This window comes from Clytia hemisphaerica, unplaced genomic scaffold (genome assembly GCF_902728285.1).
Source record: "Clytia hemisphaerica strain Z4C2 unplaced genomic scaffold, Clytia hemisphaerica genome assembly, whole genome shotgun sequence".
NCBI classification, from domain to species: Eukaryota; Metazoa; Cnidaria; class Hydrozoa; order Leptothecata; family Clytiidae; genus Clytia; species Clytia hemisphaerica.
The window spans coordinates 933,792-1,054,312 of record NW_027103473.1 but is presented as its reverse complement, the minus strand read 5'-3'; the positions used below and the strand labels follow the sequence as shown (position 1 = coordinate 1,054,312).

At 35.8% G+C, this 120,521-nt stretch overlaps 10 protein-coding genes, 1 long non-coding RNA gene, 1 other non-coding gene and 1 pseudogene across 12 annotated transcripts; 4 read left to right on the top strand and 9 right to left on the bottom strand.

The window, feature by feature from the left end:
• The first annotated feature begins 6,226 nt into the window (after positions 1 to 6,226).
• On the top strand, positions 6,227 to 15,042 carry LOC136798484 (inner centromere protein A-like). The gene is made up of 8 exons (XM_067055106.1): positions 6,227 to 6,333; positions 7,185 to 9,274; positions 9,518 to 9,590; positions 9,964 to 10,032; positions 10,831 to 10,908; positions 11,350 to 12,225; positions 13,774 to 13,889; positions 14,160 to 15,042. Exons 2-8 carry the CDS (start codon positions 7,185 to 7,187, stop codon positions 14,215 to 14,217), a joined length of 3,360 nt encoding a protein of 1,119 aa, XP_066911207.1. The 5' UTR covers positions 6,227 to 6,333; the 3' UTR covers positions 14,218 to 15,042.
• A 2,584-nt stretch (positions 15,043 to 17,626) lies between these two features.
• On the bottom strand, positions 17,627 to 19,192 carry LOC136798537 (uncharacterized). Its single transcript, XR_010845392.1, has 4 exons — positions 19,089 to 19,192; positions 18,753 to 18,818; positions 18,422 to 18,524; positions 17,627 to 17,869 (listed from the first exon to the last, which is right to left on the bottom strand). It is a non-coding gene; the product is annotated as an uncharacterized lncRNA (long non-coding RNA).
• Positions 19,193 to 20,679: 1,487 nt separating this feature from the next.
• Positions 20,680 to 38,644, bottom strand: LOC136798482 (3'-5' RNA helicase YTHDC2-like). The gene is made up of 14 exons (XM_067055096.1): positions 37,909 to 38,644; positions 37,486 to 37,589; positions 37,062 to 37,178; positions 36,204 to 36,530; positions 35,676 to 35,861; positions 35,068 to 35,232; positions 34,214 to 34,387; positions 26,536 to 26,781; positions 25,868 to 26,017; positions 25,387 to 25,560; positions 24,893 to 25,065; positions 24,024 to 24,333; positions 23,001 to 23,364; positions 20,680 to 22,785 (listed from the first exon to the last, which is right to left on the bottom strand). Exons 1-14 carry the CDS (start codon positions 38,421 to 38,423, stop codon positions 21,717 to 21,719), a joined length of 4,074 nt encoding a protein of 1,357 aa, XP_066911197.1. The 5' UTR covers positions 38,424 to 38,644; the 3' UTR covers positions 20,680 to 21,716.
• On the bottom strand, positions 30,471 to 31,610 carry LOC136798523 (synaptotagmin-1-like). Its single transcript, XM_067055154.1, has one exon. It carries the CDS (start codon positions 31,537 to 31,539, stop codon positions 30,934 to 30,936), a length of 606 nt encoding a protein of 201 aa, XP_066911255.1. The 5' UTR covers positions 31,540 to 31,610; the 3' UTR covers positions 30,471 to 30,933.
• Positions 38,645 to 42,789: 4,145 nt separating the features above from the next.
• On the top strand, positions 42,790 to 58,594 carry LOC136798414 (coiled-coil domain-containing protein 175-like). The gene is made up of 6 exons (XM_067055021.1): positions 42,790 to 42,820; positions 46,392 to 46,486; positions 47,014 to 47,125; positions 47,838 to 47,890; positions 57,805 to 57,887; positions 58,429 to 58,594. Exons 1-6 carry the CDS (start codon positions 42,790 to 42,792, stop codon positions 58,508 to 58,510), a joined length of 456 nt encoding a protein of 151 aa, XP_066911122.1. The 3' UTR covers positions 58,511 to 58,594.
• Positions 48,182 to 53,885, bottom strand: LOC136798391 (spherulin-4-like). Its single transcript, XM_067054999.1, has 6 exons — positions 53,856 to 53,885; positions 53,188 to 53,319; positions 51,929 to 52,287; positions 50,985 to 51,172; positions 49,857 to 49,967; positions 48,182 to 48,687 (listed from the first exon to the last, which is right to left on the bottom strand). The coding sequence occupies exons 1-6, from the start codon at positions 53,883 to 53,885 to the stop codon at positions 48,353 to 48,355; spliced, it is 1,155 nt and encodes a 384-aa protein (XP_066911100.1). The 3' UTR covers positions 48,182 to 48,352.
• Positions 57,541 to 57,613, bottom strand: Trnaa-ggc (transfer RNA alanine (anticodon GGC)). Its single transcript has one exon. It is a non-coding gene; the product is annotated as a tRNA-Ala (tRNA).
• A 1,659-nt stretch (positions 58,595 to 60,253) lies between the features above and the next one.
• Positions 60,254 to 65,728, bottom strand: LOC136798506 (uncharacterized). Its single transcript, XM_067055129.1, has 5 exons — positions 65,643 to 65,728; positions 64,137 to 64,228; positions 62,015 to 62,533; positions 61,618 to 61,683; positions 60,254 to 61,298 (listed from the first exon to the last, which is right to left on the bottom strand). The coding sequence occupies exons 1-5, from the start codon at positions 65,686 to 65,688 to the stop codon at positions 60,801 to 60,803; spliced, it is 1,221 nt and encodes a 406-aa protein (XP_066911230.1). The 5' UTR covers positions 65,689 to 65,728; the 3' UTR covers positions 60,254 to 60,800.
• Positions 65,729 to 71,160: 5,432 nt separating this feature from the next.
• Positions 71,161 to 73,862, bottom strand: LOC136798412 (uncharacterized). The gene is made up of 4 exons (XM_067055020.1): positions 73,521 to 73,862; positions 72,684 to 72,805; positions 72,019 to 72,480; positions 71,161 to 71,652 (listed from the first exon to the last, which is right to left on the bottom strand). The coding sequence occupies exons 1-4, from the start codon at positions 73,860 to 73,862 to the stop codon at positions 71,211 to 71,213; spliced, it is 1,368 nt and encodes a 455-aa protein (XP_066911121.1). The 3' UTR covers positions 71,161 to 71,210.
• Positions 73,863 to 88,240: 14,378 nt separating this feature from the next.
• LOC136798507 (uncharacterized) lies at positions 88,241 to 89,603 on the top strand. Its single transcript, XM_067055130.1, has one exon. It carries the CDS (start codon positions 88,372 to 88,374, stop codon positions 89,563 to 89,565), a length of 1,194 nt encoding a protein of 397 aa, XP_066911231.1. The 5' UTR covers positions 88,241 to 88,371; the 3' UTR covers positions 89,566 to 89,603.
• Positions 89,604 to 90,518: 915 nt separating this feature from the next.
• LOC136798532 (mediator of RNA polymerase II transcription subunit 12-like) lies at positions 90,519 to 91,731 on the bottom strand (annotated as a pseudogene).
• Positions 91,732 to 98,744: 7,013 nt separating this feature from the next.
• Positions 98,745 to 104,148, top strand: LOC136798411 (uncharacterized). Its single transcript, XM_067055018.1, has 8 exons — positions 98,745 to 98,936; positions 99,414 to 99,508; positions 99,757 to 100,123; positions 100,583 to 101,251; positions 101,485 to 101,751; positions 102,077 to 102,533; positions 103,048 to 103,525; positions 104,137 to 104,148. The coding sequence occupies exons 1-8, from the start codon at positions 98,831 to 98,833 to the stop codon at positions 104,146 to 104,148; spliced, it is 2,451 nt and encodes an 816-aa protein (XP_066911119.1). The 5' UTR covers positions 98,745 to 98,830.
• Positions 104,149 to 112,682: 8,534 nt separating this feature from the next.
• On the bottom strand, positions 112,683 to 113,108 carry LOC136798410 (E3 ubiquitin-protein ligase BRE1A-like). The gene has a single exon (XM_067055017.1). The coding sequence runs from the start codon at positions 113,106 to 113,108 to the stop codon at positions 112,683 to 112,685; it is 426 nt and encodes a 141-aa protein (XP_066911118.1).
• Between the last annotated feature and the right edge of the window lie 7,413 nt (positions 113,109 to 120,521).

Sequence of the window (120,521 nt, the reverse complement as noted above, 5' to 3'; positions counted from 1 at the left end):
AGAGCTATAATAAAAAAGAGTGGAACAGCTCTCCTAATTCATACTGTAAGAATATAAACTAAGAAATACTAAATTAGTTTGAATGTAAAAGGGTCCAAAGTTAGACAAAAAATTGTCCTGCAAATGATATCTAAAAGCTCCATAGTCTATCTATTTTTACCGCAACTACAAGACAACATTTTGTCCATTTAATGGCCCGTTTTGACTTATCCCTCATGTTTTTATCATGATTTGGGGTATAATAGTACCAGCTGTAGCTGTTTTAGAGTCAGATATAGGTTAAATGGTCCATATTTAGGACAATTAATTATTGTCCATACTTTAACTGTTATATTTTACAAAAAGGACAATTTATTGTCCTTTTTGGGACCGAATAACCAAAATTTGTTATCTGGACACTAATTGTAAACCATTCATACAGTTTTGTGCAAAATTTTAGCTTATATAAGCTAATAGTTTTGGCACTATTTTGGAAAAGATAAAAATGGTTGAATCCCTAGCGTTAGAGCACAAAAAGTGGTTAATTTAAATACATTTGCCTTTAGGACAACAGATTGTTCATCAGAGGGGCCGTTCAACGATTTTCATTTTAATCATCTTATGTTTGAGATATTTAGAGCCTGATCTGAGAGGATCTTGAATGAATTTTTGTTTTAAAGTTGATTTTGATGACAATTAATTTAATTAATTAATTAATTTACAATGACTTTACAACATCTAGGACAATTTATTGTCCATTTTTGGACCTTTTTACAAGATTTTATAATTGGAATCTTGTTGTAGGATAAGGTTCTTCATGTGTACCAAACTTCGACTTGATCGGAGCACCCTATCAAGACTTATTGATCTTGGATAACTCATTATCCTTTCAGTTAGGACAATTCATTGTCCTTTTTACGACCGCAGTTCAAAAGCTTATATCTCTTTAAGTATACCTTTTACAGTTACGGGACCAGCATGTGTCCGAAAACGGACCTTTTAACTTAACCACAGGTATCAGTGTAGGGCCTAGTAGACATTTAGGAGTCTTTAATTTTCAAAACTAGTCAGGGGTGGGGTGTAAAGATGGTGCAAAACAGCTATTTTTTGTACCATTTAAATGACAGTGTCCTGCAGGGAAATTTTGGTGTGCGCGGACAGGAAGCACCCAATAGTTGTTTGGGAGAACGTAACAGTCTATTGCATATAACTCATTACTCCACACTTCAGTGGATGTAATTAAAACAAACAGGAAATCAGAAAATACCCCATAAATAATTTTTGTTCAAATTGGCATGTTATCATTCTCCTGAATTAGCCACGCGCAACGTCCAATGAAGTATTGGCTTGAGTATTAGGGTTTGTTCCACAATATGGAGCAAATAATTTCTGGCCCGAATTGGTGGTGTAATTTAATATGTGAAACTGAGTCGATAGGTCTAATACTATCTTGCTTAAACCATAGTTTATGAAGCCAAATTTTGTTTTTAAATAACCTTAAAATACACCTGGTTTAGGTGATATAGAAGGATAAGTCCATTAATTTGCCACCGCTGTAGTCCCCAGTAGGTTCGTCTTGCAATTCCTGCATTTAATAACACACATGTGTAATTTGTTGTTCTTTTGAACCACAATATGTAGTTAATTGTAGGTTGGTACAGTCGCTTTCGGTCGAGGTTGTGCATAGCAAAATATGAAATTTGTCGTTCTTTATGAAATTTGTCGTTCTTTTTGTCTATTTTTGGTGATCAGGAAAATGCATTTTCACTTCTCGTCAAGCTGTAAGTCTTGTAGTAAGTTTTGATTGAATTGAGATGCTTTTGTTTTTAAAGTTAGACAGTCTTGTTTATTGAGTTTTGTTTTAAGCAAGGTAATATTGTTATATTTTTAATGAGTAAAGAACACTGGATTCTGAGGGGAGTTGGAGGATTTTAATAATAAATAAAAAAAAGGTCAACAAATGAAATCAATGTTGAAATCAATTTTTCTCCAGTCGTTAGAACTCAGGCTGAGGCTCGAAGATTTTACAAATTTAGGTAGGGATTGTTGAATAAGATGGGGGCAGCCCTATGTAGGTTGGGGTGATCTTTTTCAGATGATGAGAGGAATTGTCCGCTATGGTCTTTATAAAGTAAGATAGTGAATGAAAAATATCATCGGTTTTAAAATAACATAGTTTACGGTTTAAACAAAATAGTGTTTATTGGTGTATTGTTGCTTCCGCACCATAGAAATTTTCTCCCGTAAATCTTTTTTGATTTACGCTAAAGAAAAGGAAAATGAAATCATTAGACACTAAAAAATAAAATCAGCTTGTTAAAGTTTATGTGCTTTCATTTAGACGAAAATAAGCTCTTGTGTGCTTTTAAAATACCCCGTGAAAGCTGACACTTAAGCTAAGTTAGACTTACCTCTTTTCTCCTTTTCATTTCAGCATACAATGAATGCTTACTTTAGTTGACACAAAACACTTTGAAAAAAATATTTCAACATGCAATGTTTATATCAAAATCTGCAATAACAACAAAAGTGGTCTCTTCTACTCGGTGCCTCCCTTTTATTGGAAAGTCTTCTTTAATTTTTACCAAATTTTTACAAAATTCCTATTTCCAACAGGGGGGGTCATGCAGTTGATCCAAAACATCATCCGTAGTAACTGATTTTGGATGATTTTTAGGACCACCCACCCATCCTGACACTTAATCCAGCCATGGATTAACTGTTTTTCAATCACAATCTTTGTATACCAACCCCTAAAACATTCTACCTGAGCATTCTGACATTCATTAAGTTATTTTAATTGATGTTGGTCGACTTTCTAAGTAATTTTCAATGGATTTCTTTTTGAAATAATCAAGAAAGTAATATTTCTATGAATCAGCTTATATGAATAACTATGAAAATATAAAATCTAGAGAAAATAAATCTAGTATGAACAGGTAAGAATATTAATCAAAATCATAAAAGGCAGTAAGAAACAAAATTATAACACGTTATTGTATGCCTCAGAAAAGATTCAAATATCTCTTTTTTAGAATATCAAATAGAGGTTTTAGGTATTGATAGAGGTTTTAGATGGGATTCATGCCAGCAGGTCCCAATACCATACAGTTTCAAACTAGTTCTGTACTATCATGTAGCGCAATTTAGCTCTATAACCATTCAAAGTCAGTTAGATCTTGTGGTTCAGGCCCAGTCCTACCCAACCTTTAAGTGTCCCCAACGATGTAGAAGCAAGACTTTGATGCAGTTTGACGTTTTAAAGACAGAAGAAGAGGCAAAACTAGCACGAATCATAATAAATGAATTTTATAGAATGACATATCATGAATTCCATGAGAAAATTAACATCTAGGTCAAAATTTCAAATTCAGAAATAACATAAGTTTTCATTTTCTCTTGAATATACATATGTTGAAGTGTGAGAATCCAGAAAATCTTTCTTTAAAGTCCATTTTTCACCCTTCTGTGCTGGGGTGAAGCCTTTAATACAAAAAAATACAAAATTGCTTGAAAAAACCAAGAACTTTGCCAGAAACTTTTTTCATCCAAATATGATTGTATCAGTACACAAATCTGTGATAGAGTACTGACAACCATTATAGAAAACATATCAATAATCAAAATCTGCTTTGCTTAATTCCTATTTGTTTTTTTTCTGGCTGTTATGCATGCATACCCGACTGTCCGTTAGTCACATTGATAAGAAGAAAAGTTCCAATGAAAGCCAAGGGAAGCTGCATGTTTCTTTTATTTTTGTCTTAAAAACAGAAGTACTATGACCATAAAATAAGTGCAAAATTTTAGCCCTAAAGGTTGAGTGGGTAGCTCACAAGAGGCTCGTCAAGAAGTGTCCGTTAGTCACGAAAATCATCCTACCTGAGATGAAATTTTCATAAGATCACTTTTTCAAAATGCTTGGTTTCTAACACCTTATTGCAAACAAATTGAGGCTAAACTTACCAAAAACGAAGTATTTTTCCACTAAAAGTTGTTTTCTGTTAGTAAACATGGCAATTGTCCGTTAGTCACAAAATAGATTTAAAATTCAGAGTTCGGAGAAGATAATAGACGGCACTCGCTTAAAAAACCATGTATTTTGTTCTTATTAAAGCTATTTTGACTATATTTACCCATTTCACCCATAGATATATGTTAAATAGTCAATCCTTTCTGTGTGTGTGCATTTTACATTTTCGTGACTAACGGACTAGTTGTCATAATAGGGAGAATAATCCTTTTCCAAAGTAAATAAATAAAATACCCTTACCCAATTTGTCTGTCTTTGTCCTGATTCAACAAAGAAACAATGCAGTGCATAAAACACCCATAAAAAACTCAACAGATCTTTATATTTCAAAATTTTCAAATTTTCGGGATCTATGAACTTGATAGGAATGGTACCACACAGAGAAAAATGAGAATTCTTCTATTCTTTTAGGCTTTTGTCATTCTATTGATATAACATTTCACCCCAAAAGCACCAAATATAGGAATGGTTGGATTGCCTCGTCAGAATCATTAAAAAACCGTTTTGTCCGTTAGTCACGTTTTTAAATGTCCGTTAGTCACAGCATTTTTTGCCCAATTTTTGTCATATTTTCTTACTTTGACATTTTTTTTTCAAAATTAATTTTGAAACATAAAATTCAACCTTTCCTCTAGTGAATTTAAGCAAAAAACCCAACCTGTAGCTTTAGGAACAGCACTTTACAGCTGTTTGTAAAAGTGTCCCATTTTAGATGTTAATTTTTGTGTCCGTTAGTCACGGGCCTATTAATTGCAATTTCTGACCAAGTGAAAGTCAAGAGAAAAAGTTTTATATGGTTCTTGAAACTTTGACCCCACTGATAGTTACCACACCAAAATAAGTTTTATTCCTATTTTCAAGCTTGACTTCTAGCCTGCTAAACAGTGGAAATGTCCGTTAGTCACATATGGAATTCATGATATAAAGCAGTTAAAGTCCAATTTTTTCGCAGAATTTTTTCAGAGACCACCCCTTTGGCAGTTAATCCACCCTTGGATTAACTGTATTTATAGAAATTTGAAAATGGACCACCACGGTCAAAACAGGCATAGTGTTTTGGGTCAACTGCTTGATCCCCCCTGTTTCCAAACCAACAAGACCAAGACATTGTCTGCCAACTAATATTTCCCTGCAGGCTCATCGACAATGAGCTGTTGTGACCTTTGAATTTTGTAAAAATTGTAAAATAAAAAAGGGGGTCGGTACTAAAATCTCAGACATTTGAATACTAAAAGGGTTTTTGAGAATTGTTTGTATACAACTCCCAACTCCCCCATTTTAAAGTATTAGTATATTAGTACTCGTGTACTAGAGCTTTTTGGGAGATTTAGACACAAAGATCACCCAAATTTGGTCTTTTCAGGACAAATTTTGTCTTCTTGGGATCATTTTTTTTAAATGCTGCTTTTATGAATTGAGCAAACAATAAAGACATATGAGTATGACTGAATGCAAAAATAATTTAACTTGAATTTTTTTTTTTTTTTTGAAAAATGCAAAAATTCTGAAAATATCACAAAAACTTCTAAAAAAGATTCAAAAAATTCTGAAAATCACTAAATTTAGTACCGATTTACTAAAAACATTCTCAAATTTTAGTCAGAGTAATTTTAGTAAGATAAATTTTCCTGAAAAGTTGGGTAAAGTAAGTTAAAGCAATCTCTACCAGGGCGGGATTAAGTGCGCAATTGTGCACTTACATCCTCGGAAATTAAAAGCACGTGATTGAGGGGATTTTCCAGACTTTAAAGAAAGCAAGAACCAATTCCTTATTTGTTCTTGTCAACCAACCAATCATACAAACCAAATTTACCTACAGATTTCTAATTTTCCAATCGATACTGGCCACCATTCTGATAGAAAAAAGCCCTGAAAATCTGCTGTGGCAAATAGTGCTCCAAACTGGATCATGCTATTTTTGCCATTGTAAATTTCTGACCCAATGTAAACTCTTTATCAAGTTATTCTCCATCTCATGAGCAACAAATCAACACACACATTAACATTTTTCTCCATTCCTCAAGTGCTTGACATGGGGTTTGAAACTATATAAAATATATCTGCAAAATTTTTGTTGCCTGCTTTTGAAATTGATTCATAGAAAAGAAGTCTTTCTTGTCCGATTACAACTGCCTCATGTCATGAAAATAATCTTGTTAGTCCATTCCGTACCCCTTTTTGGCTTCTGAAAGAGGGTTTCTACAATGTCAAAATTATATTTTAACCTTTACTTTCATAGATATGTAAATAAAAAGATAATTCATGTGGCACTTGTATCAAGTTCTTGAAACCTATCATATGTACATACTTTGAGAGCACCAAAGGTATGTATTTCTCTAAGTGAAATCTGAAAAGTGCCTGGGAAAAAGCTCATGTTGACCTCGTATGTTGACCTATGTTCTTTGCCACGGAAAGTCATGTGACATCTTTTTCAACCAATAAGATTTATTAATTTCGAGGGGAAAACAAACGCTATGGTTTAACTCACTAAAAGATTATGTTTACTGAAAACACATAATAAATCTTCAGTAAGTATTCTGTTGTACCCCAGTTCTGAGGTCATGCCGTGGCGAAGAATGGGATTACTTCTTGCCTTCCAAAAGAAAATTTTGAGGATATGGTTTACTATCAGTTTTTCATGCTTTTTCAAATGGTACAAATTTCTCATACCTCATGTGTATACAATTTCAAAGGTTCTTCATAAAAGACACAGCTATTATGCACCTCAGTAATCTAATCATTGAAAACTGCATGATCTTTGTGAATGGCAAAGAGCAGCCATTTTTATAAACCATTATTAAAAATGAATCAGAAAGTTTTTTTCTCTTCTTCAATTTTTTTAATTGAACTTCAGCAAAGACTTTACATTGGTAAGATTAATTTTAGCACCATTTATTGGACCTACCTGGATGTTCTATGAAATTTCATTTTTAAATATATTAGTAATACAGAACTTTTATTCTATTTAAAAGATTTGGAACTAATTTTTGCGGGTTTTAATTTTAGCGTTTTTTGCAGTTTTTCGTCAAAATCGCGAAAATTTCGAGAGTTGAAAACCGCGAAGATTAATTCCCGCGAAATACAAATTTTTCCAATTTTATCGAAAAATTTGAAGTTTATCATCATGTTCCAACAATGTTTATCTCAATTTTGACTTCTTTTAAATTCTTCACAGATGGCGGATGATCTTGTTTTTCCTGAAGACGATTTGATGGGTGATTTTGATACCAATCTGGAGGATCTGCTCAACATCCCTCAACTGGTGCCAGTACCTCCTCTGGATAGCATGCAACACAATATGCAAAGAAACTATGCCAACATGCAGCACCACATGAATAATATGGGTGCTGCTCCTCAGACAAACAACAGTAGCTATCGACCCATAACTCAACTCATGAAACAAACACAAGAGTTAGCCTCAACATTAGGTAGCCCTTTGAGTTCTAGTTTGAATCAACGTATGAATTACAATAACATTGTCAATACGTCCTCCATGCTCAACCAGCAACAGCATCACCAACAACATCAGAACATGCCAAACAACATCCAAAACAGACTGATCGGGAACAACATGAACTATGTCAATCATACAGCAAATCAACAGAAAAGCTCGCAGTATCTTGTCGTTGGTGGTCAGCGTATACCAACACAACCTCAGCAAGCACTACCCCAACATCAACAATCCCCTACACAACATCTATCTCAATCGTCCAGCTCACCACTTCATGCGCAAGGATCTCCAATCTTTGACATGACTTCACCCTCTTCCCTACAACAGCAACATCAAAATAGTTTTAAGGCTATGTCGCCTTCTTCCAACATCCAACAACCTGTTCAGAAGGTTATCACCACCAATAACCAGCCTAAAAAAGCCATAGTTTTAACCACACCACAACAAACACAACAAGTGCACCACCAACCACAATTAGCGCAAAACATTCAACAACCTAAACCAAAACAAACTACCCCACCTCAATTGATCTCGACAGGTGCCTCAAATAACCCTTTACAACAAAACGGTGTGATCATAAAAACAGCTGACCAGAAATTGATGTTTGTCACTGAAGTCAACGGTAAAAAAGTCGGTTATGTGTTACCCAATCAAAAGCAACCGTCTTCACCAAACCCTAGTGTAACTGTCACTGTCTCTACGTTATCTGCCACTCAATCAAACCTACAACAGCAACAACCTGTAGTCCAAACAAATATTCAAAAGCCAGTTCAACAGGCTGTTATTCAAAACACTCAAAAACCAATTCAGCAAGCTATTGTCCAGAACACACAAAAACTCGCTCAGCAAACTATTTCTCAGAACATTCCGAAACTGATACCGCAAGCTTTATCTCAGAACGTTCCTAAAGCAATTCCACAAACTATTGTTCAGAACACTCAAAAATCTGTACAACAACAGCAGTCTGTGATACAGAATTCTCAACAAAAAGAAGGATTGGCACCCAGCCTAGACAGCATCAAACCGTCCATCCAGAAAGATAGTAAAGACAATACTATTAAACCTGCAGTCGAAAAAACTTTAAAAGAGAGACTTCAAGGGTTAAGGAATAATGTGAACAATGCTAATTTAAGGACTCAGTTGAACTTGAATAAAGAGAAAAACGAAAAATTAATATCCCAACTAAATAATCATAACGCTTTACCTCATGTCGAACAACGTATTGTTCAAGTTCACACAGTCACACAACAAACCAATAATCCAGTATCAAAAATTATCTCAGACTTTGATAACACTTTTAATAACGACCAGTCACCCCCGCCTACACCGCCTACGCCCACTTCAACTTTAACAAAAGACAATTTGGCTGCTTTAGCGAACAATAAACCAGCTGAAAACATGAGTTTCCTTGGAGACGAAGAAGACGGTCAGGATTTAGATTTTAGTGAAAGTGATTTAACTGCAATACAAGAGGACTCAGACGAGCCAATGATAACATCTATTTCAGTACCGAAACAAAATGAAATTGAGGACGTTTCTATGAATAATAATACAAATAACGATGATGAGGATTCTGACTCTTTACCTTTATCTTTGTTAAAACATGAAGAACCAATTTCTATAGTTCGTGAGAATAATACAGAAGAGGAGAGCTCTGGTGCTAAGCCTGCTAAGCGGAGTAAGAAGTCCGATGATTCAGTGCCACTTTCGGTTGTGGCTGCATCTTTGAAAAAAGACGCACGACAGGAGGCGGCACCGAAACCGAGGAAAAAGCGTGCAGGTCGTAAAAAGAAAGATCCAGATGAACCTACTAAGTATGCGACTTTTCTAAATAAAAAGATTACTGCTGGTCATGTCGATTTAAACTGACATTTTAAGTACTTTTTGATAATTTGGACTATTCTATATTCAACTGAAATTAATTTGTATTTTATAAAATGCGAATATTTAGACTTTGCCTCTGTTAGTCATCTCTCATTCCAATGTACCTATTATGATTTGCTTCAAGATAACTGTTCCTCCATCAGTAAAAATAAGTTTACTTACAATTTTTTCAGACCCATCTTAGCATACCAGTTATTCTTTCGTGAAGCACAGCAGAGGTTGAAAGAAGAGAACCCCATGTATAAGGTATCAGTTAATTTGTGACTTAAAATGTTTTGTAATTTGGTATATAATTTTCTTAAAAACATTTTTTATTTAGAGGTCTGAAATTTTGAAAGCCCTTTTCGAAAAATAATCAACGCAATGAATTGTAAACATTTATTTTTCGGAGTGATGAATAAATTTTCTTCTAATATCAGTTAAATGCACGAATTAGGGTAATCTTTTTATGCATGCGATTCAAAAAATCCATCTTTGGCCTCATTCTTTATGGTTTCAAGTGCAATTCTGGTGCAATTAGATCAGACGAGAGCTAATTACATTGAAAGCTCTTTAATCCAACATACTTTGGTTTTGTGTAGCCTGAATCAGCAGTTATATGATTTTGTCGTTTTTGCAGGAAAACTTTGGTGAACTTTCAAGAAAGATTGGTAAATTATGGGAGGAACTGGACCCCGAAAAGAAAAAGGTATTACTTCCAATAAATGATTTTATGTAATCTTACTACTTGAATATAGAAAGAATGTCTGTGTCAATAATAATCTACGTTGGGTAAGAAAGGCTGTAATTTAGTGATGGATTTTCAATTTGACAGCGGTTTTATACTCGTTGAAAAGATATTCAAGAGTAGAGTATAAAAATGAAACTATTCCAAAAAAAAGATCAACTGAATAACTGCTATAAGTACCATTATAATGTTATATAATATTTTTCCACTCGTGAATACCATCTCAATTTTTTTCAGAAGATTGAGAACAAAGGGGGGAGCGCCAATTACTCATTCCCCGACTTTTTGCGTTGGAATATGACCTAATTTTAGCAGTCGAACAAGTTTGATTTAACGTGACCTTACTTATTCTCCTCGATGATATGCTGTCATAAATTTTCAACAAAAGTAATTCTTGATTCTTCGTCAAGAAACTCATGTAAACTTATTTTACCAGTCTTCTAACAAGCCGACCGCGCTGTTTAGGGTCAATAAGTGTAAGAGTGGCCGGGTAGCTCAGTCGTTAGAGCATTCACCTTACAATCTAAGGGTTTTGGGTTCGATCCCTGCTCACCGCCAACTCAACGAATGAGTAACCTGATCTAAGCGGTAAGTTACTGCGAGCTGAGAGTAGGTTTGGAGCCCCACACCAGCATTCGATCTCCCAGGTCTAGTGCAAATAACAAAAAAGGGCATAAACCCCGTCTCTCCCGGCTCCGCCGACAGCCACCAGATGAATATACTTACTTACATAAGTGTATTTCTTCTTTTGTTTTGAAGGTTCACCGACAGAATTATCAGAAAGAGAAAGCGGAATACGACATCAAACTTAAAGAGTACAAGGAGAAAAAAGCTCTGGTAAATTTGCTCTTCTCTTTCATTAAAGGTTTTCAATCCTGAATCCTGATTCTGAATTTTCATTTGCTTTTGGTGCACTCTTATTCTCGGGTACCTATTAAGCACCCCTGTTAATTAATTTTTCGAAAATTTTCCACCCATTCCATACATTTGTATTCCAACCCTTAGGTAGGGAATAGGGAGCAATTCAACCTTGAGAGTCCAGTTACTTTTTCATCAAACTTATTTGTTGTTGACTGATAGGCTCTACTGTTTTTTTCTTATCCATTATTGAACTATTTTTCGTTCCTCTGATATTTTGTGATTGAAAGGACATAATATATCAATTAATGAGATGAACGTAAGCCTTGTGATGCTCTCGCGAGTTTTACGCAATGCATCCTTTTTAATGATTTGTATTATGCAATTAAATTACTTAAAATCCTAACAATTAATCTTTAGGAAGAAGCACAGAACGAAGCACTTTCACCTTCCACTTCTGCTAATCAAAACAGTCGAGACGGTTTATCGACGGCCCCTGATGACGATGATGAAGACGCCCCGCTTAAGAAGACTAGTCCTAGCAAGAAGGGCGCCAAAAAGAAGACGCCTGCCACCAGCCGCCCGAAACTAACAGCAACCACAATCGCCACTTCAAGTACACTTTCACCACCGTTACATAATTTCAACGAAGAATCGAACGACTCTGTTATCGATCAAGCAGCTGATGGAACAGAAGTTAAACGCAAACGAAAGTATATTAAAAAGACTAAAACCTCTGCGACTGACTCCCCCTCACCGCCGTCTACCGACACTGAAGGGTCAGAGTCAGAGGAGGATGATGCGATATCTCGGATCAAAGAACTAGCAGCTAAAGCTAAGAAAACGTTAAAGAAAATCGAAAAACAAACTTCTAAAGGTAAAGGGAAGGGAAAAGTTGTCAAAATGGAAGTCGAAACCGTCTCAACCAACATCCAATACGATCCAAGTCCGAAGAAAGTGGAAGCGAATGCACAACCGGAAACCATGGAAACTGACCAACCAAAACACCCGGAAGCGTCCACGCCAGTACAAGAAGAAATGTCTCCACCTCGAGCGACTGTTGAAACGCCCGCTTCAACGCCAACCGCCCCAGAAGTAAAAGGGATGACTGCCAAAAACTTGAAAGCAACGACTAAAGAAAAAGTAAAAGTAAAAGAGAAAGCATCGGATAAAGTGAACAATAATGATACTAATAAAGACTATAAAACTGACGATTCTTCAATACCGCCCTTGTCGTCTCCACCGCCCAAAGCGTCTTTCAAAATACCGAAGAAAGCGCACGGTGAAAATGGACAGGTAATGCTTTTCATACGGATGTTTTGTTCCCAATTATTTCACATTGTAGACTCAATTAATCTATATATTAATACGCTTAAACGTGTGTGTTTACAACGTTTTGTAAAAAGTTTTCGAAAATCTAACAAAGCTCTACAAAGCCTCCTCTTCATGGCGTTGAACCATCATCTTTTTGCACCTTAAGCAGATTTCCTACCACTAGACTAACTTTGAGACCTCAAGATACTATTTTCTATTCATCAAGTTTGGAGCTTGATGGGTTAAAATCAACCTTCTTCCCAATTTTTTTTTTGTCATTTCAAAGAATGCTTATTCAGATGCTCTTTGAAACTTTATGTTTACAATAGCGGCTCCCTATCACTTTCAAAACTTTTTAAAGTCTTTCAAAGTCACCCTCGAATGTCCAACCACGATGGCCAGCCACGATGGCTAAGAACATCTAAAATATACTTTTGCTAAGCCATTTATTTAATTGTGGTCAAAAATTGCAATGCAATGGTTATCTTTTTTCTCCTTTATTTCCTAAAATCAAAATTAAATCATCAATTGGCGGCTATCTTTCTTCAGTTAGAATTTTTAGATGTGTAGTGATTCATTGGATTGGGACACGCAGCGTGCGACGCTGCGCATACGGCTAGTTTCTATTTATTTCAATAGGATTGGAACTTTGGTCAGAGGGTGCACACGTTTTTTATAAGAACACGAGTCTGAATTTGAGAATAGTCTTATTTGTACAAATCTTGCTAAAAATCAAGCATATGCTGAGCCTCAGTTCTTGAATTTCAAATCATAAATCTACAAAATTACAAGGTATACTGATGATAAAAAAGCATAGGTATTTATACTGGTTTTGTTCTTAATTTGTTCATAGGTTTTGGGCTAAATTGAGCCTTGTGTTCTTATAAAACTGCTCTTTTAAGAAAAACCGGTGCTGAGCCAAAATCTAAAGGTTCTTTTATAAAAAGATGTAACAGGTGAATTCAGAGTTCTACCGAAACAATAGCTGATTCATTTTAGTATGTCAGATTAAAGTGGAACAGTTTTCTAAGTAGAAAATTCCTCATGGTTTTTGTCGACTTTTTAGTAATATGTTTCAAAAGCTTTTTTGAACTGCCATGGGAACAGAGCATCAATGATTGCCTTGAAATTTGGAAATGAAGTCAAAAATTCTTTTGATCATCTCGATTGAAGTGCATATTTTTTCGAACATTTCCTTGTATTTGCCATGGAATCTTAGATACTTAAGTTTGAATTTTGTGTTCTATATAAGAAACAATAAATTTTGTTCGAGATCGTGATTTTCAGCTTTGATTGTTCTTAAAATGTTCTTAATATGATAACTCTACTCTCTTAACTCTTTACTCTCTGACTTAAAAGGGATTAAAATTAGTATTTTCTTATCCATTTCTGACATCTGAGGCTTCGTTTGTTCTTAGTTTCATCTAAGCTTTTTAAGTTCCATTTTTTTATAAAATTGTTCTTATGAAAAGTATGTACAATCAGTTTTCTTGAATTTTCTCGTCATTGTTTATCTTTGATTTCTCATAGGTTGCTCCTCAAGGACCTCGTTTATGTGTTCGTGAAAGTTGTCCAAACCCCATCAAAGTCACGCGCGAGCGAGGTGCTCAATATTGCAGTAACGATTGTTTGGTGCTCTACTGCAGGTAATATATTTTTCTTAACAATTATGACAACTCAATTATTTTAAACTTTTTGTTATCCTTCTGTGCATGGCCGAAGGAAAAACTCCAGAAATTCTATAATAAATTTTTACCCTGTTTTACTGTGCTTTGTCAAATATGTGACTAAATCAATACATGGCATCCTGATAAAAATGTATATCACGTCAAGTAGAGGTGCTATGTTGAGTACACGTGACAATAAAGACAGATAATGGGCTATTTTGCATATGAATACCCTTTTTTTATTTTTAGGGAAGTGTTTGATGCTTGGGTGATTGACCGACAGAAAGAGGAAGCTCTCAAGACGTAACCACTATTCGTTCGTTTGTTCGTTCGTTTTTTTATCAGCTAAAGAAAAAGAAGAATTTTTATTTACATTATCAATTCATCTACCAATCCTAAATTCATAAGAGGAGTGAACTCGAATTTGCCAGGGCTTTATATTTATGGCGTCAAAAATATATGTCTGACGCGAGCCTCTTGATATATTATGCATTAACCCTCGTTAACTCGAACACAGTCCCCTTGTGGTGTTAGGGTTGATAGGTGCATTAGCTCTAGCTTTGTTTATAGTTTCTTAATAATCAATTTTTTGACGTTTTTAAAAGCTCTAAATGTAAAACTACTCTGTCTTTCCCTGAACTGATTTTTGGAAGAAAAAAACAGCAATTCGCTTTGAAAGCGTTTAACTTTAGTTTTCTCTGTAAGGCACGAACTACGAAAATAATATAGATATAATGAATGAAATACGATAAGGTACAGAATGATTTGATGTAATAATGTATCTACGTAATATAAAGCTGCAGTTTTGCCCCGGTTTTGATTTCTCAATCAAAGTGTGTACCGTATTAAATTATTAACTTGTATTAGCCCACTTCTGTGAAAGATTGAAAAGAGTTCAATTTAATCAAACTGAAAGACGCGAGTAGTTTTACTCCTATTTGATATCGAGCTTTCTTTTTTTTTGAAACGAGAAAGTTTTTTTTTGTATAAAAGCAAAATTTATAGATTATGTAAAAAAGGTGTACAGAATTTATTCAACTATTTTTTTAGAAAAATATCAAATTTGTCTTTTTTCGGGTATGAAAAAAATGGAAATATATAAAAAAGATATTTATATTGAACAATCACGAAATCCAAAAAATGCATCTAATTTTTCTGATCCAATTTAGATAGAACTGCTTGCTATGTCGCAACTCTTGTTTTGAAAGAAAAAGTAGAATTTTGAATTGATAGCATTTCCTTTGTGGCAAATCGAACTGTAATGATACCTTCCAATCATTACATTTAATTGAGTTGGTAATTAAACGATAATTGAGATATTTTTGGCCGTTCTAAAAAGGATACAAAGCTTTTTGGTAAAGCGTAAATTATTTTAAGGCTATGTTATGGCTTTGATTTAATTCGGCATTGTTACATTTTTGAGTCACGTTTACTAGGCTGCCTGTACAAAAAGATTTTGTTGTCACACTCTTCGATGTGAACTAGCCAAAGTAAATCTATCCGTAATATGCTTATTAGATTTCGTCATTAGACCCAAATAAACAAATTCCGATGTTTTTCTAAAAGAAAATTTGTAAACCTAACCATAGTTGTTTATTTTCATTATTGTATCACGGCTTTTTTGTAAAGATGTTTTTTGTTTACGGTGATGATCCATAATATTTCTTGAACATTATTTTGACGAAGCTTTTTATTGTCTTTCTTTGTCCCATGCTCTCCCAACTTACCCACGTTTTGCTTCCTAGCCTGACGTTCTCAGTGATCAAAATTAACGCTTTCAGGTTTTCACTGTTATTGCTCATTTTTTTTTTAATTTTTTTTTTTCTCTAATTTTTTTTTTTTTTTTAACATTGCAATGTAGCATATTATTACTTTACTATGTTATAATATTAATAATTATCCTTTACAAAAAAAGTTTTTGAAATATATAACTCATTGATTAAAATAAAGAATAAAACAAAAATGCAATAAACTATAAAGTGACTGCAAAAAAAGAAAGACAGGTAAGACAGGATAAACAAAACAAAACCAAACAAAAAAAACGACCCAGGGACTTTAGCATAACCTTGCGGTCACGCCGGGCTGAAAGAAGACACACGGAATTCTCATGCGATAAATGATAAAAAGTTTAAAAATTAATAGAAATTTTCATTAAATGTTCTGGTTTAAGTTATTTGCCATTTCTGCGAAATCAACATCAGCCATCTCGATGGAGTGTTGATTCCTTCGTGTTCCTCGTATGCAAAGCAAGCAGGATCGTAACAAGGAGAAGTTTAACTTTGCGCGTATGGAGTTTATTACCATAGACTTTGGAATGTTGCGCTTCTCCGAGATTCGGGTTGCCGCGTGTGAAAAGAAACGATCGCATTCACGACTAATTGCTCATTATCACCCTAATTGCTCATTATTTGACGTTTTCAATGTCCAAATTTAACGTTTTCGAGGCCCAATATGAACGTTTTTGATACCCAAAATCGACGTTTTCAGTGCCGAAATCAACATTTTTAATGCAATAAATCAACGTTTTCTATGCCAAAAATCGACGTTCTCAAGGCTCAAAATCGACGTTCTCAAGGCTCAAAATCAACGTTTTCAATGCTAAAAATGAACGTTTTTGACACAAAATCAACGCGTTTTAAATGCAAAAAATCAACGGTTTCAACACCGAATATCGACGTTCTCAAAGCACAAAATGAACGTTTTTGATGCTCAAAATGAACGTTCTCGAGGCTCAAAATGGGCTTTGGATAATTTGGATATCCCAAATATATTGGGATAACGGACAAGCATCAGTTGACCCCCGGACAGAGCAAATTTACCCCCGGACAAGACAAATTTTGATGAATTTTCGCTACCCCCCGGACAATATATCCTCCACCCACCATGTACGGACATTTTCTGGAAGAGCCCAATGAAGCCCTCTTCTTTCTATGTTTTTCTTTTATTGTTGTTTATAGATTTTCTTTCTCACAAAATGAATTCGAATGCAATCAAAACGTTCGATGTAGAAAAAGTGTAAGAAAAAACAATAAAATCAATTTAGTAAACATCGGCACGGCATCGAAGAGTGTGATTAATGATTAATTGCTCTCTACAGGATGCAATTAACGATTAATTGCTCTCTTTGAGGGCGCGCCAAATAAGAAAAAATAACCCATCGTGCGATTGAAAATCTAATTGCAAAAATGACGTTATGAACTTTAAAAACACGTTAATAATATGTTGCATCACCTTCTTTTCTAAAAATTGCTAAGTTTTAATAGGTAATTAACCTTTTTGTTTTGAAGTTTTTTTAAACACTGGGCGAAATCATAGATTTCTAATGTAGGAAATATATAGGAAATCTAACATTTTCTATATATTTCATACCTTTTGAAAGACCATATTTCCTACGAAATGTAAAGATGGAGAATTCCTATTCAGACATTTCCTGACACATGGAATTATCATATTTACTAACTTTACATATAATGAAATTTCAAGTTTAGAAATTTTCAATAAGGGAAATATTACATTTACTAACTTTCCATGGAATGTAATGTCAAGTTTAAAACATTTCCCAAAGGAAAATTTTCATAATTATTATCTTCACACAAGGATGAAACATTAAGTTTAAAAGATTTCCTAATTGCAAATGTTAATTTTCGATGTATCAAAATAGAGCTAAAAAGGAAGGAAGACACAAAGGTTACTTTTTAGTTTACATTTTATGTTACTGATCTATTTCATCTTTAGAAGAACTAAAAATTCATATTAAATAAGATAAAGTAAATTTAATATTTAGATAATCTAAATTACAAGGTAAAAAAATACAGAAAAAATACAAATGTATAAAATATATGAGGGCAAAAAATTAAAAACATCAAAGAAATCAGTAACCGTCACTTGCCAAATAACTTGATTTCAGGATCATAAGTCAATCAGCTTTCTTCAAAAATCGAGTCAGTTTGTGGTGTTCCCTGAAGAAAAATAATATATTCAAACTATCAAAAGTAAATATGAATCTTATCACGAAATTAACCCAAAGGCTCCGACCTTGACGGCCGACGGGGAAGTACCACTGGAGTTTGAAAAGTTGATCCTAGTCAGATGTAAACTTTTGGCAAAATTGGAACCCTGTCAGAACAAAAAATTAAAAGATCTCCCATTTTCACCCTGGAGGGGCAAAAATTAATAAAAGTAGCCGAAAATTTTTTAAATTTTCTCATTTCCACCCTGAAAATTGTAATAATCAAAATAATCGACCCTATCAGAAACTCATCTTGAAAATTAGAAAATTTTGCACCCTGCTAGATAAAAAAAGGAACCCTGCCCAGCAGAACGTCCCCATACCCAATTTTGACTAAGTGCCCCCCCCCTCCGGGAAATTAACAAAACATTGGCTATAAAACAACAGTTTAGTAAAATCACTTTATATACATTTGATCTCTAGTTTCGAGAGAAAAGGTTACCTTGTAAAGCAAATGGACTAGGAATAGTTGAAAAATTGAATTGAATTCTGTGATAAATACCTCTCCAGTTTTGTCTGTCAGATCATGTAGTGTAGGTTATCTGGACTTTTTCTTTATGGTGCAGAGAGTTGTACAGTTGCAGTGATTGATAACGTCATTTAACCTGTATAAAAAATAAACAAAACTGATGTATATTGCTCCATTATTCATTCACAAACAAAGATAATCATTTTAATCATATCTCAGAATAGTAAGAAATTGAGAAGAATATTACCAAAAACATTTCATTGCTCAAAGAAAAAACTTGAAATACCTACATAATATAGCAAATTATCCAGCTTATAGTTCTTTTAAAAAAAGTAGCATACAAATAAGCAGATGATTCCCTTACCTTAGCCTTGATTTACTTGACGAGAAATGGTTTCGTGGAGTTTATGTTATGGTACAGCATCACGACCTGTAGTGTAGAAAGAAAAAAAAGAGTCAAACATTTTGACAACAAATGAACAGCAAAGGAGAACAACATTTACAAAAAAAAGTAAAATAAAGTAGAAAATATACCCCTGATCTGGGTTAATGACATGACAAATCGCAAAGGCAAATTAAAGAAACAAAAAGATACAAAAAAATCCTTAAATGATTGTTGTCTGATCGACCCTTAGTTTAGGATAGATAGAAATAGCACTTAGACTAATTTGTTGATATAAATGGGTGAAGTAATACTTACACATCATGATTTTGTGGTTGAATTATGTTTCTCCTTTCCATTTTTCTTACACCAGACTCCTGATCAGCTTATCACTTCCACCTCTCCAACTTTAACAATCATCAAAGTCAAAGAAACCAGAAAATTGAAAACTGGTTTTGAATGTTTTGATTTCGTAAAGCGAATCTGGCATCTGTTCAGGGGGTTAAATTATTAAATTTTACTTAAGATACTCTCAAAAATATAACGTAAACACCATACAATTAGGTGTTCTTCGAATTAAAATTATTCGAGTGAAATTAAAACTAAACTGGAGTAATCTTCTAAAACATATTTACATTGTAAATATTGATATCATACGAATCTTATTGGTTTTCTATTGACCCCCGGATTAAGATCTATGCCACCATTTTAGATTGGCGCTCTCATATTTCAAAAATAGTAAATTTAGTGAAAATGATATTTTCAAGAATTCCCATTTGATGGAAACTTCAACTTTCAAATTTAGCGAAAATTTAATGAAATATCATATTTCAAGAGATTTTAACGACATGAAAATTTCATATTTTCAAAATAATGAAATATAGTAAGGATCATTTTTCAAATAGATGGAAATCCTTGAATTATCATATTTTTTCAATATATTTCAGATATTTACACGTTCGAAAGGTGGACTTTCAAAGTCCGCTTGAAATTCATTGAAATACAATTTTTTATATATATTTTTACTATATTTACAATTTGGGAAATCTATGATTTCGCCCAGTGAAATTGTCCGCAAAGAATTGAACTGTTTTAAATTTTTCGGAAAGATCTTCTAAATTAATGCATCAAAAGTTATGGTTGTTTTTCTACGAAAAATTGGGAGGAAAAATTGGTCAAAAAGCACTACTTTCAAGATTTTGAAGTGAATAAGCTTTTAGAAAAATTTTCCGAAAAATTAATTTTAGTTCGATAAAAGATAAACCATCTACTGCAAAAATCTTTTCAAAATGTTTTTTCTTCGCCGAAACTAAGCTCTTCAAAGTTGAAATACTCTTCTTCGCAAAAGTCTTCATTTTCTTCTTCATCAAATTTTTTCTTTGCGATTCATAAATTTTCGTCAGACTCACGGATGGTTGGCCTAACAGAAAATGTATAGCATGTCAAAGTTTTGTCCACCACATCAGGCAGAAATTCATATTTAGTGCTCGAAATAAACGTTTTCAATACCCCACGTCCTTTAGGCTAAAAATTAACGTTCTCGAGCCGGAAACTGACCGTTAATACTGGGCGCAAGAAGTTATGTTCTCTAACTAACGTTTTTAATGCCTTAAATTAATGTTTCCAAAAGTCAATGTTTTCAATGCCCAAAACTAACGTTAGTGAGCTCAAAATTAACGTTATCAATATTTCCCATGTCCCAAGGTTTCGATTTGTCTTTAGAAATAGAAGTACAGTGGATTGATTCTCCACAGCTCGAACACGCACGGGGAAGAAATTTGTTCGAGAAATTTCGAGTTATGGAGTAAGGTTTAACTGAAGAGACCATTCGAGTTAAGAGATAGAGAATCAAATTGGGTAATGTCAGGGAAGGGCTACAGGAGGACCAAAAGAAATAGACAACGATATATCTGGTTAATTTACAGATACATAAAAAGAGATCTTTCGAATAACCTAAGTAACGACAATAAATTCTACATTGTTTTTCGTAAAATATCTAAGTAAGTTTTTTTTAAAAAATCTTGAAAATAAAAATCACAAGAAATAAAGAAAAATGAGAGAAAAAAAATTGCAGATGCGGGTGAATTATTGCGGATCAAAAAAGGGAAAACGATTTCAGACCGGGGTTAAGGGGGGGGGTGTTAACTTCCTTTTTTAGCCCAGTGAAGTACAATTCGACACCGGTAAATATTCACAAAATCAGTGAATGAATTACTGTGAATGTCCTTCACACTGAATGAAATATTTAGATCGACGAATCGTGAGATTGTTTGTGTCTTGGAACAGGGGAGATTTAGCGCTGTATCAATATAAGACTCCATTTTTACTACACACTATTCCCCTGAAGCAAAATAACTTACTCTAACTAAATCAGGTAAAAAATTTATGTTAGATGATAAAGTAATCTAGAACAAAAATGGTCATAAGTCAAACTATGTTACAAATTAAAACTAAAAACTAGAAAAAAAACAAAGAGAAAATAAGGAATTTATTCATCTGCGAATTTGATTTTTCGATAAGCTAATTTCGACAAAACCACAAATAAACGCTTAAACGATAAATATCCTTATAATACTCAATAGCCTTAAGTGTATATCTTACATAAAACTCAAAATGCCTAACACTACGGAGTGCCCTATAAAAATTCTCCGTTAAACAAGAGGATTTCTTGCTCAAATCCCAATATATTGTTTTTAAGAATTTTTTCATGGGACACCTTGTATACAAATCTAAACGCATGGTTCCCTCAAGAAAAAAATAGGACAGTGGTTAGAGCTTTGAGCCGAAAGAACTCGAATTCGCTGCTCAACTAGAAAATATTTAAGAACTAAAAAGATTTCACATAAGATTTACGAATATGAAGTTGTGTCACGTCCCATTTGATTCTGAATATCTTTTCTGCTATACACAGTTTTAATAATATATAAAAAAGAAAACTTTTCAACCCTAAGACCTGTATCCACCTCTCATTTTCTGCTCGGAGCTCTCTTGCCTTTGATAAACATCTACGCCACGCCTTGGTGGTGAATATTGAAAGGAATAATACTCTTGTTGGCGGTAAGCTGGCATATTTCCTTGTGGCGGAGCATGTTGGGCATACATGGCGGGCGCCCCAGCAGCCGGGTAAGGAGATTGCTGGTAACCCATGTGCGGTGCTGGTGCGTAATGTGCCGGAACTTGTTGGAAATCGGGAATGAATTGTGGACTAAATGGTGGCGGGCTGTACATAGGGTATTCTTCAACGTAAGGCTGGTTTTCACCTTCGGGCGCAGAGCCGCCCGCGTAAATCTCCTGTGGCGGGTAGAACTCTTGTTGCTGTTGTGGAGACACCTCATCAGATGTAGGTAATAATTGCTCGTCTGGGGATGACACCTCGGCACGCTCATCGCGCGGTGTGGATCCGGCGTCCGCGTTCGCTGGAGCACCACCACCATCTTTATCCCATAGGTTAACAAGCGCTTTACCGACGGACGGTTCCAGCTCTTGAGCATCACGACTGATTTGAACCTTCTTGTTGTCGTTCCAAGGGTTCGCGAGATGCTGTGTGGCTTGGAAGGGCAACTCCTCCTGGTGTATCCATTCTATATCAAAAACACCTCCCAAATTTGCGGACCCGAAATCTTCACATTGCTTATCACTAATACCAGAGATCATCTTCGCGACTCCCTGGAAGCGACCGCTTCCTTGGACAGAGAAAACGAGGTAAACTTCCTCGCTATCTTTGAAGGCACGATGGAGACGTTTTTCGTTGCTTTTGGTTGTTGCCCAGATGCTACGGTCGAACGAGATGCCCATATTCTTCTCGTTGTTACACTTCAAGATGAAATAACTACGCTCACGCCTTTTTTCGTCATTTCCGCCTGTACTTTCATGGTCTGACAGCTTGCCATCATTTTCAGGGGCATCAGCGTCCGGCGGCGCGTCTCGGCCATGGTAACGACGTTCATACCGTGAGTTATATTCCCGACGGGCGTAAGGGCGTGATGGACCACCACCTCGACCACGACCTCTTGGGCTATAAAAACAAAAGAGGAACATTTGAATTTGAATTTCTTTGAATTAAAGCCTCTTTCAAATTTCTTTCGAATTGAGATTCTTGATTTATTTGTCAAAATAATTTGTTGAAAAAAAGAATTCATCTTCTAAAAGTGACGAGACTTTTGATTAGTTACGATTATTTCATCCACAAGTTTTAAGTTTTGAGTAATGTTTCAATTAACAAATTCTTACCGATCGTATCTCTCGTACTTTCTTTCATAGCCCCTTCTCTTCTCGATGTCCTTGGTAGCTGGGTTAACGAGACCAACCACTTGTTCTTCCTTAATCAAAACATCCGCTATAGCCTGGACGATATCGCTGTCAGCTTGAGTCCACGGTTTGGACGGGATTTGAATGTGTTTCGAAAATAAAGCGAGGAATTTGATTCGAAGCATGGCTAAAGCGTAGAGAGTGGAATCATCCCCCGTGAACGACATCCAATCATCGATCTTGAAAGAAGCAGTGTTCGAGTCTTGGCCCGATTCTTCTTCCGAATCGCTCTCTTGAAAGAAGTTGTCTTTGTGGTGTCCGCGATCGTTGCCGTGACGCCCTCGACCTGTCGTTGAAAAAAGACTAGTTATAGAGTCTTATAGGTCTTCGGATGTTACAAATAGAGAAACTAAACATATTTAAAACTAAGCATCATGAGAAAATTTCAGCCTGGAAACTCCTGGAAATAAAAATAAGAACTGCGCAGAATTTACTGGTTCTTTAAAAATGGAGTGTATTGCAGGTTGGAAAAACTTTTGTAAGGAGGGCTAAGATATGTTAAGATAGGACAATTCTGAACGTTTTCTGACTTGAGTCGTTTAACATAATACTTGTTGTAAAATAGTGGTATTATATGATAATGCAGTAACTGTTACGAGATAATGTTTGTTTTGTATAAACGAATATATTATCTTTCAATTTTCCTTACCATACCCTACTCTCCCTCTCTTAAATTTAGACGTTTAGCATGTTAAACTAGATATAATTCAATTCGACTGTCAATTGAGCTTTAAAACACTTTGTGGAACGATAACAATGGTCCTTTTAGAACTACAGTTGACCCTCTCTAATTCGAACTCGAATGGTGAATCTTATTTGTTAATTTCGAATTATAGAGAATATTTTTAGAGGGTTTTCCCCTTACGGGGACTGAGAATAAGTTCAAGTTATAGAGATATTCGAATAATAGAAGTGAAAGGAAACGTCAAAGTTACAACGAAGTACCTTTCTTATTACGCGAGGATTTCAGTCGCAAACTGCTATGATCGTAAGACAAGCATGGGCCACCGATAAGAGCCACCGCTACTGAAGATAATACAGAAACTGAGCGAATCTGAACAGAGTAATATAGCCTGGATAATTCTTCATACACCAACCAATTCAAAGGTAGAGATGAGATCGTGGAGTTCAACTTGTTGGCACGACTGACGGTGGATTGGACTTTGTCTTCAGAGCGCGCGACCAAGACGGACGAGTTGTGAATGGTGACTTTCTTTTCTTTCTCAGAAACCAACACTTTGTTTTCTTTGTCCACCTGAATCAGAGAAAAATTAAAGATATTCTTTTTATGACATAGAAAGGAGGCGCACCTCTATGTTGGCTGTAAAGGCAACAACAAAAGAAATTTCTCAAAATTTACGCTGGCGCGGGGTTGAAAGAGGAGGAAGTTGTTTTTTCTTTTGTTTAAAAATGCTGTGTAAGCAAACGGTAGGAGATAGATATTTAAATGGTGTTCTTTAAAATTGCACTTTTTGTGAAGGAGCACCGCGAAAAGGAGATAATATGAAAATTTAAGAATTGTAGATCGTGAGGTGGGCTTCATCACAAAACAGGTTTTAAACCGGGATTTACCCTTACCCAACCTCGTTCCATGCGCATTATCAGCTTTTTGATGCTCACCGATAGCGCTAGATATCTATTCTCTGGCGTCAATCAGTAACGTAAATAAAGCCTGAAATACACGGGGACGAGGTTGAGCCTTACCTAAAATGTTTTTTTATTTTTAGTGAATGAGTAAACTTGGGTTCAGCAAATCTCAATTCGAAAGAGGGAATTTGATAGAATTTCTACAAATTTACAGACTAGCAACATACCTTAATAAAGTTGGGGTAGAGACCCGAACCGACCACCGCTTTAATGATCGACCAGTTCCGGCTGTTTGTGTTCAAATCCCGCATGTTGCCCGGACCCTTCATACGCACCAAACCGAGGCTACGTAAAAGTCCGATAATTTGACGGCGCATACCGCTGACCATTTCCATAGTACCTGTACAAACAAAAAGAATCGATTATTCGTGATGAGAAAACTTCCCATACAGAATTACTATGATTACTATTACAGATTTTCCCGACGAAATAAAAGGTTCTAGCGATTAATACCCATAAACAGTTTTGAAATTGGTAGTAATACCTTCTCTAAAAGGACGTTTATTTTTCTAAATCCTCGTTGGTGTGGGTTTTTTTTGCCAAGATTGATTAAATATTTGAGGGAAAAGATTCTAAACACAGAGCGCCAAAAGATCTAACAAAGGTTTAAGAGTTTTCTTTTGCTTTGGACTGCAGGTAGCTAAGAAATTCTGTACCATACCTAACGAAATGAAATTTCTTGCGCAATAGACCTTCTCTTTTCCTTCACGCTTGGCGCGTTGCCATCCTTGGAAGGCGCGTAACATGGCGATCTGATCACTGTACGAATCTGAACTGAGTTTCAATTTAGCGTTGGCTGCGGAACTCTTCTGTGACGCCACGTTCGGTAGAAGAACTTAAAGAGAACAAAACGAAAATAAATTACATTGGTGAAATTAAGATTTGATAAGAATTACAATAGAGAAAATAATGAAGCGAGAAACCCCCTCATCTCCCTCACTTATCAAAAATACAGTCATTTCAGTTATAAATAATCATCTTCGAATAAGAGAGGATTTGAGCTGAAGATAATGAACTTGTGTCACAATTCAGTGATTAGTACAACCATGTACAACATTCTGTAATAATTCCTTCTTTGTTGTCAAGTAGTGAGACGGATCAAAATATGAGAGTTGATAGAAAATACGAGCATTTCAACTCACATGGTTCTTTATAGGAGGAGCAACAGGCGATAATGATGGAAGGTTCCAAGCATTTAAGTGACATTCCAATAAGAATCATTTTTCCAAATTGAGGATCGATCGGAAGTTCGATCAATAATTTGCCAAGGTCAGTCATCTCTTCATTCTCGTCTAGAAGAAGGAAACATATGAAATTTATTTTTTCTGAAGTTCAAAGCACGTTTATTTATTTTTTTCTGAGGTTCCTATTATAGGTACTACTACTGAATTTAGTCGATCCTTACTCCTTATAACACGAGTCTGACCCTAGATAAACTTAGTGTTATGCTTATAAAATGAAATAAATATCAACAGGTATCATCAACACTGGAGCACAGTAGTTGCACATGATTCGTTCAAACTAAAAAAGAGTTCGATTAAAAGAAGAGAGCCGCTGAAGTTGATTTGTGAGCTGAAAGGACAAAATGGGTACATACAAATTATGCAATATATTATGTTTGCACTAAATACCTCCTCGAGGTATTTAGTTGGACCCTGCAAACGTGCCGACAATTTCGGGGTGCCAAGGTAAATGACATATGATAATAATTTGATCATTAAGTTTCCTTTGGAAACAGTTTGCAAAATATACAAACATCAAGAAAAGAATGCAGAAGTAGATTGAGATATAATCTTCAAAGCATAATTACCAAGTGCACTAATGGCTTTCAGCATTTTAATGGAGCTCCTGGTGATCAAGTTGGATGGAGGTTCTGGTGCTTTGCCAAGGTAGTCGGTGATGGAGACATTAACAGGTGCCAACATCTTCGTTTGAAGACATAAGGCGTGTATTGGAACACGAAGCATCTCAGCATCCTGGTACGTTTGGAAGTGGTGGAATCTGTCTTGCGAGAACAGGTGGTAACAGATACCTGGCAAGCAACGACCAGCACGACCTACAAAGTCAAAATATCATAATTTACATGAGTATTTAAATGGTTATACCTAATGGTAGGCTTAGCCTTATCAAGACAACTGGTAATTTTGTTTCTTAGATACTTCTGCACAAAAATCACGGACAAAATAAACATTTTTCTTAACAAGAGTCCAACAATAGCGGACACATTGATCCAATTAACGCAGAACAAGTGATACTTTTATGGACCTACATGGTTATCAAAACTAATCAATGAACATTGAAAAAATGAAACACATAAGACATAACAGGTCAAAATAAAAAATAATAAGGTTTTTTGGGTAAAAAGGTGTATATACCTTATTACACGAAAATAAGTAGACATGTAATTAACACGAATTAAGAAATTTCGTGTTAATTAAAACCCCTTCAATTAAAACCAGCCGTGGTGTCCTTGAAAAAGCAAATAAAATTCATGTTAATTTTTTGCGTGTTAATTTCAAGGCCGTTGAATATTTGCCTAGTAATATTCGTGTATTAAGGTAAATAATTTAGGACTTTTAGCCAATCTTTTGATTATTTTCAAGGGTTTACAGTCTTGCGGCTCGGTTATATATGAACTAAACAGAGTACGGAAAGCAAAAGGAGATTGTAACTCGAAACCCTAGTTTTGGGGCATTTATGCTTTAGACCAATTTTTATATCATTGATCTAGAATTCTCGACGAACCAATTATCTGGCAGTTCATGACTTTAGGGAAATTACCTCCAGTGCACATAAAAAGAAAGTTTTCAACAAAAAGTTTGTTATTGTGTCCCTTTAATTGTAACCTTATAATGAAGACATGGGTGTGTAAGACGGTGGTGACTAAAAAATTTATATCAAATGCAAGCTTAGATTAGTAAATTTCAAAGAACCATTAAATCATTAGACCTGTTCCACAGCGGACAATTTCGCTATCTCAGTTATATAAATGAAAACACAAAATCGAAATACAAATAACAATTATAAGAGGCGGGTTCGGCTCAATAGGCCGTCCCGAAGGAGGAGGAGTCACGGGTCGTGCGGCGGCGACTTTAGAAGGTCGTCGTGGGGCGGGGCGGCGTTTTTCGAGAGTCTCACAACACGCAACATTTTCATGCCAAAAAGTGAAAAATATTATACAACAAAGCATCTCATCCATCCTTCTTTCTGTCTTGTATTGATTCATTGGATTAGAAATATGTCTTGGCGCAGCTTGGCGATGAAGATTTTGCTTTCTTTTTCTTATTTACATAATTGCACACAAAAAAACAAAAAATGATAAAATGACGAGAAAAACACATTTTGTTGGGCATATTTTGGCCAATTTTCCAAGCATGTGCTTATAAAAAAAAGAAAAAAAAGAGAAAATTTCCAAATAATGAAATTAGACCTGCAGATTCATCCAAGCAAAAGGTACATTGTATTTCAGCGGAATATGACAATTTTTAGCTATTGAGGCCAGTAAAAATGTTTTCCAATGTGTTTGTACTAGTAATCTCATGGTTATGAGGGAAATTCGGGATAAATTTCCCGAGGTCAATTTTGAAATTTTTTGAAATTTTCAAAAAAAAAGTGAAGACAAAAAACAAAATTTTGTTCATCCTTGACGTTTCGATACTTCTTGTATCATGATCACAAGCAAATGTTAACTTACAAGCAAAAACGTGTTAATAAATCAAAATTTCAAAATCACATCTAGCAATTATAGGTCATAAAATTTACATAATTGAACGCATACATATACTTATTCAAAAAAGCTCTAGAGGATAAGAAGATACCGTTTTATTTAAATCAGGTTTCAAATCCCTAATGATTAAAGATTCTTTTATATAAAGCTCTTCATCAGTTTTTCCTTTTTCGTAAACTTTCATGTTCTCTAGGGACACGTCGTGCCCAGTTCTAAAAAGATGTCTCGTTACAGCAGTTGGTCTTTCAATATTTCGATGCTCCTTGTACCGTGTCGCAATATGTCGTTTTGTTTTCCCAATATAGTATGACTCGCAATCTGTACAGTGCACTCCGTACACAACAAATGAACGTAACCTTAGAGGTATTTTATCTTTGAAAGTAAACAGATTTGAGAGTCGAAACGTAGTGCGGAAAACGATCTTTAGGTCAACTTGTGGGTAGGTCTCAGCTAATAACGAAATTAGCTGCTTATGAAGAACATCAGATAATTTACCATGAAAAGGTAAATACAGTTTCACTTCTTTCTTTGCAACAGTGGCGACACTTTCATTTTCATCACTAGACTTCATTTTTTGTACAAAATTCTTACACATTGCTATCAGTAGTTTTTCAGGATACTTATTCTTAACCAATGTTCGTTTGATAACTTCCCAGTCACTGAGAAATAGACGTTCGTTGGAACAAATCTTCCATGCCCTACTTAGCAAGTTCTTGATTAAATTGATTTTGTATTTCCTTGGAGTAAAACTATACCAATTCTGGGAAGTTATCAAACGAACATTGGTTAAGAATAAGTATCCTGAAAAACTACTGATAGCAATGTGTAAGAATTTTGTACAAAAAATGAAGTCTAGTGATGAAAATGAAAGTGTCGCCACTGTTGCAAAGAAAGAAGTGAAACTGTATTTACCTTTTCATGGTAAATTATCTGATGTTCTTCATAAGCAGCTAATTTCGTTATTAGCTGAGACCTACCCACAAGTTGACCTAAAGATCGTTTTCCGCACTACGTTTCGACTCTCAAATCTGTTTACTTTCAAAGATAAAATACCTCTAAGGTTACGTTCATTTGTTGTGTACGGAGTGCACTGTACAGATTGCGAGTCATACTATATTGGGAAAACAAAACGACATATTGCGACACGGTACAAGGAGCATCGAAATATTGAAAGACCAACTGCTGTAACGAGACATCTTTTTAGAACTGGGCACGACGTGTCCCTAGAGAACATGAAAGTTTACGAAAAAGGAAAAACTGATGAAGAGCTTTATATAAAAGAATCTTTAATCATTAGGGATTTGAAACCTGATTTAAATAAAACGGTATCTTCTTATCCTCTAGAGCTTTTTTGAATAAGTATATGTATGCGTTCAATTATGTAAATTTTATGACCTATAATTGCTAGATGTGATTTTGAAATTTTGATTTATTAACACGTTTTTGCTTGTAAGCTAACATTTGCTTGTGATCATGATACAAGAAGTATCGAAACGTCAAGGATGAACAAAATTTTGTTTTTTGTCTTCACTTTTTTTTTGAGAATAATCTGGCCCAGAAGAAAATTTTTTGAAATTTCCCGAGTGCAACGAGGGAAATTTAAAACATTTCAAAATTTGACCGAGGGTAATTTATCCAGAATTTCACGAGAACAAGCATGGGATTCCTGGTTAATCTCATGGTTTGGATTGAAATTCTAACAATTCTGAAAGACGTCAATTTAACACTAGAAATCAATCTGAAAATTTAAAAAGAGGTAAAAAAGTCATAGAAACGCGAATCGAGTTTTAATTGGATAGTATTCCATTTACTTAAGCCTTCGAAGTTAGTAAGAAAGTCGAAAAAGAAATTCCAAATTTGAATTTCCAAACGATGAAAATTTCACTTTTGCGGGAAATTACAAAATCTAGGAGGGAAATTACAAAAGCTAGGAGGGAAATTACAAGTTCGCGGGAAATTACAAATTAACGTAAGCAAAAACGTCAATCGAATTTCAATCAACCATGAGATTAATAAATAAATTAAAAATTTGGCTCAGTTCTTATAAAAAACGTTTTTCAGCAACTCAAAATTTCAACTTTAAACCATACTATCCCATGAAAATCATCATGTTATCGTTTAACACCCATATAACTGTAGTACAATAATTATAAACGACTCCAGTTTTTTAGAAAAGCTAAACTTTCAGAGATAAAGAAAACCAAACCGTTAAAGAACAAACGCTTCACTGAGGAAAATATGCACCGAAGAAAATAATTGCACTTCTTAGAATTTTGAACAACTCTCTCTCTATTATTCCTTTATTCTTATCTTTTTGTAACATAAGATGTTGGTCCCTTCAGCTAGAGTGGTATAAATTACTCTCTGTCATTCGAATCTTTCTCTAATTCGGCGAAAATTGTTTTGTCCCTTGAATATCGAATTAGAGGGAGTCAGCTGTACTCATTCATCAAGTTATTCTTGCCTTTCGTTTTAACCACATTAGTCTTTTGGAGGTACAGGTCTTAGCATATGCCATACCAACCAAGGTTTATTAGGATCATCCAACATGTTTTTCCATTGCACAGCTCCCAACTCTGTGTTCCCAAGTTGTCCAATAACACACTGTCCGATAGGTTCACCAGGCTCACCTTTATCATAATCAGATACGTAGAAAATTAGTGAAAGTTCATCCAAATCATCAAAACTTGCTTCGAACGCAAAACTAGCATTGAATGTCGGGTTCAAAGTCATTGTTTTGCATGTTGTTTTACGTTTCTCGATTTTCTTCCCGTCACGGATCAAGAAGAGAGTGACGTACGGGTCTGAGAAGCCGCTGTCATCAACTGCCGCTAAATTTTTACAACTCAAGATAAATACCGTCAAAACACTTGAATTAGGTGCGTAGCCAAGCCCGATACAAATATGTCCAAGCTTGGTATCTTTCCACGGTACTTTAGCCTCTGATCTGAACTCTGGTTCTAATACTTGTACTTTGGTCACCTTGCCTTTACTCATGTCAAGATCTTTAATGGAAACAGTAGCTTCACCGAGCAAATCGTCTTTACCAAAATCATCATGCATCACTCGAAAGATCAAATCACTCATTTTAAAACCGTTATAAATGATTTTCTTGAAATTAAATGTTTCTTCAAATTTTGGATGATGGGTATTTTTCTTGACTTTGGTTTTATATGATTTCTTTCTTAGCAGCCGGCTTTAACTTGACTTCAACGTATGGATCCGGAATATCTTAATTTTCGGGCTCCAGCGGTAAATCTTTACATTCGTGTACCGTAACAATGGCTATACTTTCCTCCTGATCAAAGTCAACAGTATATTGAATGTGTCCAAGTTTGATTTCGGACAAAGGGTCTAATCGTGTTGCTTCTATGTTATAATCCATTTCATCGACACGTTAAAAAATTCGCTCCTGATAATTTAGTCCGAATATATCGTTTTTACGTAGATCTAACTTTCCCTAGACTTCAGCCTTCTCCTCTTTCAGGCGACAGAATCGGCAGCATATACAACACGTGACCCGCCAAATAAAAACAATAACACCTGCTGTGATACCGAGCGTTTGTTCGGGAGGATTGGGGAGACTTTCTAAGAAATTCCAAAATGTTGTATATGCAAGTTTGATGTAATGAACGAACTTTTCTAACATTTCATTCCAATCGATATTACTCATTTTTGTCATTTGTTGATATGTGTTTCTTCACAATCAATATTATTTATTGATAATTTTGTTTAATTTCTCTAAATAATCAATAAGCTAGATGCTGAATGGACCTACCTGATGAAAAGTTAGATAGCAATAAGGAGAAAAATGAAAACAATCAGTCAGAAAATGCATAACGCATTAAATTTCATTAATTGTTGATGGGGGAAGAGGGAAGAGGGAAGAGTAGGGGAAAAAGATAGAAAGTTCCAGTTTTATTGAAAATTGAATCGTGCTTGATGGTGGGCATTGTTATCAATAATGTTTTTGTGTGAAAAAAAAACAAAGAAATTATAAGGAAAAAGTCAAATGAAAATCTGCAAAAATGACGATTTCCGGCATATTTTTGGCATTTTCGGCCGGAAAAAATTTTTTCTCAACAATCCGAATCGGCCATGTCTTGGGCTAATACGCTTCTTTGTGAAGAAAATCAGAAAAAACTAATGATGAAATCTCGAGAAAATACCAACAAACCGGTTTTTCAGGCATATTTCAGAGATTTTCCGCCGGAAAATCTTTTTTTGTAAATCGGGCTCTGTCACATTTTGGGCATCACTTTTTTGCACCTTTGTAACAAAAATTAGAAAAATTAAATTAGAAAAGCTGGTAACAGACGGACGGACGGACGAACTGACAAAGATTAATTTAAAGGACCTCCGAGGTAGGTCCAAAATACGTCCATCTCGACATTCATTTTCTGAGCCGAAAAAATTGTTTTACGAAAATCTCCTTCGACCAGCATTTATGAACATTCAAATGGTCATTCTTCATATAACTTTTTTATTTTAAACAATATTTCGAGGAGGTCTTCATTTCTTGAATTGTCATACTTCAGATGAGAATGTTTGAATCATTTATGAACATTCAAATGGTCATTCTTCATATAAATTTTTTTATTTTAAACAATATTTCGACCTCCTTAGTAGAGGTCTTCGTCAGGTTTGCAAAATTTCAGTTTGATGACATCAATGCAATGGCCTAAACCTGACATGCGAGAGCATTGGTTTCCAGAACCTAGACGTCACATACTGACTATCGTCTAGATTTAGACCATGTTCACTAGGTGGCGCCGTCTCACGGAACTGGATCTCCAATGCTTCTCCCACCTTCCTATCAAATTTATTTTCCTCTTTTTTAAGGAGAGATACATCACCTCATTTCAGTCCCTCTTTACACATCCTTGCATAATTCGTAATGCCAGATGAATCCCACTTTTCGTCTACGAAGTTTTTCTTATGTTGATTCACTCGTGTGGATACTTTAAGTCCGGTCTCACCGACATATTTCTTTCCACATTCACAGTCTATCATGTAAACTCCGGGTTGACTATTCGGTGGGAACCGACTCTTGTTTTTTGATGTTAACAAAGACTTTAGATTCGCACCACTTTTGAAAACAGTTATGTAGCCTGCGTTTCGAAATGCTTCGACCATCTCTTCCCTATGATGGTGCTTTGTTTTTATGCAAAAAAAATCAGAAAAATTTAATGATTTGACTCGAGGAAATCTCAAAAAACCTCATTTTTTGGCATATTTTGGCCCAAATTGACCCAAAACATTTTTTTCTCGAAAATCGGGCTCCGTCACATTTTAGAGTTTACCATTTTGATTCTTTGTGCAAAATATCAGAAAAATTGAATGAGCCGATCTGGAGAAAAGCTCATAACGAACGAACGAATGAACGAACGAACGGACAACGGTTAATTTATAGGACCTCCAAGAGAATTGGGTTCGAGTACGAGTAAGGTCAAAGGTAGAGAATATTGAACTGGTACACGAACGAACGAACAAAAAATAAATATAGGAGAAAACTCACAGATAAGGATATCGATATCATTCGTCGCTGGTAAACTCAGACCCAACCCCCTTAATGCGTGAAATAACATTAAGTTTAAAGCCCAAAGGGCTCTTAGTCTTAGATACAAATTTGATTTTCAATCCGGCATCTGTAAAACCAGGCAGGTCACGACTTCATTTCCCATCAAAGAGTTTTTAGTACTTATCTCTTCAGGGCTTTGAACTCAATGCGTTGGGGTTGATTTAACTAATTTCAAGTTACCTCGACGTTGAATGGCGCTGGCTTTGGAGATCCAGACAGTCCTCAATGTGGAAACACAACTGATAGCATCATGACTTTTTTCTTTCACTTTTCCTGAATCGATCACACAGACGACATCATCGATTGTAATTCCAGTCTCTGCGATGTTGGTTGATAAAATGATCTTCTGCACACCTGAAAATATCAGAAGTTTGTTAATTTTAAAGAAATAAATTACAAACCTGACATTCCGCTACTTTTTGTGATTACCTTTAGGAAAATTTTTTCGCGGAATTTAATTTCGCGAATCAGAGTTTCAAAATGGCAAATTTCGCGGAATTTAATTTCGCGAATGAGCCGTTTTCAAAAGTTTCAAGGAATTTAATTTCGCGGATGAGGGAAGTATTAGTCTACGAAAAGCCCTATTTTGCCCTAAAAAGATCAATTTTAGGGGTGATTTTTTTAATTGTGAGAATATTTGTGTTTCGCGGAATTTGATTTCGCGGTTTAGCCATTTTGGTGTGTTTCGCGGAATTTAATTTCGCGAATTACGCCCAAATTCGCAAAATCAAATTCTTCAGCGAGAATTTCTTCCCATAAAGGTACTTGAAACATTTATGTACTCAAAGTGAAATTCTTAATGTCGATTAGCAAATGAAATCTCCATATTGAATACATTTTTAAGGTCTCAGAAGGTTTCAATGTTAAAATAAAACAACAACCCGTAATAATTGTTTTAAAAGTATAACGGACGGACAGGGATACGTTACAGACGCTTACAACACCCTGTAATCCCCTAGGAAGTGTCAGGAACCATGCATTATCAGAAGCATCTATAGACGCAGTCTAATTTCTCTATTTCAGAAATTATATACCTGAAGGAGGGCGACCGAACACTTTCCTTTGATTGCCAGGTGGTAACATTGAATGAAGCATCAAAACTTGATATTTGCTGCGCTTTGAGAATTCTTTGTCTTGTTTCAGTTTGTCTCGTAGACTCACAATTTCATCATAACCAGGCAAGAAAATCAAGATGGAGCCTATAATAAATATTTCCAATCATAGAAAGGACTCTAACATATTTTACTAGCATTAAGAATCCAGAACGGACTCCAAAAGTTAACTCTTAAAGAATTAAATGTTCAGGAATCTTTAAAAACTATACTATGTGCATTTTCTGAGAAACGTGGTACATGGGCACCAAACTTTCCGAGTTATAAAATCAAGCAGTTCTATTGGTTTGAAGCTTCGTTGCTTTTCGGAAGAATTTGTACTTGTATATAAAAAATAAATGGAATTGTGTTCATGAAAATTCGCAATTCCAATTTCTTTTTTCCCTTGTTGCTTAGCCGAGCTCAAAAAAATTAAAAGAAACTCAAATCATAGAAAATATTTTTAGAGGTTTTCTACATGACAAGGAGTAAGTTCGAGTTATAGATGTTTTGCTTGGGAGTTACTCTAACAGTCTACTCTACTACTGTACCTTTCAATTGCTGTTTTTGACAAATTTGTCCAAGCAGGCAAAGGATGAGTGAAATATCAACTCGCTGGTCATCGAACGATTTATGGTACAATTCTAACCGTCGTTTGTCATTCTCTGTCAAGTCTTCTTCCGTTGATGTTTCGTCCAAAGTCGCTGAGGAATCGTTGCTCACTGATTGGCTAACACCTGAAAAAAAAACTTTGTCTGTAAATTATTTTTCTTTTAAAAGAACATACCTACTAGCAGAGGCAAGATACAACTATCAGACTTACCTAGCAAAAGAATAGTTTTGCCTCAAAATTGCCAAGATCTTATAACATTTAAATGCATTCAACCCTGGCTAACTAAAACTCATTCATCATAAGTCACTATTTCCCAAGAAAAGATTTCAATTATCTGACATTGTGCTTAAAAATCTTGGATAAACTATACCAACAAATACACATATAAAAGGAATTTTGAGGACTGATGTGATGTCAATCTTAAAAGTCTGGTTTGTTGAACCTGCACCGCTTAATGTAAACAAACCTTTCAGATACTCGACTACGTGGTTCTGGCTGAAATGATTGGCCCATTCCAATGCGTCTCGATTGTTGTTCGGATCCCTGATGTCCAACTTAGCACCCAGTTCAATCAACTGTTCAGTTAAGGTCTGGTTTCCACGGGCAGCTGCAACAATCAGGGAGGTCATCTTGGTGTCTGAATGTTGGTAATCAATATTGACATTCTCGTTCATGATGAGATGTATGATTTGATCAAATGCTTCATCATCACCGTTCAACCAGGCTTGTGCTAATGCTGTATCCATCTCCTTGGATGACGTATTCTTAGATTCCTCGTTTTGTTCGTCTCCATCTAGACAGGGAAAGTTTTATCTTTTATCATTACAACTTGTGCAAGAGAGTGTAAGAGTATCATTAATTCCACAAATCAGTTATTTGTATAGTTGGCAGTTTTACAAATAGATGTGTATGTAGGTCGGCATACACACTTTGATTAGTTATTCAAATTCTATCTAGTTAGACTAGTTGTAGTGCACTTTTTTGCTCTGAATATCATACTCTATTCGATTGTATCAATCATTTTAGTTGAATTCGTTTAAATTCGTTTTAAATTGTTTACCTATTTTGGGTTTTTTTGGCATAGGAACTTTAGTTAGGCTTTAGTTAGTTTCAAAATCCCCTCTTCTTTCAAAACACACGAGGTTGTGTCCCACAAAAGATCCTAAGGGTTGGCCCCCAACTTTAAAGAATTCTTGAATGTGAGAATAGAGGCTACATCCTGAAATCAGATCACAGAGTAAGAGTTAATTAGCCATCAGAAGAGATCATGGGAATTCACACAATGGCTTGTGGATAGTTTTTATGTGATCAGGAACACACTTACCCCCTGCATCATCCTCGTCTTCTTCATCAACACCGATTGGTTCATTATCTTCTTCGTCATCATTTTCATCTACGTCACTACCATCAATGTCCAATTTATCCAGATCTTCTGCAATGCCTGTATAATATTGTTTGTTTGCCATTACAATAAACATTTTCAACATACAATAAATCTTGACCAAAACTTACTGCCTTAAGTCCTTGTCTCAAATTTACCTTCCAATTTGAAATAGGCCAACTTTATTAAGAAAAAATAGCGAGAAGTTGCTTGGTTAGGAAATAAGGGCCATTTTACGAGAAATATTGAATGAATAATGTAGATGCTACAGATCCCAGAACAGAGATAAAGGGTCGTCATAATTGTTGTGGATCAGCCTCTAAACCATAAATAAAATGACTTGTAATAGCCAATCAAAGGATCATACCTTCATCTTCACCGAGGTCATCTTCATCTTTTTCGATTTCGACATCATCATCCTCTTCCTCACAAACTGCACCATCTCCAGCACCTTCTCCATCCACTTTTTGACTATAAAAATATCATAAAAACAATGTATCATAAGAGAAACTTTTTGTAAAACATGTTGTAACAAAGATCTTTATAAATCTGTAAACATGGGTAGCCTTAAAATGATTGCTTTACTTGGTTTATTAAGGTTTTGATTCAGAGTCAGATTTAGGCCAGACAGCAATTCATCTTATTTTATTGCAGTTCATTGATAAAATAAAACAATCAAGTTGGATCACACTCTTTTCATTTTTTCGAGAGTAAGAAAAGAGTCAGTGAGGGGAAATTTGGCTTAGAGTAAATTTTAAATATTAAAGGAGAAAACAAAAAGAAATCTAACCTATCCTCATTCTCACTTTCTGTATCACTTTCAACTTCGACATCTGATGCATTGTGGTGATCACCATCTGACAAAACATCTTCTTTTGGTGTGGCAGCCTTCTCCTCCTCTGCAGCATCTTCTTTCGTTTCTTCCTTCTTATCATCTTTCAAGAGTTTCATGACTTCCTCTGCAGCTGTGCTTTTTTCTTCAATTTTGAATAAGCTTCGATCATCATCTTGAAGCATTTTTCTCATCCCTTTATTCAAGTAGCCGGTCTGTTTTAGAATATCTTCCAAAAAGAAGGTCTTGACATCATGGGTAGATCCGTTGACATGTATGAAAGGACATTTTCCAAAATATGATGTAAAGAGGTCAACATTTAGAGCAGCACTCATCAAAATGACTTTCAGCTTTTTGTAGCTTTTCAATATATCTCTCAAAGATATTAGTAAATAATCACTGAGACAGTCTCTTTCATGGATTTCATCAACAATGATGTGTGTGAGGTTGGACAGACATTTATGACCAACCATTAATAATCTTAGGAGGACACCTGTAGTGCAAAAATGTAAGAGTGTTTTTGATGAAAGTTTGCTTTCAAGACGGATTTGGTAACCAACTGTCTGACCTACTCTCTCACCACGTTCAGCACTGACACGCTCAGCAATAGAAATAGCTGACAGACGCCTTGGTTGAGTACATATGATCCTGCATGGTACTCTTGATTTGTGGTGCTTCTCTAACAGAAATTGAGCTACCTAAAAAAATAGATGTGATAATGGATTTAAACTATTCAGTCAGTAATATAAACTTTATCAAAAGTAATCATAGGAGTTTATATCCTTATAATCCTTTGCCCAGGGTTTTGATAACAGACAAATCTTCAACAATCATGTTCTGCTTTTTGCACAAAACCTTGAAAAATGAATTCCTGTGTTATTGTAAGTGTGCATGCAAGGATAAAAAAGTTTGTTTGGGAAAATTGGCAACAGAACTTTTTGTCCATCTTATTTATTTGTTGTAATTTTTAACTGCATTTAGTCCTCAAGGCTTAAAAATCCTAAAATAGAAACTTGCCAATGGATTATTTTTGAGTACTGATGAAAGAACAAAATTTGTGTTGAAAATCTAGTTAATTGACTGTAAAAGATTTCTGCAACGGTAGAATTCTCTCTGACTTTCAACTATGATAGAACAAACCTATTTAAACAAAATCAACCAGCACATATTTTTATTTTTTCCTTCTTGAGCTTCAATGAAGCACTCAAAGTGTACTGAAAGTTAAATAATATATAATATAGATATATTTTTATAGTTATTGATATTCACTCAAACATTGTTCCTTCTGGTTCATTGTGCGCTGATGTAGAGTACCTAAATTTCCCAGCAAATAAGTTGTCTTCTGTTGGATGATCATTTTGGCCGTTTAGTGTTATCATCCTCAAAGCGACAGGCGCCTTTTTCTTTTGGCTACTCCATCCACCATTTAGAAGGCTTTAAAAAGAGATCCAACAAGCTAGATGCTGATTGGACCTACCTGATGATGAAAGTTAGATAGCAATGCAAAAAGAAAAATGAAAAAAATCAGGCAGAAAATATAGCGTTTAGCGAAAATACACAACGCAATAAATTCATCATTGATTGTCGATGGGGGGAGAGGGAAGGGTTGTAGGGAAAAAATAAATAGGAAGTTCTGGTTGCAAAAATCAGTTTTATTGACAATTGAATCATGCTTGATGGTGAGCATTGTTATCAATAATGTTTTTGTGTGAAAAACATAGAAATATAAGGAAAAAATCCAATGAAAATCTGCAAAAACGGCGATTTCTGGCATTTTCAACCGGAAAAAATATTTTCTCAAAAATCGAACTCGGCCATGTTTTGAGCATTGCGAATACGCATCTTTCTGCAAAAAATCAGAAAAAACTAAAAATGAAAATTCGAGAATTATGTTAAAAAACCCATTTTTCCGACATATTTCCGGCATTTTCGGCCGGAAAAAATGTTTTTCGAAAATCGTGCTCCGTCACATTTTAGGTATTGTCATATTGCATCAGTGTGCAAAATTTCATAAAAAAATATAAAGTACAGCTCGAGAAATTCAAGAAATACTGTCTTTCCGGCGAAAATAGGTTGTTCCGGCGACTTTTAAAATAGTTCCGGCTTCAAAAATCAATTTTATTGAAAATTGAAACATGCTTGATGGTGGGCATTGCTATTAATAATGTTGAATGAAAAAACAACCAATTATAAGGAAAAAGTCCAATGAAAATCTAGAAAAACGGCGATTTCCGACATATTTCAGGCATTTTCCGCCGGAAAAATTTTTTCTCAAAAATCGGACTCGGCCATATTTTGGGCAATGCTAATACGCATCTTTGAGCAAAAAATCAGAAAAAACTAATGATGAAATCTTGAGAAAATGCCAAAAAACCGGTTTTTCCGGCATATTTCCAGCATTTTCGGCCGGAAAAAATGTTTTTCGAAAATCGGGCTCCGTCACAATTTAGGTATTGACATTTTCCATCAGTGTGCAAAATTTCATGAAAAAATATAAAGTACAGCTCAAGAAATTCAAGAAATACCATTTTTCCGGCGAAAATTGGCTGTTCCGGCGATTTTTAGAAAGTTCCGGCATCAAAAATCAATTTTATTGAAAATTGAAACATGCTTGAAGTTGGGCATTGCTATTAATAATGTTTTTGAATGAAAAAACAACCAATTATATGGAAAAAGTCCAATGAAAATCTGTAAAAACGGCGCGATTTCCGCATTTTCCATATTTCCGGCATTTTCGACCGGAAAAGATTTTTTCTCAAAAATCGGACTCTGCCAAGTTTTGGGCATTGCTAATACGCATCTTTGTGCAAAAAATCAGAAAAAACTAATGATGAAAAAACAAAAATCTTTGAGAAAATGCAAAAAAACCGGTTTTTCCGGCATATTTCCGGCATTTTCGGCCGGAAATGAATTTTTTTCGAAAATCGGGCTCCGTCACATTTTGGGCATTACCATTTTGCATCATTGTGCCAAAAATCAGAAAAAACTAATGAGCCAATCTCGAGAAAAGCAGGTAACAGACGGACGAACGGACAGACGGACGGACGGACGGACGGACGGACGGACGGACAAAGGTTAATTTATAGGACCTCCAGGTAGGTCCAAAAAGGAGATTTTATTGTGGAACATAATTTATTTTGGTCTCCAGGTTTAGGTAGTAGTAATGCTCTTCTATCTGTCTTGGCCGCTGTTCTTTTTAGAAAACGTTTTTTAGTTTATGACTTTCAACACTAATGCATTCATAGACCTTGAAAACTTTGTTTTAAATGCAGGCAAAACTAAAGTGTACTTTTGACTGAAATTTGCTTTTTAATAAAAGGTTGAAGCAGTTTGAATCCATCTATTATATTCAGCTCTAAAAAAGGGTGTCAGAATAGGATGGTAATGATTTGCGAAAAAAAGAATTCACAAAGTCAAATTACCATGTTTTGCCCTAGAGATCCTATCGCATTTACACACCAGGTTTGGAAAAACGTATGTAAATGCAGCTACAAACACTGCAGCTATAACCCAATGCACCAGATTGTACAATGTTTTATCTGCAGGAAAGTGTTTCCAAACCACCAGACGTAATTAATCAAACCAATCAGATAGTCACACTAGCCTTCCGCCAAAATGTGTATCAAAGATTAACTCACAAGCAAAAAATACGTTGCAAAACTTCTAAATTCATGAAAAAATGACGTTGCGCTTTTTAATGAAATTAACATTTTAAAAAAATGAAGAAATTGCCTAAAATTTGAGCCATAGATGAAAAGATTTGAGCCAGGCCAGCCTTGAAAACTAACCTGAAGATCAACTGCCCAAGAAAAAGATCTAAGGGGAGACAGAACCCACCTAGATCCATGCATCACCCAATATATGAAACTCTCATCCTTGTTACTTCAAATACATCCTGTAGATGACTGATGTTGCTTTTTCTGAAAGCTTGATTTCCTAGTGTGACTAACTGCCCACTGGACCGACTTATAAATTGCCCAGTGTTTGGATTGATTGGTGGTAAAAATTTTCTTATTTGAAAATGGACATTTTGCATCCCAGGGGGGGTCCATGTACAAATGAGCGGCATGTATCATGGGGTGGGTGGGTGTTTTCAAAAAAAATTTGCTGTTTAGTACTTGTGTACAATACATGTGGGTGTCAGGGTCAAATTTCTGATTTGCTGTTTAGTATACGTGTACTATACAGGGGGTGTCAGGGTCAAATTTCGGATTTTCTGCTTAGTATTTGTGTACTAAAAAGCCAAAATCAAATCAAATTGTGATTTATTTTAGATTTTTGTCGAAAATTTTTTTAAATTCTCAATTGTTTTTGTCAATTTTCGAGAAAATCTTTTGAAATTTTTTTTATGGGAAGAATAAAAAACTTGCCCCAAAATTTTTGGGCTTAAAATTTTTATTTTATGAAGGGGTGTAGGGGTATATTTGGTAGTTTTCTGGATAGTATATTGTACTATGTAAGGGGGGTGTTGGGGTATATTTGGCAGTTTGCTTGATAGTATATTGTATTATACAGGGGGTGTCAGGGTGTATTTGGGAGTTTGCTGGATAGTTCTTGATAGTATATTGTAAAATATAGGGGGTGTTGGGGTGTTTTTGGGAGTTTGCTGGATAGTATTTTGTACATTTTGTACTATAGGGGTGGGTGGGTGTTTAAAATCGAAATTTGCTACAAAGTACTGATACATGCTGCTGTTTTGTACATGGACCCCCCCTGTGTATCCTGTGCTTGTTTCTGTAGTCCGGTGCTTGGCAGGGTTAAAAAGTATGCAAGGAAAAAATGGCTGTTTTTGCACCATCTTTACACCCCTGACTAGTTTTGAGAATTACAGACTCATAAATGTCTACTAAGCCCTACATTGATACCAATGGTTAAGTTAAAAGGTCCGTCTTCGGACCCATGCTGGTCCCGTAACTGTAAAAGGTATACTTAAAGAGATATAAGCTTTTGAACTGCGGTCCTAAAAAGGACAATGAACTATCCTAACTGAAAGGATAATGAGTTATTCAAGATCAATAAGTCTTGATAGGGTCCGATCAAGTCAAAATTTGGTACACATGTAGAACATTATCCTACAACAAGATTCCAATTCTAAAATCTTGTAAAAAGGTCCAAAAATGGACAATAAATTGTCCTAAATGTTGAAAAGTATGGGCAATTAATTGTCATGAAAATCAACTTTAAAACAAAAATTCATTCAAGATCCTTACAGATCAGGCTTGAAATACCTCAAACATAAGATAATTAAAATCAAAATCGTTGAACGACCCCTCTCGTGGACAATCTGTTGTCCTAAAGGCAAATGTATTTTAACTAACCACTTTTTGTGCTTTAATTAACCACTTTCTGGTTTTGGTTATTCGGTCCCAAAAAGGACAATAAATTGTCACGGTTAAAATTAAGGACAACTTTATTGTCCTATTTTGGGACCCAAGAACGTAAAAAGTGGGCCATTTTACTATTAGGAGTTAAAACAACCATTCAGCTTTAGTTTAAACTAGGTTTGGTATAGACTAAAGCTTAAATGGCCCTTTTTACCAGGCGTAGTTAATCGATATAATCGATAATCTTGAGTTATCGATAAATAATCGATAAGTAATCGATGGATTAGATATCGATTAACCGATAGAATCGATAGGTGATCGATACTCAAGATTTTTCTTAAGCTCGATTATTTATTGATCAATTTTGTCATCGATTGTTTATATATCGATTATAGATCGATTATACTTCGATTAAATTAAAAAAGTATCAATTAAAAATTGATCGGCTATCGATCACAGCTTTTGATTGATTACATATCAATCAAAAATTGATTTTAATCATCGAACAAATAGTTAATCAATCAACTATCGATTCGTGATCGATTATTTATCAGCTTTTAGGGAGTGGTACTTTAATTGGAATAACTTTCGCCTTCGCGAGATTAAATTTCTTGATTTCTCAAATTTTCGCCTTTTTCGCGAAATTAAAAGCAACATTTTTTGCTGATCTCGATTGGGATGTACTTTTGAATTGAATCCAATCCCCTGGTAGCATAGGGCCTAGAAAAGCTACTACACTCATTTTTTTTATAAGCATACAGTAAATTTCGGCTGAAGCATTCTCAAACCCTCTGAAAGGCTGAACAAAAAAAAGTTAAAAAAACAACAAAGTTACCGTTTTATTTAGAGAAGGGGCGTTATTGAATGGTTTGCCTTTTTGGAGGAGCATTATTAATTCGGAAGTGGGCGTTTATTCAAAGTAATACGATAGGTATGAGATTTGGCGAATTCCAGAAATTTTCTTTACTTCATAAAATACCTTATCTTGGCCCTTTTTACGCCGGACCTTATTACAATATTTTTGGGCTCGTTGGTAGAATAAGGGCCGGCGTAAAAAGGGCCGGTAATGTAGTCAATAGTCGGTCACAATCGATATATAATCGATAACGATACGTGATCGAAGATAAGTAAATAATTGATAAGTAATCAATCGATACATGATTGATAAGTAATCGATAGGTTGTCTGTAGTCGATATGTGATCGATAAGTAATCGATAGCTTGGAAATAATCGATCGCTGATCGATACTCAAGATTTTTTGAAGGTCTGATTACCTATCGATTCTATCAGTTAATCAATATCTAATCCATCGATTACTTATCGATTATTTATCGATTACTCAAGACAAGAAGCCCGTTGGGCGTGAAGGCCCAGCAAAAGTGAAATTTTTGCGCGCGATTTTCGCGAATTTCGGAATTTCTAAAAATTCCAAAAAATGTTTAACAAGATTTCAAACTTCCCCCAGGAAAGGGATGGCCAAAAGATTTAAAATTTTACTGCGTCGAACAAAACACAATAAAAAATAAGTCAACAAGGATAATTCTCCCTTTCTTCATTTCTTAGAACAGGGAAACGTAGCATCATGGAAAAAGTTCCAATCTTGTTCAAATTTACACATGAGCTGCATTTTAGTCTCCATTGCCATAATCCATTAATAATTGGTATTTGAAATAATTCTGTGTTGCGAGTTTAAAAAATCAAACCACCAATTCGTTAAACGAGACAGATCTAGAAAAAACCATTTTCACACGTAGCATCATGGAAAAAGTTCCAATCTTGTTCAAATTTACACATGAGCTGCATTTTAGTCTCCATTGCCATATTCCATTTTAAATCGGTATACAAGCTTTTTCTTTTATAAGAATAACTTCTATAAGAATATCAGGGTGAGATTTCGGGTTTAAAACAATAGGCCTATTGTTTAGAACAATAGAAAAATAAGAATAATGCTTACCCTCAACCAAAGTACACTATTCTTATAAAAAAAAAAGTGTGTATATTTGAAATAATTCTGTGTCGAGTTTAAAGAATCAAACCACCAATTCGTTAAACGAGACAGATCTAGAAACAACCATTTTCACACGTAGCATCATGGAAAAAGTTCCAATCTTGTTCAAATTTACACATGAGCTGCATTTTAGTCTCCATTGCCATATTCCATTTTAAATTGGTATATATATTTGAAATAATTCTGTGTCGTGTTTGAAAAATCAAGCCACCAATCGTTAAACGAGACAGATCCAGAAATAACCATTTTCACACGTAGCATCATGGAAAAAGTTCCAATCTTGTTCCAATTTACACATTAACTCCATTTTAGTGTCCATTAACAAATTCTAGAATCAGTTTACTTGAAATAATTCTGTGTCGAGTACGTTGTCGAGTTTGAAAATCATGCCACGTCCCACTGTCACTGTACTGACCGTTGTTTAACAGCGACAGATCCAGAAGCAACATTGTGTCTTATTTAAATTTACACATTTCAGTTTATTTTTTTATTTCTATATTAGAAGCCATTATTTCCTAAAAATAAAGTCTTTTTGAAAACAAGAAACTTAAAATGACAGTGATTTAAGGTAGAATTTTCAGCCCTAAAGCTTTATGAAAACTTGAGCAAAAACTATAAGATATGACAGAATGTTGAAAAAGGTTTACAAAGAAAAATCACTAGAAGGTTTCTTTGGTTTGAAAGTCTCTAAAGCAAAGAAAATGTTCAAGAAAGTATGAATCAACACGAATCAATTTCCTCGCTTCGACCGCCATCTTGTTTTGTTTGAAAACAATTGTTGTTTAAGGAGCGCGAAATCAGAAAATATATCTTTTTTAGCCATTACCCGACTTTAGCAAGCTTTTCCCTGTCCAGACGGCAAAAAGTGTGGTACTGGTATTAAGCCCGGTTCTCTAAAAAAGGACAGACAGACACACGGAAGGAAGGACGGAAGGACGGACAGAGTTGCAAATGAAAGGCCCTATCGCTAGCGCTGGGCCAAAAATGATAATAAATAGGATATTTAAGGAAAATAATTTTATTTAGAAACCTCTCAAAAAAGCAGTCTTCCTTTTAAACATACTTTGACTTTAGACTCCAAATTTTTATTTAATCTTTCTTTCGCTTAGTGCTTCAAGTCAATCAAGTGAAAGAAAAGACTTCACTGGACATTCACGTCAGCCAGGATAGTATCGATGAAATCCTTGATAGTTTAAGGAAATTAGTAAGCACTTTCTGTTTAATTTAATTTCCTCCTTCTAGCTCAGGATGAGAAGTTGCCGTGCAATATTATTGTTTGATGACTTATCAGGGATAGTAGTATAACTAGAGTTTTAAAAAATTTTGCCCTGGTGAATACATTTTATCCTAACTCTTATCCGAAATGTTTTGTCTGAGTGTGATCAAATAGAAGATCACGTGAAAACGCATCATCGTCGTACAGCAGACTTTCGTATTCGAAGCTACACAAGGATATAGACTCATTTTAACCGGGAGTCTGCTCGACTGTACAAATTCAAATTAACTGAAAGCTATACGTAATTTCGATTCTATAATATATATTTACAGTTTCGACTCTCCTTAATTCAATTCTTCAAGGAACCAAAAATTTCATTCGAATAAGAGAAAGATTTAAACCACTTACCAGTTAATGGGATCCATTTTTTATTTCGAATTACAGAGAATTCAAATAATAGAACTTCGAATTGGAGAAAGTTTACTGTAGATTATAACTTGAAATCTTTTCTTCAGGATTCAGAACGACTTTTCTTATGCGAAGCAGTAGAATCAGAGACCATAAGAGCCAGTATATATCGACACAAACTCAAAGTCTACCCCCGTGATATTGAAGGTGAAATAAGAGGTAAGAATTAAAAATCGGACGACTTTTTTATAAGAACAATTTTAACAAGAATGTTAGGCTCAAATTATGTGCAAACCCACAAGAATAGTCTGAGTTTACATAATAATATACTGTAAAGTATACTTTATATTTGTAGCCTTCAGTAGAAACAACACAGCATTTTTTGATGCATTGCTCTGATTATTCTAACGACAGACTTGTGATGTTTGACAGCCTTCTTCAACTTGACATAACCTTGTTTCCATTTAATCCCAAAACATTGTGTAGAATACTTCTTTACGGCGACCCAGAGTTTAGCATTGTCCAAAATCGTAGAATAAAATGTCCAAAAGAATATCTAAGGCTGAAAATTTATTTAATTAACAAATTTTAAAGAAAAATTATGCGTTTTAAAAACAATCGAAACCATAGGACCGAAGAGCAAAAAATTTAATTGCCTAATGCTTAAATTTAATGAGGCGATTTCATACAGGCTGAACCGTATATAATGTGACATTTTGATCCCCACATTGGAAAAAGGTAGATACCACTGACCTTTATATATCCCTGGACCAAGCTAGATCCGCCATCTTTCATCGAAAGTTTCTTTGAATTGGTACCCGTAAATAAGCCATTGCAGGCCCATTGCAGTGTTAAAAATTAACGTCCAGGGTATATAAAGGTCAGTGGTAGAGGCCAATATCATAGTCTTGAATTTTCTTCTTCTTTTTAGATGCAATCAGATCTGCACGTCATTCTAACGATATGGCTGTTCAGGAGTTCAAGGTCAGAATCCTTGTTAAAGTCTGTTTTAAAATATTCTGCAGTTGAGAGAAAAAGGGCTATAGCGCTTGATAGAATTTAAACATACACCACTGCTGAATAGCTTTTCAACAAACACAAATCCGCTATCTAATTCAAATTTTTGTCTCTGCTACACAGATTATATCGAGACAGATTGACACAAGTTCAGCTCTATTGAGGGAAACAAAAGTACTAAACTCCCTGGTTAACTATATACAGGTTAAACAAAAGTAGAAATCACTTGATTAAAAAAAAAAGAACTTTTATTAAAATACAAAAGAAGTTTGATTAAAGAGAGATAAAAAATATAAGAAAATTATTAAGGTAAATGAAGGGCGGTATATTTAATGTTAAAATTATATTTGAAACAACTTCAACTGTCTCAAATTTTTGATAAACCAGTTACAATTTGAAGGTTCAATGTATCTTTTAAAATTTTATCAATTATTTTGAACACTTCTTGAAATAAGCGTGGTCTACCAAGTCATCCCAATAGACAGGTAGTCTTCCCCAAGGGTTTTCAGCAAGTTTTGCATCAGTGACAAAGATCAACCCAAAATAACTCTGCACTGCTCTATCCAAAGCTGTGTTCAATGATGCAGATGCTGTGTCGTAGACTAGAGCTGACAATTTCGAGTTAGGGAAATCCGTCTGTTGGCTGAGCTCGATTAATTCGTCCAGCTGTGGATGTTGAGCGTCGCCACACCATATTGAATCTTGAGGGTAATGTAAACAGGGGTTTGTCACCATACGCGCGAAAGGGTGCTCGTAACTAACGACTGGAAGGAAAAATAAGTGTAATTCTGGTGTTAAATGGAGTTTATTCTTTGAGTATTTAACATATTAGACCCTATTTTCATTGAAAACCCTATTTTCATTGAAAACCTTTCAGGACAAATAACCTTTGAAAGGCCAACATTCGACACTTTTCCTTTTCCACACTCCTAGGGGGACAACAATTGACTTTTTATACCGTCGTTTTTTATAAGTTTTCCATTTCCGCACTAACATTCTTGTCATTTTTCCGAAATCTTTCCGCTATTTTCTCGGGATAACCGGTAAGCGTTCGGAAAGGGTTTGTTTCTAAAGGTACGGAAAATTTTGTGTTTACTCACGAAACTGCCTAACTTTCCGAAGCTCATTTTTTAACTGCCCGAAGTCCTGGTCTTTTTCCGCTAGAAAAGTGGGAAAGGAATCTTAGTCTGGAAATGGGAAACTTATAAAAAACGACTGTAATAGGTTTTACACTCAAACATAATGGTCAAGTGTCCCTTTACAAAATTCTACGCTGTTGAACCAGAGCATTTAGAAGGGGCGAGCGTCACTACTTCTCAAGAATTTTACCACTACATTAACCCATGATTCTTCTTATTAATTAATTGCTTAGTACAAAGCATAAATGAGAGAGAAAAGGAGAAGTTCTTTTGTTAATTTTGCTTTGTCAACACTCGGCGCGCCTCCATTTTTTATCATGAACAATAATTGCATTAATTATACTACCTTATTGGAACTAATATTCGCGGTCAAAAAACAAAATCGGAAAAAATGCTTTTTTGGACAAATTTCTTTCATTTTCCCAGGGATTTTTCAAATTTTTCGATAAAATTGGATAAATGTATTTCGTGGGTTCATAAAACTAATTCCCGCGAAAATTAGTTCCAATAAAGTAGTCTGAATCGCAGACCTCTACAAAACCGCAGGTAGTATAGGGCACACGACTCCGTTAGTGGATAACAGCAGCCTATAATTATACTTGATAAGATCTGGTTACGATCGCGAACTTAAAACTGAGCACGCCGTAGCTGGATTCTCGCCCTTCTCAATTAACAGCCACATAACGTTGTTCTAACGCCCATCTATTACCCAACGTTAAGTGAACGCTCTAACAACGTCGTGCACCAGATGCATTTAGACTACGGTCGCTACGGTTAGCATGAAAAAGACAAACCCGAAGTCATTTTAGCGGTCTCCAAAAGGTTTTTCCTTGCACCCTGTCCAGCGTTCCCAATAACCATAGCATTTGAATCACCCAGTTCTTGTCGAATGTATGACACATAATCTATAATCAAATTTTCAAAAATAGTTCATGGATATTTGATTCTCTCCAATTTGATCTTTAACGTATCTCTATTTTACTTCCAAAGAGAGAAGGATTGTGATCGTGAAAAGAATTAAGTGAGTTTAAAGCCCGAAGAGCTAGAGTAGAATCTCTAACCTTTCACGGACAAGAAAAAGTGAATTCACTTATTTCCCATTTAGAACGTGCCGCAATCATGGCGGCGGATTGTACTAGCGGTTCCTTTGTTTTTTTAGGACAGCATTTTTTGAAATCTAGCGATAGATTCAATCCGGCGTTTGTGTTAAAGCCACACGCGGGTGTTCTGGATTGGAATTAAGCGGCTTCATTTCCGATCCAGGAGTCTCGAGCCTCTAGGGCTTAGGGCTTGGAAGTCAATGGGAAAGACTTTAGTAAGTTTAAGTATCTTCCCTCGTTCGACACGCAAAATCAACGACAGTGAATACCCGAAGGACTAGATGTCGTGCTTTGGCTGAAAACTGTGCCGAGGCTAGGTAGGAAACCCTACCTAGGTCACGTGACATTACAATAGAATTTCAGCGTTTGACCAATAAGAAGCTTCGCATGTTTTCGAAAACAATAACAGCAATACTTTTTTTTTTGCGATAAAGCTATTTTTTGCTTGGACAGAATCTGACCTACAAAATCAAGGACAGTGACTATATACCGTCGTCCCTTAGTCTTCGAAAAATCAAGTACATTAGTTACATTGTGAGCTAATTCGAACGTTCTACAATGAATAAGCCCTTCCTATAATACGATATTGAGAAAGTCAATGTCAACAAGAAAACGCTCAAGGACGACGCTCTTCTATTCCTACAACTCAAACTTGTTATTCGACGAATTCCCAATTCCCTTTGAAAATCGAATTAGAGAAGGTTTACTGTACATTAACTCGCTTTTTGTAATATCAAGGGAGGGTCTCAGTTTTCGTTTCAAAAAAAAAGTTAAACTCGAATTATGAGCATAATGGTGTATAGTATCCTAAAAGTCTATTACCTGTGTATTTATCGATGTGGTCAGTCTCATAAACGGAGACGGTTTCATCCAAGAAAAATCCATTAATAAGTTCTGTTCCAAAATCAGTTATCCATTTGTCGATATCTCCTTTTACAAGAGTTTCTGAGCGTGTTCCATATTCGGTTGAAACATACGCTAATACTGTGTTACCACCATCTTTTAGAACCCTTGGTAAGAAAAGAAAGTTAGTTTTTTATTGTTTCACAGTATGAAGATGAAAGCCAAAGGGCTAGAAGAGAATCGTCACCCCCTCTCAGGCAAGAAGAAGTGAAGTCTTATATAATATACGCCGTATTTTTGACGATGGATTGAATTTAGCGGTTTCTTTGTTTTCGAAGTGGTTTATTTTTTGAATTGGAATTTGTATGGAAACCATACGGGCCTTTCAAGGCCGCGCAGAATCCTACATAAGGAGATTCACTTCTAGCTCTTTGGGCTTTTACTTCATTGGCTTCATTCTTATCGTATATGGACTTACTCTTATTCGATCTTAATGGATCAAATATCACAGAGAGGTTCAAGTTCCGTCTGATACGAAAAACTCTCCTATATTAACTATGGGACCAGTAATTAGAGAGTTGGAATCAAATTTTGAACTGTCCAGCTAGCACAAAACTTCATAACAAGATCAATCTAGCGTCCATGTTAGACGTTTTATTTTGACGTAATGTTAATGTGTCTGCTGGGTGTATGAAAATGAATAACATGGTCAAGCTGTTAACTCTGGTCGTCTGATCTGATGGTTTGCAGCCCTTCTACTTCTTATATTATGAGGCTCTTCCAATAACTAGAAGACTATCAATTACCCTGAGCTAACCAGAAAATATTCAAAGAAATGTTTGGTTTTCAATACCCTTTCCAGACCTCTTTACTTCCTGTAGGAAATTTTTTCGATAAAGGATGACGAGAAGTCCTACAATTACCTTGTGCAAGCCAGAAATTCATCTAAGACTGCTTGATTTGCAATACCTTTCCCATTATTTGGGTTCACCACACTGATGACTTTGTCGCCTCCCTGGGCAGCCTTTTTATAAGCATCATTCTCGCATATTTTCACCCCATTTGGACCCGTTACCACATTTGTTGGATAGACATAAAGGAAGTAGAATACGATTTCCACAAGTCGAAATTGGTTTTGTCGGTGATGGGGTGGGTTCAGCTGGTTTAGTTGCTGCGCAGCCAATAGCGATGTCACTGGCTCCACATTTAATGCAACGGCCTGAGTGTGTTGTGCCGCATTGACAACCGCCGGGTTCACAACAAGCACAATTGGTACCGCTACCTAAGAATAGATTAACACGTTTTGAATATGAGGCTCATTGTGGTCTGAATTTGACCTAAAATACCATCAACTGGTATACTATTCCAATCAACTCATAATTCAAAGTTGTTTTCAAAAAGGCAATAAAGCAAGTTATTTCAAGCGAAAGCAGAATTTTGACTCCTCTACGAATATACTCATAGTCGGTGGCGAATGTATCAAAAAAATCTGTTTGGTTGTCTGGAAAATTTTAATTCTTAATAGCATACCGCAGTGATTCTAAAAATAGACATCAAAATTACTGTTTGTCCGAGTTTTAATCCCATCATTCTTTGCATTAATTGCTTTTGCAAGTCAATTACACTTATTGACAACACAAAAGAAATAACTTGCACGCATTACAAATCAAGATAAAAAGGATTGCGGGATTGAATTTCGGTCAAATGTTGAAAGTAATAATTATGGTGTTTGCATAGATGTGTGCTATCAGCCAATTTTCCCTTCCAAAATTGCAAAATCAAAGGCTTCCTCCTTTTGGAGGAGAGTTTTCAGTCCCTTCCTTCTTCAGTTTTTCAGGAAATCATTACCTTAAGGGAAGAAATTTTCGCAGAAAGAAACTTTTTCAAAATTTAATTTCGTGGTCCACAGCTCAAAATTCGGAAGTTTCGCGGAATTTCATTTCGCGGTTGAGAGGGTTTTTTGTTTACAATATATGGCCTATTTTGCCCTAAAAAGAACAATTTTACAGGTGATTTTTTTATTCGTGTTTCGTGAATTAGTCAAAAAACCGCGAAATTAAATTCCGCGAAAATTTGTTCCCGCAAAAATTTCTTTCCTTAAGGTATCTCCCCAAAAGAGGGCTCAAACTAAGATAAAATGCTTCGATACCAGCTTCTTTTTGGAACACCTTATACAACTTACTTTCCCAATAACATTGACAACCAGTGCTGGATAATGTCCATTCCCACCAAGCTTCTGGTCCTTGACAGTTGGCAAAACCTGACCCACATACAATACATCGGTTAGGATAGCTTGGTCCACATTGGCAAGCACCTGCTACACAACACGCACAATCTGTTCTTGAGGTGTCAAAATAGCATTGGCAACCACTAAGTGTGTTGATTTGATTCCACCAATTTGCAAAAGCATGTGTTAACAAGCAAGCCACCACCAGGCAAAAAACGAATATGCTTTTCATTTTGTTTTGAATGACTTGAAAATGTAAATAGAGTCAACTGTCTAGTAAGTCTCATTGGGGATTGTCCGCTAATTGCAAAGTATCCCCCTTTTGAAATTATTTTTTACATTTTAGAAAACTTGAGAGAATTTCGGTAAAAGCATGGCTTGGGGTTGTAGTAAATAATCAATAGAACACTTAAAACATACTTATTTTTACTTTGTTCTCGGTTTGATAACTAAAAGTTTCTATCCCCACTTACAAATTATCCGTGAAAAGCCCCCTTTATAAGACAGTTCACTTCATTTGTCTGTTTATTTATAACTTGAAAACTGGAAAAGCATTCAACTTGATTACATCTGTTTTACTTTTCCCGCAAGTTATCTGTCTGATTTGGTCTTGCAAATTATACGTTTCCTATCTCATTTAATTTGGATGTCATTTAGATATTATTACAATAGGATAATTGCAAAGTCGTTATAATTATTCCACGACGTCCTCCTTAATCCTTTGACCACCGATGCAACGTGCTGTTAGATTACATGATTTTAGTTTACCTTTTAAGGGATGAAATTTTCGTGGAAAGAAATTTTTGCGGAATTTAATTTCGCGGCTTACAGCTCAAAATTCGGATTCGAATTTCGCGGATGGGAGAATTTTTTGTCTACAAAACTGCCTATCTTGCACTAAAAAAAAAATTTAAATCGGGTGAATTTTGCGTTTCGTGGAATTTAATTTTGTGAAAAAAACCGCGAAATTAAATATTGCGAAAATTTCTTCCGTGTTGATGAATAAATAAAGACAAACTTTTTTACGATCTTCTATGAATTATGGTTGATTCTGACCCCCTAAAAAAAGTACATTTCAAATTAGCTGACAGTAAATTTTCAATTGCGTATTACTTTTGATAGATTTCGAATTAGATAGCTTATTTATATTTTTTGGAAAGGCAATCCGGAGTGGAGTATTATGCGTATAACATTTTTTTAAAATTTTCAAACACGAAGATGAAAAACGAAAAAGAAAAAGTCCAATTGAACAGTGAATTGAAAGTTTACTGCCAGCTTATTTGAAATGTACTTTAGTTCCAAATTTACAGAAACGGTGACTTTTTTAGAAAAAAACCTTCGATTGTCTTAGACTATTCAAAATAAATACAATGTTAGTGAAATTTTTTCTTGATGCCATTTTCTACGAAATTTATTGGACTTTGTAAAGCAAACTGATTTTATGTGTAAAATTTCGTCATTGATTGATTGTAATTTTGAATACCCTGAATTTAAGAATGATACGACCCTCGCTTTTATTCGCCTTACAGTTAAGAAAAATGCCTGAATCACCCAAACATCTTGCGTTAGTGTGTGAGCGGGCTTTTTTTCCTTGCTCGAATTCGTGAAAATAAAAAAAAATGGATATATGTGGATCGAAATAATTGTGTGAACGTGAAGTCAATTTCTTGATTGCGTGAATGCGCGAATCTTGCATTTGATTGCGTGAATGCGTGAAATTGTCTCCTGTCCCAAAAGCCCTGGTAGTTCCCCCGTTTTCCCCGCATTTTGCAAATTGGATTTGAGTGAATGCGTTAACTTAGGGTTTGAGGGTTTGTTACTATTTGAAGAAAAGTTTTTTTAAACAGGCTGATTTCAACGAGTCCGATCAGTTTCACTAATGAGAAAGTACTTTCTCACTTCATATCGTGCTCATTTTAACGAAGTTTTGGAACGCTTCCAGCCAACATTAAGATGATATTTAAGACTAGTCATAGCTTTCACTAAATGCCCCCACTGAAAGGTCATGTCATGCACTCATAAAGCTTTTAATGCTTTAAAGATTGAAACATAAAAAATAATCGGGAATAATTAATTGATTTGATTATTGATTGATTTAATTATTGATTGATTGATTGATTCTCTATTGCTACTTTGCCTAATAAAAAATAGTCAAGAGGATACTGCGGATAAAATTTCTCAAAAAGTTCTGCGCCATCTTAAATAGGGCGAAATAGACACCAATCCTAGCTAAGGCCCGGACTCCACTCGCCTACGCTGTGATTGCACTTTTCAAGCAAAATCTTTTATGTTGTTGGTCAAAAGAAAAATAAAGGAATGCCATTGTGGTCCATTCAGACGTACAGTTGAGAAAAGTTGAAATGCGCCTAATTTCTTTTAAAGTGCATAGTACTTTTTCATGATGCAATCTTTTCTCCAAGCTGAAAGGATTGAATCCATTAAGATGATCGCAGCGCAGACAATGAAGAGACGTGCCTTCAGAAAGCTAGACTTTTTGAGTTTATAGCTATATACTTTCACTTTATGGTGTTTCTGTATGACTGTCTGTGTGCCTAGTCTAACCACCGTTAAATGCCTTCGGGAAGGTCCCTCCTAACTTGGAAAGCCAGAATTGGAGCTATTTCACCAAACTACTGGAGCGCAAGTTATTACCGTGAGATTGGGTAACTTGCATCAGTGGAGGCTAACATGCATAGCCCTCAAATGAAAGACCTGACTGGTCATTAAAATACAAAGTTAAATCAAAACAAAAATGGTATAGAGTAGAGCTGCGAGATTTGTATTTTAATGACCAGCCAGGTCTTTCATTTGAGGGCTATGCATGTTAGCCTCCACTGATGTAAGTTACCCAATCTCACGGTACGTAGGCTATCACAACTGCAAAAGTTGAATGTGCGCCTATACAAACTTTTTTCATGTTTTCCAAATAGATTTACCACACTGAACAAACAGTGAAAACACTCTAAGTGAGGTAAATCTATTTTGAAGACCAAAAAAAAAGTTTGTTTACATTGATTCACATTCAATTTTGGATTCATATGCACTTTTTTTGCATACATTCTACTTTTTTTGTACTTTGCCGGTATCTTATTTTACCAAGTTAAGAAAGACATTCCTGAGTTACAACCATATAATGGTCTTTAAAGCTCAAGAAGATCTATAAACAATAAAGGTAGTTATTAATAAAATAACAGACAAAGATAAATTACAGTTTGAACAAAAATGTATACAAATGTACATTTGAAAACTTGAGCAAACTTCTTTAAAGATTCCAGAAAAAGAATTGAAATAATTGCTGAAATGAACTTCTGACTAAATTACAGTATTTATTCAGTTTTAAAGACAAGAAACAAAATTAGCCATATACAAAACACTTTTTCCAGTCAAAGACGAAAGAATCAGCTCATCATCATAACCAGTCTGCCATTTTGTTTGTTTTGATTTGCAAAAGTAATATTGTAATTCGTGTTATGGTGTAATTATATACTTTTTCTATAATTTGCATTTATAACACTCGCTTCAGCTTTTCAATGCTAAATCAAAACTAATGAAATGTAATATATAATAATGGTAATAGCCTATAACGTAATATGAAAATGTGTATAACATTTACCGCTGTATAATTTACCGCCTTATTTTTGCGGAACACTTAATTGGCCGGAAATCAAATTACAAACAAACAAACGCAAAGATTCGAGATTCCAGTCCAATATCTATGCGTGAAGCTATGAGTGCCTCCTCGTCGCTGCGCTCCTGCGGGGGCAATTAATTAAAAACCTAAGTGCGAGCAATCTCTTCCCGATAATTATACATGATGAAATCTTGTTATTAAAACATTGCTGGCAATTAGCCTGCTTCTCCATGATTTGATTTTATCTGTAATTAGAAGCTATTTGTATTCGTATGTACAAGCTTTTTTTTATTAGAGCAAATCAATTTTCAGTCAGCCTTTGTCTGTACACAGACCTAGTATCTGCGGCTAATTTCAAAATTCATTGCCGTAGAGGGTCTGTTATCATTGTCTTTTCTCATTTGAGATTTTTTAAACTGACCGCTGCGATGGAATGTTAGTGAGAGAGGGGAGACGATGAGAGAATAGTGTTGCTATTTATAAATAATACTTCATCGCAGTGGTCTCCGTACGGGAATTTTTTTATCAAACAATGCGCACAGAGTGTACTACGAAGCGATAAACGTGAGATACACGAGTAACTCAGCTTCGGCTGTGTGAAATCAAGTGCGTATTACTTATGGGTAATGAATCAACGGATCCTGCACTAATGTACTTCCCAGTTTTCTCAAAGGTAACGAATCGAGTGGGGATTGAACCCACGATCTCTCGCTTGCCGGGCGATTGCTCTCCCAACTGCGCTATCGGTTCGTTGCTATTACACTAGTTCGTAGTAGACGAGGGGAGCGACGTGCTCAATGTTCGCCATCCGGTACCTGAATTCTACGAATCAATGGAATTGCCACGAACTGAGACACAGCTAGTGTCCAATCTCCAACCAGCTTCGGCTGTTCTTAATTTTTCGTATTAATAAACTTCTTCCCAAACTTCTTATTTATTAGGATCGGCTGGCAAACATCGAACAAAGTACACGTGACCTTCAGAAAGAGTTCGAATATTTAACCGTCAGTAATGTCACATTGGAGTAAGTTCTTTTATTCATTCATTGTAAAAATCTGTAGCATGTTTAAAAACAATTGACCCAGCACGTGAGCCTCATTGAAACTCAAAGTGAGGTGTGGTCGAGTGTGGTCTGTTTGCTTCCTGTCCGGAAGGTTATTGGTTCTAGGGATTGATATTGTTGGGTATGTGTCGACTAGGACTCAGATTCTTCGAAAATTTTCCCATCCTTAAAGACTTTTTTTATTTTTTTTATCAATTGCCTAATCTCAAAGAAATGGAGAAAATCCAGACCACTAAATTTACCCTTACTGAGACTTCAGACACAACGCGCCGTACGACAGGTACGGAAAAGCCCATGTACCAGTTTGTTTTCAAAAAACCCTTAAATTCCTCTTTTCGTCGGTAAAATATCTTAAAATTCAACATTCGCCGTACCAGATTGAAAGAGCTTCTGTCGTGCCTGGATGTTTGCCTAAGTACGGGTGTCGGGTAGGAACACGTTACATCAACTTCTTCCTGAGTAATCGTGAAATGATACTCTTTATATTTCTTCTATGTTTCAGCCCGGAGAAAGTAGACTTGAAATCACAGCATGAAGTACTTGTCAACTCGCTCAACCAAACATTATCAGATAAAGCAAAGTAAGCATTGGACCAGTATTTCTATATAATGACTTGACTTCCTTCTTCTTAATACTTTGACCAACTACCTTATTGGAACTTTATTTTTGCGGGAATTAATTTTCCAATTTTGTCGAAAAATTTGAAAAATCCCTAGGGAAATGAAATTTGTCCAGAAAAGGGCAAAACCGCGAAAATTAAAACCCGCGAAATCCAATTTTTCGGGGTCTTTTTGACCGCCAATAATAGTTCCCGCGAAAATTAGTGCCAATAAGGTATACTGTACTGGATTCGATGGGGAAATTCTGTCCTTTAACTATAATGAGAATCGGTTTACCAAGGGTCAGACTGGCTATCAATGTGCGTATATAAGCTATATGTATGTGTCATAACCCAATAAAAACCAACATACCCGCTGATAATGTCAGTTAATTTTTGGACCTACCCCGGTGGGGTAGAGGTCCTATAAATTAACCGATGTCCGTCCGTTCGTTCGTTCGTTCGTCTGTCCGTCTGTTACCAGCTTTTCTCAGGATTGGCTCATTAGTTTTTTCTGATTTTTGGCACAATGATGCAAAATGGTAATGCCCAAAATGTGACGGAGCCCGATTTTCGAAAAAAAATCATTTCCGGCCGAAAATGCCGGAAATATGCCGGAAAAACCGGTTTTTTGGTATTTTCTCGAGATTTCTTCATTAGTTTTTTCAGATTTTTTGCACAAAAATGCGTATTAGCAATGCCTAAAACATGGCAGAGTCCGATTTTTGAGAAAAATTTTTTTCCGGCCGAAAATGCCGGAAATATGCCGGAAATCGCCGTTTTTGCAGATTTTCATCGGACTTTTTCCTTATATTTCGTTGTTTTTTCACACAAAAACATTATTAAAAGCAATGTCCACGATCAAGCATGGTTCAATTGTCGATAAAACTGATTTTTGAAGCCGGAACTTTCTAAAAATCACCGGAACAGCCGATTTTCTCCGGAAAAACGATATTTCTTGAATTTCTCGAGCTGTACTTTATATATTTTTTTATGAAATTTTGCACACTAATGTAAAATGACAATACCTAAAAAGTGACGGAGCCCGATTTTCGAAAAACATTTTTTTCCGGCCGAAAGTGCCGGAAATATGCCGGAAAAACTGGTTTTTTGGCATTTTCTCGAGATTTTATCATTAGTTTTTTCTGATTTTTTGCTCTAAGATGCGTATTAATATTGCCCAAAACATGGCTGAGTTCGATTTTTGAGAAATTTTTTTTTCCGGTTGAAAATGCCGGAAATCGCCGTTTTTGCAGATTTTCATTAGATTTTTTCCTTGTATTTCTATCTTTTTGACACAAAAACATTATTGATAACAATGCTCACCATCAAGCATGATTCAATTGTCAATAAAACTGATTTATTTCGACCAGAACTTTCTATTAATTTTTTCCCTACAACCCTTCCCTCTGCCCTTATCAACAATCAATGATGAATTTATTGCGTTATGCATTTTCGCTAAACGCTATGTTTTCTGACTGATTTTTTTTCATTTTTCTCCTTGCATTGCTATCTAACTTTCATCATCAGGTAGGTCCATTCAGCATCTAGCTTGTTTTTCTTATATATATGTTAATGAAAATCAGAGATCTGACCTCAAGGAAAGTGAGTGTTGAAAATACTAAATAAAATAAAAATGAAACACAAAAGGGACGGACTAATAGGTAGTTTTATAATTATACGGTTTTTTTCTATTATTTATTTGAATTTTTCTAAATATATAAATCAAACCAATCAAATATTATGTCAAGAAATGAGAATTTTATGCGAAAACAGGAGTTAACCAACAAAACAATAGATATAAAGTTTAAAAAGCTAAGCAGAAACATAAACACAACAATCACAAAAATATAAACACTAAAAACTACCAAAAACCCCAACAAAAATATAATGTAATCTAGAGTCCCCGACGCGTCCCCAACTTGCGACAGGTGCAGCGGCTTTAGACATGTTTTAAGGACGTCCAACACTCAGCCTCCCCTAGATTCCGTAACCCTGGACCAAACAAACTAACAAACATAACAAAATATGCATACTCGCACGCAAATACAAAGAAACATACTTGTACCAGGTCAAGACCACAAAAAGGTTAAACAACAGACAAAACAAACAAGTTCAAAGAGACAAGTAACAAGACAAACGACAAAAGACAAGACAACATTATTATGTAAGACAAAAAACACAAATTTTCAAAAAGTTGACCCAGAACCCGGTTCGAAACCGGGTATATATATGGCGTAAATCATTGCACTAAATCATTATGCTATTCAAGATAATCATGAATTTTTTTCGGGTTCATCGCCTGGTCTTGGCCAATTTCTTTTTTTGGGTTCATCGCCAGGTCTTGGCCAATTTCTTTTTTTGAGTTCATCGCCAGGTCTTGGCCAATTTCTTTTTTCGAGTTCATCGCCAGGTCTTGGCCAATTTCTTTTTTCGGGTTCATCGCCGCCAGGTCTTGGCCAATTTCTTTTTTCGGGTTCATCGCCGCCAGGTCTTGGCCAATTTCCTTTTTCGAGTTCATCACCAGGTCTTGGCCAATTTCTTTTTTCGAGTTCATCGCCAGGTCTTGGCCAATTTCTTTTTTCGAGTTCATCGCCTGGCCTTGGCCAATTTCTTTTTTCGAGTTCATCGCCTGGTCTTGGCCAATTTCTTTTTTCGAGTTCATCGCCAGGTCTTGGCCAATTTCTTTTTTCGAGTTCATCGCCAGGTCTTCGCCAATCTCTTTTTTCGAGTTCATCGCCAATTCTTTGCCAATTTCCGACTTTAAACGCATCCTAAAAAATAAATCAAAATATTGGAAAGAATGAAAGCCCCTGTAGAGGGAAAGTTTTAAGTCTAGAAGATTTCAAACACCCCTCCTATTATCTATCTTCTCTCACCCGCACTCCATCGCAGCGGTCGGTTTGAAAAATCTCAAATGAGAAAAGACAATAATAAACCTCTACGGCAATGAATTTTGAAGTTAGACGTAGATATCGGGTCTGTGTATAGACTACTTATAATTTGGAAAAGAGCTTTCAAGGACGAAAAGCTGATTTTGTTAAAATTAATTTCTTTTCGCAGATGAGGGGGGGGGGCTTAAAATAATCTCACCTCTAATTGATCGAGCACTGCTTCTTTCTCTGGTGGCTCTTGTTGACTAGTAATCTTTCTTTTATCCTATGTGGAGGAAAAAAAATTTTTGGTTGTAAAAGGATTCATTTTTTTAAGTAGAGGGCAAAACAGAGGTATTTGGTGCTTTATACAAATTACTTATTACTAACAGTAATTCCATGCTCATTAGTTCTTATTTTTTAGCATTTTTTGTCATTTTTGAAGCCTTTAGTTATATCTGGATAGGACAAAATAGCAGGTAGTTCAAGTACTATAGGTACGATAAGGAGTACGAATCTTTTAGTGGATACCAGCAGCCTAAAAAAATTAAGCGAGAAACATATTGACATTTTTCAGTATTTATTATAGTTAAACGAGTAGCTTAAAGAAAGCTCACCATAAATTGATCAAGAACTGCTTCTTTTTCTGGTGGACCACGCATTTGCTCTTCATCTAAAGCTGATTGTCCATCCTTCATAACAACTCCTTGATCGAGCACTGCTTCTTTTTCTGGTGGCCCACGCATGCGCTCTTCATCAAAAGCTGATTGTCCATCCTTCATAACAACTCCTTGATCGAGCACTGCTTCTTTTTTTGGTGGCCCACGCATGCGCTCTTCATCAAAAGCTGATTGTCCATCCTTCATAACAACTCCTTGATCGAGCACTGCTTCTTTCTCTGGTGGACCACGCATGCGCTCTTCATCAAAAGCTGATTGTCCATCCTTCATAACAACTCCTTGATCGAGCACTGCTTCTTTCTCTGGTGGCCCACGCATACGCTCTTCATCAAAAGCTGATTGTCCATCCTTCTTAACAACTCCTTGATCGAGCACTGCTTCTTTCTCTGGTGGACCACGCATACGCTCTTCATCAAAAGCTGATTGTCGATCCTTCTTAACCACTCTTTCGCTATCCTATGAGAATTAAAAAGATCATCTGTAAATTATACCCACTAACCTTTATCGACCTTGGACGAAGCTATATCCGCCATCTTTGATCGGAGTTTTTTTTGTAATTATTGCCCTCAAAGAAGTCGTTGTAGTGTTAAAACTTTGCCTGAAGGCAAATGGCTTTACATCTCTGGTGTGCAAGTAAAATTATATCTAGTGCTGTCGATGTGATTTCGATACCACTTTCAAAAAAACCTCGATCAAAGATTTTGTATGCCCGGGATTAATAAAAAGTGCCTTCAGGGTCTAAATGAAGCTCAGTGAGTAGGCTTCTGCTCATCCTCTAGCGAAAAAAGTTTCTTATAGAAGTATATCTATAGAGGTCTGCGATTCAGACTACTCAGTGAGTGTACCCAAATATACTTGACATAAACTTTAAAATAATTCTTGGATACAATTTATGCTCTTAGTATAATTTAATAAGCGGATCCAGTTTGGTGAAAAGACTAAATTTCAACTTATGTGACAGTTTTAAGGTACTTGTGAGTAAAATTTAGTTAACCTGAGATCAGATAGATTTTCATTGTTTTCTGCAAACAACGCTAAAGTTCTAAAGGGATGTGTGAAAACAAGCGATCTGACAAATATGCCATCTTGGGTTCGTAAGGACCGTGCTCGTTTCAAAGGACTGGGAATGACAACAGAATTGCGTGATTGTATCGGAAAATAGTTCACCGTATCAGAAAAAAGATCGTGGCACGTCATAAGATTCTTGTTATGAAAGTGGCTATATTCCTCAGATGGTTAATTTTCAAGCGCCACAGATTTCTGTAAGTTGTGCTTTTAGCAAAACAAATTGTTGCTATTGTTTTTCGAAAACCCGCGTAGTTTCTATTGGTCAAGCGCTAAAATTCTATTGTAATGTCACGTGACTTAGGTAGGATTTCCTACCTAACCACGGCACACTTTTCAGCTAAAGCACGCCATCTAGCCATTTGGGCTTTATAAATCAGTGCTTTATACAGAGGTACAGAGGTTTACCGTGTGCTTAAAGGTTTCATTTCTACATAAGTGTTCCCGTTTCATATCAGACACATATTTCGTGTCAGGACAGTGTCTGCCTTTTGTTATATTGTGCTGACATATACAAAAAAGTACTTTTCTTCTCCTTTTTTTGACCAATCTTGCTCCACATCCGTGTCAATTCAATGTGAAAAAGCTTGTGAATTAAAAGTGATGAGTAAGCAAACGATATCACTCTTATTTAAAAACAAAACCTTTAAGAAAAATTATGACTATCTGTACACGTTTTTTTTTATAAGAACGTCGAAAATTTTTGAACCCTTCCGATGTTCTAAACTTTTTGAGTTTTAAGCCTAAAAATGTTCTTAAAATGTTCTTATTTTCCCATTTTGTGAGTATTTTTGTGCAATTTCCTAAGAAATTGGGTGTTTTGAGTCCACAAAGCCTTAAAATGTTCTTAACATGTTCTTAATATTTCGGCCATCGAAGCCTTATGTTCTTATATACTTTGTTCTTATAAAAAAAAACGTGTAATCAGGTTAAATTTACTGGGATATTCTTGTTTTTGATCGATACAACAACAATCGTCAACAATAATACATACTTTATGATTGAAGGGATATGCAATAGAAAGTGTTGCGGTGCATATTAATGTTACCAAGATCAGCATTGATGATGACATCTTGGTGATCCTTACTGAAATCAAAGTAATGATTATATTGAAACTGTATGCATTATACGTAAGGGAAGTCAGTCGGTAACAATATATTGAAACGACAAGAACTGCTTTCACGGGAATTGTTTCCCGAACGGGAAGGTGGGATTGCTTGAAAAGGGTTAACTTCCCGATTTGGTCACTCTTTACGGTCGCCATTTTGAATTTTCCACCGATTTTTAGTGCTTCGTTCGGGAAGTTTACGCCGAATCAGGAGGCAAAAATGGAATCAAGAGACGGTTACCCGGTGAATATTATTTATTTTCCCTCATTTACAACAAGGATCAACTATTTATCTTTCACGGTCATTTCCGGAATGCTCAAAGCCAACTTTTCCGATCGGGAAACATGCTCTCTTCTTGATTCGGAAACTCTAGCCGGTCCTGGAAGCTTCCCACCTTCGCTTTCAGGAAGTATTTCCCGTTAAGGAAATACTTGCCATTTCGATATAGTTTTTCCGCAAAGGGATGTAGATAGACACAGGTTATGTAGTCTGAATCGCAGACCTCTACAAAACCCCATGTAGTATAAGGAGCACGAATCCGTTAGTGGATGCCAGCAGCCTACAGGTTATGCTGCTTGCATCCCCAGACTTTATTTTGATAAAGGAGATGTTTGTATCGTGTATAAAATTCCTGTCCGAGGGTCACTCCAAATTTGGGGTAAGCTGTTTCAATTTTCTAAAAAAGTCAGAAATCAGAAATCCAATGGTTGTATTAACCCTTATTAGCCATTCAATTTTTAATCAAAATGTAATGAAATTTAAGGGTCTCTCATATATTTTTATGACGAGTCCATAAGATCAGAGAAATATGCTCCTGGGACACGACCACGGCGTCAGCATGATTACGAGCTTCAAAGGAACTTTGCTAATGACGGTATGAGAGGCAACCAAAGCAACTCTTTTTTACAGAAGTGTAAAACCTTGGAATGATCTAGAAGAAGATATTGTTGAAGCACCATCCTTACAAGTCTTCAATTGATTGACTCGACTTTGATTTTGAAGAATGGAAGGAAAAACTTTGTAAAATGTAAAATCAAAAGTTCTGTTTCATAGAGGTCAATAGACCTGCGAAATATTTTGCTATAAAATAAAAATATAGAACATTTACGCCGGGTGACGGCCTTGTCAAGTTTCTAAAATTCAAAAACACAAAGACGGGGTAACTCTCGGACGAGAACTTTTTCCACGATACGTAGTTCCTATATCAAAATATAACAGAGGAGATGCGTGTAGCCTAGGGGCAGGTTATTTTTTTGAAGATTTCGAAGGGTCTGAAGAAAAGTTGTATGAAGTGTATCTGGTGCCTTACGTATAATGGCTAGGTACAATTAGGCTAATGGAAGAATAATAAATAAGGATAAAATCCTAAATAATTAAAATTAATATTTTACCTGTACTTTTCTGGTGCTTTGTCTTCGGTGGCTTGAAGAAGAACATTCGAAGCGTTAAATAACGGCTGTCTCTCTATGTGAATTGTGAAATTTGAATGGAAAATGGAAAATAATAGATTGTACTTACCTTGTCTTTATTTGAGCTAATCAAACTTCGATGTATGCATTTTTTTATTATCAATTGATGGAAATGTAATGACAAAATTATTGCTGGATTCTAATTCAATATTTAATTTGTCTTTGCTTGAACTTCACTGTATTGGTTCTGATAAACTAAATTTTAAGCGCTGGTTTCCTTACCCTGCCAACAAACAACGTTATTTCAACGTCATTCTAGCGTCCACAACATCCATATAACGTTCCAAGATGAACGTTGAAAGAACATCAAGATCATTCTAGGTCCATGGTATAGCATATGCCTCCTGTATGGAAATTAAATCGAACAGTCCAATGACCTATTCCGGCTTATATTTGGTTTTCGAACTAGCTAGACTATAGACCTTTTCATAAATTACTTCACGAACATCACTTGCCTTTGGGGTGACGAAATTTTCCCCCGACGAACTTTTTCCCCGATATTTTATCACCCGACCAAAACTTTTACCTGATTTTTTTATACCTTACCTTACTAGGTCGAGCTTGCTCGGCTTGCGATGACACGTTCTCTCCATTGTTGCCGATGTCCCATGGCATTTTGAAGGTCTTCCTTTGATCAACCTGCATCATCTCTCAGTTGGTCGATGTAGGTTTTGTTTGGTCTACCCCTTGGTCTTTTTCCGTGAAGATGCTCCCAAAGTATTACCTCTGAGGATAGTTCGTTTTTGCTCCGCCAGCAGTGGCCAGCAAAACGTAGGCGCTGTTCTCGGATTGTTGATGTAACGCGAGGTATCTTGCCATAAAGCTCGACATTAGTAAGGTGATCCATCCAGGATTCGTTTAACGCTACTTTCAACATTGTTGTATAAGCTCCATATCGATCTTTCTTTCCAGCGTAGAAGTTAATGTCCAGGATATTGAGCCGTAGANCATAGCTCTTTTAATAGGATAATTAACACGGGAATTTAACTCAGGCCAAAAACGTTCAATGACATTGTTATCAGTTGAACGTTGAACGAGTTTGTTTCCATGGAGATTTTTCTTTTAAAAGTCGATAGTCTTTGATTAAGTCTTTAACAAAAATGCAAAGACAGAATTCACGCCCATGATCTAACCTCAATTGATTCCTAAGTCCAAACTCAACAACAGCTTTACAGTAAACAAACTCGTATATCAAAATGGGATTTTTCACCTCCATTGAGGCATAACCACAAATCATACGGGAACAGCCATCTATCAAAGCCACATGGGTGCAGCCAAAGTTTCGACCAATCTTCTCATTTTGATCCATATGTGCTTTATACCCAAAGATTGGGTTAGTGCGAACCAGGATATCTCTTGTTCTAACATCATATGCATCAGGGGCTACTCTTCTTAGTGACTCTGACACTCTTCTTTGGGAAACAACACCAAAGGCAGCTCGAATACTGCCTTGCATCATTGCCCTCCCGTAGCCATGCCCATAATTTACAACAAAGTTGTCACCAGCTCATCAACTTCATTCTTTTTCAGCTTTGGGATACCATGAGCAGAACAAAATCTTCTAACACTCCGGGCACTCAATCCCCTTACATCAGGATAAAGGGCAGATAGATGTGAAGCAATAAATTGATGCGAATGTCCTTGTCTTACTAAGTTCTTGATATACTCTACTTCCACCAAGTTTTCAAGTGTTGACATTTTAGAATATATATACAGATGTAAAAAACTGCAAGAGTAAACTTAATTTAAACTGGTACCGTTCTTCAAAAAATTAGCACTACTTTCCAGACGATGTCTATCCTAGACTATCTATGTCAATTGAAATTTTTGTGTATTTTCGGCCATTGTCCCCCAGTTTTAGCAAACATTTTCTAAACTCATAACTATATTATACTGTGTAGCCAACCAATTTATTATGCTGTAACTTTTGCTGCTTTGTACACAATCTAGCCAGTCCAGGTTTGTAGTCCAGTTAGAGGCATGCCCAGTTTGATCTTTTCGTTCGCGCACTTGCGATTTGTTCATACCGCGCAAAGGGTCATGGGTAATGAGAAGCTGATTTTGGATTTATGAGAACAGAATCCCGATTTTGAGTTAATAGTTTATAACAAAAAATTAACATTATATATAAAAATTTTCGCTGAATCAGCAAAAACGGCAAATTCTGTCATTTTTTTGCAAAATATAGGAGAAAATATCTTTAAAGCTTAATATTTTCAGTTTCAGTTAAGCTTTTTTTCTAAAATTTTCACAGCTTATTCCATACATGGATGGAACTATTTTCAAAAGGGATTTGTTTTCAAAAACTTGATTAAGAGGTTGTTAAATCAAAATTGTCATTTTGGACTTTGCAATATCGAAAATCTTGAAATATTTCATAAAAATCATAAATTTTACATCCATCGGGTCGTAAATTTAAGGGAAAGCACAAATATGTTCATAGTTCCCCCTATTACCACTGAGCTTAATAATTTGATTTTAACTACACCCCCGTTTTGAGGGCCCCAAACCTGCATTTTGACAACCAACTGTAAAAATTTTAAAACTATGGTCAAATTTTTGTATTCAAATCTTAAAGATATCCCGAGAAATCGCTAAAATTTCAAACCTCCGTTTGAAGCTACCTATCTTTAAGCGATTGAAAAATATTGTTTAAATTGAAAATTTTGAAAAAGAACTTCCAGGAAATAAAGTAGAGACGTTAAAGCTTTTCATGCAGCAAAAATTGTTGTAAAACCTCTTTTCCTCTAGATTTGAGAGAGATTTCAAATTTGATCGACGTTTTGGGGGCCACATACTGTACATCTAAAACGAGAAGATAAAATATAACAATCTTCCCCCCTAAGATACAAAAGAGTCCTAAGATATAAAACCGTAAAGATATGAAGCCTATGTATATAACGAAATGAAACAAGTTTAAAACAGTTTAAAGTGATGACAAATCGGTATCATCAAATCGCTCTGGAGCCTTCCGTTCACCAGTTGAACGCCTAGGTTCAATAACTGTTTCACTAGCCGGTTCTAGTTGTTCCGGCTCCTCAACAATTTCAGTGTTATCATTGAATGAGTTTCTTTCCTCTATGGGAAAGGGTGCCAAGTCTCTAATAGAAACGGTGGTCTCGTTGCCACTCTTTAATCTCACATAGGCATATTCTGGATTTGCTTCGATTAACTCAGCTTCTTCAACTAACGAGTCATATTTTGATTGTCGAACATGTTTCTTGACATACACAGGACCTGGTGTAGATAACCATGAAGGAAAGGAATTTCCTGTTGTGGATTTTCGGTTTAAGTTAAACAATCTTTTATGTGGTGTGGAATTTGTGGATGTGCATAACAGAGAGCGGATACTGTGAAGTGCATTTGGTAATACTTGCTCCCAAGATGACATGGGTAGGTTCGATGATTTTAAGGCTAGGTTGATTGATCGCCAAATTATCCCGTTGTAGCGCTCGCATTAGCGAGCTTAAGCAAAGAGGACGGAGCGTTCCAGGACGGGTAAATTTGATGTTGACGTCGACGTCGACGCATTTAGAGCAAAATTCATTAAGCAAATTAATCTGTAAAGCGCCCAAAAAATCATAACAAATATGGCGTCTTTTCGCGAAACAAGAGAGTTGTTGCTCTTAGCTTACAGTCAGAATCTTATTTCTGACGAAGAATTCTATTTGACCTTTATACAAGCAAAAATCCTGACTTTCCATTTTGGATTTACAACCCTTTCGATTTGTTGGTTGTGTCTGAAGCAGAATGCTGGGCTGAATTCAGAATGTACAGAAATGATGTTATCTTATTGAGAAATGTATTGAACATTCCAGACACTGTTAGATGTAAAAACAGAACAATTTGTCCAGGATTAGAAGCATTTTGCATGTTCCTGAGAAGATTTGCCTACCCATGCAGATATGGTGATATGATCCCACGTTTTGGTAGACCTGTACCTGAAATTTGCATGATAACAAATTACATTGTTGAGCATGTTTACAGCCAGTTTGATAACAAACTAACCGACCTTAACCCAATAAATCAACCCTGGCTAAGTCCAGTCAAGCTTCAAGAGTATGCAGATGCTATCCATGCAAAAGGAGCAGCCCTTGAAAATTGCTGGGGCTTTGTGGATGGAACAGTTCCCATCTGTAGACCAGGAGAGCATCAAAGAATCGTTTACTGCGTACGTAATATGTGGATGACCCCCAACTAAAATGGTTGTCCGAGGGGTTAAACTTGCTGCCCGGGGGGTAAATTTCCAAAAAATATTATCCTCCTGCCCTCCCTCCATATTCAAATTTTTTTCTGGAAAAGCCCAACATTAAGCTTCTAAACAGCAAAGCAGCTAAAAATCTAGAAACTGAAAAAACTTTTCTTGTCGCCGTCTGGTACTCTCGGGTATCTAATAGCCGGAGGTTTTGGAATAAGCGGGTGGAAATTTTCGAAAAGTTAATTAGCGCCCCCCGTAGGAAAAGACCAGTCTCAAAATGTAGAACATTTATACAATGGTCTAATGAACTTTAGAAAATACCCTGGAAGGCAATAAACCGAAATCGAAAAATCTATTAAAAAATCAAGTGGTAATATTCATGACGGTGCTATTCTTAATTCTTGAATATTCTTATAAAAACGCACGTGGTCAAAAGATTGATGAAATAAATGTTTCGAAATCACTAACAACCTGTGACCCTTTCTCATTGCGGGTTGATTAAATCTTGATGGACAAAAATAGATTTGAAATGAATATTATCTTTCCCAGGACCATTCGTTGCCTGGGTCATAATAAACTAAAAAAAAAGTAATAATAATACAAAGTTTTGAATGATAATAAAATGCTACTCAAAATAAAATAAAATAAATATTACGACTCCTACATTCACGATTTACAACATGTTATACAATAAGGATAAAATCATTAGACAATGGTACTTTTTTGAGAGTTTGAAAATGTTGACAATAAGTTTGGGATAGAACATGTGAACCCATAAAAGTTTCACAAAGTCATTGTTGTAATTAGTGATTGCCTTTTAAGTTGTAATATTTTTAACAAACTTGAAAAGTACCAGAAAGTTCCTCTGAGAGATTTCTTATAAGTATGTTCATCTTGTTGTGTGTCCTTCAATGTGGAAAAGAAGGTGAAAGGAAAGGACTCAAAACTTTCAGATCAAACTTATAAATAAAACTCAAAATGCTAAAACATCGTTCATGATAATTTCAAAATCTGGAAAATTCTTTTAATAAAAAAGATGACATAAGTTTAAAATACATCTAATACAGTGAAAAATAAATGTTATTTTGAAAAGAAAAAAAAAATTGATCATAAGTTTTATTTCTGAGATTCTATTTTTCCTTACAAAAGATAACTTGTATTAAAATTTTGAAATGTACTATGAAAATTCATATTTGTGGCACTTTGATTTGGTAGGTTCTAAAAAGTCTAGAAAAAGATGTAAGTCATGTAAGTCAAATACTAAATCATCTTATTTTTCTACAAAAAAACATTTATTTGCATAAAAATTCTTGAAAGTTAACAAGCATGCACCCAACAAATACCAACTGCGAAGCCATATGAGCTAATGACAAGGGAATTATCCTGTCAATAAGTCTGAATTTTTTCAAGCGCTCGTTAAAACGTTCAACGTGAATTCTTGCTTTTGCTATTCTTTTTGTAAGAATGATTTCCTCCTTTGTGAACTTTTCACGCTTACCTAGAAAAGGAGGTATAAAAATAGTAGCTTGCTTTGGTAGTAACAAATGCTGGACAGTGAAACCTTTATCGACAAGGAACGAATCTTTGTAATTAACATGTTGCAATATGCCAGAACGTTCAAACAAATCAACATCAGTGGTACTACCCTCGAAAAGATCTGAAACAAAGCATGCAGCTCCATTTGGATTGACAGCAATCATGCATTTCATGGTACAGTGACTTTTGTAGCTGGAACCCGGGGGGGGTACTAGGTTTGCGAGGTGACGGGTATGTCCGAGCCAAAAATCGAAAATCGACCCTTTGAGAGACTAAATTTTGGTGATTTTGGGACCCTTTGAGAGACTTTTTCCTAAATTTTGGTCAATTTTTTCCAAATTTTGGTTTGATTTTCACCAAATTTTGGTCAAAATTTTTGGAAATCGTGACCCTTTGAGAGAGAAATTTTTGATTTTCGTGATTTTGGGACCCTTTCAGAGACTAACTTTTGAATTTGTACCCCTTTGAGAGACTTTTGAGGATCGAAAAAAGGTACCCTTATGGCTCGCACATACCCGCCACCCATTTTGCCTAAGTACCCCCCCCCCCCCCCCGGAGCTGGAATACATATGACCCTGTTGTTTGTAGTCCCTTGGGGTCTGACACTTGAACTCTGTGCAATCAACACTGGCACGTATGTTTTTGAAAGGGTGAAACACCTTTGAAAGAAATTTTCTGAAGGCCTGTCTCTCTGGACAAAATTGATGGGCGATGGATTTAAAATGATGAAAAATAAACATGATCCAAGTAGTGAATATGGTTCGTATTGTACTTTCACTGACACTGTAAAAATGGGCGATCGTCATTATGTTAAAACCACGGCGTAATCTCAATAAAGTAATGAAAAGCTGCTGGGGGAGGGTAAGACAACAGGCCCTGGTACTTCTTGCATTTTCATTAGTTGAATCTTTCTTGCTATTCCAATATGTCAAATGATGCTTGGCATCACCGAGGAATTCGCACAGATCCCAAAAGTGTCTTGGAGTGAGAAGTATTTGGCTGTCTTCTCTGATTTTAATATTGATTCTACATCCATTGGGTTTGAATTTTCATCATCAGAAGATGTTGATCTCAAAATATTTATTTAATTTTTCAAGATAATGTTATCGATACGTGCAGCAATAGCCAACTTATCTGATTCAGATTGACATGACTGGTCAACCATTAAGGTACGCTGGTCAACAGTCTGAGTGGAAACGGATTCAAAAGTTATCGGTGGTGGATCATACTGGGTCGATGCATCTTTTTGAAAGGGTTCAACAGGATCAGCCAGCGGCAGTGGAGATACAGGTCCTTCATTGTCATCAGAGTCTCTTTCAAAATGATTAATCTCAGTTTTGGTTTTACACTGCTTTAAAATTGGTTGGCGAAGTGTTGGTGCTTTTCTTTTTTTAAGTCTCTTGTTTACTTCGGCTTCGGTCAAGCAGTGTAGACCTAAAGCTCTAAAACAGCATCTAATAACATGAAAACCAGAATATGATTCTTCAATGGGAATCAAAACTATAAAGTGCACTTACAAACATCAATTTGTCAGATCTAACAAAATTAATAACCACACTGTCACCATTGACAATAAAACAAACGATTTTCTGTCAAGAGCCTTGTAAACATTCCAACAACTTCCATCGAAATGATCTATCACAGCTCAGTCTACCATTTTTAGCGCGGTCCGAGGATTGAGCCGAGAACGCTCCGCGAACTCCTGCGCGGGTTGAAAAAATTCAATCTGTCAATCATTTTCTCAAGCGAAGAGTACGCGAAGCGATTCTAGCTTTACGATAGTGCCGCGGGTCATCAATGGATAGTATTCAATTATCATTATCCCTTTATTTTCATTCCTAGAACTTTTGCAAAAAAAAGGAAAAATAGAAAAGTTGTATTTTTTACTGCTCTATTCACATACTGAATTTGAAAGATCTTCTATGTGGCGTTTTTTTGCAAACTTCAAAAAACTGATTTTTGTCCCGCCTTTGCGGGACTTTGGCTTCAGTGCTTGAGTGCAGCATAGGGTACAAAGTCCAAACATGCGTTTCCCGTAATTTTTGTGTGAAGAGTTAGGTTTATACTGTCAAGGTAGCCAACAATGGGTCAGGGTTTTGATCAGTAGGCCCAGAACCACCAACAAAATGGACTGAACAAATATAAGTGTAGGGCTTCACATTTTCTATTCCAAAGTTCTTTCTCCCACATGCATGTAACCATCGTTTAGTTTTCTCAGTTCTTTCGTTTTGTCTGTTTCTTTCCCATTGAGTCATGCCATCTTTAAGTTTTCCTGGCTTTGGGAAAGGTAAAAAATAAGTTCCAGCAGCCAAATTCTCAGGATATCGACTGTCATGTTTACAATTTCCCCAACAACAATGTTTTGTAGCACCTTTTCTACTGTGAGATCCACTGAATTCGCCCGCCATCTTGATTTGTTTGTCTGACTTTTATCTGATATTCCGATGGCGTATTGGCGGCCGCCCACGCTAAAGCTCTTAAAGGAGCGGGCCAATATACCATCGGAGAGATTTAGTAGTGGCCCATTGATGTGCCGACAACAGTCGGGTTCAATGGCTATATCTTCGCTTGCTCAAGAATTTTGTTCGTCCCGACTGAACAAAATTTAGCATGAAAATGTCTGCTGCGCCGACCGTCAAAAACTAATTTTATTTACAGTTTTGGCGCTTCAATGACAAAGCAAATTTCTGATTCAAGAGGGGCAAGTAGTGAAGAACTTTTGTTAGATTTTGGTTGTTTTTGGTTTGTTTTGGTGGATATTTTTTACAATATAAATGTCTTTATACTTTCTTAGTATTACTTTTAGTATTCAGTGTAATTTCTGTAAATGCACCAACCTTTTAAAGATTGTTTTTTGCACACAAATGTTGATTATTTTTTGTTTGTTTTGGTGGACTGATTTTTACTGATTTTTCTCAAATCCAAACTCAAAGATCATAAAGAAACAGTAACAGGTATGTTCCTTATGCTTTTTCAGTCAGTTTCATGTTGGTATAATCGTGTGCGGTCCTATCAAAACGACTGTTGACCGCCAGACAACTGAACACAACCGACTGACCGACAACACAACAAAGTCAGTCAAAGTCTCTAGCAGCAGTACAAATATGTGTACAAAACAGATAATTTTGTCTTCAGAAAGATCTACAGACTTCTGTATAGGTAGTTTGTATCTTACTAACGATTAACCTCACTTTTTGTGTGCCAACAGAACAGCCCAATTTTGTAATTTTACAGAGCACATTGAAAATTCACTTTTGAGGTCCTGAAAACTATGAAGGTTAGTGTAATATTTATCGAGTATGTCTAGGTAAGTAGGAAAAAGCAATAAATTCATGTTTTAAGTTGTATTTTCATGTAAATGGGGACTAAATTAGGGACTGTTTATGTTTGTTTACTAGTACATGAATATGATTCCGAACCATATCGAATATGGTGCTAATAACAAATATGGTGCTAGCCTAGAGAATATAACAAATCTGATGCGAATCAGATTTGTTATTATTTTCTGCTAAGCACTCGCATCCGATAGGAAGTAGATGCTAACTTGTTATGTTGATCGTTTCCAAGCTCCTCACAAAATGTTTAAACGCGGTCAAGTCAAATCCCGTAATGCAAACCTTCCAGATGTTAAAATATGCCCGATCTTTAGAGCAAAGCGTGTCGTAGCATATTTCCACATCTGGTACCAGATTAGTCTGACTTGCGATCCCACAATGCTTTGCGAAGAAAATTCAAAACATTACGTAACCTTAGATGAGCTATTTTTAGTTTCGCCACGGAACGCTATTGAACGGCCAATTCCTAGGTAATATTCAATTATGTTTGATTGACACCGTCTGGGTAATGATTTTTGGTAGGAATGTTGTAAAAGTTTCAAATATATTTTTAAGCGGCTCAAATTTCGAGACTTTGGACACGCACCTTAAAATAGACCGAACCTGTCCAGTATATTCATATTTGTAGTTTGTGTCTAAGTTTGTTAAGTTTGTCTCATTTCCTAATTAGTTTCCAATGTGTACGGCCACTCGGTTACGGGGTTACGAACCGGGCTCTCGGTCAACCTTTCAACTTTTTCTCTTTTTTTCTACTGTACTTCACTGTATGGTCAGAAATTTTAAACTTTTTTGTTTACAATTTCTTTTATCTTAATCCCTTTTCTCTGTTTTTTTTTTATGTACGAAATAGTGTCTGATCAACACTATTTCTTCTTTGGTAAAGATGACGGGTGGCTCGCGGCCGCCAGAGAGTGCTTACTCTTGGTACCACATCTGACTCTAGGCTTTGTCTTCATCTTGCCATTTTCTTTTTCTTTGTATAGTTGTTTGTTTGAATGTTTTGTCTGTTTTGTATCATATTTGTTGGTATTGTCGGTCGAGCAATTGGGGTGTGATGGTGTTTCAGCTTTTGCTGAGATTATGTTGAGGGTAGTGTTTTGATCCATGAGAGATTTTCAAACTTTTCTTAGATACAAAACACTCTAGAAATAAATTAATGAAATCCTGAATAAAATAAGACGTACAGTGAAGAAAAAATACTCTAATAAATTAAGCAAATCCTAAATGAAGTATAGGTAGATTGTATAAAAAATGAAAATAAAGTTGATAATTAGGCAACTTTTTCGTTGACGTTTTCTATCTTCTCTTCTTTTCTCTTTTTTGCTCAGCTTCTTCCTTTTTCGCCTGGCAACTTTTGGTCTGCGCACTACTAAATGTGGACAGACTTGTAAAAAGTGTTCATCCAAAGTTGATCTAAGTCTTTCAGTGCCAACAGGCATGCATACATAGTTTTTCTTAAAACCGTTATAAACTGCATAAAGGCTTTCCATAACTTGCTCGCCATAAATTCCAAACGCCATGTTTCATTTTCTCAAAAAGAAGATTGTGTGATCTTCAAGTAAATGCATCTTTGGAGTTATGTTTTCCTTCTGCTATGTTGCACGATAGTAGCTCATCAAATTTGTAATATGAGTTTCTATACAAATATTCGAGCTTTAATTAGCCAGGCTCTATTCGTTATTTAAGGGGTATATAATATAACGTATAGGCATGACGCTCATTATTACGCATTTTATTTTCCCGCATGTTTTTCTGCTAAAAGAAAAGATTAATTGAATTAAGGTATTCTGGAATCAAAGCTTTTCTCAAATAAAATGATAAATTAATTAAAAAACTCCAGCATTAAAATAAATGACAGCTAACGATTTAAAATGACCACTAAAATTTTCCAATTATTGTTTTGATGCAGTAGATAGGCATGTTTACCATTTACTTAGTATATTTAGATATTTATAATGTTTGATCTAAAATACAAGAAAGGAAATATATATAATCGTTATACCTACTAAATACTCTCTATCTTCCTCCCCCCTGAAAGTCCAACAACAAAAGGTTATAAGGCATAGTACCCATACAATATATACACTACTGTCCATCTGAAAAGATGAGGAGAACATGGTCTCAAGTCTATTATATACATATATACATGTTTATGTGATGATAGGGTCCAAGTTCGCCCTATGACGTTCTGACAGTCAAGTGAGTCTCTAAACAGGAAGCCATGAAATATCAACAACACATTGTCAAGCTTCACGTTCCAAGCTGAAACTTTGATGAGCAGGGTATCTTAATAGTTCGCCCTGTGATGACACAATTCGTATCATAAAGTCAAGAAGATGTCAACATGACATCCAGATTCTAAGAAATAACGAACAGGGTGTCTTAACAGTTCGCCCTGTGATTATGATGTGTAAACCGTACCATACAGTCAAGGTACCTATTTCAACACATAGTCAATCAAGTGTCCAGGGACTCTCTTATTGCGTTGAGATCGCCTGGGTTGTAGCGTTGAGTGTTGTACTTGTTGAGCAGAGCGTGTAGGAGTACTGTACGCCGTAACCTTCGAAGGTGAACCATTAGAGGCAAATGGTGTTGATCGAGTAGGCTCTGCTGATTGTTGGATAGCTGACGGTGCTGGTTGGACGTCAGAATGTTGTACTACAATTCGTTGAGTACGTGGTGTTGTAACTTCCCTCATTGGTGGTGCAGGTGATGTTGGACGCTCATCGTTCTTCTCTGCCACGGGGGCAGCAGTTTTGTCCAGTCCTGAATATGAGGGGTGATTTGGGAGGACTGGACGCGTTTGTGATGGATATGTAAGTGTGGGAGGTGAAGTATGAGTTTGAGTTAATTGTTGTGGAGTGGGAGGTGATGGGATTTGGAAGGAAGAGTTCTGAGGCATGACAGGGGTGAAGCGCCTCAGAAATTTCCTGTTGCGGAGAGTAACTCTCCCTGATCCATCCACTCTGACAGCATATTGATCGAACTGTCTGACTTCAATGATTGATCCAGTCCTGTCCCATTTGCGCGGATTTGGTCCAACTTGATTCTGGATACGTACATGCTCTCCTACCTTCAGTGGTGGTAGGGGGCAGGTCCCGATGGCAAGTCGTTCAGCAGTCTTGAGGTGACGTAGTCGTAGGGCTTCCTCACGCTTCTGGAGGGTGTCTTGCCAAGTGGGATGCGGACGATACTTTCCAGGTAGGATTGGTACTGGTGATCGGATGGGATGGCCAAATGTGCATATAGCAGGTGAGATTTGTGTGTCTGGCTGTGGTGTATTTCTGTAGATGAGCATGGCCTTTTGGAATGCATCAGTGTCGAGGTTCCCACTAGCATCTGTATTGCCGACAATCATGCGTTTGACAGTCTTGACGCCAATTTCAGCACGGCTGTTGCTGTGGGGGAAGGCAGTGGAAGATATACGTTGACGGACTCCCCATGACTTTAAGAAAGACTCTGTTGATCGGGAGGTGAATTCAGGACCACCATCGGATGCAAGCTCCTCAGGAATGCCATACGTAACGAATGAGCGACGTAAGCAGTTGATCAATCCAGCGCTCCCATCTTTAGCACGGTCCACGATTGGCCAATTGGAGTATCGGTCAACAGATAACAGGTAATACTTTCCCATGTAGTGGAAGAAGTCGGAGCACAGGTACTGGAATGGGTATTCTGGTGTTGGTGGTGTAGTTGGGGGCATGCTTGGCTGAGAAGGCGCCATTACGTCACACTGGCGACATCTAGATCTTCGTTCTTTGATTGAGTTCGTGATACCAGGCCAAAACACCGCAGATTCAGCATGAGCAATCATTGAATTGGTGCCTTGATGTGCTGCGTGGAGATTATCAAGGATAGTGTTGCGAAGGCTGGGTGGGATGACGATCCTGTCTTTGAACATAACGACACCGTCTAGTGTTGATAAGTCCGATCGATATTGGTGATATGGGTGGAGTACTTCCGGAAGTTCGTCTAAATGCTGAACGAAACCAGATTCAATGATCTCTGTGAGTTGAACCATGTCGTTGTCGCTTGAAGTGGCTTCCTTGATCATATCCCAGGTTACTGAATTGCATGTGGTGGTGATAGCAGCGACGGATTGGTTCAGGAGTCCCTCTTCGACTGCGATTGTTGAAGTTGTCTGACCAAATACTTTTGACGGAAGAACTTGATGGGCTTTCGGCGGTAATAGCTCAGTGGAGTAGGTGGAGCACACATCGTCGGGTAGGTGCATCTTGTCGGGTGACCTGAGTCCACTGGGATGTCTGGACATGGTGTCTGAGACGCAATTCTTTCGGCCTGGGATGTAGCACATCTTGAAACGGTATCGGAGGGTCTTCTCTTTTAGATTTCGTAAGCGACCATTGGAGATTGTATCTAAAATCCGTGCCATAATATATTTGCACTTTTGGCTAATTTACCATTTTTCGAAAATTGAAGTTCGAGCGAGAATGTCAATTTCAGGCCCTCAACTTGATTTCATCGATTATTTCGATCTGGGAGGGATTTATTGGTTTCTAGGCTATATTTCAAGCCCTACTGGACCATTTTTAAACTTTTGGATCCTCAGATTCTAAGGTCCCAAGTCTTAAGTCTAGCGTTAAAACTCAGAGTTAAAACTCTACCCTTCGAACCTACTTTAGAGCACTTACAAATCGATTGTGGTTTCAAAACACCCCGGTGAATTTCCCTTTTGTGCCAAGTATTTTGTCCCTGATTGTCTTTGAAAATTAAAAATGCCGATTTCTGCTCTGCGGGGGGTCTAAAATTAGGAGAAAACCCCTTAAATGTGAAAAATAACCCTTTTCCGACCATTTTGAGGCATTTTCATTAGGTCAAAATCAATTTTTTGTGAAATATTTAACTTTTTGAAAAGGTGCAATTTACGAAAAGTCAAAAAGGTGAAAATTTCAGAAAATTTTGACTTTTTTTCAAGTTTTAGCCCCTAAAATTGACGAAAGGGGGATTTTGAGCCCGAAAAATTGCTTCAAACTTGAAATTAGACCCCCCGCTGAGCAGAATTTGGCATTTTTCAGTTTCTGAGACAATCCGTGCCATAATATATTTGCACTTTTGGCTAATTTACCATTTTTCGAAAATTGAAGTTCGAGCGAGAATGTCAATTTCAGGCCCTCAACTTGATTTCATCGATTATTTCGATCTGGGAGGGATTTATTGGTTTCTAGGCTACATTTCAAGCCCTACTGGACCATTTTTAAACTTTTGGATCCTCAGATTCTAAGTCTTAAGTCTAGCGTTAAAACTCAGAGTTAAAACTCTACCCTTCGAACCTACTTTAGAGCACTTACAAATCGATTGTGGTTTCAAAACACCCCGGTGAATTTCCCTTTTGTGCCAAGTATTTTGTCCCTGATTGTAGTGAGCGATCAGAGAAGACACCCAACAAGGGTTTGTGATCGACGGCAACGATGAGATTATCGCAGCCCAAAACAAAGTGTCTGGCTTTGTCGAGTGCATCGGCTACTGCAAGGGCTTCACCTTCAATGGGGGCGTAGCGTGATTCAGCAGCATGAGTGAACCGACTACCAACGAGTACTATCTTCCAACCAGTGTTACAACAGAAAGGCTTGATTTCAGGGCAGTCGCAATGCTTCTGGAACAGCCAGTAACCAATGCCGGATTTCGACCAATCGGTGGCAAGGCACGTTGGTTTTCGTTTGTCGAATATACGGACACCTTTTTCAATCTCTACCACGATTTGGCGTTTGGATTCATCGAAGATCGTTTGCAGTCCTTCATTCCACTGGAACTTCATCGTTGGTTTCAGTAGGGAACGGAAGGGTTCCATGAACGATGTCATACTGAAAACATATGTGACTTGATTCACAAGACCAAACCATGAACGTACATCAGTGAGATTCTTTGGTGTCGGGAAGTCCATGATGGCTTTGATGATTTTCTCGTTTGGACGGACAGAGGTAGGCGTGATTTCAAAGCCGGCAAACTCGACTGTGTCGGCACCAAATGTAAATTTATCAGGGTTCAATATGATACCATTACGAGCGCAAAGGTCAAGCCACTGTGCAGTTTGATGAAAGCTCCCTTCCAAGGTATCTGCCCATAGTAGAGAATCATCAACAACTTTGATTTTGTTTGGGAAGTCACTGGCTATTTCATCAAATCTTCTTGTGTAGCCGTCACCAGACGAAATGTAACCCTGTGGTGCAGTGCAATATCGGTAACGACCCCAAGGGGTGATAAAGGTAGTAAGATGCTTGTCTTCTTCACAGAGGGGAACACTGTGGTATCCATTCCAGGCATCTGTGACGGTTTTCTTGACATTGTGGGGAACTGAACGTACTTGATGGAATGGAGACTGAGTATGATGGGTTTCTCTAGTTGCGCAGGCATTGAGGGCTTGGAAGTCTACGGTACGACGAGGCTCTCCATTTTTCTTGGCGCATACTACCATGCGATGACACCAGGTCACAGGTTCCCCAATTGGCACCTTTTCGAGGACCCCAAGTTGTACATCTCGGTCCAGATCGGCCTTGACTTTCTCTTGCCAGTGAAATGGAACAGGAATTGGAGTGTGGTGAGCTGTAGGTTCTGCGGACTCATCAATCTGGAGAGATAAGGGAGGTCCAGTCATCATCGGCAATGGTTGGTGCTCGCATGTGTTGAAAGTGCTGGACTTGTAGTGATCTAGTAGGAAGTCCTGTAGCTTCTGTCGATTCTCGTCTGTCCCTGCACATGGGAGATCATTAGGCAGTGCCGGTGGAGGTTCACGTTTTGGACAGTTGCAGCCAATTGTTGTTGGTGTTGGGAATTGTTCGGGATGATTGAGGTGATCGGTCGCTGATTTGAGGACGTCAGCTGATGCAACTTATGATACTTGTCAGCCATGGCTGGGAAGCTGGAGGAGATGATACCCAAGTCAATGCAAGCACCTTTGCTGATGAAGAATTGGCTGGTTTCGTTGGTGACATACACCAGCTGTCGTGTTTCTTGGATGTTGTTTGAGCTGGACGCAGGGCTGTTGATCCTTAGGATGATGGCACCAAGTACCTTGATGGGATTGCCGTTAGCTGCTCGCATCTCCATTGATACTGGGAGAAGGTCTGCTTTGGTTAGTCCAAGTTTCTGTACGCACTTGAATCCAATTAAACAACTTTGACATCCGGTATCAGCCATTGCAGGGATGGTGATGGTCTTCTCAGGATGGTTTTTGATAGGTTGATATCCAAGTCGACCGTAACTTTCATCATCAAGATGACGTCTCGGAGGATCTGTTCGGTGTAGTCAACCTTGTGTTCACAGTTTGGACAATCTATGAAGTACTTGCAAACATTGGCTTGTCCTCTTAAACGGGCGCAGAAGGACCGGATTGGTTCATCTCGATCTTGGTGAGAATTATTAAGGTGACTCTGGCAATCATGGTGTTCTCATCTCTCACTGCCAACGACTTTTTACGGCAGCCGACGAAACAAGATGGCAGCTTAGCTACGAAAATTGAGAACAATTTGAAAAACTAACTTTCCTCCAGCTTCAAAGTATCTACAACTATCTGCAACAATCTGCATAATCCTTCAACATACAATAATCAAAGAAACTGCATTAATAACTATCAATAACTTGCTTCAACTGTCTTCAACCAATTTTATCATAAACTCAACCATGGCTGGAGGAGATAAAAAATCTACATCATCAAACAAAAACCTCAGATCATCAACCAAACAATCATCAAAGAACCAAGAACCGACTGAACTCATACCTGACCTCTCAACATCAATCAACTCTACACCAATGTCACCTGCAGTGGTTTTATCCAATAGTCCCAAGGAACTTAGGGCAATTATTGCTGCGCTACAAACAAAAGTAGACTACTTATCTGACAAAGTTGACATTCTTGGTAAGGAGGTTATATCTTTGAAGAAAGACTTGACCATCAATCAATCTGCCCTGGCTATCTCAAAGATAACATCGTCACACCTGAGAAATGAATTGGACCGACAGGAACAATACTCGAGAAGGAATTGTATTGTGATGGACGGTGTGGCTGCTACACAGAAAGATACGCCTGACGAGCAGACAACTAAAGCCAAGAAAATTCTAATAGAATCTTTTCCAGATGATGACGAAATCATAACTGGGTTCGACAAAGCCCATCCAATTGGGCCCATTCTAAATGGCAAACAATCATACATTATGAGGTTTGACAAACATTCGGTGGTCTCCAGAATCTACAAAAACCGCAATGATCTCAAAAAAAGAGGAATCACTGCACGTCCATCGCTAACCAAAACCCGATCTTCAACCTTACGACTGTGTCAACATTCTGCTGAAAGTATCAGCTCGATTAAATTTGTCTTTAGTGACATTGAGGGTAACCTCAAGGTCTGCTTCTCCAACAGAAACCTCAGAGGCAGAAATGTACATGCATTCGAGTCTGAGGACGACTTCAGACACCTTATCCTCAATCATGAACATGCAACTGATTTCCCTCAAGACACCGACACCAAAGAAAAATCTGTACTAAAATAACTTTTTTCAATATGGTTCTCACTTCTTCTTTGTTGCCGTAAGATTTAAACTTTATTTTTTATCTTGTTTATCCTTAACTGAACTTGTTTTAAAAGCCTTCTGTATGTACAACTGTTCAATATGCCTCAAGTCTGTTAGCAACAACTGCAACTGCATTCAATGTGATATTTGTGACCTATGGGTTCACCAAAAAAAATGCTCGGGCCTCAGTCGTGAAGAGTTCCAATCCTTTAGCGAGGATAATAATAATGACAACTGGTATTGTCCACGTTGTATCAATAATGCCCTTCCCCTCCCCCCAGAAGAAAGCATACAGCAGCCTGATGCTGGCGGCCCTAGTCTCAATGAAAACCTTAAATCTATCCTCTCTAACCTTAATGACATAGTTACTGGTATAACAACCAGTGACAATGATGAAAATTTTGATGACATACAATTCCAATCTAACACTTGCTCTTATACTACATGTGAAGAATTTAATTCGCTTCTATCTCACAAATCTGAGGGTCTCTCAGCATTTCACCTCAATATATCTTCCATCTCCAAACACTTTGACAAACTTCAAACCCTTTTATCTCAGCTCAACATTAATTTTGACTTTATAGGTATTTCTGAATCAAGAAATACAACTGATGATGAAAATCTTGCTCACCCTAAAGAGGGGGAACACGATTTCCCCTTAGAAAATTACAAAAAATTCTTCACCCCTACTGAGTCAACAGCTGGAGGAGTGTCCCTTTACATTTCTAGATCCCTTATTCCAGTTCCAAGGAAAGATCTAGATAGCATCTGCTATCTAGCTAAAAATCTTGAGTCCATCTTCGTAGAGATCCCTAGACCTGCACAAAGCAACCTTGTTGTGGGAACAATATATCGCCATCCATGTATGTCGATAGACCTTTTCAATACTAACTATATTAAACCTCTAATACACAAATTATCAAAGGAGAAAAAACAAATTCTCCTCCTTGGCGACTTTAACATTAATCTTTTGAAATGTGATGAAGAACCAGTCAACTCCTTCCTGGACATTCTAGGTTCAAACCTCCTACTTCCTCATATTCTTGTGCCGACCAGGGTTACTGATCACTCTAAAACTCTGATTGACAATATTTTTTCTGGACCTGCTACCTCCATGACAATCTCAGGAAATCTTTGCTATACAATTTCTGATCATCTGCCTCAGTTTTGTCTCTTTCCTGAACTTAATTACAACAAAATTAAGGATTTTGGTCCATATCTAAAACAAAATTGGTCCAAATTTGATAAGGACAACTTTATCAAAGACTACACTGCAATCGACTGGAATGCTCTATTTGACAGGTTTGACCTAGATCCTGACAAATGCTTTAACGTGTTCAATGATAAAATGAAAGTGCTTGTAGATCGGCATGTGCCCACTGTTAGGCTCACCAAACGTGAGATAAAATCTAAGCTCAAACCCTGGATTACACCCGGAATAATTAAATCAATGTCTAAGAGAGACTTCTACCAGCGAAAATCTCTCAAATCAAAATCCCAAACCATTGCTGACCACTTTGGCAACCTTTATGCGACCTATCGAAACCAAATTGTAAATCTCTGTAAGCAAAGCAAAACCAATTATTACACAAGATACTTTCAAAGATATTCAAAAAACATGAAAAAAGTTTGGTCCGGGGTACGTGATATCATTTCAACGAAGGACCAAAAAAATTCTAAAATCTCTATTTCAATTGATGGTCAGGTCCACTCTAGCCCTGACAAAGTTGCTAATCACTTCAACAATTTCTTTACGTCCATTGCTGATAATATCAGAGAAAAAATTCCTCCATCTTTTCAAAACTTTTCCAATTTCCTTAAACACAGAAACCAAAACTCCATATTTCTTAGGCCTACATCTTCTGATGAGGTTGCTAAGATAATTGGGTCCTTTTCTTCCTCTAAGTCATCTGGACCAAACAGTATTCCAATAAAAATCCTAAAATTACTTCAAGATAAAATCTCTAAACCTCTCTCTGTTTTAATAAATCAATCCTACACAACTGGAATTTTTCCCAATGTACTAAAAATTTCTAAAGTAATTCCAGTCTTCAAAAATAAAGGATCTCCACTAGAAGTATCAAATTATCGCCCTATTTCTCTCTTGTCCAATATCGAAAAAATATATGAGAAAATTATGTATTCTCGAGTTATTGAACTTTTCAACCAATTTAACCAAATTTATGCACGACAATTTGGCTTTCGAAAAGGTCACTCAACCTCTCACACCCTGATGAACATTCTAGAGCGAGTTCGAAATCACCTTGACTCTGGTGGGTTTGCATGTGGTGTATTTGTCGATCTACAAAAAGCTTTCGATACCGTTGATCACGAAATTCTTCTCTCAAAATTAGATCACTATGGAATCAGAGGATCTACTAAAGTCTGGTTTAGTTCATACCTGTCCAATAGATCCCAGTTTGTTTCAATTTCAGGAATAAAATCAAACTTAAAACCTATTAAACATGGTGTCCCCCAGGGTTCTGTTCTCGGACCCCTGCTTTTTCTTATATATATCAATGATCTCCATCATTGCATTAGAACTTCTGAGACCTATCATTTTGCTGATGACACACACCTCCTTAATCTTTCCCAAACCGTTTGGTCTCTCTGTGGTAGAGTAAACTCTGACCTCAGAGTTCTCGTCAGCTGGCTCAATGCAAACAAAATATCTCTAAATGCCAGCAAGACAGAATATATTATCTTCAGGTCGAACAGGCGTCCCCTTGACACTATTCCAAGGATTGAAATCTCAGGTCAACGCCTCACTCCAAGCAAAACCATAAAATACCTAGGTGTCCATCTGGACGAACATCTCTCTTGGAAACAACATGTTGCCGTTGTTGCCACTAAACTACGTCGAGCTAATGGAGCTATCTCCAAACTTCGTTACTACCTTCCTCTTCCAAATCTTATCAATGTATACCATGCTATCTTCTCTTCTCACATTCGCTATGCTTGTCAAACATGGGGTCTTTGTGATAATACTGTGACACATAGAATCCAGGTCCTGCAAAATACAGCAATCAGGCTTATGACTTTTCAAGAACCCAGAGCATCGGTTACCGTAACTTACTCTGAACTCAAAATCCTAAAATTCTTCGATCTTGTTGAAACTCTTAACATCATGTTTATATATCGCTATCTCAACAGATATCTGCCTTCCGATTGCCTTTCCACTTTCTCCATTTCCTTAATCCCTCATGACATTGAGACTAGAGCTAACCATATCAGCCTTCTCTTCATCAAAAACGTTAACACAACAACCTTTGGCCTTCACTCGCTTACACGGCTAGCTTCACGACAGTGGAATAACTTACAAGAGCATCACGATGACAAAAATCTCCAAATCCTTGAACCACTAGACTTAGTATCACATGTCCGAAAATTCTACCTTAATAAATACGCCCCTCAACCACCTCCTCATCAGGAACAGTAATTGCACACAGAATGCTTCTTAGATGTATATTTTTCACTAAAAAACTAAAAATGTAAATATTTAAAAGTATATTTAAAAAACATACCACTAAGATTAGATTTTATTTAGATTAGATTTTACAAAACTTTTATTTTATTTTAATAGTTTTCATTTCTTTATTAGGTTGCACCATTTGTAATTAGGTTTCTAAACGTGGTGTCCCTTCCTTCGGGTAAATATATGTTTTGAATTGAATTGAATTGAACTTAATAGCAGCTAGTACCTCATCTTCAGTTTTAACAGAAAGAGTTCCTACTGTGGACCTGGTAAGGTCTTTGCGTAGTTCATCGTCGCAGCATTCTAGCAGTTGGAGGACTCTCTCTTTTCCAGTAACTTTGGTTGCTGCAACATATTCAGCCCATCTGGTTGTGAAATATTGCCATTCTTCGCTGGTACCGGCGGATGATATTGATGGCCTCTTAACTCGTTCCACTTTAGCAGCACCTTGTTGATTTGGTGAGCTGGTATGGACAGCATTGGCATGTGCTGTGATGAGAGCGGCGACAATTGTGGCATCCAGGTCAGGTGTGACGTAGTCACACGACTCGATTGGGCATTCGACAGCAGGCATCTTGTTGAAAAACCAGGCGATCAGTTCAATAAAGATCAAACATAGATAGGCATGTTTACCATTTACTTAGTATATTTAGATATTTATAATGTTTGATCTAAAATACAAGAAAGGAAATATATATAATCGTTATACCTACTAAATACTCTCTATGCAGGAGTTTTAATAATTCAACATGACAGTGTAATTAGCAAGAGGTCTATTTTGAGCCAAGATTTACCCATATCATTAATGTCACCTTCTTCAAATCCTTGTGATTGTCCAATAATGTTATGATAGGTTGCATAGAGGTGAAATAGTTTTGCAAATTTCTTTGAAATGTTTTTCGCGTAATTGTGTCTATATCAATTACTTCCAACATCTTTTAGACATGATTCCCAATGAAACTTCTGCTGTGGTATGCTTGTCGCTCAGGCTTTTTTCCAAACATTTCCAAGTTTGCGACAGTCACCCCAGTCTATTATTCTGTTTTGTTTCATTAAGAGATAATAAATAAATATATAAAGTATAGAAGAGGTTTCACATCATTGTGTTTCAATCAAGGACTGTCTATTTGCTTTGCGTTGGATTTATTGTCGTTGTGACATGTGAACTCGAAGAAAGACTTTAAATAGTGAAATTGAACATATAACGAACGACCTCTTATGTACAGAAATATGGATCATTTGTGCCCTCTAAAACAGAGGAGCCTCACTGAAAGTGAAGCAATTACTTTATACGCTAATTCGCAATCAAACATGCACTATCACCTGAGTCTATTTAATTCCTAGAGGGTAATTGGTCTTCACAAACAATACTCAACATGGGGTTGGCTGAAGATCCTCCTTACGCAAAGAATAAAAAAACAGCCGTCCAGAAAAAGATAACAGAGAACTTTAGCAGACGGGACGGGGCTTTTTAGTACGGCTGGAGTGACGTCATAATGCCGTCAAAGACTACGCCGGCCGTACTCGAAGATAAACAAGTTTAGCAAAACACCACGTAGGAGAGCACGGGAGAGTAATCGAATGAAGTTGCAATGTCAGCAAAAAAAACAAAAACAAAACATAGCAGCAGAAAATGTAAACAAAAAACTTCAGACTGACTGCTGTCAGGCAAATCATAGAAATAAAAAATTGAAAATCATGTCTTTGAGAGATGTCAGAGAACAGATTTTATTTGCACATAACAATGGTGTTATTGACGATGAAGAATTTATTGCTCTATTTGACTTAAACAGGAGTAGAAACCCAGATTTTCCATATTGGAAGTATGATCCTTTCGATCTAGATAAACTGTCAGATGATGAATGCTTGGCAATGTTTAGATTTTTAAAGAACGATATTTACAACTTGGCTGATGTCTTTCAATTACCAGACAAAATTTACTGCCCAAATAGACAAAATTTTGATAAAGTGGAAGCACTATGCATATTGTTGAGAAGATTTGCTTATCCAAGTAGACTTGGAGACTTGATTTCATTATTTGGTAGATCTGTACCTGAACTTAGCAACGTTGTGTCAACCATGACAAATTACATTTATTGGCATTTTGGACATCTTTTAACAGATATGAACCAGCCATGGCTTTCTCGTGCAAAGTTGGCAGACTATGCAAATGCAATTCACCAGGCTGGGGCTGCATTAGAGAACTGCTGGGCTTTTGTTGATGGGACTGTCCGACCATGCTCCAGACCTGGTGAAAATCAAAGAGTGGTATATAATGGTCACAAGCGTATACACGCAATAAAATTTCAATCCCTTGTTACTCCAAACGGAATGATAGCACAACTCCATGGTCCTTTTGAAGGGAAAAAGCATGACAGCTCGATGTTAGTTGAATCTTTTCTTTACAACCAACTTATGAATAACAGTTTTTCACCGAACGGTGACATACTTTGTATTTATGGGGATCCAGCGTACCCATTACGTGCCCACCTTCAAAGACCTTTTCAGGGTGCACGACTGACACCCCTTCAATCGCTCTTTAATAAATCCATGAGCTCTGTCAGAGTTTCTGTTGAGTGGGTTTTTGGAGATATCGTGAATTATTTTAAGTTTCTGGATTACAAAAAGAACTTAAAACTAGGGTTGAGCCCTATTGGAAAGATGTATCTTGTATGTGGACTGTTACACAATGCACGCACAATTTTGTATGATAACACAACTGCTAAATACTTCAACTACGTGGAAAAACCTACTTTGGAAAACTATTTTCAGTGATTAAAAAGGTGGTGTTAATGCAGATATTGTTATCATCTTTAACTTGTGGAATTTTATCAAAGTTAGTCATTATTTTTTGAAAATTTTTATCTTAAATCCTAAGTTTGGAATTTATACTTAAGAAAAGAGTGTTAACACTTTAACTAAAGAAAAAGAAGATTGTACAGTATAAACTTGACTTAACCCTCACACAACAAAATTGAAAAATGATTAAAAAGTTCTTATTTTTACAGAGTGAAAGAGTATTAACTGTTTTTAGAATCACTTGTCAATCTTGTAGTGTCATATACCTTTTGTCTAGGTGCCCTTGTCTTTGTACTTAAAAAGAAAGGAATTTTAGAACAATTCTGAGACTTAACTGATCATAATGAGCAAAAAATAAGAACAGCTGATTCTCAACAAAAATTTATTGGTTCTTATAAAAAAGAGTGTGTGACCAAAAGTAATTCAACTTGTAAAGCTTTTTCTCAAAATACTCTTAGCCTTCCCCACCTAAAAAATGTCCAAAATTTTCTAAATCACTGTTCATGACTTTACTATTTCCAATTGGAATTCAATTTAGTAAGTGACCAAAGAGTTTTCAGAGAGAATTTGGCAAGCTGTAGAAAAAATATCAGTTTTGCAAAAACAGGTCTAAAAAAGTAAGAGAGAATAACCAGGAATTTTGAAAATTTTGAAGCCAATTAATTTCATTTACGAAATGTCTGTGTTTTTGTTAAAATAAGTTAAACTTTGTATAATTCAAGTATAAAATTTTATGTACAATTCAACCAATAAATATATTCTAAAAATAAACAATCCTCTATACAGTATGTAACAATTTTTAAAATTTGATCATAAAAAGCCAGAATATTCAACTTTTAAAATAAGGTGTTTTAGAGTAAGAAGGTTGAACGTGCTTTCAAAACTACTTTCAGGACACACAGCTGCTACAGCAGATAGCCATTTTTCATTTCCAGTTCAGGGTCGATAAAATACTTTCTAGCAAAAAATAAGCATTATTTTTGAAAGAAAAAAACAAATCTAATATCATTCTTCATCTGTAAACATATTTTGTCTATAAACTTTCAAAAGTTCCTGTTGTTGTGTTAAAAGCATCTGCATCATTTGCTGGTTCATTTGTTGTTGCTGAGCCTGTTGTGCTTGTTGCTGTTGAATCAAGGCCTGAAAATTTTGAGCCTCAAGTCTCTGAATTTCAATTTGTGCTTTTTTCAATTCATTGTCTTTTTCAGATTTCTCTCTCAAATAACTGTACGTTTCACTACCAGTTGATCGCTGACGTTTACCTTTCGTGTTTGCACTGCAAGTTTCATCATTGTTTTTTCTTTCAAAGTCTCTGAAAGATTTTCCATTGCTTTAGCTCTTGCATCACTGATAGCCTGATTTTCAGACTCCACTTTACTTTGTTTTTCTTTCGACTTAGCATCAAATTCACTTTCACATTCAATTATTCTTATATTAATATCCTCCAATAATGCCTCTGATGGTTTCAACACGTGATTCGCACCCGAATCAGCACGTTCTGCAGCAAGTTTGGCTCTGAACCTTGTCAATATTAACGAGAAGTGTTCCCTGACAGATCTTTGAGATACGTTGAATTTTGGTTGTTCAATCGAATTCAATGTTTCTGAAATCCTGGACCAGGCTTGCCCCTTTTCTCTTGAGCCAGTTTTGTAGGCAAATGGTTGCACGAGGATTATCTCACGACAAAGCATTTCATCATGTGGCTCAGTCCAGTTCATTGTAGTCCTAAAAAAAAACGAGTGCAAATATTGTAGAATTTGTAGAATAAATCATTGATGAAAAAAATAATCTTTGCAGGCAGGAAGAGATCAGCATCAGATGACCAAAACAAGCCAAAATACAAAAGAAGAAAATGACATGTACAGCACAAAATTGAGGCAATATATTTGAAAGATATATCAAGCCTTAATCTATACTAAAAAGAAATGTTAAATGAACTAATTTTCAAATAATTCATGACAAATAACACTCACGTTTTGTTTGCCATTTTCACTACGTCTAGCTGCTAGTTTTGAGGTCGACTGCAAATACAGGACGGAGGAGAAGGGTTTTCCTCTTCTAGCGGAGCATGCGCAGAACATCCAACCGGACAAATTTATGACGTCACACCGCCTCCCCGCCATCTCCCGTCCTGTTGCTAAAGTTCTCTAACATTGGAGAGGATTTGCGCCATCACTTCTACGTAATGATATCATCAAGCGCTCCACAAATCTTGCTTGGATTTGGCAAAGGATTCGTAGACTTTTTAACTTTGTACAATCAGAAGTGAATTTCTTGAACATTGCAAAAATTTTAAGGAAACCTAATGAGTGTTAAGAGACATTCTATCAACGAAGTGTAGGCCTCTTTAAGATAGCCTATTGCTCGTAGCCTCTGGTCTTCATCCTGACGGAGCCCCTCCTACCACAGACGAGGTTATGTCACCCACCACTGAAAGGTTGACTGTGGCTTTATGGCTTTCTTTAATAGACAATCGATTATCAGGCTATGTTGCCCGTGTTTACGCCCATGATTTGCAATCATGCACCCTCAAGGACATTCAACCAAGACTTTCACAGTCAATGGATTCCCTTCTAGCTATACTTTCCACACCTAGGAGGATATGCAGATCCATTATACCAGATCAAGATACCAGTACAGCAACAACCGTAATGGTGGTAAAGGGAAAAAGTAACAAACAGTGTTTTATATGTAAATCAGTTGTTCGTCCCCACACCTGCCATGCCATTAATGAATGCTGGTTTGTGTCAAAGTTTGAAAAGATGGAAATCGCTAAAGCTTTTCAGGTCACAGTAGACCAAGAGGAAAATCGATCCACCCCTCGCAGCAACAAGCAACATCCATAAGCTTGACATCAACTCTCCACCTATTCGTTCTTCATCGCCACCAGCAACTGACATGGTAACTGTTCAAAAAGTTGAATGCGACACCTCACCATTCTTCTTTGCTTTATTCAAGCACCATCCATGCCATGTTAACATCGATACCGGGGCAACATCTTCTGTTGTTTCACAATCGTTCGTCCACCGTGTTGGCATTCCAATAAAATCCACCCTCCATTCCGCTCGATCTGCCAACAAATCTAACTTGCCAGTTTTAGGAGAGGTACACTTCACAATGAACTTTGGTGATCACAACCTCCCAATAACCGCTTTAGTAAGTCTTTATTTTTCTTCTTTCTTATTTTTTTTCTTAAACCAAAAATTTTTTCTGCTTTGTATTTGGAGGCCCGGAAAACCCGAGTTACAATGACTCGAGTTTCAAACCCCCCTTATGACGTCATAATTTGAGACTTGTGGCGTCACATTCGTCGTAACTCGGGTTTTTGTAACTCGAGTTTTTGTAACTCTGGTTTTCCGGGCCTCTGGTATATGTAATCACATAATAACGAGTGTAATTCGAGAATAATTGCACGTGTGATTTTTTTGTTATTAATTTTCCGAGTTTGAAAGGACGAGGAAAATTTTAAACAAAAAAATCACGAGTGCAATTTTCGAATTGTACGAGTTATTATGTGATTACGAGCTAATCACACAATGGGTTTCACTAGTTATTTCCCCTTAGGAAAGTAAATTACACTGATAGGTATTTTTCTCTTCTCTCTCTATAGATTTTTACCTTTGTTTCTTTCTCAAAAAATGAATTTCAAATGCAATTAAAGCGTTCGATGAAAAATAACTATAAGAAAAAACATTAAAATCAATATTGTAAACATTGGCTTGGCATTGAATAGTGTGATTAACGATTAATTGCTCTCTACAGGAAGCAATCAATGATGAATTGCTCTCTATGAAGGGTCGCTAACATAAGAAAAAATAACTCGTTGTGCGATTAGACGATGAAGCACAACCCAATTCCAACAAGTTTGACCAAAAATAACAATTTTTAGCTCAAGTTTGAGCAAATTTGGAAAATAAAAAACGTTAGATTGCCTCAAAGTCTAATTACAATAATAGTAGTTTTTACATGGAAGAACGATTGAAAACTGCATCCATTGTACGCTTTTTTTTCAGAAATCCCCATAACTTTGGCGATGAACATGAAACTTTGTAGAATTTTCAAGCTTTTTCACTTCTAATCATTGTAATTTTTTACTCATATATATGCAGATTTTTAGTTTCACAAAGAGAAACTTTACAAATTCAAAATTGAAGATGTTGCGTCGGTTAAAACTAACATACATTCTTAAAATGTGATGAAAAGGATTTTATTATAAAAAACTTTTGTAATGTCCTTGGGACACTTTTGCAGATAGATATTTTGTGAATATTGAAAATTCAATTCTTTCACTAAAACTCTACCCACAAAAATTTTCGCAGCTAAAAAAGCGGCTGCTTTCAAATTTTGACAGATGATTGATGACTCGAGTGTGTTAATGAGGTGAATTTTCTGGTCTGTAAAATTTATCAAAATTTGCAATTTTTATAATGAAGGGTATTGAGCTCAAATTTAAACGTATAAACAAGTTCGGAATATTGTGTAATTGATTTAATGTGAGAATATAACCTTTTAACTGAAGTTCAGGGCAAACTCTTTTGTTAAAACTGTCAAAAACCGCTTTAAAAAAAAAAAAAAATCGAAAATTGCTTTTTGATAGCCAATACAATCGCTGCATTTACAGGTTTAGTGGGGCCCATTACTCTGCTAAAGAAAATTCATTGGATTCGAGGAAACATCAAAATTACAGACCAGACAAAGAATTACGTAATGCCCTCTACAAGCCACTGTGATTGGCTGATCGGGAAAAAGACGCGGAATCTGATCGGCGTAGAAAAAAAGTGAAGTTTTTTTAAGAAGGAGGCGGGGAAGAAAAAACAGGCGAAATGTCCCAAAATGAACTTCAAAAATCAAGAAACTTTCAAAAATTGAAAGGAAAGAAATGAATTTTGTTCTTCTTGTGGAATATTTTATAGGTCATTCATAGGACAGGGATGTATTTAAACTAGAAGGTCTAGATTTAGAACAAGAAAACGAGGTGACTTTTTGAAACACAATGCACATCATATTTAAACTTTCTGTTGCTCAGACATAGAAATTCCAGAAAAAAAAGACTCCAAAACCATCTGAAATCCATTTTTCCACATCCTGAAGAAGAAAAAGAAAGAATATAAATAAATCTAATATAAATCAAGGTTTGTGTCATCATTCCTTAGAGATAAAGAAGATACTTTCAGCGAGACAGGGATGGTTAGCATAATTACCCATCTTTTACTTCCATTCTCTTTATAGACCATACATAATAGCATAACATAGCATTTTAATCTACTTTCTACTTTGATAGAAGTTTCACAACTTCCTCTTCAGTTGATAATGAGAAAATTCTCTTGCTCTTGTCATCTGCGACTTGAATAATATCAAGAATCCACAATTAATAAAAGTTAACTAACCTTTGCTTTATTGCAGTTGAACTCCTGCACGCATTTTAAATTCGAAAACATCTCAAAACTGAAGAAACCTCGGTTGTTTCTTCTTCCCATCTTCTTCGTTCTTAAATTGCACTAACATCATTATCATCATTGACAACACCAAAAAAAATCTAAAGCTTTTTGGAGAATAAAATAAAGAATTTTAAACAACAAAGAAGTGAATAAAAATCAAAACTGAAGAGCTATAACTCTGGGCAAAAATAATGCACTCCCAATAAACTTGTGCATTCAAAATACAGTAAAAATTACTGAGATGTGTTTCCTGATTATACATCATAATTCTTTGAAAGAAAATATATTTGACTCTGTTTCATGAAAAGAATATACAATATTTAGAAAAAGAAAATATCAGAGTCCTTCCACTCTCAGAAAAAAAGATTTCAATGATTTCGAAAGATCAAGAGACAAATAATATTTTCCGGACTGTCCAGATTGAACATACTTACTAAAATAAATTGTTTCAAAACATTCGAAAACATTTGCGCGCTCGTGTGAACACTTAAAAACATTCGATTTTCAGAGCGCTGTTTACATTTGAAAATTCGAATATATTTTCGGCGTAAAGCTCTGTTTAGACTTAACCCTATTTTTATCAGGGGGTGTTTTCCACCAGGCTGGCACTCTTTTGCTAATAGCTCACTGAAAAATTTTTTTAACACTCTGAAAGTTTTTGACTTTTAATATAATCCTATTAGCAGTATGTATACCAAATTTTACAATTATCCACCGACCAGATCATGTTTTATGACTTTTTTGTGCAGGCATATCATAAAATCCAGCTAAAACCCTGTAAAATCCCAAAATCTTAAATTTATCATAACTTTTGATCCAGGCATCCAACTGACTTCAAATTTTGATAGGTTTTAGGTAATGATAACTTTTAAAAAATATTCAAAAATTTTTAAAAACGGCTGACGTCATCAAGAATGACGTCATTGTTTTTTAAAAAAATTTTCTCATTTTCTGCATGTATTTTAAACGTCAATTTTAATTAGTATGTTAAAAACCGGCAAATATGTTAAAGATAATCTTTTTGGCTTTTAGAAATTAAAAACAGAATTGAAAAATCTTCATTAGTTCAACTTTAATTGCTAATTTATTGAAGAGTACTTTTCAGATAATTGTGAAACTTTGTGATGACGTCATTACCTTTATGATGACGTCATCAACCCAAATTTTTTTCTATGAGCTCCTTTTATGGTAGACAACATTTCTGCCAAATTTCAAGTCCATATCTTTTCTAAATCAAAAGTTATGCAAGGCTGGTGGAAAAAAACCCACCCCCCCTTGAGAATACAAAATCCGAAAAAGCCTGATAATAATAGGGTTAAACACGAATGGTGGTACAGAGACTGTGGCACACGAAGCATATCACATGTTAATAATTGCAATGAGTTGCTGTATGGAGTCATCATCAAAGCGAAAGCCCTACATAATACTAAATTGTGGTCAAACTTATCAAAGTCAGACATGGGGAAGATAGAGAAAGCACACCACATGAGAGCGTCATATAATTTGAAGAAGTTCAAAAGCTCATGCTTTATTACCAAAATCTTTAGACCTTAGCACTCCAACCAATAACAAAAGAATAGTGAAAAAGGTTCTCAATGAACAAATCTGGACATTGCGGTTTGTATGATGTAGTGATGAAGTCGAGGAGAGTAGAGTTCAACCCCGACACCACCAGCTTTTATAATACACAAAACGATACTCCGAGCGATGATTTTTTTGAGACAATAACAAAAACCTGGTGATGGAAAAAAGAGGTGAAAAGTGCAACCAACGTAAAGACACTAACTCAATTAAAGGAACCAAAGCAAGATGTTTAAACATACTATTATTAAAAATACATAATGATAGAACTGCTGACGAAAAATGCACAAAGTCATCGACACAACTGATGCTGTGACCTCTCTGTGATGCTCGGCTCTGGCTGGCACTACAAAATATGACTGAAATCAGAGACAATTTTGAACAATGTATTACGTTCAAAATTCTTTTTTGCGAAACATAGAGAAAGACACCACTCAACACGTATCAGATAGAATATCAAATATAAATACAAAAGAAATAATAACTATGACTTAACCTTGGATCTAAGAAATCACTTGAGGGAAAAGGTTTATAATACAACTAAGAAATTCATTTTAAAAAACATTATTTTGAAATTATTACTATTAGGAATAGCAAGGAGGAGGAATAGACCTTTTTTCAAAGAGGCCACCCTGTTGAATAATTATGTAGTCCAGCAGAAAAACAATGATAAAACCATGCATAATTATTACAATATGCATGATACAGTAATTATGCATGGCTCAATCATTGTTTTTATGGCTGGACTACATAATTATTCAACAGGACGACGATGAGCTCATTTTTTTAATTTACCTTGTTCTCTATAGTCCTTTTTGGAATAATTGATGTCATAAATTGTATGCAACCTCCATTTCTATACTAGTGAGGGATAGGAAATATAATTTTGCCGTTGTTTACATTTTATCTACTTATATACCAGTAACAATAGATAACACAATTAGAATGTACGCTTTCTAGCATTAAGCATTTTTCCAATCCGTTATATAGGTGAAATTGAATTGTTAATTGTGCAATCAGATGGAAGAATTTACACTTTTTTTTAGTCATTTAAAGCTATCTTCTTTTGTATTAAGCCATTTCCATGCAAATAAACCAGTCATTAACATCTTATTTCTTCTTAAAAGTTGCTTAGATTTTGCATACTTTTTTAAAAGGAATTTCACCACTGCAAATTTGTGCTCCACATTTTTGCATACAAAAGAAGATAGTTGCTGCAATTCCAAAAAGGTCTATTCATCACTTATGGCGAATGGAGATTTAATTTTGACAAATTAGTTAATGAGTGTAAATCTGCTCTATTTTGCCCTTTTCCAAGCAATTTTCATGAAAAAATCTAATTTTGAACCAAAGTTATTTTGGTGAGTAAGGAAAACATTTAATTTAGTTTTGAAGAGAACTAATCTTGTTAAATCTTGTCTAAATTCCCTAAATTCACAAAAAATTTCAACACACAACAAAAATTGTAATCTTTCTAGAGCAGAAACAGCAAAAATCTTTGAAAAATGTGATGTTGTTAGGCCTTTCTAAGCATGAAAGTTGTTTTGTTGATGGCGTTCAATGCAAATTGCTTCTGATTGATTTTTGTTTTTAGAAAGTGACTGATGAACAAGGAGGAATTATTTTTTGGGTCAGTCGGGTGATAATGCCCTACAAAGATTTTTGTGATTGCCCCTTAAAACCTCAGAGACGTAGAGCTGCCTAAAATTTCTGCCTGTTAAAAAATTGTAAATATATACAGATATTTTAAATTTTATACTGTTAATATATTTTACGGACAGGAATTTGTAAATTTTGCCCACTGTGATAGGAGAGATTCAACTGGAATGAATAAACAAATAATAAAATGAATGACATATTGTTAGTTTAGTGATATGGTAATTTTGGTAATAATGTGAAATCAAGACAAGTGAAGTCATCCAAGTTAACTTTAGATAATCCAAATTACATAAAAGTATCTACCTAGGACGATATTTGTGCAAGATTTTCTGAAAAATAAAAAAACATTTGCTTGACGATTTTTAAACAATAGCCCCTTCAGTATACATTCATGCTACATTAATTTGTGTATCCTGTTTTACTTGTTCAATTTGAATAATGTTATATTACCGTTCTCTTTAAATAGAAAAATGGATTTATTTTTTTGTATTCATTGCAAAAGAAAATATTCCAAATCAGTATTTTACCGATCTCACAATAATCGGAAATGTCAAACAAAGAAGATGGTTTTGGATCCTCCAAATATTCTCATAGAAGATGGGAATAATAATTATGATGATCCCAATGATGCAGAAGAGAATGAGTATAATCATGATGACAATGTCTCAGGTATACGAAAGCAATTCAGTAGGGTGTTTGAAAGACAATATTTTTAGTCAAGCTGTATTCGTTTGTTTAATATTTACATTATGGGAATATATAATCTTGACATTAAGGGATCAGATAGTTTTTTTATATTCGACCTAAAGATGTCTCCGATGATGGTCCTGAGAAAAACCTTCAAATTTTTTGACCCAATTATTTTTCAAAGCTAAGATATTTGATTTTATAATGTGTAAAATTTAGTCTTCACACGCCTTACGATAAATTTACAATTTTCAACGTTATTTAACGTTCACAACGTTTACGATTAATATTTATATTGTTTTCAAGCAAAAATATCAATTTTTGAAGGTCTTTCTCAGAGCTATGGGAGATATTTGTCAGTGAAATATAAAAAACTATCTGATTATCTCCCTTTAACTATCGCATCTAGAAAATTTAATCAAATCAACACTGTATTTCAACAATTTTCATTTGTTAAAGATAATGAACAAGATGCACCAGAAGACAGTGGAAATGATCAAAACTCTGACGAAAATGATGTGGAAGACGATTTTCCTCAAGATCAACCTGAAGATGTAAACTGTCTTTTATAACTTTTTGAACACAGCCTTGCTTGCTTTTTAGGTTTTGAAAACTTTCTAATTCAAATTCAATAACAATATTTGGAATAGCAATTTCTGAATACTAAGGCAAACAACCAATTGTGTCATTTGCCAAGACATATCTTTGTTAAACAATCTGGACATTATGCTCATTCGCCTGTTGTATTTTTTTTCTGAACTTGTTTATTACCAAACAATTGAAATTTACTTTAATTTTTAAGGTTATAACGGAGGTGTGGGACGAAGAAGAAATTCCTGATTTTTTTGAGGAGGAAATAGAAGAAGAATACAGTGAAAGCTACCGAAAAGTATCAAGTGCACTTAAAGAATTACTGAAATGGCAATTGAAGTATTCTGTTTCTGATGGATGCCTTAATGCCCTCTTAAAGGTGATAAAAGTTTTCTTGGCAGCACTCAACGTAGTTATCAACTCTAACTTCCTTACCGAAGTATTGGAGCTTTTACCAGAGACTCTTCACAGCCTTAGAAAAGTTACTGGAATCAACAGGGATGATTTTGACCAATATATTGTTTGCCCTGAATGCAACTCACTTTATAAGAAGGAAGATGTACTTGTTATTGGTTCAGGTAAGCACTCTTTTTTGTTATCATATAACACCCATGTTTCTTGACCCGATGGAAAACTTTAATCAAATGGATTAACATAAAGGAACTAAATGCTTTCAATTTACAACAAGATGAAATTTTTTGGATAGGGACTTAAGCTGAATGTTACCAATATTCTTTTCTCAATTGGAGTTAGATTTTACTGCAGTTCTCCAATGAGGATCAAGTTTCAGGGTATTTTTATCACCTTGACAATCTTTTGGCCTTTTATCTAAGGGATAATAAAGGGTCATATCGGATCCACCAGGTCTGTAACACAAGCCTGCAATACTTAAAAAGAAATCCAGGACTAAGTCTAAGATTTATGAATGCTTTCACCTTTTAGCTCTTTTTCGAAAATGGGATTAAAACAATTCGCTTCATAACATAAGGATGAATCACTCTATAATCGATCAAATCTACTTGTTTTTTTTTCTACAGATGGCAAACCAAAAGCAAAGAGATGTTCGTACGTACCGTTCAAACACCACCCTCAAAAAAGATTCCGCACCCCATGTAACGCAGAGTTGCTGAAGAAAATATCAAATGCTAGTGGAAGTAAAGAAAATTTTTATCCAAAGAAAGTTTATTGTTATCGTGGCATTAAAAGATCGTTCCAGGAAAAGCTATTGAGGAAAGGATTTTTGGAAAATTTGCTCTCTGCACCACAACGTTCATCGAAATATTCTGATATTTACGATGGAAAATATTATTCTGAGTTCAAAGATGCTGATGATTTACCATTCTTCAACGAGAAAAGAAACATTGGGCTTCTTGTGAACTTCGACTTTTTTAATCCGTTTAAAAAATCCAAGTATTCACTTGGAGTTGTGTATGCTGTAATTGTTAACCTACCACGTAAAGTCAGATTTTTGTGGGAAAATGTTTTGGTATTGGGGATCATACCGGGACCAAGAGAACCAAAATTACATATCAATACATATTTACGTCCATTTGTCGATGAACTTCTTATAGCCTGGTCTCCTGGTATCAAACTGGTGGAGCCAGATGGTTTAAGTGCACAATACCAGTTTGGCCTTTTCTCTTTGTCGTGTGACTTACCAGCACTTCGTAAAATTGGAGGATTCTTATCTCATAATGCAAAACAAGGTAAATCACAAACGTTACACCAATTTGTTGCGATTTCTTTTCAGCGTTAACTTCTTTTGTTTCTAGCTTGTTTTGGCATTAATTGTAGATATACTTTCAGGTTCAACTCAACAATAGGTAATTTAAACATTCAAATGTGTGTTTGTTCTTGTAAAATGATATCGTCATCTGGTACTTCAGCCACGAAAGAATTCGATTCGATTCATTCTTTTTTAAAATGCTTATTTTTTTAGGATGCAGTAAATGTACTACTAACTTTACAATCGATACAAAGTCGGAAAATGTACGCGACATTGGTGGTTTCGATCAGACAAAATGGACAGCAAGAAATGGTGAAGATCATAAGTCAGCTGGATTTGCTTTGTTACAACACAACACGCTAGAGAAAGTCAAAACAGAAGAAAGAAGGACTGGAGTTCGATTTAGTGAACTTTTCCGCCTCACTTATCATGATCCTATTCGCGGCCACGTCATTGATCCAATGCATAACTTGTTTTTGGGTAAGAAATAAAAAATTTTCAAACATTCCTTTGTTCAGTTATTATTCATTCTATATTGTTTGATTTAGCCAGTATTTCTCCATCAATTCGTCAAAACTGCCGACGACTTTTAACTACCTAACTCTAAGTGATTTGCAATGAACAATTATAAATTATACGGCTCAAGTAAACTGATCACGAAAATTTGAAATAGGTTAATAGAAAAGTGAATTTCTATGGCAAGGGAAGCATAGTTTTGTATTGCCCTACTGACTGACAATTTTACAATATGGGACATTCATTGAGACAGAGATGTAAGTAACTTTAATTTTCAATCTATTTTTAGGAGTAGCGAAACATGTGTTTAATGTATGGGTGGAGACCGAAACTTTGAACAAAACAAACTTCGACACCGTTACTGCGAGGCAAGAAAAGTTACGGATTCCCTCTGATGTTGGGCGTATCGCTAAGTCTGTCAGTGAAAACTACAAGACTCTAAAAGCTGACGAATGGAAACACTGGACGATGGTTTATTCCATCTATTGTCTAAAGGACCTGATTCCAAGACGTGATTTGGTTATTTGGAGTTACTTTGTTCGAGGTTGTTTTCTGATTTGCAGACCGGTCATTACGGAGAAAGACATCAAAGATGCCCATGATCTTTTTGAAAGGTTTTGTACAGATTTCGAAAAAAGATACGGTTCGATCTATCTTGTTCCTAACTTGCATATGTCATTGCACATCAAGGAATGCCTTAAAGACTTTGGTCCTGTGTATGCATTTTGGTGCTTCGGTTTCGAGCGGTAAGTTCCATTATGACACCCCTGTCTCAGTGCCCCGGTAGAACTTTTTCCCTCAGTGGGGATGAAAATTTCTATCAAAATGCCAATGGGGATAGAAAATCTATTGTTTCCAGCTCGAAAATTCCAGTGGGGATGGTTTTGGAGTGCAAATTTTTTACATTCAGCTTTCAATGGGGATAAAATCATAGAGCAATTTCGCAGTGGGGTTGAAATTGTAAGATATTTTTTCCACACGATTTTTTGGACTATTTTTCCACCGGGGTGGGGGGGGGGTCCACCGGGTCTGTGACACAGGGGTGTATTATGTTATCCTGGATTACTACTGGAAAAGTTTGTCATCTTTCGCCTTCATTTCTTTTTACATGCTTTACTTATTGATAAATGCATTGCATAATGTTGATAAAAAGTTGTTTTTTTCTAAATATTTTCCTGATTTTCTTGAAGATGTATCTTTAATTTTTAAAGAAAAATAGATAAAACGTATACTCAATTTGTAGTTCTTCTCTTCTTTAAGGTACAATGGTATAATGGGCTCCTTCCACACGAATAGTCATTCAATTTCTGTTCAGTTAATGAGGAAGTTTGTAACGTTTTCAAAGCTGCAAGAAAACAATACCGACGAAGCACAAGATGAAAGAGAATATGATTACACTAACATCCTGCGTGTATTGGAAAGTGAAGTTATCAACGAAGCTTCTTTTGATTCTAGCTTCGAAATTTTGAAATCGGCAAGCCGTAGAGCAAGATTTGACTCTGAGACACTGGAAGAGCTTCATGAAATGTTCACCTCATATTGTAAATTTGAAGGTCTTAAGTGTATTTCATCTGTCGGACGCAGTGCACTTAGAATGAAAATAGGAAATCAAATTTTTGCATGCAACCAATACCGTGGATTATCTCCTTACAGTTATGTTATTGCTCGCTGGCATGATGATACTGGATTCAGCTTCCGCCCAGCAATTATTAAGAACATTTTTGAAGTTCAGGCAACAGTAAGTGGGAAGGTGAACAAATATTGGGTAGCTCAGTTGGACTGGTTTAAGGATTTTGAAATCAAAGAAGGGACAGAGGAAGCTATTAAGAAATCAAAAAAGAAGAAATTTCATTACGGTAAAAACTCAAACATCACAGTTTGGAATACAACTTTTGAAAGAAATTCAAAAAACGCCTTTGTCCCAATGAGATGTATAAAGGAACGATTTGTATATATTCAAGAATCATTGAAGTTTGATGACGGTCCTGATACAGTAGTTCTATCTATAAGATTGCCATTTAATTCTTTTTTGTAAATAATTGTAGTAAAGCGATTATGGAGTAGAAGGGACGGGAATTAATTGAATTAAGTACGAGGAGATTTTTCATTATCAAAAAAGAGCAATAAACAAACCAGAACTTCATCTAGATAAAATCTCTACACTAGAAATGGAATAATTAGAAAGCCTTTGTGGTGTACTTTTTTTTACAATCGTAAAAGTGAGTTTTTTTTACACATTACTTTGCGTTAATTGGATAAAGTAGGTAACAACATTGATAGCACTCGATTTTGTAGGCATGTAAATAGATTAGGCTGAACAAAGTATTTACATTTTATTTCTCATTTCAGAAGAAAATTTGATTTGAATATTTCATTATCCATCTACCACTATTTTTCACTCCAAATACTCCAATTACAAAAAATATGAACAATTTATTTTTGCATCAAATTGCTGTCCCTGCAATTTAATTTTTTCTATCATAATGTTCGTAGTTAAAATAACTTGAAATAAATTTATATGGGTACTTTACCCATACTCTTGTCGATCGACGAAAAGGTTGAGAAAATAGAGCGTTAGACTCCTTTTTATTGAAATTCATCATTGCTAATAAAAATAATTTTTCTACCTTGTGATTCGGCGTCGTCAATCCATACCTGGGACTCGTTTAGTTGAAAATGTCCAGCCTATGTGCCGATATTTGCCTAAGTATTCTCCATTCCCGCCCGGGTGTACCAAACAATTCCGCCACAGAAAAGGGGAATAAAAATATCCTACATATATCGCACATCTATATACCGATTTTAAAGTATACTTTTGATATGTCAACTTGCATATCGATATACGCAACGTTAAAGATTGATCATACTGTATGTCATATGTATGTGAAGAGGATATATGCGTTTTACGCATATACAGGATATCTTATGTATATATTATAATATGCGTAAACACATAATATGTTTATAACCCAGTATTTCACGCAGTGACAAGGAAACAAAGATTTGGAAACATTAAACTAAAATAGCCATATCGGTTAGACGCAACCGATATGGACACTTGCATGTCATCCAGCTCAGAGTGACTTAAATGAATGTAAGTTAACTGAAATATTCTTCCAAGAAGTATTTCTTTTCAATAAAAACAAGCAAACAAAGATTTGGAAACATTAAACTAAAATGGCCATATCGGTTAGACGCGACCGATATGGACACTTGCATGTCATCCAGCTCAGAGTGACTTAAATAAATGTAAGTTAACTGAAATATTCTTCCAAAAAGTATTTCTTTTCAATAAAAACAAGGAAACAAAGATTTGGAAACATTAAACTAAAATGGCCATATCGGTTAGACGCAACCGATATGGACACTTGCATGTCATCCAGCTCAGAGTGACTTAAATGAATGTAAATCAACTGAAACATTCTTCCAAGAAGTATTTCTTTTCAATAAAAACAAGGAAACAAAGATTTGGAAACATCAAACTAAAATCGCCATATCGGTTAGACGCAACCGATATGGACACTTGTATGTCATCCAGCTCAGAGTGACTTAAATGAATGTAAATTAACTGAAACATTCTTCCTAGAAGTATTTCTTTTCAATAAAAACAAGGAAACAAAGATTTGGAAACATTAAACTAAAATGGCCATATCGGCTAGACGCAACCGATATGGACACTGGCACGTCATCCAGCTCAGAGTGACTTAAATGAATGTAAATTAACTGAAACATTCTTCCTAGAAGTATTTCTTTTCAATAAAAACAAGGAAACAAAGATTTGGAAACATTAAACTAAAATGGCCATATCGGTTAGACGCAACCGATATGGACACTTGCATGTCATCCAGCTCAGAGTGACTTAAATGAATGTAAGTTAACTGAAATATTCTTCCAAGAAGTATTTCTTTTCAATAAAAACAAGCAAACAAAGATTTGGAAACATTAAACTAAAATGGCCATATCGGTTAGACGCAACCGATATGGACACTGGCATGTCATCCAGCTCAGAGTGACTTTAATGAATGTAAATCAACTGAAACATTCTTCCAAGAAGTATTTCTTTTCAATAAAAACAAGGAAACAAAGATTTGGAAACATCAAACTAAAATGGCCATATCGGTTAGACGCAACCGATATGGACACTTGCATGTCATCCAGCTCAGAGTGACTTAAATGAATGTAAATTAACTGAAACATTCTTCCAAGAAGTATTCTTTTCAATAAAAACAAGGAAACAAAGATTTGGAAACATTAAACTAAAATGGCCATATCGGTTAGACGCAACCGATATGGACACTGGCATGTCATCCAGCTCAGAGTGACTTAAATGAATGTAAATTAACTGAAACATTCTTCCAGAAGTATTTCTTTTCAATAAAAACAAGGAAACAAAGATTTGGAAACATTAAACTAAAATGGCCATATCGGTTAGACGCAACCGATATGGACACTTGCATGTCATCCAGCTCAGAGTGACTTAAATGAATGTAAGTTAACTGAAATATTCTTCCAAGAAGTATTTCTTTTCAATAAAAACAAGCAAACAAAGATTTGGAAACATTAAACTAAAATGGCCATATCGGTTAGACGCAACAGATATGGACACTGGCCTGTCATCCAGCTCAGAGTGACTTTAATGAATGTAAATCAACTGAAACATTCTTCCAAGAAGAATTTCTTTTCAATAAAAACAAGGAAACAAAGATTTGGAAACATTAAACTAAAATGGCCATATCGGTTAGACGCAACCGATATGGACACTGGCATGTCATCCAGCTCAGAGTGACTTAAATGAATGTAAATCAACTGAAACATTCTTCCAAGAAGTATTTCTTTTCAATAAAAACAAGGAAACAAAGATTTGGAAACATTAAACTAAAATGGCCATATCGGTTAGACGCAACCGATATGGACACTGGCACGTCATCCAGCTCAGATTGACTTCGATGAATGTAAGTTAACCGAAACATTCTTCCAAGAAGTATTACTTTTCAATAAAAACAAGAAAACAAAGATTTGGAAACATTAAACTAAAATGGCCATATCGGTTAGACGCAACCGATATGGACACTTGCATGTCATCCAGCTCAGAGTGACTTAAATAAATGTAAGTTAACTGAAATATTCTTTCAAAAAGTATTTATTTTCAATAAAAACAAGCAAACAAAGATTTGGAAACATTAAACTAAAATGGCCATATCGGTTAGACGCAACCGATATGGACACTGGCATGTCATCCAGCTCAGAGTGACTTAAATGAATGTAATTTAACTGAAATATTCTTCCAAGAAGTATTTCTTTTCAATAAAAACAAGCAAACAAAGATTTGGAAACATTAAACTAAAATGGCCATATCGGTTAGACGCAACCGATATGGACACTGGCACGTCATCCAGCTCAGATTGACTTCGATGAATGTAAGTTAACTGAAACATTCTTCCAAGAAGTATTACTTTTCAATAAAAACAAGGAAACAAAGATTTGGAAACATTAAACTAAAATGGCCATATCGGTTAGACGCAACCGATATGGACACTTGCATGTCATCCAGCTCAGAGTGACTTAAATGAATGTAAGTTAACTGAAATATTCTTCCAAGAAGTATTTCTTTTCAATAAAAACAAGCAAACAAAGATTTGGAAACATTAAACTAAAATGGCCATATCGGTTAGACGCAACCGATATGGACACTTGCATGTCATCCAGCTCAGAGTGACTTAAATAAATGTAAATTAACTGAAATATTCTTCCAAGAAGTATTTCTTTTCAATAAAAACAAGGAAACAAAGATTTGGAAACATTAAACTAAAATGGCCATATCGGTTAGACGCAACCGATATGGACACTTGCATGTCATCCAGCTCAGAGTGACTTAAATGAATGTAAATTAACTGAAACATTCTTCCTAGAAGTATTTCTTTTCAATAAAAACAAGGAAACAAAGATTTGGAAACATTAAACTAAAATGGCCATATCGGTTAGACGCAACCGATATGGACACTTGCATGTCATCCAGCTCAGAGTGACTTAAATGAATGTAAATCAACTGAAACATTCTTCCAAGAAGTATTTCTTTTCAATAAAAACAAGGAAACAAAGATTTGGAAACATTAAACTAAAATGGCCATATCGGTTAGACGCAACCGATATGGACACTTGCATGTCATCCAGCTCAGAGTGACTTAAATGAATGTAAGTTAACTGAAATATTCTTCCAAGAAGTATTCTTTTCAATAAAAACAAGCAAACAAAGATTTGGAAACATTAAACTAAAATGGCCATATCGGTTAGACGCAACCGATATGGACACTTGCATGTCATCCAGCTCAGAGTGACTTAAATAAATGTAAGTTAACTGAAATATTCTTCCAAAAAGTATTTCTTTTCAATAAAAACAAGGAAACAAAGATTTGGAAACATTAAACTAAAATGGCCATATCGGTTAGACGCAACCGATATGGACACTTGCATGTCATCCAGCTCAGAGTGACTTAAATGAATGTAAATTAACTGAAACATTCTTCCAAGAAGTATTTCTTTTCAATAAAAACAAGGAAACAAAGATTTGGAAACATTAAACTAAAATGGCCATATCGGTTAGACGCAACCGATATGGACACTTGCATGTCATCCAGCTCAGAGTGACTTAAATGAATGTAAATCAACTGAAACATTCTTCCAAGAAGTATTTCTTTTCAATAAAAACAAGGAAACAAAGATTTGGAAACATTAAACTAAAATGGCCATATCGGTTAGACGCAACCGATATGGACACTTGCATGTCATCCAGCTCAGAGTGACTTAAATGAATGTAATTTAACTGAAACATTCTTCCAAGAAGTATTTCTTTTCAATAAAAACAAGCAAACAAAGATTTGGAAACATTAAACTAAAATGGCCATATCGGTTAGACGCGACCGATATGGACACTTGCATGTCATCCAGCTCAGAGTGACTTAAATGAATGTAAATCAACTGAAACATTCTTCCAAGAAGTATTTCTTTTCAATAAAAACAAGGAAACAAAGATTTGGAAACATTAAACTAAAATCGCCATATCGGTTAGACGCAACCGATATGGACACTTGCATGTCATCCAGCTCAGAGTGACTTAAATGAATGTAAATTAACTGAAACATTCTTCCTAGAAGTATTTCTTTTCAATAAAAACAAGGAAACAAAGATTTGGAAACATTAAACTAAAATGGCCATATCGGTTAGACGCAACCGATATGGACACTGGCACGTCATCCAGCTCAGAGTGACTTAAATGAATGTAAATCAACTGAAACATTCTTCCAAGAAGTATTTCTTTTCAATAAAAACAAGGAAACAAAGATTTGGAAACATTAAACTAAAATGGCCATATCGGTTAGACGCAACCGATATGGACACTGGCACGTCATCCAGCTCAGATTGACTTCGATGAATGTAAGTTAACCGAAACGTTCTTCCAAGAAGTATTACTTTTCAATAAAAACAAGGAAACAAAGATTTGGAAACATTAAACTAAAATAGCCATATCGGTTAGACGCAACCGATATGGACACTTGCATGTCATCCAGCTCAGAGTGACTTAAATGAATGTAAGTTAACTGAAACATTCTTCCAAGAAGTATTTCTTTTCAATAAAAACAAGCAAACAAAGATTTGGAAACATTAAACTAAAATGGCCATATCGGTTAGACGCAACAGATATGGACACTGGCCCGTCATCCAGCTCAGAGTGACTTAAATGAATGTAAATCAACTGAAACATTCTTCCAAGAAGAATTTCTTTTCAATAAAAACAAGGAAACAAAGATTTGGAAACATTAAACTAAAATGGCCATATCGGTTAGACGCAACCGATATGGACACTGGCCCGTCATCCAGCTCAGAGTGACTTAAATGAATGTAAATCAACTGAAACATTCTTCCAAGAAGTATTTATTTTCAATAAAAACAAGGAAACAAAGATTTGGAAACATTAAACTAAAATGGCCATATCGGTTAGACGCAACCGATATGGACACTGGCACGTCTTCCAGCTCAGATTGACTTCGATGAATGTAAGTTAACCGAAACATTCTTCCAAGAAGTATTACTTTTCAATAAAAACAAGAAAACAAAGATTTGGAAACATTAAACTAAAATGGCCATATCGGTTAGACGCGACCGATATGGACACTTGCATGTCATCTAGCTCAGAGTGACTTAAATAAATGTAAGTTAACTGAAATATTCTTTCAAAAAGTATTTCTTTTCAATAAAAACAAGCAAACAAAGATTTGGAAACATTAAACTAGAATGGCCATATCGGTTAGATGCATCCGATATGGACATTGGAATGTAATCCAGCTTAGAGTGACTTCAATGAATGTAAGTTAACTGAAACATTCTTCCAAGAAGTATTACTTTTCAATAAAAACAAGGAAACAAAGATTTGGAAACATTAAACTAAAACGGCCATATCGGATAGATGCAACCGATATGGACACTTGCATGTCATCCAGCTCAGAGTGACTTAAATTAATGTAAATCAACTGAAACATTCTACCAATAAGTATTTCTTTTCAATAAAAACAAGGAAACAAAGATTTGGAAACATTAAACTAAAATGGCCATATCGGTTAGACGCAACAGATATGGACACTGGCCCGTCATCCAGCTCAGAGTGACTTAAATGAATGTAAATCAACTGAAACATTCTTCCAAGAAGAATTTCTTTTCAATAAAAACAAGGAAACAAAGATTTGGAAACATTAAACTAAAATGGCCATATCAGTTACAGAGGCGGATCTGGAAATTTGGAAGGGTGGTTCAAAATTTTCAAAATTTTGGCTGAGGGCGTAACGCCCTCTCAAAGAGGGCGTATTTTTCGTTGCGCCCGCCTATGAAGTGGCGATATTCAACCACCCTTCTTTGTGCGGTTTATTAGGGAGCGTCTCCAAATATTGTTTCATTTTTAAACGAAAATGAAACGAATGCTTCGTTTATGTTTCGTTTAGCTTTCGTTTCGACTTCGTTTCGACTTCGTTTCAGATAATGATGTCTGATTAACTTTAATTACTTAAGAAAACAAGATAATTGAACTGAAAAAAGAGAATATTTTGAAACGAATGGTAAACGAAATAAATTTTTCTCTGAATTTCATATAATTTCCATGTCATCCAAAGCTTTTTAGAACTTTTAGCAATAGTCTGATTTTGTTACTGCAACAATAGATAGTTCTTACTTCCTCAAAATGCGTAATATTTTTTTTGATGTTTAAAGGGATTCAGTTTCTGAAGTTTCTTGCTTTCAAGCTTAACAAGTTTTCTAATATCTTTTGGCCTCGATTTATGAATTCTTTTAAACCTGGCTCTGATAAAAAATAAAAAATTATGATAGAAGGCTGCGAAAGGAGGATCAAGAAGATCATACTTTCCGATCAGATCATACACCCGAAACACTTTGCAAATTACTTCAATATAATTCATACGGGAATACCGTAGTTAATTACACCTGAGTTGGTAATTAATTACAAATTGAGTCGGTAACACCGTCATGACCTGTTAAAATTGTTGCACTAATTATATCCCTGTTAAGATTGCCCCGAACTATAAGAAAAACATATTTCAGAAAAGTCTACATCATAAAATACGAAAGCAGACTTTAATTGGATTGATCTTCAACCAAATCTTTCTGTTGAAAATAAAGTATATGCTTTTGTGAAATTAAACATGAACTCTTTGTCCTATCCGTTTCACAAAGTTTTAAGTGAGAAGTTTCTCTAAACCATGAAACTGAATAGAATTAGAGGCGGATCTGGAAATTTGGAAGGGTTATTCAAAATTTTCAAAATTTTGGCTGAGGGCGTAACGCCTCTCAAAGAGGGCGTATTTTTCGTTGCCCCGCCTATGAAGTGAAAAAATTGAAACAATATTTGGAGACGCTCCCTTACTGGCGCTAGCTTATATAGACGAAAAGGGGGGGGGTATGTACCAAGTTTTTAATTTTCATTTCTCTTGTTTAGATATATGTGGTCGAAAAAGCCCAGCACTGGCAATATTAAAGAAGGAGATTTTCTTAGCTCTACATTTATGCTATATAGTACCATAACTTAACTAAGCGGACATGGAAATTATTCGACTCAATATGGTTATGGAGGCATTCGAGTAAATGTGTTTCGAGACTTTATATACATTTTATACTAATGTTGTGCAAGTTATTTTCGTTTTTAACAATACTCTGTCTGTATCTATCAATATATTACAATGTTTTAATAAATGTAAATAAAAATAGTATTTTATTTGATCGGATTAAATTTTTAAAGCATAAAAGTCGATCCTAGAAGACTTCTTCTTTTCCTTCTTCTTCTTCTATTCATCATAGCAGAAATCGCGAAAAATTTGCAAAGTCGTGATACTTTATCCTGCGAAAGTTAATCCATCAAAAGTAATCGGTTCTCTTTTTTGACACTGAAATATATTATATAAATATATTATATATAGTATACATAAAATAAAACTTTAAAATATAGTACTCTTTTAAATATGTTGTTACTTAAAATATATTTACGGTACATATGTACATAAACTCGACATAAGTTGATGTCTTTTCGATCTCTTTGACTTAACTAAATCATTTTAATTGACTTTGACAGGGGAGGAGGGTTGGATTTTTAAGAGAAGGGCAGTATTTAATCAAAGAAGTTATAGTTAAAAAATAAATTTTTAGCAAAATAAGGGGCACAACAAAACAAGACTATAATTTTAAGAACCAATTTGAGCAAGGAACGAGCAAAGGTTTAACTAAGAAACGTCAAAAAACTACATAGCTAAGCGTATGATAAACAAAATAGACTTTGCATAAAAAGATTTAGTAGCTTTGGATCAAATGAAAGGAAAAAATTGATGAGATCAAATGAGGCTTTATGCAAAACTTAGTTTATCATACGCATAGACCGTGACGATATTCCTTGGTGGCGGTGGTGGAATGTGCAAAATCCCTGGTTGCTGTTGTTGTTGTTGCTGTGCCCTGGCGAGCTGTTGTCGCAGCTCGTTTATTAATCTGTCCTTCTCCTTTCCAATATCCTCCAACTCACTCACACGCTTCCTCAACCTTTCAAATTCGCAACGCTTTTTCTTTTTATTCTCTTTTTGTCTCCTTCTCTTTTCTTGTCGTCTTTTCTCCTTCTCTTCTAGCTTTTCCTTTTCTTGCTGCCTTTTCGTTTCTTCTTGCTGTCTTTCCCTTTCTAATCGCTGTCTTTCTCTTTTTTCTTCTTGCCTGTCCCGCTCTTTCGCCTGCTCTAACTCATCCCAAGTATAAACACCACTATAATCCATAGCATTCGACATTTTTTAAAATTCTATTTTCTAAATGAGAACAAAAGTAACCAAGATATCAAGAAAATAGATAAACGAGCAAAAAAGTTTAATATTTCATCAGTAGGACATCTCGGATACTTGAATGAATACATATGATACACGTTTTGGGTGAGGGTGACTGAGCATTATTCTTATTTTTCTATTGTTCTAAAAACAGGCCTGTTGTTCTAACTCCAAAATCTCACCCTGGTATTCTTATATAAGTTATTCTTATAAAAAAGCGTTTATCATTTTAAAGTAAATTTTCTGAGTAAAAGATCATTTCTTGGAATTGTTAAGTTCAATTTAACACTTACTAGTTAAATAAAATAAGGGCTTCGAATTTCATAGGAGGGTTTCTTTATTGAAGCTAACCATTTAAAATACATTATCATTACTAAGGAGTACGACGTGAACATTAGGAATTTCAAACTCTAAAAATTTTAAATAAAATCCAAGATTAAACATCTCTCATTAATATTTTATGACCAGATATCAAAAACCATTGTGGTGCCGAATGTCAAATATATATACTCTAAAATCTTTTAATAAAATCCAAGGTTAAACATCTCTCTCATTAATATTTTATGACCAGATATCAAAAACCATTGTGGTGCCGAGTGGTGCCTTGCGAAAAACCAAATTTGCTATTGTAGTTTGACTCTAGCTCCAGGTTTCACATTGCAACGACTGTAAAATAGACATACGAGTGCATTGTAGCACACTGTGCTGGTAAAATATCACATCATCCACTTTCTTATGAGCGTCGATTGAAAAGAACCAAAATATCACATTATTTTGTTTATTACATTTTATTTTGTTTGATTTTTCATTTTTCTGAAAAGAAGAAAAAAGATTTCTTAGTTATTGACAGTTCAGATGCCTAAAATTTCAGAGAGGTTACAAGAAAGAGGTGACTTTGAGAGAGCCCATCCTTTTTAGTATGCATAAGAAAGTTACAGTATTGTTATTACTATCATTAGTATTATATTGCCCCAAATGATAAGGTCTAGATATTGCATACGCCTCTGGACTTTGGACCAGACGTCGGCAAGTTACCTCTCTCAATTTCACTGGAATTGAATTCAAAAGAGGTTCACATTTGGTATTTCGCAGTTCTTTATCAGAGCCAAGATTTTTACTGATAAATTCTTACAGAAACCAATGTGATTTTAGGAAGAAATAGAAAATATGTTCATGAAAAAAAGAAAAGTGACTAGAAAACGGTGATTTAAGCCCTGTTTTTGTTATCTCTTTAGAAATTAGAATGCCATCTTAAGCCGAGCCAATCGCTCGAGATTTAACAGCCAAAAATTTGTCACAGACTTTATTACAATCCGGTACTTTATCCAGGTGAAAGTTTAATAGACACAGTCCATTTTGACGGTCTTGTCCCATATTGCTACGAAGAGCGGTTTTGACTCTCTTCATCCCAGAAAAGGATCTCTCGCATTCACAAGATGTAATCGGAAGAGTTGCAAGGATTCGAAGAGCAATCTTGATGTTTGGAAATCCTTCAAAGGTGACAGCTTTCAAAGTGGAAGAAATATTAGATGGACACAGTTCTTTATGGCTTGTCCAAAACTCCTCCCAAAGTTGCAATTCTGAATCAATTCGAAGATAATTATCAAAATCGGCACTATAGAATTCGAAAAATGGCAAAGTTAACTCTTTCAAAGACTGTGAGGGTGGTATAGATTCGCCTTTCTTCTGGGATCCATTTTCATGACCATCTTTGACCTTCTGAAGAATTTTCGATGGAATAAGATGCAGGCCAGTGTAGGCAACAAGAGAATTCTCAGAGAAACGAGATTTGAGTTGTTCACCCAATGATTCCAAAAGGGGGATAGTGAGGGACACTCTGTAAAAGTCACGAATACTTTTTGCGTCATGGTTATCTCTATGTGTCATTCTTAAACAAGTACGTGGCTTGGCCTCTTTAATGTGAAGACGTTCAGCAATGACAAGTGCTTCATCATACCACTTATCGTGATACTTATCAACCTCGTCACGAGTATCAGAGACAACTTTCAATAAGGAAGTGATCATATGAACACCTTCTGCAATGTCGTTTGTTTTCGACTGAAGCAGTTCAGTGACCAATTGGGCAAGATCCAAAACATGAAAAGTTATCACCATATTGACGATGAAGTTGAAAGAATCGATACCTTTAAAGTAAGAGGCAGCATCTTTTTTGGTCTGGGGGTTATGAGATTTGGAATTACGCATCTCATTAAGGGTTATCCAAAGACATTCAAAGAGCTCAATGAAAAGATCCAAATCTTTAATACGCTCAAGCCATCTTGTTCGAGAAGGGTCCTTCAATTTCTTACATGTAGATGTAGGGCTAATTTCTTTAACCTTCTGTTCAAAAAATAACTGGCGTTGTTCACTGTATTTAAAGAAAATGGTGATTTTTGATACTATCTCAAGCATATTACTCACTGAAGTGATTTGAAATCCTTTACAGACAGCCAGGCTAAGCCGATGCGAAAAACAATGAGTGTAAAGAGCTAATCTGTTCAGACGTAAGATATGAGCTGCAGCACCATTTTTCTCACCAGAAACGGATCCTGCTCCATCATAGCCCTGACCTCTACAATTCATGATATCTAATTTCAAGTCTGAAACCTTTTTTACAATAGCATTGGATAAAGCCTTTCCTGTCAAACCATCCTTCAAATGGACAAAACCAACAAAATCCTCTTTGATATCAAATGAGTTGTCAACGTATCTCAAAACAACAGAGAGTTGCTCTTTTGAGAGGCGTCCATTGCTTCATCCGCAAGTATGGAAAAAAAATACTTGAAATCAGAAGATTGGGTAAGGCTTATAACAACAGTATCAAGAATCATTGCTCCACAAATATTAATAATTTCGTTCTGAAAAGTTTTCGAAAAGTAAGATGCATTGGCTGCATGATCATTATAATGTTTCTCCAAGTTCTTGTCACCTCTCCTGATAGCAAAATTGAGCAACTCAATAAAGTTTCCAACCCCTCCAAATGATGAATACATACCTGCTTTTGGATGGTACTTCTTGTCATCTCGATGTCCTCGTAGCGGAATGCCAAGATGACCACAAAGAATGATGGTGTCGATAATAGAAGGGAGAATCAATTTAGCTTTACTCAACTTTTCTCGTTTTTTGCTTATCAACAAGAAGATTGATTGGAAGAAGTTTCCCTTCAAAACGCAAATAAAGCTTTCTTGGAGTTTCATGCAATGATCATGCAGAGATTGTTCTTTTCCTGCCTGGTGAGCCTTAAACCGTTTGACTGCTGTAGGACCTCCGCAAACTGGCTTTGATAAAAGAGCCTCTTGGTTAACCAACTTTCCGCTTTGTTTTGCAAAAAGAGAGCAAGTGACACAAAAACCTCCATTCTGACTTTTAGAATATCTGAGCCAAGTAAAATCACCCAACCATTTTTCACGAAATTGCCTTTGATTTTCATTTTTGGGATATTTAAAATTTTTTTCTGGTCTGCGACAGTTCTTTAACAAATCATACTTTTCTTCGTCACTAAGTTTGAGGGAAGAACCATAGTAAGTGGCAACATCATAGCGGTCTGATGGGCCCACTACTTTCTCAAGGTCAGGTTTCACAGAAGTTGGTCTAGAGTCAAAAGTGGGTTTTGCAATATTTGCTTTAGATCCAGAAGTGCATTTAGGGGTATTTGATTTGAAAAAAGTTAATTTGGAGGAGTTTGGTTTGGAGATTGTAGTTGGAATAGAAAGATTTGGTTTGGAGGTTGTAGCTGGAATAGAAAGATTTGATTTGGAGGTTGTAGTTGGAATAGAAAGATTTGATTTGGAGGTTGTAGTTGGAATAGAAAGATTTGATTTGGAGGTTGTAGTTGGAATAGAAAGATTTGATTTAGATGGAGCAGATATACTTGATTTTGAGATTATAGTGGCTGTTGAGACTGATTTATAGACAGATAAGTTGGAGACAGTTATTTTAGAATCAGATACAGCAGCTCTCAGTTTTGGAATCTTTGAAAATCTATCAAAAAAAAGAGGTTTCTCATGGGAAAGGGAGGATAAAGTTTCTTCCTGTTTCAAGCATGATGAACCAGATGCAGATGGAAATGCTATACGAGACAAACTACAATGTGAAGGACTGCAAGCCGAAACAGAATTGATGCTCATAGTTGACATAACACCACTGGAAGTTGTTAAAACTGACGATGTTGTTGAAATTGATACTGAACAGGAGGATGTAACAACAGACGATACATTAGTAGTTAAAACTTCAGCTGCGGGTAAAGAATTAGAAGTTGTGGATACAGTAGGATCAGATTCAGATTTAACTGTTGGGAAAAAGTGAAATATACTTTTAGCTCCAAATGGACCTAACGCTCTGGTTGTGGACCTACAAGCAGTGGATGAATTCGTTTGACCCGAGCTTAAAATTTGCTTTTTTGAAGAAATAGGTATGGTGCTCCCAGCATGTCCTCTCTTTAAAAGGTTTTACCCTAGAATTTTTCACAAGAGGAACAAAATGGTTAGGCATCCCATCTATTTTTGAGCCATATCTACAATATAGCAAATGAATTCCCACTGTTTGAATTTCACTCTTGAAAGAACCATCCAAATAGTGCTGCCTAGGAAAAATGACATTGTTCCAAAAGGCAAACAATTTTGGATACTTAGCTTGGCGACATTCAGGGTAATGGATATGAAAGCTTTGCTGAATAACAGAAGACAAAGACAAGGCACACATCATGCTGAGCCATGAATGATCTTTACAGCTGTTAATTGCTTCCAGTTTTACTAATTCAACATGAGATAACGTAACAGGTACTTCACCGGTGTGTGTTGTAGAATGACTCAAAGATATTTGAAAAAGATAACGTGTGTTACAAAAAAGATCCTTATTAGCATTAAAGGTACTTTCAAAAAAAGGATGAGAAGCATAGAAATCACAATTTAAGTAAAGTTCAAGACAACAGAGTAATCTCAGTTTGTCAACTAAACCATTGTGACCGAATAAAAGAATGGACAAAGAACTCAGTAGGCAATTTCCATCGGCGAGGGAGCTGAAAAAAAATTATAATCTTAAAATAGCATTTTGTAGCATTGTAAAGAAATTAAAAGGCTTTTTCAAAAAGAGGTAGTCGGCTAACTGTTTCAGCTAACTTGGGAGAAAGTCCTATTTCACTCATAACCACTAAAAAGCTCAACATTATTTAAAAACTCAGCACTCAATACAATTAAGAAAATTTTTCCAATTTATTACGTTCGATTAGGCCAGGCCCAATTGATAGTTTGGTTTGTGTCCTCAGACCGAATCATAAGCACGACCGATAAACAACATCCACTTCACACCCAGAAAATGTACTAGTGTAGTCCATACTTAAAAACAAATATATTTTAAGCACCTAAAAACAGAGAGTCATGGCTTTATCTCTTGAGCACGTGTTGTGAACGCCTTCATCTCCAAGCGTACCTTTGTAGGCTAGGCTTCAGGCTATTTCTTTACGTTTATCCAGACGGCTGCGCTCGATAGGATCGATCATCGGAACGGCTTGATGACGAATCGATATGTGATCGATGGATTACTTAACGATCCGGAGAAGATCGATGGAAGATTCAGCCATTAAAAAGTCATGAGTATCGATCCTTCGTTGATCCATTATCAAGCTAGTATTTCAATCGAGTATATTGATTTGTCATCGATTGTTAATCGATTCGTCATTGATTGTTAATCGATTCGTCATCGATTGTTAATCGATTCGTCATCGATTGTTAATCGATTCGTCATTGATCGTTAATCGATTCGTCATTGATCGTTAATTGATTTGATATCGATCGTAAATCGAGTATGAGTCGATAGGGACGATAAGATCGATAAAAGATCGATGATAATTAATCGTAAGCTTTAAAAAATCTTGAGTATCGATCCTCTATCGATCTCCTATCCGGATCGTTAAGTAATCCATCGATCCGTCATCGAGCTGTTCCGATGATCGATCCTATCGAAAAAACATCCATCGATTATTAATCAATCGCAACGATTGGATCGATATAGCAATCGTATAGCTAAATCGAGGTAATAAAAATTGTGTTGTGAACATCGATTAGTGTTGTTTAGCTAAAACGCTTATAGATTTAATCGATAAAAAAACCGACTGACCTACCGACCGACCCACCGACCGACCGACCCATTTCAAAACAAAAGCTTCTAGGACAAACTAAACAACAATCAATTGGGCCTGGCCTTAGATTTGATCGGTTCAATCACAATTTTCTACAAGATATATACATAGTTTGGATAGATAAAAATAACTCTTAGAACCACAACAAAACCTTATAATTATACCTCAGTGAGACATATTCCTTTTTCATGGAATCCGGAATCGCCCATCTGACCTCCTCATCCTTGGAAAGTGCCAATCCATTCTTTTTCTGGTGGATGTTTTCCATATGTTCTCCATTTTTAAAGCACCGATACTTACGACTAAATATTGAGCCAAAAATTTCTTCAAAAAGATTAGCAATTGCCTGATTATCACCACTTTTCAGGACTTCAATTCCTTTCTTTAAAACACTGCACGAGGCCATGACAGCTTGCAAGAAATAAGGTCGTTTACCGTACGAATAGCCAGGTTCAAATCCTTTCAACATTCTGCCGGCGACGACATGCGACGGAAAGTTTTCTTTGTAGGAAATCTTCCAAGTTCAAAACGATCGGTCAGGTTTTCGGTCTCGTATTTTCGAGAAATTTCCTTGAACCACCTCAAATTTGCCATTTCACTGGATGTATTTTCTGAACCAGGTTCAAAATCAAAGATTTTCCTAGCACAGAAAGCAGCTAGATAGATAATCCCGCAAAAAAAATCAAAGTAAAGATTTTTTGTAGCGCGGGAAAGCTAGCTGCGGCGTACGCGCACATAACCTAAAGATTTTTTAGCGTGGAAAAGCTAATTTTGTCGCGCGCGCACCACGGGAAACACCAAATACAACCCCAGGTAAGATAATATCGAGATGAACGAGAACGAGAAGAAAAATCAGCTCCGATGATCTGAAAACTGGATTTCACTTGATTTCTTTTCTATTTTCTTAGTATTTTTTTTTACTATACAGGGTTGGGGTGGTTCAGCTGAACCCTTTGAACCCCCTCGGATCCGCCGCTGAATTCCATTGAGGCGATAATTATTTGTAGATATCTGAAATCAATTTCATCTCTATGATTTTTAGTAGTCTAAAATGGATGATGTTATAACACGGATTTTACGCCTTAAATATTTTATCTTTTGCTTCGAAAGGATAACAAGTTGATCTTATACTTTCTCTTTCAGCTACGGACTGGCAGAAGGACACTAAAACATGCGGAAGCACCCAAATGTCCGACCCAAGATTTAATTTGATTGCGTTCACCCAGCCATACTATGCAGTCCAG

Bases quoted from the DNA above. Each gene is read 5' to 3' on its own strand.
- LOC136798484 (XM_067055106.1), top strand. From the start codon at position 7,185: ATGGCGGATGATCTTGTTTTTCCTGAAGACGATTTGATGGGTGATTTT. The intron at 9,591-9,963 runs GTATCAGTTAAT...TCGTTTTTGCAG, and splicing joins AAGAGAACCCCATGTATAAG to GAAAACTTTGGTGAACTTTC. The intron at 13,890-14,159 runs GTAATATATTTT...TTTTATTTTTAG, and splicing joins TGTTTGGTGCTCTACTGCAG to GGAAGTGTTTGATGCTTGGG.
- LOC136798523 (XM_067055154.1), bottom strand. From the start codon at position 31,539: ATGAGTGATTTGATCTTTCGAGTGATGCATGATGATTTTGGTAAAGAC.
- LOC136798482 (XM_067055096.1), bottom strand. From the start codon at position 38,423: ATGGTTGGTCATAAATGTCTGTCCAACCTCACACACATCATTGTTGAT. The intron at 26,782-34,213 runs GTAACTTGAAAT...TTGACTTTGTAG, and splicing joins CAGCGCCATTCAACGTCGAG to GTCGTGCTGGTCGTTGCTTG. The intron at 25,561-25,867 runs GTGAGTTGAAAT...GTTCTCTTTAAG, and splicing joins CTCCTCCTATAAAGAACCAT to TTCTTCTACCGAACGTGGCG.
- LOC136798414 (XM_067055021.1), top strand. From the start codon at position 42,790: ATGTCTACTAAGCCCTACATTGATACCAATG. The intron at 47,891-57,804 runs GTCAGAATCCTT...CTTATTTATTAG, and splicing joins TGGCTGTTCAGGAGTTCAAG to GATCGGCTGGCAAACATCGA. The intron at 57,888-58,428 runs GTAAGTTCTTTT...TCTATGTTTCAG, and splicing joins GTCAGTAATGTCACATTGGA to CCCGGAGAAAGTAGACTTGA.
- LOC136798391 (XM_067054999.1), bottom strand. From the start codon at position 53,885: ATGACATCCAAATTAAATGAGATAGGAAAC. The intron at 53,320-53,855 runs GTATAATTTGCA...GTTGTGTAGCAG, and splicing joins AATTAAATGAGATAGGAAAC to GTGCTTGCCAATGTGGACCA. The intron at 49,968-50,984 runs GTAATAGACTTT...ATTTGATTATAG, and splicing joins CCACATCGATAAATACACAG to ATTATGTGTCATACATTCGA.
- LOC136798506 (XM_067055129.1), bottom strand. From the start codon at position 65,688: ATGTTCTTCTTCAAGCCACCGAAGACAAAGCACCAGAAAAGTACAG. The intron at 64,229-65,642 runs GTAAAATATTAA...CTTTGATTTCAG, and splicing joins AAAGCACCAGAAAAGTACAG to TAAGGATCACCAAGATGTCA. The intron at 61,684-62,014 runs GTGAGCTTTCTT...TCCTCCACATAG, and splicing joins CAGTTCTTGATCAATTTATG to GATAAAAGAAAGATTACTAG.
- LOC136798412 (XM_067055020.1), bottom strand. From the start codon at position 73,862: ATGGCGGGCGAATTCAGTGGATCTCACAGTAGAAAAGGTGCTACAAAA. The intron at 72,806-73,520 runs GTATAAACCTAA...CCAATTTTAAAG, and splicing joins CATTGTTGGCTACCTTGACA to CAGTGTAAAACCAAAACTGA. The intron at 71,653-72,018 runs TTCCAGCTCCGG...ACCCCCCCCGGG, and splicing joins AAACAACAGGGTCATATGTA to TTCCAGCTACAAAAGTCACT.
- LOC136798507 (XM_067055130.1), top strand. From the start codon at position 88,372: ATGAAGTTGCAATGTCAGCAAAAAAAACAAAAACAAAACATAGCAGCA.
- LOC136798411 (XM_067055018.1), top strand. From the start codon at position 98,831: ATGGTTTTGGATCCTCCAAATATTCTCATAGAAGATGGGAATAATAAT. The intron at 99,509-99,756 runs GTAAACTGTCTT...TTAATTTTTAAG, and splicing joins CTCAAGATCAACCTGAAGAT to GTTATAACGGAGGTGTGGGA. The intron at 101,252-101,484 runs GTAAATCACAAA...TTATTTTTTTAG, and splicing joins ATCTCATAATGCAAAACAAG to GATGCAGTAAATGTACTACT.
- LOC136798410 (XM_067055017.1), bottom strand. From the start codon at position 113,108: ATGTCGAATGCTATGGATTATAGTGGTGTTTATACTTGGGATGAGTTA.